Below are 137,298 nucleotides of genomic sequence, written 5' to 3'. Positions count from 1 at the left end.
GTCATCGACATATTTGAATATTTTTGGAATTTCTTTTGTAGCTGTGGATTCAACTTTATTTGGTGTTGTGACAATAAGATACCCACATAATAGGTTAAAAACAGATCCTTCGATTTAATATCCAGTGTTTCTTGCCTACAGGATTTCAAACAATACCTGTGAAAGCACTGAATGCCTGTTTTGGGGTGACACCCTCAGCTGTGTGTAATGCACAGGAGGACACAGCAGTGCTTAAGCCCGCAACAGACTTTGGCATTTTGCAATCTGGACTTGAGGGTACTAGCTACATGTTTTCTGGCATGAAGAAGCCAAGCTTCCTCAGAATCCCTGTGTTTTGAAACTTGAGTAGGAAAGAGAAGTCCCTCGGGGCATCAGCTGTCAAATTTTCTGTTATCCTCAGCTGGGGAGCCAGCACCTTAGGCTGGTCACAAAAGGGCCCTATAGAAACAAGAAGGCTCAGCCTGGCCCCTTCTGGGAGAGGGCTCCATCTCAGGCAGTCAGGTCGAGTTTCAGAGTGTCAGACACACCCAGAAGCTGCTGTTGATGGCAGTGCAGGTTGGGCACAGTGCCACATTAGGAAGTGCCATTTGCATAGACCAAGGTATAACGGTTCCCCCACGCCCACTTGTGCAGTGCACAATCTGAACCACAACACGTGGCAGTCAGGGTAGCGTGGACCACTTCCGGAGCTCTGCACATCCTTCTTTTGAGATGCACATGGTCTTCTGCAATCCAGAGTGGTCTGCTTCTGCCAATAGCAGGACAGGATCACCCTCAAGTTGCTGAGAGAGAGGACTGGAATTTATGGGAGGTGCCAGCCCCAGCACAAAGGGAGGAGTTGGTTTACTAGTTCCTAGTATATCACTAATTGTGTAACTTTGCAGGAAAACGCTTTCTGGTTTCCAATATGTTCTGTTGAAAAAAACAGTTATGGCAATATCCCCATTTCCCATATTGAAAGATTACCTTAAATGTAAGTTAAATAACAGTTACACAAGTGCTAGAATAGTAGAGTTGGTAATCAACACAATGTGCTCTAATAATCTCTGGAAATAGTGAGCACTGATGGGTAGTGTTTAGGGAATCAGATTTAAAAGACAGGACGTCTTCAAAGCGAAGCACAGTCATTTGTGTTCCGTATGTTGGTAGGCTCCAAACATGAAATATGGTTTCTTTGAAAGAATACATTATACTATTTGCTTTGATTAAATAATGTTGCATTTTTCTAAGCATCAATGACTCAGAAAGTATCCAGACCCAGAACCCACTGCTTTAAAGAAAAATCTCCAAATCACTTGCATAAAATGTGTGTTGAGAAGAAACATGAGACAGAAAGTAAATGGGTACTGGAAACCCCTTTCCCACCTCAATTCCCTGTTGTCCCCGGATCATTCCGTGCCTGCGAGAAGTCGGACTTCCACTCTGCTCTGAGGACACATTCTAAATCATTCTGCTGGCTTCCCTCATGCTTTCAATAACGCTCTCATTACAGGGTTCAGGGTTCACAAATACTGCCTGCAGACACTCTGCACAAGAATCTTTTTGTATGAATTTAACCAAAAGGTACCACTGTGATTTAATGGCAAACAAATCATTCCCGCAATCCAAGGGCTTTGCTGGGAGAGGAGCTGGCAGGCCTGTCAGTGGCAAGGCTTGGCCAGGTGGGCAAAGAAGTTTCAGGTGGGTGCACCGGTGGATCCTGGCAGCAGCCCTCAGATCCCAGATGCCTCCTTGCTGATGTATGAGGAGCGACAGGGCTAGATGCTCCTGGACAGCTTGTGTGGTGTCAGGGAGGCGTGAGCAGTGGCTGTCACAGGCTCCACCACAAGATGTCACCAGCACCCTCAGTGCCCGACACGCGTCGCAGGAGCCGGGTTGCCTGGAATGTTTTTGTACGAGTTCTGCAGCATCTTCATTGAAGGCGACGACACAGGGTGAGGGGGCCTCTTTTCCTGTCTAAGTTCACAGAAATCACAACATCCTCTGAGTTCCTTGGTACCCTGGAAAGGCGGAGAGGAGTGAGGATGAGCGGTGGGCGTGGGAGTGAGCAGAGAGGGGATTGCACCAGGGCGCAGCGCACACACTGCTCAGAGTGAGCTGGGCAGTCAGGCTTTGCTGATAAAATCCAGGCAGGTGTCTTCCCCATGAGCTTCCAATGCGGTGGCTAAGTGGTTGGAGGGTCTGGGAGAGACCTGGGCACTTTGTCTCTCTAGAGACTTGCATATTTAGAGTCATTATTGTACAGATACCAAATCCCCATTAAAAATAAACTGAACTTCTCTGTGAAGGTTCTCATGGTGCTGAGAGGGCACCATCACTCTGAGTCCCTGGTGTAGTGGGCTGCGGGCTCCCCTCAGCCCCCTGGTTGCCCTGCACCACACTCCGCATGGCATTCTGGCTCCAGGAATAATAGCCAGTTGTATTTATCTTACACAGGAGCATGACTATTTAGGCCCAGTTTTCCTGGGAGGTGCTGAGGAAGGATTTTGCAGCTGACCAGCTGCACCCTGGGTGAGGGATTTGAGGGGATCCCATGCTCTGAGGAGACCTGTGCCAGTGGAGCCTCCTGGCGCCGGGGAGCCTGGGCCGTGGTGGAGGCCTGGGAGCTGAGGATTCATCTTCTCATTCTTTCCTTCTCCCCACGATGAACCACACCTTCCTGGAGCGGCAGTGCCCTCTTTTACACTCACAACCAACCCAGCCTTTCAAGTCTGTCTTTTAAAGGGATCACCTTGACAATGCAGATAAACTTTTGGAAGAAACGGCTGCATACTTATTTGTAGATCTCCTCAGAAAAGGAGCTGGAGGGGCTAACATATTTATATGGCCAGTGAGCGAGGCATTAGATCCAGTGTTAGGGCACAAAATTATGTCTGTCCAAGTGAACAGTGTGTCAAGGAGGGGCGGGCCGAAGTGAGATGTAAAATATTGTGCATTGAAAATATCGTTACATTCCCAAAGGCTGTATACATTTTGTGGGTTACTTCTTTATGCAGCACATTCTTATTAAAATTTACCAAGCCATCAGGGGCATTAAATAAGTTCTTACGTAGTTGTGCTTTTCTTTTTCTGAAAATTTTAATGCATCCTGAAGTGACAGTTGTTCAGTGAAACAGGGTCCCTCAGTGCCCGTTATGAGTGATTCAACGCTAATTAGAAATTGATGAAGGTTCATTTTGTATGTACAGTTCCCAACTTTTAAAAACCCTAATACGTATTTTTAGGCCTAATGTTCATGGGATTTGATGGGGAAAGTGCCGCGTAGCTGCTACACAGCAGGAAGGCAATAAGGCACGGAATGAATACTCGCAGACAGGGCTCGCTTCGGCCTCCCGGAATTGTGCAATCAGACACCACGTGAATATCCAGCGCGGCTCCTGATCTCTGAGCCCTGGTGGCCCGGGGCACCATCAAGTCTACATGGTCTTGTCAGTACCACTGCGCTCAACACAGACAGCACGGCTCTCGCAGCCACTGCTGGGTCATTACAACGTACGACTTCCAAGAGCCAGAGAGTACTCCGGTGACCTTGGAACTTTCCCCAAGTACCTAAAGCACAACCAGAGCATGGGTGTGTGGGAGGACACTCGCTTTCCATGCTGCACCTTCTGTGGCCACCGTTCGCCTAAGGGCAGCAGGATAAAGATGGTAAGGAATTCAGCTCTTCGTGCTCGACAGATCTCAGTCCTGTTTGGATTTTACATAAGCAACTATTTCCCTGCATATCAGCCTCACCATCCTCTGCTAGGATTCATGGTCCTGCATGGTCTGGCCCCATGCTTCCTTTTGGTCCTTGTTTCCTGATTTTCCTTGCTGTGGGTTGAATTGTGTCCCCCGGAAGAAGGTTTGGTGAAGCCCCGCCCCCTGAAGTCTATGGATTGGAACTTGATTGGGTCACATTGGTCCAGTTAAGCAGAGTGATCAAGTTAAGATGAGGTCATGTTGGAGTGGGTGGCCCTAATCCAATGACTGATGATTTTTTTTTTTTTTTTTTGAAACAGTCTTCCTCTGTCGTCCAGGCTGGAGTGCGGTGGCACAATCTTGGCTCAATGTAGCCTCCACCTCCTGGGTTCAAGTGATTTTCATGCCTCAGCCTCCTGAGTAGCTGGGATTACAGGCATGCACCACCACGCCCAGGTAATGTTTTATATTTTCAGTAGAGACAGGGTTTTTGCCATGTTGGCCAGGCTGATCTCAGACTCCTGGCCTCAAGTGATCTGCCTGCCTTGGCCTCCCAAAGTGCTGGGATTACAGACGTGAGCCACTGCGCCTGGCCTGATGATATTTTAGGAAGAGGAAAATTTGGACAAGGACACATGGAGGAAAGATGGCCATTGGAGACGGAGGTGGAGATAGGGGTGACGTTGCAGCAAGCAAAGGTGCCCATTCCAAGGATTGCTGGGCACCACCTGAAGCCAGAAGAAGCCAGGCAGGACTCTGCCCTGGAGCCTTTGTGGGAAGTGTGGCCCTGCTGACACCTTGATTGTGAACTTCCAGCCTCCAGAATGTGAGAGAAGAAATTCCTGTTGCTTTAAGCCACTCACTGTGTGGTACTTTGTTATGGCAGCCCCAGCAAATGTATGTCTAGGAGACATACATCAGCCTCTTACCAAACCCAGTTCTCTCCTGTCTCCTGGCAAGGCTGCACCCTGTCCCTCTCTCCTGAGTACCTGTGCTCCATCTCTTCCTTCCTTCCCCATCACCACTCCTCCCTTCAAAATCCCATTCGTCTTCCTAGGGCCATCTCAAATTCACCTCCTCCGTGAAGCCTTTCCTGACTTTCTAGATGGTAGAATTTTTTTTTTTTTTTTTTTTTTGGAGATGGAGTCTCACTTACTCTGTCGCCCAGGCTGGAGTGCAGTGGAGCAATCTCAGTTTCCTGTAACTTCTGCCTCCTGGGTTCAAGGAATTCTCCTGCCTCAGCATCCTGAGTAGCTGGGACTACAGGTGTGCGCCACCACACCTTGCTAATTTTTGTATTTTTAGTAGAGACAGGGTTTCACCATGTTGGGCAGGCTGGTCTCAAACTCCTGCCTCAACTGATCTGCCTGCCTCGGCCTCCCAAAGTGCTTGGATTACATGTGTGAGCTACCGTGCCCAACCAAGGAACCTTCTCTGCATTCTCATAAGACATTGAACTTTTCTCACAACATTTATATTCTGTAGTCTATCATACCTATTTATTCCTGTATCTTATCGCTACTAGACTTAATGCTCTTTGAGGGAAGAGTGCATGAATGCATATTCTATTTTGCATTCTCTGAAGCATGTATTGAGGTGTGCATGCAGGAAATATTGTTAAATTGAAATAAACAGTTTAATTCTAGATTAGTAGACTATTTGAAAATTACCAATTCTTAAGATGCTTTCAATACTCGTTAAATTTAATCTACCTATTTTAGTTCTTCCTTATTCCTGGCTAGTACTGTGTCAACCATTAGGAATGAATTTCTAGCAGTGCTGGGGCATGGCAGATGTCTAAGGAATATTTGTTGAATGTATGAATGCATTTATACTAATGTGACTGAGTATAATGCCCACCCTCAAGGAGCTTACAGTCTAGTAGGGTGTGAGTAACCAGATTATTTCAGTGTGAAACATGCAAGGATAAAGGTGAGCATGGGTGTCTTAGCACAGAGTAAGGTGCTTGTCTTAGTTCTGTGGGATGTCAGAAGGGCCCCTTGAGAGAGCTGATAAGCTGTCATGAGAGATATGAAGGACATTGATGGGTGAAGAAAAGAGAAGTCAGGGAGGTATGGAGAGAAGGTGGACGGGACCACGGCTGCTCACTAGAAATAGAATGTGAGCTGCATACCCAAGGTATGCATCTACTATGAATCTTTGTAGTAGGACAGTAACAAGAAACAAGTGAAACTGATACTCATCATATAATTTATTTAAGTCAATATATCAAAAATCTTATCATCATTTCAACATATTAATATGAAATATGTTAATATTTTACATTGTTTTGTCACCAGGCCTTCAAAATGCAATGTCTATTTTCCACGTACAGCTACGTTTCAAGTGCTCAGTAGCCACATGTAGCCAGTGGCGACAATATTGAACAGCACAGGAGTAGACAAAGGAGGACACTCAACAGCATGAAAGCCTGAGGGGTGAAGGCAGTGCTGGTGATCATAAGCATTTCCTGATGACCGAAGGATAAAGGTCAAGGCAGAGGGTGGGGGATGAGACATTTGCACATGTGAAGAGTGGGTTCTGGAGGGTCCTCTGACATGCAGAGGGGCTTAGGATCTGTTTTGTAGTGATAGGGTCCAGACCAAGGTTTTCAGCAGAGAATGGCTTAATCTGGTGAGTGTCTGAGACAGACCTCTAGGGTGGTCATGTGTGTGTGCATGTGTGTGTGTGTGCATGTGTGAGTGTGTGTGTGAATGTGTGTGTGCCTGCATGTGTGCATGTGTGTGTGTGTGAATGTGTGCATGTCTGTGTGTGTGTGTGTGTGTGTGTGTGTGTGTGTGTGTGTGTTGGGGGTGGATTTGAAGGGGCAATTCTAAAGGCAGAGAGATCATGCATGAGGCTACTGCAACAGTCCAGATAAGGGACAACGAAGCTGTGAACCGGGTAGTGGTGATAATGGGAGAGACAGGAGTCCAACCCTCAGGAATGCTTGAGGTCTGGTTGGGTGTTGAGGGACTGGCATGATGAAAAGATGCAAAGTTCAGCTTTACAAGGGTGGCATCACACAGGTGGACTGATGTAGAAGCTCAAGGGCAAGGAATGGTAACTTTGGGGTCTTCAGCCTACAAGTGGAGTGAGTTAGAACCATTGGAATGGAGGAAAGCACCCAGTGTGTAAATAGGCTGGGATGGAGATCCACTTAAGTACTGGATATACAGGAAACTATAACCAGGACCAAGAACACGTGACCCAAGAGTTAGCGGGGAGAAACAATAGAGGTGGGTTCTTGGGATAACAAAGAAGTGGGGTTTCAAGAAGAAGGGTGTGGTCAACTGCACTGGACACAACCTGGGCATTGTCCAGTGTGTCCACCAATCTGAAAGCAGCATGCATCTGAGTTCCTGGTGCATTGATTTGAGTTGATTGATCGACTTATCAGACCCTGGGCATAGTCAGATTTCTAAAGAAGCAGAGCTAGGGGTCTGGGTTAAAGCAGCAGCTGCATGTGTAAATGTTGAATTGCAGGATATGGTGACCTTTGAAAATGGGTTGAGTTGCTGGCAATGAAGCACTATGAGCAGCACGAAGGGCAGATGATAGACCTTGATCAGTTTGCCAAATATTCACATGTATCAAATGTAGGTAGAATTTATAGGACATTGCAAGAAATGATTTCAAAATCACGTTTTTATTGACTACTGCATAGAAACCTACACAGAACACTTTTCAGATCAGTAGCGTGAACCTGAGTGAACTCTCTTGGCCACAACCAAAATAATAATAAAAATGACAGTAATGAGAATGACACTGTCACTACTGAAGACAAACATTTGTAAAGTGTTAAAATGTGCCAGGTGCTGTTCTAAGCTAAGCCCTTTACATATTTTCTTTCCTTCAATTCACACCAAGCTGCCTGCATTAGGTAGATAGTATTTTAACTTTAACCAAGTTCATTTTAATAGATATAATTTAATTAATTAAATTGAATTAACTTTTAATTGAACTCAAATTAAAAATTAAAATTAAAATTTTAATTTAATTTACACACCCAGCCTTAGGTGGATACTATTAACATACCCATTTTATAGATGAGGAGCCCGACAGAGACCACAGGACTTGCCCAAGGCCACACAGCTAATAAGCTAGCTGTGATCTTTTGTGAGGTGACTAGATGTCCTGAGGGGTGACCGTGGCTTCATGACAGGGAAGAGCACTGGCTCCTGGAGGCAGATAGACGTGCTCTGCAATTTTGGCACATTTCTGGACATTCTGGAGGTGCTATTTTGGCTAATTTGTTAAAAATGCTGAACCTCGGCCAGGCGCAGTGGCTCATGCCTGTAATCCCAGCACTTTGGGAGGCTGAGGTGGGTGGATCACCTGAGGTCAGGAGTTCATGACCAGCCAGACCAACATGGCAAAACCCCATCTCTACTAAAAATACAAAAATTAGCCAGGCGTGGTGCCTTGCATCTGTAATCCCAGCTACTCAGGAGGCTGAGGCAGGAGAATGGCTTGAACCTGGGAGGTGGAGGTTGCCGTGAGCCGAGATTGTGCCACTGCACTCCAGCCTGGGAGACAGAGTGAAACTCCGTCTCAAAAAAAAAAAAAAAATTGCTAAACCTTACTTTCATCATTTGTCATACAAGCCTAGCATTGCCACCCTCTGTCTTGCAGCAAAGATGAAACGGAGGGAAGTGTATTAGCTACATGGCATACACATTGCTTTTGAGTTGATTCTTACTAAATTGTAATAGAAAGCAACAACTTAGAACATTGAATTGTTTAAACTCTTGTGAAAGTCTAACTTAGAATCTTTTATAAAATAATGTTGTAAAAAGAATATAGAAGACAAAATTTTAGTCCTTGATTCATTACAGCTGGGAGATTTGAGGCAACGTATTTACTTCTCTGTGGCTTCTGCTGAAAATACTAACCATGCTGGGTTCTTTGGATTAACTCAGGTACATGAAAGAACCTTACTTTTAGTAGCGCTGAAACGAGATTCCAACTAAAATGATAAATCCTCGTTGCTTTCTGTTTATTTTGTACCTTTAATAGCATCCTTTGCGGTCAGGGGGAAGATGCTGGAATTCCCATTTTGCAGTCAAAGCAACAGAAACTCAGAGAAATTTATCTGCATCCCCAGTATCCCCTAATAGGTAAGGGGTGTCAAGCCACTTCACTGCCCAGGTAGCTTTCTATATTTACTTCTTCTTTTTTTTTTTTGAGCCAGGGAGCCAGGGTCTGATTCTGTTGCTTAGGCTGGAGTGCAATGGTGCGATCTCAGCTCACTGCAACCTTTGCCTCCTGGGTTCAAGTGATTCTTGTGCCTCAGCCTCCTGAGTAGCTGGGATTACAGGTGTGTGCCACCATGCCCGGTTAAGTTTTGTATTTTTAGTAGAGACGGTTTCACCATGTTGGCCAGGCTTGACCACAAGTGATCCTCCTACCTTGGCCACAAGTGATCCGCCTACCTTGGCCTTGCAAAGTGTTGGGTTTACAGGCGGGAGCCACTGTGCCCGGCTTTACATTTACTTTTTCATGGGCCCTTTGGTTTCCTTGACTTGTGGCACTCCACACCTTTTGTTGGGAGTGTGACAGACAGTGTTCACTGAGCACCCAGGGCCCTGGCCCCACATCAGATCTGTAATGTTTGATCATCCAAGTCACTTGCCCTCTGAAGACCTCTCTGATGCCTTTGCCCCTCACAGTTGCTCTCATTGACTTCACCATCCTGGCCAGTACTTCCTACTGGCATCCATTGGCTTCCGTTTTTAATTGCATGTGTCACGTTTTTGGTAATTTATTATATAGAATTATTGCTTCCACTAATGGTTCTTGAGGGCTCTTTGGCCTCTATCAAGAACATTCTTTTGTTTTGTTTATGGACAGAGACTATGCCCTAGGCTTCTACAGCTCTTGGTGGCTAACCCTCTTTGACCTATAGAAGGTGCATGGGAAACACTTCCAAAAGGGACACAGAATTCATTCGGAAACTCGGCTCCTGTCCAGGAGGTTTGAAGAGAAGTGTGGGTGCTCAGTGAGGTAGGCTGATGAGCCAGGGCCTAATGGAAGCCTTTGTGCAATGGAAGCATTTCTACAATCATTAGGCTTCTCTTACCACGCAATGCCATCAGCAACATTTGAAGAACTCAGACTCATGTGAATTCTGGATCCTCCAAAGACACATGCAGGGGCAACACTACTCCTCCAGTGAGTGCCACTTGTGCTGCCACATGAGCAAAAATTGACCGGGGACGCTCCGCTGTTCTCTGCCCTGAGCTGCGCCATCGTTGGCACCTGCCCCAGGCTTTCCCGTGAAGTCCTTTTGTCAGTTCCCTAATTCTTCCTTGCTCTTCCTTGAACATTTCCAGTTTGAACATATATAGTAAAAACTAAGATTTCTTTTCTACATACAGGTTTTGTTTGTTCCTTTACAGGTAAAAATTAAAGAATTAAGCTGGACACGAAAATCCTAATCATATGAGCGTGTTCCCTTCCCTTCCCTTCCTCCCTCCCTTCCTTAAAAAGAATTAAGCTGGATATGGAAATACCAATCATATGAGAGTGTTTCCTCCCTCCCCCTTCCCTTCCCTTCTCCTTCCTTCCTTTCCTTTCTTCCTCCCTCCCTTCCTTCTCCTTCCTCTTCCTTCCTTCCTTTCCTTCCTCCCTCCCTTCCTTCTCCTTCCTCTTCCTTCCTCCCTCCCCTTCTTCTCCTTCCTTCCTTTCCTTCCTTCCTCCCTCCCTTCCTTCTCCTTCCTTCCTTCTTTCCTTTCTTCCTTCTTTGCATCCTCCCTCCCTCTCTCCCTCCCTTCCTTCCTCCTTTTCTCTGTCCCTCCTTTTTCTTTTCTTTCTTCTTCTGCTTGTTTTTGCCAGACGTAGATGAAACAGAAAGTAACTGGAAATTTCATAAGCCTCTGATTTCCTGATCTCAGTAACAAATCATGCGGTGCTCTCCGGCTTCTCGGGGAGGAGGCTGGAGCCTGGGCTGCCCCTCCGCCCTGCCTGAGAGCTGCTGGACTGTGCTTCCTGGAGACGGCCTTAGCGAGGGGCTGACTGAAGCTGGGCCCTGGCCCATGTTTCTGTGGGTGCGGGGGGCCTGGGCGGTGGCATTGCCCAGCCAGTGGCCCAGCTTCAGCTTGCTTCCTGGGATTTCACAGGATTTCTGTTCTAAACATGACCATAGGTAGCACAATAAGCATTATTTCCCCCTTGGAAAACTCCTTGCCTCCACCCTCCCCTCTGCCTGCCCCTGCTCCCAAGCAATCATCCTGTGAGTCTCTGCTAATGGTGCTTCAGAGAAAGATCAAAGTTTCACAGATAAGTGTTCTTTTACACAATGTTCCTGACACTCCATTTGGTAAACAGGAATTTTTTTTTTTTTTTTTTTTTTTTTTTTTTTTGCTTAAAAGAACATATAAGCATGCCAAGTGAGATGGATCTCTTGCATTTTCTCATCTTTGACTGCAGTACTTGTGCAGAGTCCAATCCTAGCACTGCCCCAAAACAACCAAACTTGGCCTGTTTTGCACATGGAGAAAAAAAGTTTGTAGAAAAATGTAAGAAATAATGCCAAATGGAAGCTGGAGGCTGGTAAGCATCTCAGACGTCCATCTCTGGCATTGGATGGCAGTCTTGTTTTCTCTTTAAATAATGTTTTTGAAATAACCTCTTACAAAACTTCTTTCTGCTCAGTGCCTTCCTAACAAATAAGGGAATACTGTCCCCCATCTCTGACCTTTCTTCACAAAAGAAAATGCCCGATAAACAAAAACACAAAACAAAAGGGGACTTAAGTCCCCCATAGTTCCTGTTACAGCTTCTCCAAAAATATGGGCTCATCAGCAACACAGATATAAAACCAAAGGCTCCATTTAACACCGTGAGGATGGATCTTTAGGATCTTTCCTTTCTTTTCTTGGTAATTGCAAACAGATTGTGATGACTGTCGGGAACGGAGGCTTTTTCTTCCCAGGCGTGGTGATGGCCGAGCCTGAGAGCCTGTGAGATAGTTGTGAGCTGACGAGGGGCTCTTGAGCAGGCTGGAGTGCGCTGTCTACGCAGTCACCACCTGATGCCCTATTTTCAGGAACGTGTGTGTGTTTACTTTGTACAACAGCAGGCAGCGTCCCTGACTTTGGGTGAAATGGCCATTTCAGGTACTACAGGGCAGATATTTGTCCTCACCTTTGTTTCTCCTGGGCCTCCATGGGGATGCTGTGGACAGGGTGCTGGGATGAAAAGCATTCTGCAAGACGCGTGCTCGTCCATCTGATCTCCTGCCCTCCTGGGCGCTCTGGGAAACTCCCTTGGTTTTCTTCTTGCCTGACTGGCAGCAGTTTTGAAGACTTTGCTTTCTAAACCTTGGGACAGGACTTTGCTCCCTAGAACGGAGAGCCTTAGGAAGAGGACTTCCTGAGGGGACGGCACAGGAGATGGAGGTTCAAAGGCCCAACTGGTGCATCCACCACGTCCGCCTCTCAGGATGCCTGCCTTGCCCTCTGCCCTGCCCTCCACCCTGCCCTCCGCCCTGATGCCTGTTACTTCCCTGCCACCAGAAGTTGCCAAGATGGGCTGAAGCAGCTGGAGCAGCTGAATGGAGGACAAGCCTCTTCATTCCTTCACTGATCCATTACCGGGATGTTTAAATGCTTTCTGAATCTCCTTGGCCCAGTTCTGGTCGCTTAGGAACAGAAAAGCGTTGCTTTTAGCCCGCTGCATTTAACTTCCGTTACTCTTTGCACGAGTCTTTTGTATGTTTGCCAAAGAGGGAAGTTCTGACACGTTAGTGTGGTTTGCACAGCCTTTTGGAGGTGCAGTGTTTCATACAATGTGAATTTCTAAAATTCCGAAGTGTGACACGCCCCCTTACCTTATTCTTATGTGTGTAATTAAGGCCTAGCAGTGACACTTTAAGATAGGAGACATGCCCTGTCAGACAGATTTTTGAATGTTTCAAAGTTGTTACTGCACCCACTATATATTAATATATTCCAGGGCTTGGTTCCTGCAAGATCTGATTCATTCACTTCTATGTCCAAGACCTGATTCCTCTATTCTGCATTAAAATTTTTCATTAAAAAAAAAATCAAAGAGCAAAGTTGCTGAGTGAGCAAAGGACGGATTGGCCTCTCAGCACTGGGACTCCCTACAGACCAGCTCGCTGCCCTAAGAAAAATGAGTCGATGGGCCCAGCTCAGTCCCTAATGAACGGCAGTAGATCACATCACAAAAACTAGACACGCATAATTTGGCACCATTGACAGCAGCCTCCCCACCAAAGGCTTGGGGCTTTTATGTCTGAACGAATGTGAAGCTTGGAACTATCTTTGACCTTAAAGTGTGAGAGGGCTCTGTGCTGGGGAGGAGAGGGAGGCAGGTGAGTGGGGTGCGGGCAGGAGGGGTGGGTGTGGCCCATGGGAGGCTGCCTTGCCCCACCCAGTTCTTGGGTCTCTGGGTCTGGGGTTCTCCTGTCTGGGAAGAAGCCCAGGGTCCCATCCTCGCCTTGCTTGGCGGACAGGCAGCCCTGGAGGGGGCGTTTCCCTCCATCAGCAACCCAAAGGGCACCCAGCCCGAGGAACTGGCAGAGAGGGTCGGACACTGGGACAAACACTCGTAAATCAGGGCTGTCCCGATTAAATCAGGCATGGATGGCAAGTAAGTTATTAGCTGCCTGTGAAACTAATTGTGATACGGATACAGTCATTTTTGCAATGTCTTTCAAACACCAGTTGTGATGGGAAACAGCTGTTAGATCCAGGAAAAAAAATAAAAGGAAGGAAAGAAAAGAAGAGAGCTCCGGATTCAAAATCATAATAATGTCTGTCTTCTCTATTCCCTTTCACAAAAGCTCTTAGATTCTCCTATTCTCTCTAGACAATTACTCACAGCAGGCGGGTCAGCCAGGAGGAGCGCAGGATTGCATTTAAAGTTCATCTACTGAGGGGGAAAGACAGAAAGAGAAAAAAGGATCCCTTCTGTTAATGGGGGGGTGGGGGATGGCATGTTTAAAATAGGTTAGAGATTCAGGTTAAAAGGGGGAGAAGAAGTCACAGAATAGGAGTCGAGACATAAATGGTGCCGTTTGACTGCTGGCTTAGTCTATAAGCACGGATGCAAGGGGAAGGTGTTTAGAGTCTTCATTTAAGGCAGCAATGAAGAAGGTAATTAAACTGGAACACTGGAGACGCAACTGTGGAGGAAGAGTGGGCATTTCCCCTGAAGTCAGGCCCACTGCTCCCTGGCTGGAGCTAGTCAGGGGGTCTGACCGCTCCCCGGGCACGCTCTCTGCCCCTTTCCTCATTGTTTCCATCCTCCAGCTCTTCCTGAGAAGCAGAGCATGTTGTTCATAACATCGTGAAAGGAGAGGGAGTGGGAAGAATCGGCCCTCCCAGGGCTGCCCTGCGAGGAGCCTTCAGCCTCCAGCCTTCAGCGCCACGTTTCCAGCCTCCTGTTTGTTCTTCAGCAATGTTTGTATACAGCATCTTACAAGACATCTTTTCAATGTAGTAACCCTGTGTCATTACTTAATGCCTCATACTTGATGCTGCCTGGGGTGGAGAGACAGCAAGTCACCCACCCATAGGAGCTTGTTTCCACACTGCTTCCAGTGGGCTCTCCGGGCAAGGCCACCGCCTTCCCTGCTGGCTGTCCTGGTGTCCTGTGCCTTGAGACCCCCAGGAACCCCTTGAGAGCCTGTTCTGAGCTGGGACTTGTCTATCCTCCTCTGGGTCCTGAACACTCAATCAGTCCTGGAATGGAGCAAAATCCTTTTGTCTAGCACAGGCCAAGTTTTGAGAGTTCTTCCCCTGCTTTTTGATTTCAGCAAGGCAATAAATAAACTTAAAATATGGATGCCTATGACTCGGTCCTTTATTTCTCATCTCCAAGATAATGAACTCGAAGACTATTAAAGTTGTACAGATAATTAGAGGCCATGGATCAAATGCCTCATGGCCCCCTGTTTGTGAACATTAAGATGTGCTCTGCCCCCACGCCCACTTTCGGGAAAGGGGAGGCCTCCCAAGAGGGAGGCCTGGCTCTGGGACCTTGGAGCCCCCTGTCATGGCTGCACTGTCTGGGGGTCCAGAGTTCACAGAGCACCTCTGCGAGTATGGGGAGCATAGGATGAGAGAGAAAGTCCCCAATCTTGCCATACATGGCTGGCCCTGCCACCCTCCCTCCCAGCGCTCCCACTGGCCCCCCGAAAAACCCACATAATTCCAGAAACAGAGCTGTTCTCTTCCCTTCTGACCATGAACATGTCCTCAGCACCATGCACGGAGGGTCTCTGAGCTGAGTGTGCAGGTCTGCATCCTGCTCAGAGCCCTTTTCTCCTTCCTTGACTCAGACATCAGAGAGCAAATGTGTCTGAGAGCAAATGGCAGCTCTCCTATGGGTTTAGAGAGCCAGGCGTCCTGAGGGTGTGTGTCGCTGGTGGGCTGCCTCCCACACAGGCTCAGCAGAGGGGAATGAGGGAGGCACTTGCTTTTTTCCTTTTTAACTTGCTCCACATTCTGCGAGGACATGCCTTGAAAGCCTTTAATCAACTTACAAAAGTGTCTACAAAAGAAAATCAAGATTCTGATTCTAAATTTCAAGTTTTTTCCCTTCTTTTACATTCCTTTTCAACACAATTCCTGCCTCTCCATACCCATCATTCACAAATCTCCCTCCTCATATGAGCCCGGAGACACAGGCCCCAGTGGGAGGCGATGCCAGCCTGTGCTCTGCTCCCTGCACACAGCGGTGGAACAGGGACTCCGAGAGAGAGCAGCTCTTGTTCTTGTTCCATTCGGGTTTTCAGGGATGCTCTCCCGGGAGGCTCAGGGCCTGGCAGTGCAGGCATTGTGATGCTAAGTTTGCAGTAACTAGACATCAGCGAGCACGCAGCCTCATTTTCTGCTCCACACAAGGCTGTACTGTATGGATCGCTCATTTCTTCCTGAGAAATATCTTTTAAAGCCTCGCTTCTTTCCTGGGGAAGAGAGGAGCCGCCACAACTGCTTTTCGCCACCCAAGTTTCAGTTTCTCTGGCTACCAAATCCCCCTTTGTGCCAGAAATACAGTGACTAATAACAATGAATAAAAAAAAGTTGAATCTGGGCCGGGCGCGGTGGCTCACGCCTGTAATCCCAGCACTTTGGGAGGCCGAGGCGGGTGGATCATGAGGTCAGGAGATCGAGACCATCCTGGCTAACAAGGTGAAACCCCGTCTCTACTAAAAATACAAAAAATTAGCCGGGCGCGGTGGCGGGCGCCTGTAGTCCCAGCTACTCGGGAGGCTGAGGCAGGAGAATGGCGTGAACCCGGGAGGCGGAGTTTGCAGTGAGCCGAGATTGCGCCACTGCAGTCCGCAGTCCGGCCTGGGCGACAGAGCGAGACTCCGTCTCAAAAAAAAAAAAAAAAAAAAAAAGTTGAATCTGACCAGAATTGATGTGAAGGGATGCTGCCTTTCTGATTCTGAAGATTTGCTCTTGTGTTTGACATTACAATTAAAGGCATGTTTTGGATGAATGTCTTCACAAGCAGAAATCATGAATGAGCTAAACAGTATCCCAGAGGGGGTGTGTGCTGAGCACGATGGGCATAAACTTTTTATTATATACATTGCTGCCCCTGTAATTAGTACAGTGCTAGAAATATGATTTATTGATAGTGCAAACACATTTGTAATGTGCTGAGGGTGGGTGTGTGCTACATGGAGCACTCCGGACACTGGATCCCTTGGAAATGCAATTCTGTGAACCCCCTCCCCCCCACCCCCAGGACTTTGCTTTTCTTCTGGATTTGCAACTCTTTTATTCAGCTGTCGTGTATGGAACTGAAATCATAACTTTGCCAAATACTCAAATGTTGATTGGTGGCAGAGAATGCCAATTTCTTTGTATGCGGGATAGACCAGAATTCAAATGAAAAACAGGGAAATAAAAGGGATATTAAAGAAAATAATTATCCTAAAATTCCATTTTATTTCAAATAATAACTTTCCAGTTTCCCCCTTCTTTCAAAGTGAAAGAGCATGATTTTGTTTTTCTGATGGTAAATAGGTGGGCCCATGTTTGTCCTCGTGAGTGTGCTCTGGTTGGATGTTGCATGACGCGTCCCAGTGTCCACGCCAGTGTCGGGCTGCGCAGTCAGCTGCACCGAGGATTCCATCACGCCGGCCCCTCCATGACCTCCGCCTGCCTTGCCCAGCCAGACTTCCAAAACCAGAGGGTTTTTCTTTCAGAGCAGTGTCTGTCCAGGAATTCCCTTGGCAAGAGGCAGAATCATCAGCCTGTAAGGTCTGCACGCCTGTTGTGTGTGTGCATGTGTGTGTGCATATATATATATATATATATAATTTTAAGGCAGCAACTCAGCATACTATATTACAAAAATAGCCCAGTGAGAAAGCACTGTGTTTAGAAATATAACTTCTCATTCAAATCAGGACAAGAGGCAGAAGGGGTCAGGAGGTAAAATGAACTCTCTCTCTCTCTGTGTGTGTGTGTGTGTATGCACACACGCGCGTGTGTCTCCCATGAATAAATGAGGCCGAGGTGCAGCACAGCAGGCTGGCCTCTGTCCTGGGCCTCTGCATCCCTTCGAGGGTTAATGCAGAGGGGAGGCTGGTTCCTAGCTGATCCATTTCAGCTGGTCCCCGCCAGGCAGCTGCCCCGCATTAACCCCCTCCCGCCCAAGCTGCAGGCTGTGGACTGCCCCTATGGGTGCTAGGGAGGGGTTAAGAATCTCTTACAACACACACACTCTTCGACATTCTGCATCTCTGCAGTGGCTGCCAATCTGTATCACTGCTTTCGGGACATGGCTTTCTTCTCGCAGTAGCCATCGGAGACCTCCAGGGTAGAAAACCAGCTTTTTGAGATGAGTTCAAATGCATTCTCCCCAGAGGACAGCAGAGGACCAGCTGAGATTTGTTACGGCAGGGCTGCGTAAAGAATTTTCTCATGCTTTACTCCACAGTGTTAGGGGGACACACTGTGCTCCTTTCTCTTGAGCACAGGAGGGGTGATGCAGTGGTTAGCAGATATTTGCAAAATGAAAATAAACTATATTTTCCTAAGATAATTACGCTGGTGATTTCTTAGAAATTTGCGGTTCTTAACTCTCTATCCATTTATCTGACGTGATATGGAACTAAAAAAATACCTCATTGAGTTTGCTCTAGCTCTATCTCCCATTTGTCACATTACCATTGAACTTTAGGATTTTAAGCTATCAATTATAACAATTATAGATTGAAATAACATAGTATAAAAATATGAGCTTTTACTATTTCTTACGGGAAAGAACAAAGTTGTACAGCACTTAATCTTACCCTTCCTATTTTTTTTCTTCTATAACTTGAAGAAATATTGGTCTCTAAGCGGATATGTTCTGCTGACTGTATGTTTTTAAAACCACGGTTCCATAAGCATTTTCTTCCTAGCTCAGAAACTTACCAAATGTTTGCTCTCGGCCAGAAAGTAAGGACATATACCTAGTGACATTAAGCCTGGATCTCCTTCAGGTAATCCAGCCTGAACTTTTTGTTCATAGCTTGCTTTCTAGAACATACCCTGTCTCTGAGGATTGGGAATCCATGCTGATTTGCATGGCTTCAGCCATATCAGGAAGAGACTAACAAATGGCTTAATCATCATCACAAACACGCTGTGTATGCTGTGTGGGTGTCAGGACGGCTTTGCCAAAACCTCTCACCAGCCCAGGAAAACACTGAAAGTGCTGCACCTACAGCTTGAGACCTCAAAGTATTATTTTATTTTTACTGAAGGTACAAGTAACTAAAAAGTTTTTTTTTTTTCCTGACAAATGTTCCAATGTTCATTTTTTTGTTAAATGAAAGAAGAGGACAGACAGGTGGAAAAACACAAAATTAGCACATAGAAAATTAAATAAAAATCTTATTTGGATTCCCAAAAGCCTAAAGTAGAGAAATCTCACTGTGACCGTTGTCAGCCTCCTGGAAGCTGGTAAATTCATGCATTCTTTGAGATGTTTTTTCATGCAAAGCAAAAACTGTCTTCAATTTTCTTCCTGCTTTTTTTTTTTTTTTTTTTTTGAAACTTGAAATCAAATCACCACTCCCTTATCCACATTTCAAAATTTCAACCTCTATAAATACAGGGAAATAGAATTCTGGAGGTGGAGAAAGAAACTGCAGTGGAAATATCCAATTTTATACCATGGCTTATTGGACAAGAACAAGGGTAATTTGACTAAAGCTTCAATTTACAAGGCATCTTTAGCAATGCATTTGGTGCACGCGCATGGCAGCTAGATTGACAAGCAGATCCCGACAGCTACAGAGCTTCAATAAAACACACACCACGAAGGCTTTACACGATGTACAGTAACGGCTTCTTTGGAGCTGTTATGGTCTATTGGGTCAATAATAATCCACTTTTTAAAGAGTGCCAAAATGTGAATTTACACAGCAGACTGTAATAGTCCCTGATTTAGCAGGTAAATTATATGAATTCTTAGAATTTCTATACGTACTATGGCACATGCACACCATCGGAATGTTCTGTTGTGTAAAGCAGGAGTCCACAGAGTCAAACATGCAGCATGCTTCCAATTGCTGATAAAAATGATACACTGCAGCTGGGGAAATGAAAATACTTGTTAACATTTGGAACTTTAATACCACAATTTACATTTCACCTTACCTTTAAATGGGTATATTTTGATCGACATCCTGGATTACTTGCATCATCATAAATTCTGTTTCCCTTAAAATGAAGTTATTTTCATTTCAAACTATATTAAAAATACATTGACTATACAACTTTGCGGTAGGTTGATGCATAGCATTTAATTTACATGTGATATTTATAAGTAAACATTTATAAGTAAACATCTCTTCTATAGATTTATAATTTCTGTTTTCTTCAGTTACACAGAAATAGGCAGCTCTGAACGTGCAGGGCTGCAGCTGCACCTAACAACATGCCTGATTCCTTCCAGCAGGTGGAGGCATACTGCAAGAAGCTTCCAAAGAAACAACCAAAAATATTTTTTCCCCAAGCAAACTCTGACATTTAGGGGAAAACAAAATATCCCAAAAAAGAGGGAAATTAGATGAACAGTTTGCAACAGGGATAGTGGTGTGGTGTGACACGGTTTTACCTCATAAAGAACCTGGAGTGAAGATATTTCATAGCCCCTCCTTGCTGTAAACACCCTCTCTTGGCTTCCTTTCTGTCTGCTACAGTTGGACATTTTTCCAGAAGAAAAGCCTGGTGAATTATTTAATAAATGAAATCCAGTAAGACAACCATGTTCAAAGACATTTTCTCAAATTTCCTCCAAATAAGTGCAGCAGTAATGCACTACCAGGGATATGCACATGTAGGTACACACACGCACACACACATACACACACATACTCTGAAAACTACTCTAGACACATTACTATCCCGCTTTAGTCACTGTGTATGTGTGTATGTGTGTGTGTGTGTGTGTGTGTGTGTGTGTGTGTGTGTTCTACTCATTTGGCCAGAACCAGTGATTTCTCTGGTTCTTTTGTGAGTGTTTGGTGTATATTCCTGCCAGTGTATTTGAAAAAAAAAAAAAAAAAAAAAAGCTAAGAATTTAAAGTACAGACAAACCAGAAAAATTTCTGCCTGAAAACCTGGCTTTTCTAGAATGAGAGAGAGTTCTTTCAAAGACCACCCTTCACTTTCACTTTTAGGATAGATTAACATGTGCCGTCTGCAATGGACAATGACGTGGCCGAAGAACGCCTATGTACAGGATTAACATGGTCTACTTGGAAGGATTTGAATGCTTTTCGATCCATAGTATGATAACATAATGCAGCAAATTATAGGTCTCGCCTTCCTTAGCAAGGAGCTGGGAGCAGAATTGCAGTATAGTAATGCTGTGGTCCCCAGCTCCCCCTCCCTGCTCCCAGGGCCTGTTGACTGCAAATATCTACCATCTACAGTATTGACTGGTTTATCAGGCAGCAGGTATCTCTATCAGTCTATCTTGAATTGTCATCCAGCAGAAGATTAAACACTGCCTGCCTCCTACTTGTGATTTTTAGTCTTCACATCACAAAGTTTTCAATCACATTTCAGCAGTGTGCATTTAGCTTACAGAACTCTGAGCACTTATCTTCCCAAAACAGGGGATTTAGACCATGTTTACCTCGTAGTTCCAAGATATCTGTCTGCAAGCCTGCCCACATTTAGGGTGTGAGATGGGTTTCAAATCTCTTCTCTCTTCTATCTCCCTCTCTCTCCTCTCTCTCTCTCTTTTTCTCTCTAGTTCCCTACATAACTAGACTCTGGACCCAACAACAATCAACAAAGAATTTGCATAATGGACAAGTGTCAGTTTTTCAAGGAGTCCTCCAGGGCAGTGACCTTGTGTTGTTAGTTTTCAAGATGAAAGAACTATAACTGTGGACGGCTTTGTTCTAAGTGGCTTTCTCATTAATAATCTTCAGAAGACCGTGATGACCACGTGGCTTTCAGCGCCTGAATCAGCCAGAGAGAAGGCTGGATGTCAGCTGTGTACACTTCTTGTCTCTCCATCGGGTACCTGTGAGGAAGCTGTGGTCTGCGAGGGATCCTAAGAAAGAAACATCTTCCCAGTTTATGAGGGATTCAGCACAAACACGTTGATACCAAATCAGTGTTCAGCTGCCATTGTGCCTGGCTGATGCTTGCGATTCCCAATCAGTAGACTAATGAGATTCCGGGTACACAGAATCCGGAGAGAAGGGCACGCGCATTCTCTCCAGAACGCCTGAAAGGAAGTCAGTCTGAAGTCCGGCCGGATGGGAATTGGACAGACACACTTCCGGCTAAGTACGGGCGTAATAATGGTGATTAAAACTGTTCACCGTTCCTTTGAGTTCCTCGTAGATTCTGGATATTAGTCCTTTGTTGGAGGTATAGATTGTGAAGATTTTCTCCAATTCATCGCCGTTTTTTAGAGTTTTTCTCACTAAATATTGACTAACGGAACCTAGCCCTGTAATGTTGATAGTCGGGCGGGTCGGAAGTGGCTGAGGTGGAGTATCTGCAGGAGAAGAACTGAGGCTCCTAAGTGCAGCATCTTGTCCAAGAGGTTTCGTCCCAATGCGTGGGGAACATCCGGATTGTGATGTTTAGCTCTCAGTTTCTAACTTGGGCATTCTAGCAACTGTATTTCTCATTTAATGTTTTATGGGCACACATGCAGAGGAGTTTTCGTCACTGAAAAGCCCGACAACTTCCCCTGCCAACCCATTGGAATTAAAAAAACCTCGATAACCTCTTAAACACATGGAAATGGAACCCTGAGCAGAGGTAAAAGCCTAGCAGTGATCACTCTTTTGGCGACTTGGAAATCGGGGTGAGCTTTTATCCGTTACCTGTGCCCTGTTGTTAGGGGTCGACTGCTGCTGTTCTTCCTTGGAAACTGGCTCCACTGCATTTCGGGGCTGGGATGTTGTTAAAGCATTCACAGCCCTCAGAGCACATGACGAGGGAGTTGGGAAATGAAGCAAGCAGGACCTTCCACTTTGTAGCAGACTTATTTCTGGAGAAACTGATGGTTGGGGCCACAAAACGCTTTCAGTGTAGGCTCATCATGACTCATTTGGACATCCTATTTTCTCTCCTTATGTATGAGATTGTGGTGGGTATCTGTACAGCCTAAGGACCTTGGGTGGACCTGGCCAGCAATGGGACTGTTACTGATGATGCATCACATGGTGTCACTAGGAAAAGCATAGATCAGCTGAGGATCAATCTTCCCACCAGGTGTGTGTGAAAATGTAGGTTATGTGCTTCCTTCAGCCCCAAACCTGTTGTCCACACCAGAATCTGGAAATAATCTCATTGGAATTGGGAGAATGATTGATGATACTCAGTGGTGAGTGTTCTATTTTTAATATCCACAATTTTTTAAAAAGTCTAGCACCTAAAGAAAAACATGTTCCTTTCTTCAGTACTTGGCTATTTATGGCAAACTTTAAGAAGGTGGAACCATTTACAGTCACAAAAATATTAATTCTATTAAGTGTACATCCATTAGAATTACCAGAGGCATGAGGAGTTAACTGCTCAGCAGAGCAAATAGGCCTGAATGGGGTTATATGCAAAATGAAACAAAATTCCCCATGCTTGTTCTCCTGAGTGCCAACACCTTAAGCTCCATAAAATTCCACTAATTGAGCTTGGAGGAGAAACTAAGGTTGGAATGATCTTTGAAGAATGAATCCATCTCTCGCTCTGGTATTCTTTGCAGAATGTCTTATGTCTAAGTGTCAGGTGCATCCATATCAACTTGTTTTCAAAATAGGTAAATATCTTAAAGTATTTTGTAAAATGCAGAAAAGCTATTGCATTATGAGAAAAAGTATGGAGGTCACACTGCATCTCTAAACTAGATGTGCAAATCAGTATTTGTTGAATTGATTTGAATATATATTGATTTAATAGTTTTTCTACATGCCTAGTATAAATTGAGGGAGATATTTGGAGGTGAGGAAGATGTTTTGTTAAATTTGTTTATTTAACAAGTGCTAATTTCTGGAGGTTTGAAAATTATAACATACTATCTCTGCCCTCAAGGATTTAATAGGCTAAATTTTGGGAGTGGGGAAGGTGGAAATATAAACACAGATATCAAATGAATTGTCATGTGTTATAATACTTTAGTGTGTTTGGTTAAAATGAATTCATAAAGGTTATTTATCATTTCATTTGGGAGAGTTAATAGGAAAAAAACAACATTTAGCTAAGTTCTTGTAGAGTGAGGATCGTTTGCGGGGAATGAGGAAAACGTGTAAGTAATTAGGCATTTAGATAGAGGAACATTGGTTTCAAATTTGTTAAATGCACGTTTTTACCCTGGCAAACTAAGTATTCTTGCCATTTTACACAGATGAGAACAATTTCTGTTTGCTTTTCCTGTTTATCAGCAAATCCTAGGCATTTCCCACACAGCACACATAGGGGGCACTACAGTTTGAGACTTCACATAAAAGCCTTTTTCATGTCACCTTATGTGGTGGCAACATTATTTGACAAAAATCTGTTTAACGTGGGCCCTTCCAAGCATTCAGTTAACTGCCCAGAGCCCACACATAGCTGATTTTGGTTAGCTATTTCTTGGATCACAAAATGACACTGATAAAAAGTTAAAAAAAAGTATTTAAGATTCATTTAAGCAACAATTAGGAATAGTAGTATGCAAAGTCACTTTCTGAGAGGGTTATTGTCTCATGTGCTTTATGATATGGTAGTTTGGAAATCAAAAGATTGAAGTTCTATTCCCTCCTTTCCCCATTAGAGCTGGTGCCTTACATACCACATGCAGCATCTGTGAGCCTCAGTTTTCTGTATGGAAATGAAATCCATAATAAACGAATTGTATTGAGTTTATTATACCTCCATCTAGGAGGTATGCAGAAACATCTTAGAAACCAGAAATACTATCATTGCTATTAATCACAAGAAGAATAATTACTATTTGTAATGTCAGGAATGACAATCCAGGAATATTTCTTAATTTTAAAATGCTGAAACATTAAAAGGGGGTTCATTTCCTATGAAATCCTAGATTTGATTTACTTTAAAAGTTACCCATCTACCCAAGCATGAATACAGCTTTGCATGGCACGTGTTGCCAATAAGGGGATTGTAAAATCAAATATGCATATTTTAGAATTTTAAATTTGCAGTATGTTAGATCTTGAGTTTATCTTTCCAAAGCAGCATATGGGGATGAGATATTTAGATATGAAAAATAACCCACACTTTTCAGAATGTTTGGTGTAACAATGCTAATTCCCTACTCAGTTGATTGGGATGCAATGATTTCATGAAAATGTCAGAGCAGGTGTATGGAAAAGACATTATGGTGTCAAAATGAGATGAAACAATGTTAATTTGTGTGTGGAAAGTCCGTGTCTCTGCCAAGATGAACTAGAACCCTGTATTCAGCCATGTTGAGCCTTGGCGCACCAGGGCTTGGAGGCCTGGCATGGAAGGTCCCAGAACGCCAGAGGATGTGACATCCCACAAGGAACAAGATTTATTTCCTTCTTCCCACCTTGGGGCTAAGCATAAAGAGAGGTAACGGCGTTTGAGGAATTAAGAGCATGGCACCAAAGTTGCTCGTGCTGCAACAGTCCCAGAGTGGGCCGGGTAATCCAGTGCACGGGAGGTCCAGCAGGATGGAGGGAGTGGAGGAAGAGGAGGCGGGTGGAGAGAAACTGCTTTCTGGCCGCCAATATGGATTGGGTGTACACGTTTGAGGCTCATACTTTTTTGTAAATTGATGCATTTCTCTGGTGTAAATGTCCCTGAGTGTTAAAATGTGTTCAGCACCTCTGTGACGTCTGGGAGTCTGAATTTGCCGAACAAAGGTGAGTATTAATTCCAGTTTGGGTGTTAATTTGGCCTCGATAGAACACTCCAGTAAAACTAACATTTGACTAGGACCCAGAATAGAAGAAGGAGCCAAAGATATGGAAGGAAAATAGTAATTCTAAGTGCTTTGAAATCTATATAGCATTTTTTTAAAGATTCTTTTTTTTTCCTCCCCTTAGATTTTTCACAGTCTCTGTTCCCACTTCATTATTTAATACAGCTTGTCTGGAGTTGACCAGCAGTCTTAAAGAATGTCAAATCTTCACTTTCCATTCAAGAAATAAGACCCTCCTAGGACTTTCTAAATATTTCTGTTTTCCATCTAACAAGAATTACCATATGCTATAATGGAACAATGATCCGACTGGTTTTAGGAAGCCTTGATTTTAGTGCTGTTGTTGATAGGGACTGACTTATGTGACCTTGAGACGTTACTTCTCTGGACTTTGCTTTTTTGATCTGTAGATTTGGGGCAGGCTGGAGTGCTGGTCTAGATGACCCCCAAGGATACCTCCCACAATCTTCCTCAGTTTTACGGGACTTTTCTAAGGTGAGGCATCCACTGATAACCTGTAAATGAATGAAAGTGTAATTAGTGAGTTTGTTATAGGCAACGCAGTCTAGACTATTAATGCATAAATAAAAGTGCATATTTTTGGAGATTGCCCGTTTCCGGTTTTGGAGCCTGCTTTCTATTGTCATCATGTTTGCAAACGTGCTTCTCAATTTTGAGCATCCATCATGGGAGATATGGTTCCTGAGTCAGCTCACAGGCTGCACTCTTGGAAGGGCTGGCTTGGTGCGTCCATGTAGGGGCCCATCGCATGTATCTTTTAGTCCAGACCGTGGATGTCGAATTCCTCTGTTTACTTTTAGGGTGTAGTTTTTAGAGGGGCATTTCTCTTCTTTGTTTTGAGAGGTATTTATTCTAGCTTCCCTTCATCTCTCATCTTCTTCCTCCAATTTGAGTTTTAAATGTGATCCCAGGAGTTTTGGGACCAGTGAATTTCCTTCTTCTCAGTCTCATTCTCCATCCCTTCCTCTGCAGGTGGAGGGAGTTGATGTGGTGGAGAAATGCCTTTCAATATTTTTTACTGCAATATTAACTCATGTCGGATATAACAAGTAACCGTGCAATGAAATGAACTCAGGAACAGCAAAGCCATTAAGAAAATGTGCCATTAGGGAAAGGGCTAGAGTTTCCTATGGAAGAGGTTCACCAGGCACATACTTGTACATGTTCGAGGAAATGATTCAAATGTTTATAGCCCTTATAATTATGTTCCTTTTAAGAAGTAGAGACTTTTGGAGCCAGAAACATTTTCCTAATTCACTTCATTGGTAATGAGTTTTACTTTTAAAATTTTGATGCGATGAAATCTAAATTCAAATATTCAGATGTAAGGGTATATGTAGACATATGTGCATTTGTACAAAGAGAAAACTTTGTGATGGAACCATCAATCAGATACAATATGATGCCAGCTTTGTTCTATTCATTCTTCTTTTTCTTTGTCTTTTTTTGGAAAATATGAAAGCTAAAGCTTTTAGGTTTTGTTCAAACCTGTAAAAGCACATATCAAATATTTTCTTATTTCTTTTCATAATACCATAAGAGAGGGTGTTTTATCTTTTTTTCTGCAATTTAACATAAGTAGAAATTGTCAGTTTAAAATTGACAGGTATTTGTTACAGTCAACAATGAATTGTTCAAATTTGGGATCACCCACCATCATTGGCAGTGTCTGTCAGGTGTCACAACAGAAGGAACACTGATTAAACGACGATGAAAAATACAATAATTTGGAGCCCTGTGGGTAAGATGTGAAAGGCATCTGGTGTTTGCTGATGAAGGCAAACCCTCCACTACCTGCAGGCATGCTCAGGGTTCCGGGACGGGGGCTCCAATGCTGTCTATGATGAATGCTCCGTCCCTCCACATCTCTCTGGTGTGGTGTGTGGGCCTTTCCGTCAGGTTTGCAGGCGGGGTATATAGGTCTGTGGGAAATGGGCGAGAGTCCCCTTGCATTAGGAAAGAAACAGAGGAATATAAGGTCAGTGAGTCACTTCCCATGAGGCAGTGTTGATGTGAAGTTTTCATTTCGGTTCTTTAGGTGCATGGGAGTGCCCAACGTGAGTATCTTGTCCCTTGGCACCCTACTTTTGGTTATACCTGTGAGCAACTGTATTGGTATATGGGGTTTCTTTTTATTTTCCATCTTTTTTCATTTTCATTTTATTTTATTTTATTTTAAAATTTTACTTTAAGTTCCCAGATACATGTGCAGAATGTGCAGGTTTGTTACCTAGGTGTACCTGTGCCATGGGGGTTTGCTGCACCTATCAACCCGTCATCTAGGATTTAAGCCCTGCATGCATTAAGTATTTGTCCTAATGTCCTCCCTCCCTTTGTCCCACCCCCCAGCAGGCCCCAGTGTGTGATGTTCCCCTCCCTGTGTCCATGTGTTCTCATTGTTCAACTCCCACTTGTGAGTGAGAACATGCAGTATTTGGTTTGCTCTTCCTGTGTTAGTTTGCTGAGGTTGATGGTTTCCAACTTCATCCATATCCCTGCAAAGGACATGAACTCATCCTTTTTTATGGCTGCATAGCATTACATGGTGTATATTTGCCACATTTTCTTTATCCAGTCTATCATTGATGGGCATTTGGGTTGGTTCCAAGTCTTTGCTATTGTGAACAGTGCTGCAATAAACATATGTGTGCATGTGTCTTTATAGTACAATGATTTATAATCCTTTGGGTATATACCCAGTAATGGGATTGCTGGGTCAAATGGTATTTCTGGTTCTATATCCTTGAGGAATCGCCACACTTTTCCACAATGGTCGAACTAATTTATTCTCCCACCAACAGTGTAAAAGCACTCCTATTTCTCCACAGCCCCGCCAACATCTATTGTTTCCTGACTTTTTAATAATTGCCATTCTGACTGGCGTGAGATTATGCCTTAGTGTGTAGTTTATGGGGTTTCTTAAGAGATACTTTCCTTTCTAATTATACATCAAGCCAAACAACTCTGAAATAAAATTTTAATTCAGTGAATTAGAAATGTTTCTTTTTTAAAAGTCTCAGTGGACATTCATTTTCTGTTACTTCTTCTAGTAGTTGTTATTGGCCATTTGGTTCATGGAAATTTATGAATCTTCTGATAAAAAATAACATGATGCAACTGTAATACTAACCTATGGCTGGGGTTGTCTTTTCTTCTGAAAAATGCTGAGATAAAAAGGAATATAAAGCTATCCAGTTATTGTTAAATTCACTTACATGTACTATAAAAACAATTTACTAAGAGTTTATACTCAGAAACCATAAAATAATAGGTTGATAAAACTGATTACATGTAAATGTACAGCTTTCACATGGCAGAGGCCTCAGTAAGAAGACAAACACAATCTGCAAAAAAATTTGCCACACATATGATAGTCATAGGGTGAATTTCCTAAGATGCAAAAATGCTTAAGATAATAAAGAGCTATACAGAAAAGTGGGCAGCCCATGGATAAAAGAATTAAAAATGATGGTGAACAAGTGCATGAAAAGATACCCAACCTCATTATAATTAAATAAATGCGAATAAAAATGAAACTCTATTACCATTCATTTAAAATACACATTGAACAGAAACATGTCTTGTCCTGAGCTAGTTGCTATGTACACAGATGTCAACAAGACTGACACTGAATTTGCTGGTCCAAAGTTGAGATTCTAGATTGCCTGTGTCCAGTACTCAAGCGCCATTAGCCACATGTAACTATTTAAATTTAAAATAATGTAAAGGAACTAAAATTAAAAATGTAGTTTCCCAGTTGCACCAACCGCATTTTGAAGTGTTCAATGGCCATTTGCTGCTGTCGGCTGTGGTGCTGGGCAGCAGGTCCAGCGCTTTTCCACCAGCACACGTGGTTCTCTTGGCCACCACTTATCCAGCAGAGAGCAACTCAAGGAAGGAGCAAAGAAAAGTAAATAATTTTAAGATGCAATCATAAATTCCATGACAAGCACTTTTTTTCTTTTTTAGACGGAGTCTTGCTCTGTCGCCCAGGCTGGAGTGCAATGGCACGATCTCGACTCACCGCAACATCCACCTCCTTGGTTCAAGTGATTATCCTGCCTTAGATTCCTGAGTAGCTGGGATTACAGGTGCCCACCACCATGGTTGGCTAATTTTTGTGTTTTTAGTACAGATGGGGTTTCACCATGTTGGCCAGGCTGGTCTCGAACTTCTGACCTCAGGTGAACCACGTGCCTTGGCCTCCCAAAGTGCTGGGATTACAGGCGTAAGCCACCATGCCAGGCTGACAAGCACTCTAAGAGGCTGAGGTGGAAAGCAGCAAAGGAGGCCTACTGACTTAGGGTGGGCAAGGAGATGGTATTTAAATGGAGACCCAAAGAAAAAGCCACATGGAGAATGGGAGGTGGAGAGAAAACCTTCCAGAGGAAGGATATAGGATGTCCAAAGGCCTTATAATAGGACAGAGCTGCTGGGTGCTTTTAAGGAAGGGAGGGTGCCCCTACATGAAGCCAACGAGTGATGAGGAGAGATGTATAAAGAGAAGTTGGGATACTGGTGTAGTGGGCTCTGTCCCACAGAAAGATATGTTCCGGTCCTGACCCCCAGCAACCCACACAGAATGTGACCTTACTCAGAAATAGGGTCTCTACAGGTGCGATCAAGTGAAGATGAGGTCATGCTGGATGAGGGTGGGATCGAGTCCAGTGGGTAGTGCACTCGTAAGAGGGGAATTTGGACACAGACACAGAAGATTCATGGATGAGCGCCACAGAATGATGAGCAGAGACTGGCATGATGCAGCTGCTAAATTTAAATGCTGAGTCTGCCAGCAACACCAGTGGCTGGGAGAGCCAGATTCTTCCTAAAACCTCCAGAGGAAGTGAGGCCCTGCTGATGCCTTGATTTTGAACTTCTAGCTTCCAAAACGGTAAGAGAGAGTGGATTTCTGTGGTTTTAAGCCTCCCAGTTTGTGGTGTTTTGTTATGGCAGCCACAGGTTTCTAACACAGTGGGTAGGAGAAAGCATGTGGGAATTTGAGGAATGAAGCCTGGTGAAGAACCGTAGAAGGATTTTGAGCAAATAAATAATTTGATCTAGTTTACAGGTTTGTGTTGTAAAAAGGTAACTTTTACAGCTGAGGAGAGAATGGAAGGAAGCAGGCAGCAAGGTTTATTACAATTAAACATGTTTGGGGGTTTTGTTTAGGTGGGGCATTGGAGATGGACAGGAGAAGGCGTATGTGAGGGCTACTGTGGGGCTGCAGCTCTGTTCTCCTTGAGTGATTGGTTCGAGGCATTTTAGTGAAAAGGAATTGACTTCAAGTGATACCAGGAAGTTTAAAGGGGGAAAACCAAGACTTCTGTTTGCTTTAGACTTAAGAAATTTGAGAGATCTTTGAGGTGTCTAATTAGATATGTCAAGTAAGCAGTTATAGATACAAATCTGGGACTTGGATGAAAGCTCTGAGCTTAACATCAAATTTGGGACTTGCCTGCATTACAGTGGTATTTAAATTCTAGGGAATTGGTACCATATTCCCAAGGAGCCCATGTAGAGAGGAAAGAGGACCCAGCACTGAGCCCTCCGGATGAAAACGGTTAAAGTTTGAGCCAAAGAGAAGGAACCACCAGAGGACAGAGATCAGGAGGGGCCTTCAGGGGAGGAGAAGAGATCAGGAGGGGCCTGCCAGGCAGGAGAACCAGGAACAGGTGGCACGGTGTTGCTGAAGTCAAAGAAAGGCTGTGTCCAAAAGTACAAAGGTAGCATTTTAAACAGCATCATGTCAAACATTTCAAAAGTTTGATAAAACCCAGTGTTGGTTAGACTCTCATGAAATAGCTTTCTCATACCACTGCTAGACGCAAAGGTGTATGTAGATGATGCTCATTTGTTTATTGTAGCATTGTTTGCAATAGCAACACAGAGCAAAGCAAAATGCATAAGGAGTCTAGGAGCAACCCTAACATCTGTGGGGAGGAGAATGGTGAAATAGGTGATGAGACGCACACACAACTGATGACGTGTGGCCTTTAAAGAAAAGACTAAGCTGATTGGAAGAAAAATCTCCAAGAAAGATTTTAGGGGAATATCACACATGGGGGCCTGTTGTGGGGTGGGGGAAAGGGGGAGGGATAGCATTAGGAGATATACCTAATGTAAATGACGAGTTAATGGGTGCAGCACACCAACATGGCACATGTATACATATGTAACAAACCTGCACATTGTGCACATGTACCCTAGAACTTAAAGTATAATAATAATAATAAAGAAAACAAAAAAACCAAAAAAACAAAAGCAAGGTGTAAAACAACATGTATCATATGATCTCATTTGTGTTAAAAAAGTAAAACTTGGCCAGTCGCGGTGGCTCACGCCTGTAATCCCAGCACTTTGGGAGGCTGAGGTGGGCGGATCATGAGGTCAAGAGATCGAGACCATCCTGGCCTACATGGTGAAACCCCGTCTCTACTAAAAATACAAAAATTAGCTGGGCATGGTGCTGTGTGCCTGTAGTCCCAGCTACTTGGGAGGCTGAGGCAGGAGAATCACTTGAACCCGGGAGGTGAAGGTGGCAGTGAGCCAAGATCGTGCCACTGCACTCCAGCCTGGTGACGGAGCATATTTCACATGGAAGAATGAAGAGCCTGTTTATTATGTTTATTACTTGGGAGTGGATCTGGGCATAGACATGGTGAAAAGGGGAATTCTGATTTTGATTTTATGTTTTCACATACTGTTTGACTTTTTGACCATATGGATGCACTACTTTTGTAAGTAAAAGCTAGAATAATTTTAAAAACTCTTGTTTTGAAATAAGAACGATTCACAGGAGGTTGCAAAGACAGTACAAAGAGTCCTATGTACCTGTCACCAAGCTTTCCCCAGTGGTAACATCCCATCACATCAAAACAAGAAACCTGTATTGGCACAATGTGTGTGTATGGTTCCATTTCACTTTGTCACTTTATCATTTTATATAGATTTATGCAACTGCCACCATCAAGATACAGGATTATTCTATCACCATGAAGACTTCCTAATACCACCTCTTTATAATCATTTCTACCCCTCCCTTTCCAATCCCTAACCTTGACAACCACTAGTCTATTTTCTGTCTCTATGATTTTGCCATTTTGAGTATGTTACATAAGTGGTATCATATAGCATGCAGCTTTTTGAAATTGGCTTTTTATTTCTCACTCTGCATAATACTCTAATGCTCTTGAAATCATTCAAGTTATATGTATCCATAGTTTGTGCTTTTTCATAGCAGAGTACTTTTCCATGGTATAGCTGTACCCAGTTTGTTCACCTATTAAAGGAACATTTTGGTTGTTTCCAGTTCTTGGTTAGTGAAAATAAAGCTGCTATGAATAATTCTGTATATGTTTTTGTAGAAACATAAATATTTCTCTGGGATAAATGCAAAAAGTGCAATTGCTGGAGCATAAGGTAAGTATATATACAGTTTTTAAAGAAACTGCCAAACTATTTTCCAGAGTAACTATACTCTTTCACAATGTATGAGGAATTCAGTTTTTCTGCATCTTCACCAGAATTTGGTGTTGTCACTAATTTTTATTTTAGTTATTGTAATAGGAATATAGTCATATATCATCATGGTCTTGTTTTCCATTTTTTATTGGCTAGTGATGTTGAATAACTTTTCATGCGCTTAAGTTGCTACCCATGTATCCTATTTGGTGACATGTCTCTTAATGTCTTTTGCCTATTTTCTACTTCAATTTTTTTGTCTAGTGGTGAGTTTGAGAATTCTTTATGTATTCTAGGTATGACCCCGTAGTTCAATGTATTTGCAAACATATTCTCCCAGTCTATAGCTTGTATTTTCATCCTCTTAAAAGAGTCTTTTGCCGATAAAGAGTTTTTAATTTTATGCAAGTCCAATTTATTGAAATTTTTATTTTATAAGTGTGGGTGTTATGTCTAAGAACTCTTTGAGAAACCTTAGATCTCAAAGATTTTCTCCTGTTTTCTTCTAAAAGTTTTATAGTTTTATATTTACATTTACATCTATGTATCTATGATACATTTGAATTATTTTTTGTATTAGTTTGGTGCTAAAGTAATTGTGATTTTGCCATTACATTACTTTTAATGGCAAAACCACAATTACTTTTGCACCAACCTAATATAAGAAGTGAGAGAGAGATTTAGCTTGAGGTCTTTTTTTTTTAACCTCTGGATATCCAATTTCTCCAGCACCTTTTGTTGAGAAAATTATTCTTTATCCACTGAATTGCTTTTGCACCTTTGTAAAACACCAGTTGGCCATGCTCCTGGGAGTAATTCTGCATTCTCTATTTTGTTTTATTGATCTATGTGTCAGTTTCTCTGTCAATACCACAGTCTTGATTATCGTAGCTGTAAAATAAGTCTTGATAGCATTTTGTGTTTCCATCCAGTTTATTTTTCATGATTGTTATCACTAGTCTAGGGCTTGTGGCCTTCCTATAAATTTTAGAATAATCTTTTATGTATTTGTAAAAAATCCTGCTGAGATTTTGATAGGAATTGCATTAAATGTGAATATCAATTAGGGAAGAGTTGGTATATTTATGTTAAGTCTTGCAATCCATGAATATGGTATGTCTCTCCTTTACTTAGACATTGATTAAATGTTTTCATCAGTATTTCCTAGTTTTTAACATATAAGTTCTGTGTATGTTTTGATAGATTTACAGTTAGTATTTCATTATTATTCATTACCAATGATTTCAAAAAATCATTCTTTTTTGAACGATTACAAATGGTAGTGTAATTTTAGTTTGTTTCCACATGTTTATTGCTACTGTATAGTAGCACAAATGGTTTTGTATGCTGTTCTTGTATCCTGTGAGATTGCTGAACTCACATATTAGCTTTAAAGGGTTTTTTTTTTTTGGTCAATATCCTGGGATTTCTACACAGAAAGTCTGCAAATATGGGCAGTTTTATTTCTTTTTTTTTTTTCTGTCTGCATGCTTATTATTTCCTTTTGTTGCTTTACTGTGCTGGTTAGAACTTCTGGCACATTGTTGAATAGCAGTGGTGAAAGCAGATATCCTTGCCTTGCCCTCAATTTTAGCAGGGAAAGCATTCAGTATTTCAAAATGACGTACAATGTTAATTGCATTTTTTTTGGTAGATGTTCTTTATGAAGCTGAGGAAGACCCTCTTTATTCCTGGTTTTATGAGAGGCTTTTTAAATAAATGGTTGTCCAATTTTGTCAAATTTTTTTGCATCAGTTGATATAAACATGTGATCTTTCTTCTGTACCTTGTTAGTATGGTGGATTACTATCTTAGTACATTTGGGCTGCTATAACAAAATACCATAAATGTGTCCCTTATAAACAACAGAAATTTATTTGTCACAGTTCTGAAGGCTGGGAAGTCCAAAATCAAGGCACTGGCAGAATTAGTGACTGGTGAGGGCCCACTTTCTGGTTCATAGAAAGCATCTTCTCACTGTGTCCTCACATGGTAGAAGGGATGAGGGAGTTCTCTGGAATCTCTAGTATCATTCACAAGGGCTGTACCCTCATGACCTAATAACTTTCAAAGGCCCATCTCCAAATACCATCACTTTGAGGGCTCTGCTTTCATGACTTAATAACTTCTAAAGGCACACCTCCAAATACCATCACTTTGAGTGTTAAGATTTAGCTTATGATTTTTGAGGGAGATATAAACATTCAGTCTATAACAATTATATTGATTGATTTTCAAATATTAAACTAGAATAAACTTCTGGAACTAAACTCCTGGAACTCCTGGAATAAACTTCTCATGATCATTACACACAGACATATTTTAGATTTTTTTTTTTTACTGAATGCTATTTGATAATATTTTCTTAAAGATCTTTACATTTATATTCATGAGTGCTATTGGTCTATAGTTTTCTTTTTTTGCACTGTCTCTGATTTTAGTATCAAGGCACTACTGACTTCACAAAATGAAGTGGGAAGGGTTTCTTTCTCTTCTATCTTCTGGAAGAAATTGTGTACTATTGGTGTTAATTTTTTAAATGATTGGTAGATTTTGCTAGTAAAATAATCTGGGCCAGGAATTACCTTTTTAAGAGTTTCAAATAAGAAATCCTATTTCTTAAATTGTTATTGGGTTATGCAAATTATTTTATATTGGATGAGCTGTGGCAGTTTGCATATTTTGAAGAAGTTGGTCCATTTTATCTGTGTTGTCAGATTTATGCTGTAGAGTTGTATGTGGTATTCCCTTATTATTCCTTTAATGTCTGCAGAATCTGTATTACTACCCACTGTTCTATTCCTGATATTAATCATTTAATATGAATAATTTTTCTGGTTTTCAATTAGCAAGAACTTTGGCATTTTTCTTAATATTTTCAAATAACTATATCATAATTACACTGATTTTCTGTATTGTTTTCCAGTTTTTAATCTCATTGATCCCCACTCTCGTCTTTATTATTTCTTTCCTTCTGCTTGTTTTAGGTTATTTTGCTATTTGGTTTTCTAGTTTTTTGACATGAGTACTTAGACTACTGATTAAAGTATTTTCCTCTTTTCTAATGCAAGCATTTAGTGCAATACATTTCTCTGACTGCTCTAGCTGCATCTCACCAATTTTAATATAGTTTCATAGTTTCATTTTGTTTAGTTCAGTGTATTTTTAAATTTTTCTTGAGATTTTGTCTTTGATCCATGGATTATTTAAAATATTTTTATTTGTTAGTTTCTAAGAGTTTGGAAGCTTTCTTTTTATTATTCTATTGATTGTTTTCTAATTTGATTATAGTTTCTGATTTGAGTGTAGTCAGAGAACATGTACTATATGATTTAATTCTCTTAAATTTGGCAAGGTTTATTTTATGGTTCAAGATATAGCCCATCTTGGCAAAGGGCACTTGAGAAGAATGTGCATGCTGTTGTTGGGTGGACTGTTCTATAAATATGGATTAGATCCTATTGGTTGATAATGTTGAATTCATCTATATCCTTACTAATTTTCTGTCTTGTTTCTCTATCGATTGTTGAGAGTGAAATGATGAATTATCCAATTATAATTTTGGATTTGTATATTTCTACTTTCAAGTCTATCAGTTTTTGTTTTATATATTTTGCAGTTTTATTGTTTGATGCATATACATTTACAATTTCTATTTTTCTGTGTGGATCAATATTTTATTCTTATATACATATATAATGCACATACACATTATATATACACCTTATGTATATATGGAATATATATACATAATACATATACACATATATGTATTTGTATATACACATATATACATATATGTATATACATATACACATATATGTATATACACACATATACATATGTGTATACACACATATACATATGTGTATATACATATATACATATGTGTGTGTATACATATATACATATGTGTGTGTATACATATATACATATGTGTGTGTATACATATATACATATGTGTGTGTATACATATATACATATGTGTGTGTATACATATATACATATGTGTGTGTATACATATATACATATGTGTGTATACATATATACATATGTGTGTATACATATATACATATGTGTGTATACATATATACATATGTGTGTGTATACATATATACATATGTGTGTGTATACATATATACATATGTGTGTGTATACATATATACATATGTGTGTGTATACATATATACATATGTGTGTGTATACATATATAACATATATATATACACACATAATGCACATTACACACATATATGTGATTACCAGGAAAATTATCAGTATATTACACAGTATACATTAGTATATCATTACATATTTACTGGTGGTGTCCCTTTCTGTCCCTAGTAATTCTCTTTATTCTGAAATCTACTTTATGTGATATGAATATAGCCACTTCCTGATTCCTTTTGATTGATGTTTGGATGGCATATCTTTCCTTTTACTTTCATCCTGCTTACACTGTTTTACTAAATGTGAATTCATTGTTGACACCATATGGTTGGGCCATGTATTTTAGCCTACTCTGGAAATCTCTGTCATTTTTGTTAAAGTAACTTTATTAAGGTATGATTGACATGTAAAAAGCTTACATATTTTATGTGTACAACATGGTGAGTTTGGGGATAAATACACACCTGTGAAACTATCATCACTGTCAGGGCTATAAACATATCCATCACCCCCCAAAATGTCTTCATGCCCCTTTTATTATCATTATAATTTTTAAAGCAAATTTTAAGTATACAATACAGTATTGCTAGCTATAGGTATTATGCTATATAGTAGACTTTCAGAACTTATTTATCCTGCATAACTGAAACTTTGTGTCCTTTGACCATCACCTGCCCATTTCCTCCTCCTTCTAGCCCCTGGAAGTCATCACTGTATTCTATGTTTCTATAAGTATGACTATTTTAGATTTCACATATAAGTGAGGTCATGTAGTACTTGTCTTTCTTTATGTGGCTTATTTCAGTTAGCATAGTGTTGTCCAGGTCCATTCATAATGTCATAAAAGGTAGAAAATCTCAGTCTTACTTGGTATACTTAGACCACTTACAGTTAATATAATCACTTATGTGTTAGGGCATATGTCTGTCATTTTACTTTTTGTTTGTCTCTCTTGGTTTTGTTTCTCTGTTGTCTTCTCTCTACTTTTCCATGGGTAACTTGAAAACTCTTTAGAATTCCATTTCTATTTATTTATAGTTTTTTAGTGATTTCTTTGCATGCCTTCTTTAGTGGTTCCTCTAGGCATTACATTATATACATAACTTAAAGTCTACGGGTGATGTCATTTTACCAGTTTGAGTGAACTGTACATTGTATACTGTTTAAAGAACTTCCTGCCGGGCTTAGTGGCTCACGCCTGTAATCCCAGCACTTAGGGAGGCCGAGGCGGGCGGATCACGAGGTTAGGAGAACGAGACCACGGTGAAACCCCGTCTCTACTAAAAATTAGCCAGGCGCGGTGGCGGGTGCCTGTGGTCCCAGATACTCGGGAGTCTGAGCCAGGAGAATGGCGTGAACCCAGGAGGCGGAGCTTGCAGCGAGCCAAGATCGCGCCACTGCACTCCAGCCTGGGCGACAGAGTGAGACTCCGTCTCAAAAAAAAAAAAAAAAAAAAAAAAAAAAAAAAAAAAAGAAAAAGAACTTCCTATAGACATTTTCTTGGGAGAGATCTGTTGGCAACAAATTCTTTTAGCTATTTTTCATCTGAAAGTATTTAGTTTCTCCATCATTCCTGGATATAGAATTATGAGTTGACAGTTCTTTTCTTTCAGAACCTGAAAAATGTCATAGCAATTTCTTCTGGACTACATGGTTTCTTATCAGAAATCTGCTATCTTTTCAATTGTTTTTCCCCTTTATGTAAGATGTCATTTCACTCCTGCTGCTTTTTTTTTTGACTCTAGTTTTCAGATTTTGACTATGATATATCTTCTCATGGATTTCATTGGGTTTGTCTTGTTTGGGAATTTTCTCTGCTTCTTGAATCCATAGGTTTATGTCTGTGCAACTTTGGGATATTTTTCAGTTATTATCTTATCGAGTAAACTCTACCTTCTCTCTCCTCTCCTTCCCAGACTCTGGCGCCATGAATATTAGCTATTTAGTGATAGCAACAGGCTCTTTGTTTTTCAGGCTGCTTTTTCTCTGTTGTTCCAGTGGAATAATTTCTATTGTTTTATATTCCAGTTCACTGATTCTTTCCTCTGTCCCTTACATTTTGCTGTTGAGTCTATCCATTCAGTTTTAAAATTTTAGTTGTTTTCTTCAGTTCTACAGTTTTCGTTTAGTCCTTCTGTATATGTTCTCTTGTTTTGCTGAGACTTTCTTAATTTTTTTCAAAATGTACATGCTCATTGAAGCATTATTAGGATGACTACTTCAAAATCTTTCACAGGTAATTCTAATGTCTGTACCATCTCAGTATTGGTGTCTATTGATTGTATTTTCTTATTGAAATTGAGATATTCTTGGTTTTCCTATGATGAATAAGTATTGGTTACAACCTAAGCATTTGTGTAGTATGTTATGAGTCTCTGGATTCCACTTAAGTCTCCTATTTTAGCAGACCTTCTCTGACACTTCTATGGCACAGGAAGGAAGGGTGGGGATGCCACTCATTACAACCAGGTAGGGTGGAAGTCCAAGTTCCCCACTTGGTCTCTGTTGATAGAGGAAGAGGTAAAGGCATCTCATTAGTGCTAAATGTGGTTGGGAGCTCAAACTCCCCACTAGGTCTTGCTGATACCTAACCTGGCTGGGAGGGACAGTGTGCTTGTGTCTGCATGCTATATGGCCTTCACTGACATTATGGTGGGATGGTTTTGTTCCTATTGTTTAGTGATAAAAATCCTGACTGTCCAGGAGGTCACTTCTGATACCATGACTGTGGGGAGGGGAAGGTTTCTTTGTTACCGTGGGTGAGCTGGAAGTACAGACTCACCATTTGGCTTTCCTAGGCAACATCATGGAACAGGGTTTGGGTGCCTCATTATGGCTCTGTCATGATGGAAGTCCAAACTTTCCGTGTGCTGGCAGGGGTGGGAGTGGGCTGCGGATTTTTGTGGTATTTGGCTGGAATAAAATGAGTTTCACTTAAGAGTTTTCACTCTTATTAAGCAGTGCCTCCTCTGGTCTTTGTCTATGGGGAACAAGCTTTCCTCTCTGTTTCTTTCTGTGTGCCCATGGATATTTCTGGGTTTCTGGCTTCTCTAGTAACAAGTCTAGTATATATGAGGCAAAAACCAAATAAATAAATCACCACCACCAACAAAAACCACCACTGTGTGTTTCCTGGGGTTCTAAGGTCCTGCTGGTGGTCTGTTTTCTTCTCTTCAACTTTTAGAGTCTTTTGAAGTTTGCTTTATATGTAATGTGCAGGAATTTGATCTGCTCTTAGCAGGAGGAATAGAAAAAATACGACTATTTCATATTTCTGCAAGTGGAATATTCAAAAATAATTTTAAATGAGTAGTCTATGATGTTATATTTACTGCTGATTATGTCAGTACTTCCATATTAGCGTACCTATCTTTATAAGTGTTCGAAGAATATTTTCTCCTTCTTTCCTTCCTTTGTTCCTATAGTTCTCCTTTATTTTTCATTCTTCCTTCCCTTCATTTCTTTTTTCTCATCATCCCTCAATTTTTGTTGTTCCTTTGCTTCCTTTGTATTTTTTCTTTGAAAAGAATTCAGAACAGGTAATAACAAAAGATACTAATAAAACTACTATTTAAATTTTTGAAGTTAAAAATGTTTCAATTTTTCTAAATAACAAAAAATAATCTTACTCTGTTTTTTTCCAAGGTTCAGAATAACCTGGATGTATAGTCGTTTTCTTAGTGTGAGATTGGAGAGCTTTCAACAGAAAAAGAATAAAGGTTTGATTAAATGATCACCTTCTAAATCAAGGAATCTTTTGTTGTTGTTTTTGATGATGATTGATTTACCTTGACTCTATTTCTATGTTAACAATCTTAGTAGGTTTCATTTTTAGCATTTTAAAAATCATCACTCCCATGCACTTCACCCTTCAATAAAGCACAACCATCCCCCTCTGTGTCACACTTTCCTTCCTAAGAGTAAATGAGGGAGGGACTTCTAGATGTGGAATTTATACTTATTTTATTCTTGAGATAACATCAGCCCAGCGAAATAGGAATTACTTTAGTACTGAATTTATCACAGGTGATAAATAAGGTTAGGCAGGTGGGATTTTGATGTGGGACTCTTTGCTCTCTCTCCCACCCAGTTTTGTGGCACATCATTTAATTCCCCTACCTGCCTAGTGATTTTCTAAGAATTTTCTTGCATTTTAATTCAAGCTTAAGTCTGGATAGTCTCTCCATCCAAGGTGTTTCAGCAAGCAGGCGAGGAAATGCTTACATTCTTTTTAGACACAAACCAGTCATGTCATGTCATAGCCATGAGTTGGGACCAGAGATTGTCCTCTCTTCTGGTGTGTGAAACCCACCCTAATACAGGATTAATGTCAAATACATTACAAATACATGTGCAAAATGACAACCCCACTTAGGGACTACTGTATCTTTGGAGCCTAGCCCAGGGTATGAATGAAGCATATTAACAACTACATCTTAATTTAAGAAAAAAATATATATGCTGATAATACCACAATTACATTATAACAAAGGATAGAGAGCTCCATGCAAATACTTGTCCTCAGGGAAACTGCACTCTAATGAAAACAAAACCCAAGCACACATGTGCTATCAATTTGTGTTTTAAAATAAAACTTTCTCTTTCAGAATTGCATTGCAACTATTCATTGATTCATTCATCTATCCAGTTCAAAATATCAAGAAACAGAGAAGTGAGAGGAACAAGAGAGCTTCTGTTCTAGTAACATTTGTCAAAAGGAGGAAAAAACCTCTATTTCAGATTGCTTTCATATACAGCCATGAGATGCATGATTTTTCATAGATCAAAAGAGGAGACAAAATGCAGACTTTGTCATCTGTTGGACAGAATGTTCTGATTACTATGGATGGGGCTTCAGGAGTTAATGGCAAAAGAAATGAGTCTTCCGTGGCGTGCTTCAGTCCCCAAACCACTCTCTCATTTGACTATGAGGTTTGCTGGAATGAGACCATTCACAGAGGAAGGGGGGACATCAGGGAGATGGGAAATTGGCCACCTGCAAGAAACGAGTCCCTTGCACAAAGCCCAGTGTAGCAACAACGGACTCAACGAAGGAAGCCAGCCATCCAACGGAGAAAGACCAGCTAGCGAAGGCAGACGACGCTCATCTTCTGTAAATAGCAAGGCTTAAGAAAAATAGTCAATGAGCGCGCTCCCTTTTTGTTTGGCTTTGGTACCATTGACTAGTTGTCTGAAAGTAACCGATTGTATGGAATGGAACGAGTGGGAACCCAGCCAGTACCCCGAGCCAAGAAGTCCAGGCAAGTTATCAAGAAGAGGCTTTTCTTTTTCTCCTCCTCCCCCTCATTTCTCTTTTTCCTTCTTCTTTTTTAAATTCAAGAACATTTTATTTAAAATGAAATTCCCTTAAAGTTGTGCATTGTCTTTTATTTAAAGATGTAGTATCTCTGAGAATAAAGAAAGGAAGAGAGGAAATTAAAAAGCAATGAGAGAAGACGTCTGGCAGCTTGGCCTCTCACCAAGTGACCTTTTGATAGACCACATGGGACTCAGAACTATATGAGCCTACCAAGGAAGTGAACAATTTATGGTGCCTTGTTTGGGCTTTTGATAAGTATCTCTGTAAAGTGATGCAAGGAAAAACAACCCGGGACCTACTATAATTGCAGAATTCCTTTAAATTATTTTAAGATGAGAGAGGCCATCAGGACTAGAGAGAAATAGCCCCCAGGCTCAGGATATTTATGTGTATTTCATTTAAAAAATCGGTGCCACAATGTCCCAATGATCATTAAGCAACCTGTCTGGGTGTCCTTCAAAAGCTGGAGGATTTGTTCCCTGAGGAGGATGAGACAGTTATTCATAAGGCAGGATCTGAGCACCATGGGGCCACGTCCCATGCATGAAACATGAGAATTCCTGGAAACCACTGGAATCACCTGGGTTCATTCTGAGTTGCTTCCTTTGGAAAATCTTTTGGAAGAACATGAAGGGGTGTTTTTTACGTTCCCTTACTAAATGCTAAAGTGTGATATGGTAAAATTTGCTGGTTCACTGAGTGAAGCATCAGGCATTGGCTGAAATCTGGTGTCAAAACATAGGAGATCTTCCTGCTACTTGTATTTAGTGGGACACTTCTATACCTCCTACAGTGCACAGGACAGCCCCCTACAGTGGAGAATTATCCAGCTATCCAGCTTCAAATGTCAATCGTGCCAAGGTTGAAGACCCTGATTTAGGGGCTTCTTTGCAAATCATTGATCTTACCATCAAGGACTTAATATTCCAGATTGCTGAGAGCATTCTGTTTTTGAAATATCTCTATTGGATCATTTGAGAAGCCCTGGTTAACTCCCATATTTAAGGAGATCTCACAGGAGTTGTTTTAGAACAAGATTACTTTTGTTCTATGGCCAAAGGCTTCCTTTCCAGAAAGCTACACCCAAATTTAAACCACTTGCTCAGCCAAGGCTTCAGAAAATCTATCATCTGGTAGAAAAGCAGAGTTGTCTTTTTATCCCAGGTACAAGGATTCTTATTACAAACGACCACCTATTGTGACACTAATAGCATTGCTGAGGTGGTAACTTTCTATTTTAAAGTGTTAAGGCTGCAAGTCTACTAAGACCATTATAAAGACATGATCATCTGGAAACATCTGCAAGAAAATCTACCAAAATGAAGACACACTCACAAAATGACCTTCCTCCTACATCCCAGCTCTTGTCATCTTAAAGGCATTCACTCCATGGAGGCCCCAGGAGGCGAATGGCTTCTCTCATCTTGGGCTGCAGCTTTGCTGATGACTTCTGGCTCCTCATGGAAAACAGAAGTGCAGGGCATGCTTTTCCATTAAGCTCTTTCTGCTAAAGCAGATTCGAAGTTAAGAGAAGCAGGCACTGCTCATTCTTGTCCAACATTCATGGACAAAGAACTCTGGGCTTCAGTCTTGTCAACCCTCGTGCAGGGCTCTGCTCATTAGCAGGAATCTTCAGATGACTCATATTCCTGGGCATTTGATCTTTTGTGATAAGAAGAACCAGCCTGGCTCACTGACTGGTATGGTGTGGCATGGTTCCTGGCAATGGTGTCTTTGGAGACTGATGAAATTCTTTTAAGATTGATATCTCCATTATGACATATTGAGCATTGTGTGTTTGGGTTGTGTTAAGGAACTACTACCACCCGAACACTCTGGTCTTCCTCTCTCCTTTTTTCTTTTAGGCACATTATGTGTGGAGATGTGTTCTTATTGGCAAAGGATACAATATTCACTGATAAGGAAAAGTAAACTATGCTAATAACATGCAGAATTTAAAGGAAATCCCCAAACCTGAAGTTTTCCCAAATCTTTGGGCTTCCTTAGCCCTGTAAGTGGATCAAACAGCTGGGGAGTTTTCTTTTTTAATTTTTATTTTTATCACAGATCATCTACCATGAGCAATTTCTCTGGAAGTTGATGTGTCAATGACTATCTCATCTTTGTTGAAGTGAAGTTTTTGGTCCTGAAGCTGGCTGACTCTCAGCTTCCTGGACAGGCCCTTTTCTGGGCACACCGGGACATTGGGCATTTGTTGGAGTTTTCCAATGTCTGTAGCTCCAGGTGTTCAGCAAGAGGCATGGCACTGTGAAGTCACCATAGTGTTTACGGAGAAGCACAATAGGGGGCACCCTCCATAAATCTGGTTGAGGGAAAAGCATTACAAGTTGGATGAAATAAGAATACAAGAAACAGTATTTGTAGAGTGTATATGACTGTGTGTCAAGTGAAGGGAAGACAGAAGAAATGCTGTAAGTTACTAAGAGGGAGAAATGACTAAGGACTGCAGTTGTCATGGCAGGCTTCCTGAAGGTGGTGGATGTGGGCTGATGTCTGAAGAAAGTTACCATTTACTGAGATCTCACAGTGAGCCAGGCCCTGTTCTAAATATTAATGTGGATATTTTGTTTAAGTCTCATCATTTTTCAAGGTGAGTGCTGTTGTGATACCCATTTTACAATGAGGAAATGGAGGCAGAGAAATTGGCACAGGGCATCTGCATGTGGAGTTTGCATAAACAGAGGTGTCATGGTGGCACTTAAGACCCCTTTCGACTCCAGCAGCATAGCCTCCTCCACATAATGTCTCTGCTTATGCACATTTGAAAGAGGCCTTAGGGAACATCCAGTCTTGATGACCCCGAGGCCACAGAGGGTGAGCAGCCTCAACTTGCAAGGTTAAGTTCTAGAGAGCCGAATGGGAGGCTGTGGTCGGCCTGAACCATGATCTCTCTGTGGCCAGGGGAAAGGGAACACGTTGGCCAGTCTGGTTGCAGTAGGGTTTGTATCACTGCTGCCAGCTTGATTGACCTGTGGCAGGCAGTCAAGGGTAAGAAGAGAAAGGAAGTGATTGAGAAGAGTGACCTAGCTGAAAGCAGAGCAGACCAGGCTGGGGTGTGTCTGGAGGCGGGGCTGGAAGTTACTGCGGGAATCCAGGTGTGAGATCAACTGGATCACCTGAGTTGGCCCTGAGGCTGGAGGTAAGAAGGAATGCATAGATCAGGCAAGAAGACCCATTGAAGACTGGCAGACTAATCAGAAGGAAATGGGTCTTCACTTTTTATCCATTCAAGGCAGATAATTATTAGCATAAGAGGAAAGGAACTTGGAGGATAAAAATGAACGTAAAGAGAGAAATACAACAAATAACAAAATCAGCCCAAATGTTCTGGGTTCCTAACTTATGTGAATAATTTCTGAAGCATGTGTGGATGACTAAGTGGGTTTTCAAGACTCTCCTGAAGATTTCTGTGAATGATTCCTTATCCCCAGGGCTCCGTGGACACTGAGGGATAAGGACAACATGCATACCCTTTCCAAAAGGTTTTCCGTGTACAGATGAAGAGATCACATTTACTCAGAGCTCTCCATCCATCCCTGGGGGCCGGCGTGGCCACTGGTCACTGGGCAGCCTGTCCTAGGACAGCAGGACTCTGAGGGGAGCACGCTGTGATGCAGGTGCGACCCTTGCCCTCTGTCTGCACTTCCTGCTCTAGATACTTGAACACGATATACACACATTTCGAATAAGGCGAAAGTGTGCAGAACAGGATGCTCTGGTCTGTAAGTGCTGGCGTTGCAGCCAAAGCAGGCTTTCTTTTGTGGATTGCTCTGCAAAGAGATGAATCAGGAAAGCCCACTGGCCCCGGGGAATGCACACCCTCGTGTGAAGGCTGTAGATTGTTACTTAAAGGCGGTAAAATTCTTAATGCCTAAACTCTTGTGGAAGAAATATGCATCTTCAGTTTTTAGTAACTTGATTTAATTTCTAATTCAAGTTTTCCTTTTCCTGGGGGTAATGGAACCTTAATAAAAGTCAGTCAGCCCCTCGAATGTCCCACCACTGTTTACTCAGCATTGCAGGGATGCTCAGGGAAGCCCGGGGTTTTTGCTGACCTCTGTCTGGGCCCCTACCCTTCCAGAGCAGTGAGTTGGTCCTTGGCACCCTGGCCTTCAGGTCGCTCTCCCCTTCCTTGGCATGTGCCTGGTAGCTGCTGCTGCTGGCCTGCACTTGATGGTGCCTGGGAATCTGCCTTTCGTGCTTTTGCTGTGTTAGATTACAAAAATCTTGTGGGCTCCTCATGGGCCAGTTGACCCAGACTCACTCTACAGGTGTTCTCTCTTGGGCGTGGGAACTCCGGATCTTATGAACTTATGTCAGGTTTTGCAGCCTCCCAGGATCGTACCTGCAACTGGACTTCTCTTTCTTATCCACCTTTCTTCTCTTTCCCTGCAAGCCAGTACATTTTAATCTAGTCCAAGGGTGAGTTCGGGGTGGGCAACTGGGGAGACAAGCACGTCTCTCCTCAAAACTTTCATATATCTTGGCTTGAGCATTTATTTGTTCCTCCAAGGGACTACATTTTTGAGACCCAGAAGCCAGGAGATTCAAGATTCCTTCCTTCCTTCTCTACTGAATTATTCCCCTGAGTCAATAAACGCAGGACAGCAGAGGTGCTTGAATGGGGTAAGAATAAAGGAAGGAAAGGAATTACCAGAAAAAGTAAATAGGGCAATATTTCAAAAAGTAGTATCCTGTCATTGCAAAACATGATGTGTAGGCATCTGATGCCTGTGTGAATGGAAGATTTGTGAAGGTGCTGTGGCAACTTGGAGGCAAAGCTCTTGCACCTCCTGTCAGTAGGAGATTGAGACAGTGGGCTGGCTTGATCCTAAAAGAAACCATTTTAGAAAATATACCTACTGCAAATTTGTTCTCACCTATACCTAGAACACTTGTCTCAAAGCCATACCTGAGAAGGCCCCACACCTACTACCAACTTTAATTATGAATCTATTGAAATATTTGGTGATCCGAAATCTCGTAGGCTTAGTTGTGTGTCTGTTGAATTCTGCGTCTGTATTAATTTGCGTGTGTTCTTGTGTGGAAGGTGAGCTGAAGCCTCGATCAGGATTATTAAAAAAATAGGTTTAATTATGTAAATGTAGAAAAATATTTATAATATTTAGTATAATATGTTAAGTATATATAATATTATTACATATGTATATGTGCCTGTATTATATGTGTTTTATATTTGCTGTTTCTTTTATTTTAAGGAGAATGATCAGGGTGGGACAAAGAACCAAAGTGCAGAAGGTAGCTCTGGTCAGAGGTGAAGGCTTTGCTTTTGGATAGATCACCCTATCAGGCAAAGAGCCAAGTTTTGCAACCTTTTTTTTAAAGAAACTGTCATTTTCACAGAGAAAAAACCAAATCCTGCACTTTTCACAGACAGAAAACCAGATCCTGTGTTTGTATCACTCTAGAAATTGAGTCTAAAGGAACCAAGAGACGTTTTTGGAAATCTTATGAGTAAGCCCAGCAAAATTGACCCAGATTTGGCAAAATCTTCACACAAATTTGTGTTCCTTTCAGAATCTCTGTGAACTTTCTACAGCTTGCTATATGCACTGTTTATTTTTTATTTTGATGAAATATACACAACATAATATTTGCTGCCTTACTGTTTTTAGAGTGAACACTTCAGTGGTCTGTAGTCCCTCAGTTGCACTGGACACAGTTGAGGCCCTCAGGAGCCACGCGGGGTCAGCGGTGGTGGCATTGGGCAGAGCAGGTGGGCAGCATTTTTACTTGCACAGACAGCTCTGTGGACAGAGCTGTCTAGAGCCACATCTCGAATTGACTCCTACTAAGAATTCAGCAGAAATCTAAGCAGGTAGCTGACACTTGAGAGAGAAAGGGTAGAGGATTTGAAAACGTCCCTTCTCCCACGTTCTAGGCTCATCGAGAAGCAAAGCCACAATACAAATATCTTTAATGAACAAAAACTAAAAATTCTGTCTTAGAAATGAAAACAATTACATTTTTACTCATTTGTGCAGTATAAGAATCCTTTATAATAAGACGTACTAATTTTGGAAGTTACAAGAACAAGTGAAATTAAGGTTTTGATTTTATCTTAAAGGAGACAGCTAAATAATCCACATTTTTCTATATTCTGAATTTTGTTAAAGACTATTAATGATGTTATTCAGTGTCTTTTATGTTACATATCTGCTTAATGAATTAAGCACAGAACTTTACCTTGGGAAAAATGTTTGTTTTTCTTGAGAACTGTAATGTCCTTAGAAAGCCATAGGTTTCACTTATTGACCTGACTGCCAGGAAGTTCAAAACTCAGTTATGGTTAAGTGTATAAATCCCTAGCTGCTTTTACAACTATTGACTCACTTTCCATTTTTCAGTTACCTGACTTCTTTCTTAATTTTTTTTCAAACATTTTCATGTGTATACATATTCTTCAATTGTAGGCTCTAGAGAAGTGTTTTTGGAAGTAGACAAAATACGCATAGTGATGACACATTAGCTGCTGTCTTCATTTGTTGTTTTGTGTTTTTGTGATTTTGCCACTCATAAAAACTAATCTTTGCATAATTTTGGCATGAAATGTCATTTGGAAGCTCACCGAGTTCCAGAAGCTGCATGCCACCCATTCCGAGTCTGTGACCCTCCACAGCCTGGCCCACTGCTCCTCCCAGCATCCCGCGTGGAGCACGGCGTCCTGTGCAGGCATTCTGAGAGGGGCTTCACAGCCATGCTGCCTCGCTGGAGCTGGAGCTGCCAAGCGCTATGCTACATGCTAGGTCTTTACTGCCTCATGGGCAAATCTTCTTTTTGCCTTATGTATTTTTTTTTTTTTTTGCTTGTCTTGAAATCTTTTTTCCTAAAGGTCTTTGACAGCTTCGCTGAACTGGGCATTGGATTGCGGTGTGGAGGCTTTGAGACCACACATGTGCATGGTCCAGTACCTGGAACAAGATGAGCATGGCCGTAAATAACAGGAACAGCAATTTCATAAGGCAGAAGGCGCATAAGCCAACGGGAAGCTTGGCTTCTCATGTGTCAAAAACATCAACACTTTCTTGGGTGTCCAAGAAATTAATGTTATGTCAAAAATTAAAAGACAAAAATGATAATCAGTACAATAAGGTCCCCATCCTAAAAAATTTCATTGGAGGAAGCACATGTGTTACAATATAACAATCCTTTGTCCATATGGCACTTTTTTTATGGCACAATGACCTCACTCTAAAACTCACCTTTTACTTGTAAGGAGCTTATGGTAGCAGGGGAGGCACATAGAGGTCACATAATAGAGGCTAAGACCCATGGTCTCCCTGGAGTGGTGACTCCTGTGGTCTCCGGGGACCTTTCTCCTTCTGTGTGTGCAGCTCCACCCAGGGTATTTGAAGGTAGAACATTCTTTAGGATACAGAATAATGAAACCTTAGGGTTCATTTCAGACTTCCTAGAAGGTTGGGTAGGGGGTGTCGTTCTTGGGAAGTTCCTCCTGGCATCTCTGAAATCATTCAGAAAAAGGTTGTCCAGGTGCCTCCAGAGGGTGTTCTTGGCCATGTTTGTGCGGCGTTCCTCTGACATTGTTCTAAGGGCTCACGGAGAAGGGCATTATCCTAGTGATCATCCACTTGCTGATTGGGTTGATGGCAATTGTGCCACATTTTCCTCCGTGACCTGGCCCTGAAATTAGCCATTTTCTGGAGCTATCCCTTGTGATGGTGTTTCCATAATGTAGATCAGGAAACACTGGTCACCACCAGTCCAATGCAGGCTAAAGATACCTCACGTTGGAATGCAGCTCCTTATGTGAGACTAGGATTCTAGAAACTCTTTCTGGGTTTTCTAGGAACCTGTAAAAATGCTGCAGTGTTTTTACAACAGAAGACAGCATAGCGGGAAGCAATACATTTGGAAGACAGATTCCTATAAAGTCAATGCTTATTAAGTGCAATGTGGTCTAGTGTTCTGATGATGCCTAGCCAATGTCAAGGCCAGAGACTTTTAAGAAACAGCTAAAATTATTTTTTAATGCCTTTTCCCACTTCTTTTCTTGTACCCTCTTGGTGTAGGTGTAGTGATTTGGAGAGGGGACAGGCTCAGCATCAGTATTTCTGCTGCATCCCTCTGTAAACATCTCATGAAGTGGCTGATTTGTGAGAAGAGGATCATCTACCTCCTGCATTCAATCTCATGAGTAGTTGGGAAGAACAGATGAAGTGAGGCTGTGAAGCACTGTTGCAATCTAAGGCACTGCTTAGACATTGGTTGAGGCTCTAACCCATGGTCTCCCTGGAGTGGTGACTCCTGTGGTCTCCGGGGACCTTTCTCCTTCTGTGTGTGCAGCTCCAGCCAGGGTGTTTGAAGGTAGAACATTCTTTAGGATACAGAATAATGAAGCCTCAGGGTTCATTTCAGACTTCCTAGCAGGCTGGATAGGGGGTGTCGTTCTTGGGAAGTTCCTCCTGGCGTCTCTGAAATCATTCAGAAAAAGGTTGTCCAGGTGCCTCCAGTGGGTGTTCTTGGCTGATGTTTGTCCTGCGTTCCTCTGACTGCTAGGCTTAAGCGTCTTCAACTCAGAGTTCAATTCCTCACATGCTGGAAGGCAGGACAGCGAGCACTCTGGGAGGTCCACCAAGCACTTTGTGCTCCATTCCCTGCACTGTCTGCTCAGGAAACCTCCTCACGCAACCATCTGAGGCCTGGTCCTTAAAGTGGAACCTGTCACGCTGGAGCTGAGTGTTGCCTCGGTCCACACAGCATCTTGGAGACATTTATGGTTTCTGCTCTGAGTGTCTCTTGATGGAATTGTTAGTGGCTGCTGCAATGCAGATAATATGGAAAACTATTGTGGTAACTGTGGCTATTGGCATGGTGGCTTTCCACCTGGGATCCCTGGAGTCTTGGCGCCTGGCAGGGGCAGCACTGGGAGGAGGAGGAGACTGAGCTGGTGAGGACCTGAGCCATTGATCCCTTCTCTCCTACCCCCTATGTGCCCTTAATCCAAAGCAGTTTTTAACCTCCCTGCCTTTTGTAAATGATAAAGTTTTGGATAAGATGTTATTTAAAGAAATATTTTGATGCCAAGACATGTTGAAAGTCCCTGCAGTGGGGAAGTCAGGAAAAGTTGGTATAATGCTGGGTTATTAACCTTCTTTGGTGCAAGACCTTTTTTTGAGATGTGATGAAACTGTTTCTCCAAAAAAAGCTCATACCCCACAATATTGCATCAGGATTGCTGAGGCCATCTGTGCATGTGGCCCACACCCCTGGTTAGGGATCCCTTGTCAATTGGGAAGATTATGGGTTGTGGATACAGACAGATAGAGATTTAACCCTGCCTCAGACTTCACTCACTTTTTAACCTCAGGGTATCTTAGTAAACCTCTTTACATTCCAGTTTGTTGTCTGTAAAACAGGGACAATTATGTATTTTTGTGAAGATGAGAGAACTTCAAATGTCAAATCACATGGTAGGTGTTAAGTAAATTGTAACTACTAAAAGGCAGTAAAGTGATGATTAAACATTTATTAATACTTCACATATGGTAAACCCATACCATCTTATTAAATCCTCACAATAAATATGGAAGGTAAGTGTTTTTACCCTTTCTTTACAGAGAGGGTAAACTGACAGATGGGAAACTGAGGCCTGGAGAGATTTCGTCTCCTGCTCAACATTGTCACAACTTGTCAGAGATGGAGCCTGAGCAAAATCCCAGGTCTGCCTGATTCTGAAGCCTGGACTTTTACAGAACACTGCCTCTGACCATGGCTATGCTGGCATTCAGCAAGTAGGAACATCAGGAGCACTGAGGCTGTCACTAATGGTCCTGTCCCAGCCCCTCCACTGTGAAGCTGAGACCTTTCACAGGAACCAAAAAGGGATTGATGCTGTGGAGATGGGACACTGATACTCGCAGGTATGCACACTGCTGGGCAGGTCCACATGACCGATACGTGCCAGAAGCCAACTGGAACAAAGCTGTGAAATGGGAGCATTTCTGAGAAAGAGAATAGCAGCCCCTCCCTGGTGCCAGCCCAGCCCACACAGCTGGGCCTGGCATTCTCCCTAACACAACACATCGCTGAAGAGCAACACCAGACAAGCCACTCATGACCCAATGCAGCAAGACAGACAGACACCGGGTGACTGTGTCTGGACACAGAAAACATGCCATGGTCTAGCCACCAATCACAGACACTGGGTGACCGTGTCTGGACACATATGGGACACACCTCGGCCCAACCACCGAACGATTCCCTGTTATGCCTACTAGGAATGACAGCTGCTTCTTTACCTGCATTTTCTTTAAGCACCTGTGCCAGGTGGTTTCACTCCTGAGCCTCCAGCATGGTGTGTCAGGAATACTTCTGTCCAAGAGTCAGGGCTGCTTGTTCAAACCTTTGCTTGGCCATTAATTCCCTGAAAGCTCTTGGATAAGTCATGTCTTGGTCTGTTTTCTGTAGCTATAACAGAAGATCTGAGACTAGGTAATTTATGAAGAAAAAGGCTTAGCTCACAGTTCTGGAGGCTGTGAAGTTCAAGATCAGGTGGCTGCATCTGGCAAGGGCTTCGTGTGCATTGCAACATGGTGGATGACATTACTTGGCAAGAGCACATGTGAGAGAGGTGAGCAGGTGTATGCAAAGAGACAAAACGCAAGGGGTGGCCTTGCTCTGTGACCTCCTGCTCTCCAGATAGCTCATCCAGTCCTGCAAGAGTGAGAGTTCACTCTGGAGAAAGAGCATTAATCCCGCTATGAGGGCAGAGCCAGCCCTCTGCTGCAAATGCCTCTTCAATGTCCCACCATCGGTCAGCACTGTTGCATTGGGGGTTTCAATTGGTCTCAGTTTCAATGTTAAGGCATGGTTGAAACAAGTGAGCTCTGAGGCCCTGTGACTCAGTGAGAGAGGACGCGATGGGAAAGGGAAGGAGCCTGGAGGCCACAGGGACATGGCCTCAGGGAGGCAGGCCCTCTGGTCAATGTGAAGAGAACACAAGGCGCCCACAAACCACCTGCCGGTGGAAGGCTCCCAGACGCTGAGCAGGGTGCAAGGTGTCAGGACTTTTGGCCTGCTGGCATGTGCCTGTCAGGGAGGGTGGGTGCACCTGGCCTAGCTGTACTTGGAGAAAGAAGCAGGCTGGGTTCCACGGCTCGTGATCCAACAACCCCGGCCACTTTATAGGCCCTGAAGGAGATATGAAAGCCCAGATGCTGTTTTTATGGGTTTCTGCTGTTGTTGTTTGTGTTTCATGAAATGTTTTAATTGTTTGGTTTTTTATGCAATGTATCCTGAGGCTTTTAAAATTATTTCACAAAGAGTACGTGTAGCACTGAATGTGAAACAGACTCATTTACAAATTGTAGGCCGACCACATTAGAGAAGGTGAAAGCTGCGAGCATTGCTCTCTGCTGCCTTCGGGCTGCTGCACTAAATAGCAGGTCACCGGCCTCGCCGGTGCTGGGGAAGGAGCACATGAAAGGTAGGAATGTGCTTCTCCCCAACCGAGCCTCCTCACCAGTTGTCTCTGAATTTCTCTACTGGTTGGAAAGCAATTTTCTTATTAGAGAAAAAGAAAAGAAACAAAGTCATGGTGGCCCCACCAACCTTATCTCTTCACTCTGGAAATTAATAGCAAAGATGTGCAGCAGCCACGCTGGCAGAGAGAACCACACCCCAGACCGTCCAGCAAAGCCAGGCATGGGGAAGCGTGTCAGCATCCGATAAACCTGGTTGGAAACTTCTCAGTTTAAACCGCTTCAGAGACTAGCTTGATTTTCCCACCTGATTCTGTCATGTTTTCTGGATGCATGGTCTCCTGGGACACTCCTGCCATGAAAGAACCAGGAGGCTCTCCACTGGACAGTCACCTTAGGAATGGGATAGTCACATGTGAAATCTTGACCTGTATAGATGCCCCTTATTGATAAGAAGCTCTTTAGTTACCACATTTTGCAAGGGTGGCAGGTTTGCCCTGTTTGATGGCTTGCACAAGGGCCCTGAAACACCAAATCCACATGTGTACCACCATTCTGCATATGGACTGAATTTGGCAAAACTCATGGTGAATTGTCTAAGAGCCTGGACTGACTTGCTTGTTTCTTTATTTTTTTGAGACTGATTCTCTCTCTATCACCCAGGCTAAAGTGCAGTGGCACAATCTCGGCTCACTGCAACCTCCACCTTGGGTTCAAGCAATTCTTGTGCCTCAGCCTCCCGAGTAGCTGGGATTACAGGCACCTGCCACCACGCCCAGCTAATTTTTGTATTTTTAGTAGAGAAGGGGTTTCAGCATGTTGGCCAGGCTAGTCTCGAACTCCTGACCTCAAGTAATCCGCCCACCTCAGTCCCCCAAAGTGCTGGGATTACAGGTGTGAGCTACTGCGCCTGGCCAGATTTGCTTGTTTCTGAGCCAAGGTTACCGCGCTGGCTTTGAGTCACATTTGATTGTTATCCCCTGGGTGCCTATTAAACACACCGGTTCCTGTGTCCTACTCAAGACCAACTCAAACAGAATCTTCAGGGTACATACCTGGGGAGCTGGATGTTTAACAAGCACCCCAGAATTCTTCTCATGGGGGAAGTGTGGGAAACCTGGGACTTGCTTCAGAGACCAGCGACCTCGCTCTGTGGGCAGAGTGGAGAGCATCCTGGGACACTTGGCTCATGGCCTCAGCTTTGGAAATGGATGAGCTAGGGTTAAGACCTTCCCTTGGGAGGGCTCAGAACTCAGCGAGCTGTGCCTTAGGATATGAGGCTGCTGTTGGGCTCAACCTGGAACAAGTACAGGTGCTGGCTTAGCTTGATGGGTAAGAACAGGATTTGCAGATGGGGGGCTCCCTGTCTTGTTAGCATTTTCAGTCTTTTGGCCATGTCAGTAAGCTCAGGACAGGGCAAGGGCTTCTGGAAGACAAAGGAGGACAGTGAGATTGGGCTGTTCTATAACATTTATTCAGGTCTCTGGCAGAAGCCCCGTGGAACCTCAGCCGGACAGGAGGTGACGCTTCTCCAGATGACAGTTCTTGTGCCAGCGTCTCAGGTCTGCTCCAGGCTGACGGGTGCTCCGTGCACACAGCAGACCCTGCCGGAAGCTGCAAGTTTGGGAATCGCAGTAAGGGGTGGTGAGCTGTTCTTTGGTTGTGCGATCACGTTTACCAGTAGTCTGGCCAGGCCTCTGGCTCATGGTTAGCGTTTTCATTTATAAAATGCCCGCCTCCCTCCCAGAGAAAGTGAGAGAAGTCATTCACAAAATGATTTTAAACTGCTTTCCAAGGAGCGGCCACTGTGGAATTGCTTCATAGTAGTGAAAGTTTTCACTTGAGTGGGTATTGAAAACAACGGGTTGACCTTCCAGAAAAGGAAAACACTCCTAATTTACTACAAATAGAAACAAATACGTTGTTAGTTTGTAGTTGTCAGGTCACTTGCTTGCAGCAGGACCAAGACTGACACCATGAAATAGCCATTAATTCATCTCACCAACTGCTCAGGTTCAGCCAAGTTTGGAATAATTTCTTCCAGATGCCTTGCTACCACCACCCAACATTGAAGTGGGCATAGCTGTGCCCGCCACCCAACGTTCTGAACCATGGGCTTGACATAAACTGGGCATAGCTGTGCCTGTCCCTTACTTAGCTCTACAATAAGAAACTCTTTAGTTACCACATTTTGCAAGGGTCCTACCTGGAGCCATCATCCATGGAATGGTTACATTGGGAGAATGTATAGGAAGCCAGTGTTTTCTAAGTTAGAATTAATTACCATGCTTGTCCTTGGACAGACGGGAGGCCCGGTCATTTCTCACTTTTGTGTATCACCTTGCAAAGTACCCTCCATCGCCTGCTTGGGGCCACCTAATAACTCCATAAACTGTGCAGGTATTATTGCCTCCATCTTACAGATGACAAAACTAAGGCCAGAATGTCAAATAACTAGGTAAACAATACAGGATTCTAAATGTGGGGGCATGACTTGAGCCTCCAGAGCCTGAGTCTAAGCCAGAGTGTTTCCACCAAACTGTGCCATCTTCATACACTGATTTCTCTAGGTATTTGGCCAGGTATTTTTCTGGCCAACAAATGAAAATTAATGTAGTCTCTGAGAGAGGGACTATGGTAAGGAACTAAATGGTCTTGCCTGGCTTCTTTAGGCTTAAATCTTTTACTAGAAGGAATATGTTTTATTATTTGTTATTGTCAAAATGATAAATAAAAGTGCTCGATTGCAATGAACGTCAGTAAGTAACTGACTTGACGTTGTATAATTATTAAATGTTTAAAATATGTTAGTGGCAATAGTGACACTGATAATATTGATGTGTCGTGTTTTGAAGGCACTCACTTTAATGTTTATATATCCCCAATACATAATGAATTAAGTAAGCAAGCGTCGGGTCCTAAGCATTTTTCTAATTTATATGATTAGTAAAGAAGTACTCTGCTAAATGGGATAAAGTGCTAGTTTAGAATTATGGGATTTCAGACTTTTCTCTGTAACTACTTGCCCTATTGTGTCGAGTCTTACTCTTTTGTTCTAGATGACTTTCTTTATTCATAAAATGGTAGTCAGGCCTTTGTATACTGCCAAAAATATGTCTACCCCACACTTAGATTTATTCCAAAGAATAATTGCACATAGATTGTGCACCTATTATAATTACTGATGTTTATCCAGCACACCTAATTTTGCCTTTGTCCCGGCTTGTTGAGGACACTGTTGCCTTAACCAGTGCATCTTCAAGAGGAACCTTGTGGCTTCTGCCATGACCAGACATGGGTTTCTTGGTCTTCACATGTGAGCGCTGCAGTCTCAGGGTTGCCAGGATGCTTCCGAGGATGCCATCTTCTATTTTTTAGTGGTTACATTTTTCAAAATATAGACTGAGATGCTGTTTCCCATTTTGGGGGTGGCTGGCCTCCTTATTCCTGGGATGTGCATGGTAAAGTGAGTTTCTGAATGGGTCTATGAGCTTCTTCCCCAGCCAGAGTTAATTTAGACACCACCTCTCCCTTCTAAACAGAGCCAGGGCCCATATACAAGTCAAATCTGCTATTTTTCTTTGGGCAATGATTTATTTCCCTCTTAAATTGGCTGGACCAGTTAGTTTTTTATTTTTATTAAGTCACACTATTCTTAAATGAAACTATTGATTTAAAGTCAGCTTAGTGAGGATTTAATTTGTTTTCAGGGGATTAGAGCAGGTAGCATGGGATAATTTTACAATGAAGTGGAGCAGAAGCATTCCTTCACAGTGCCTCGCCTTTTTTTTTTCTTGCCAGGCTGCACAGACATTACAAATTTTCAAGTAAATTGTGGAAATACATTCATAAATCAGTCCTAATTCGTCTGCCTGCTTAAGGGTGATTCAAAGGGGAGTTCATTCCTGACCTTGTCTCATGTCCTTCTGATAGGCCACGTGTCTAGGGCTAAAACACGTGTACCTGTGCATGTACACGAACACACACACACACACACATACACATACACACACCAGATTCCTTTCCTCCTTTCCTCTCTAAGGTCCATGTAAAATTCTTTTTCGTCGCCTTTCCTCCCTTCATACAGTATTGCCTCTGTTCACACAATGGTTTCTTTCCCTAGCATGTGGAAGGGGTGAAGGGCGCAGGGCCTGTGGGGACTGCCTAGCTTGTGTCCCCTTCGGGTCCCCCTGGTTTCTCTGCACCCAGTGCACCCTCTCCCTGCTTTCCCCCATGCTCCAGTATCCTCTCTCCTGGTCGGGATCCCTCTGACCTTCCAGGAAGTTGGGTGGCAGGTCTGGGCGCCAATGGAGGGAGGGCAGGTGGGGAAGTGAATGTGATCAACTCTCATGATGGTTTAAAAATCAACAGAGTGAAACTGTCCAAACACAGCTAGGGAAGGTTTTCTGTTGTTTGTTTTAAAAAGTAGAGTCTTGTCATTGCCAGTCTGTTATCTCTGAGCTTGGCTGTCACTATCCATTTCAAAAGGAGCCGTTTCTTTCTATTGAAATCAAATAGAGTCAGAGCCATTTTCAGATTAATGGTCCTTGGTCTAGAGGTTTCAAAACCATTTTGGTCAATCATTCTGAGTGTCTCCATTGTCCACAACCCCCTCCCACTGGGGTAGCTGGGGCCGAGTCTTGCCAAGCATCAGGTGACTAAGTCCATCTGGAGAATCCGCCACTGCCAAAGGGGCTGGACTAGCATCCCACCTACTGGGCTCCCCACCAGCAGCAACACAGGGGTCCACTGCCTTTCGTTTCACAAATAAGTCTTGACTTCCTGAACAGTCGGCTTCATGCCTCATGCACTGGAACTGGAAGGCAGGGCAGGCTTTTCTCTGGGACCCGGGGTGTCACTGGGATTCCTCTGCTAAACAGCTGTGAGTGTGGGGGATGAAGGGAGACAGGGTGTAGGTAGCAGATACATCAGGTGTTTCTTGGGATTTGGACTTTCTTCTTCCTTCCTTCCTTCCTGCCTTCCTTCCTTCCTTCCTTCATTCCTTCCTCCCTCCCTCCCTCTCTCTCTCCCTCCCTCCCTCCCTCCCTCTCTCTCTCTCTCTTTCTTTCTTTTTTTCAAGGAGTTGCATTCTGATTGCCCAGGCTGGAGTGCAATGGTGTGATCTTGGCTCACTGCAACCTCTGCCCTCTGCCTCCCAAGTTCAAGTGATTCTCCTGCCTCAGCCTCCCGAGTAGCTGAGATTACAGGCATGTGCCACCATGCCCAACTAATTTTGTATTTTTAGTAGGGATGGAATTTCTCCATGTTGATCAGGCTGGTCTTTAACTCCCAACCTCAGGTGATCCACCCACCTCAGCTTCCTGAAGTGCTGGGATTATAGGTGTGAGCTACTGTGCCCGGTGGGATTTGGGCTTTCCATAGCACTCAGTTTGATTGCGGAGAGCAGGTGAATTGCCAAGACCTGCCTGTGGCCATGGAGTGCAGCAGCAGGTGTGTGTGGCCGGCCAGCCTGTGGGACCAGAAGGAGACTTGAGGATGGGGTCACGAATGCTCCACTGCATGGAGGATGGGTGAGCTCAGGTCTGCCTGTTCTTGGTGTGAACGACTCACAAGAAGACTTGCCTAGAGAAATTCAAGGGACCAACCATACCACAAGAGAATACAAATGGCACAGAGCAGTAGGCATCATGGCATGAGGTACCGGAACTGTGCAAGGATTACACAAGCATTAAAAATGCAGAATGGATTGCAAGAAAAATGCCATATATTTTCTGAGTAGTCAGAGGAAAGTGTGTACGTAAAGGTGTCACGAGAAGCATAGTGAAACTGAACTGAAATGTTAAGAGTAACAACACAGGAAAGATCAGCAGCAGCAGAGATGGGAGACATACAGGAGAAAGGCCGGAGAACTCTGAGCCAGCACCAGCACGGTTCCAGGGAATTCCAGTGAGGGAAGGCGAGGCCAGGGTTGGTAAGTACAAAGAGGAAACCCAGATAGTCATAACAAGAAAATTGGGCATCTACCCACCTGTGTTTCAAACAAGACATCAACACTTTAATTGAGGAGGATCTTGTAAGCTGAACCCTTCAAAAAAAAAGAGCAATAAAAATAAAAATAAATCCTTATAATATATGTCAATGAGATATATATGTACATAAGAATTGTTCATTAAATAAGTTTATGGATCACTGGTAGATCGTTTATAATCAATTTCTTTGTTTTCAAATTTCATTAAGAAACCTCAGTCAGGAACTGAAAAGGTAGAACAATATAAATCTTATGCAGTCGTGTTACTCTTAAATTTACCAAATTCTGAACATTTGAATTAATAATTAGGTGAGGATTAGTGTCATTAGCTTTATTAATCCTGAGCCCTAAGCCACCAGGTATCCAACTGAAGCTAAAACAGGGCATGATCCCAATGTGCCCTTAGTGAATTTCACATTCACTAGAAGAAGAGAAGAATGTTGTGTTAAGGAATTCTCATGATCACTTTTGTTTGTTTAAGAAGGATGCTCTAATTGGTAAGTGGGTCTTTCTAATAAATTTTAAGCACTAAACATACCCACAAGCATAAGTTAGAATATAAAAGTGGAAAAATTAGATTTTATAAAAATTAAAACTTGTGGTTTTCAGAAGACCCTGTTAAGTGAATGAAAAGACAAGTCACACTGTAAGAAAATATCTTCCAAACACATGTCTGATAAAAGATTTGTATATGGACTACACAGAAAACACTCACAACTCAATAATAAAAGAAACACTTCAATAAAATACACAGCCAAATGATTTGAAAGCACTTTCACCAGACAAGCTATATTGGTGATAAATTAGCACATAAAAGGTTGCTAGTCACTAGGAAAGCACAAATGAAGATCACAATGAGATACCAGTGCACACCTATTAAAATTGCTGACAAAACAAAACAGAACCAAAACAACAATACCATGTGCTGGTGAATATGTGGAGCCACTGGAACTCTCATACATGGCTGCAGGGAATGCAAAATGGCATAGCGACTTTGGAAAACAATTTAACAGATTCTTCTAAAATGAAACATGCACTTATTATATAACTCACAATCCCAGTCCTTGGTATTTAAGAGAAATGAAAGTATCTATTAATACAAACTCCTGTCCATGTTGAGTTTCAGGGGCAGAATACCCACCAGGAGTTGCACTTTGAGCAATGAATGTACAGGGTTTACATAAATGTGGAGATTGCTTTATTCATAATTGCTAAAATTTAAAAGCAAACCAGATATCCATCAAATCAATAACTGCAGAATATTTATACTATGGAATACTATTCAAAAAAATGAATAAACGACTGATAGTGCAATACGTGGATGACTCTCAAATGGGCTACTCTAAGTGAGAGAAGACAAAAGCTACACACTCCACAATTCCATTTATTTCAGACTTTGAAAAAGACAAAACCAGAGGGACATAAAACAGATCAGTGGCTTCTAGGGACTTTGGTGGATGGAACAGTGTGGTGGATTAGCCACAAAGGGATATAACAGGGATGATAGCATGTTCTCTATCTGGATTCTGGTGGTAGTTCCATGACAATCTGCATTTATCAAAGTTGATAATTGTAAAATGATGCCTCTGTAAACCTGACTTCAAATCTGAAACAAAAGGAAATAATGAAGCCTCTTAATTTACCTTAGGAATTTCTGTTAACTCCACTATTTTCTTGTGGTTAAGAAATGGGCTAATTTTTTGATAAGTTTATGCAGTTTCCCCCAAACTACATCTCCTCCTGTCAGGAGTGTGTTTCCTATTACCAATAAAACAATAGTCAACTCACTAAATGACTTCCATTAGAAGGTTTCCATTCCTGTAAATCTCCAGGGATATCTTCACCATTACTTTGCAAATTAAAAGAATGGAGTGGATGTAATGACTTTGAAAAGATAGAAGCCTTAAATAACTGGGAATTTTATAAAACTGAAGACTCCAGAAGGCCTAAAGCACTGCAATTTGTAGGTGTATTGCCTTTTTTCTTTTTTTTAATCATTAAGTTTCCAAGTTTTAACACAATTTAATTATGTAATCATTTCTGGAATTTACCTTTATTTATAAAACTACTTTTAAAAACTGTAAAAAACAAATGAACCTATGTATAGCATTTTGCAGGCTACAAAGTGTTTTTACATTCATTATTCATTTGATTTTCTCCAACATCTCCTATCATGGGTCTAGAGTCTTCCTCTAATTTTATAAAACAGGAAGCAGGAGTGCAACCATATTAACACTTTTCCCAATTAACAAGTAGCAGGGCAAATATTCAAACCCAGATTCTTCAATAGCAAATCCCAAGCACCTGCTCTTTTTTTTTTTTGACAGAGTCTCTCTCTGTCACCAGGCTGGAGTGCAGTGGCGCAATCTCGGCTCACTGCAACCTCCAACTCCCTGGTTCAAGTGATTCTCTTGCCTCAGCCTCCCGAGTAGCTGGGACTACAGGTGCCTGTCACCACACCCAGCTAATTGTTGTATTTTTAGTAGAGATGGGGTTTCACCATGTTGGCCAGGATGGTCTTGATCTCCTGCCCTCGTGATCTGCCCTCTCAGCCTCCCAAAGTGCTGGGATTACAGGCGTGAGCCACTGTGCCCAGACTCCAAGCACCTGCTCTTTAATTTCTCTAGCCAAGGTTTTGTCTTGAGTACAGACTATCATTGTACAAGGTCTGAGGGGAATAAAAAATGTTCCTTACCCCAAATTATTTTGCATGCCGTTTAGAGACATCTTACCCTTAGGTAGGCAAATTGAAGATCCATCCCACTTAAACATAGAGCTTAACTGAAGTTTAGATGTCCGAGTAGAGGTATAATGAAAGGTTGGTAATTAGTTGAGTGAACAAAAGCAAAACCTGTATATCTCTCTTTTTCATAGAGGTCATCGTGCCACAAAGCGTTCATTGTTGCCATCATGTGTGTCACCAAAAACTGTTACTGCCATTAGAAGAAGGAGAAAAAAATCAAATAACCCAAGGCACTTTGTCCAGCTCTTTCAACAGAAGAGCTTTATAATACAGAGTGGCTATTATGCCCTTTCAGTTTCACTGCATTGCTTTTATAAATAGGATGTGCTTCTCTGTAAAATAGGAGAAAGGCAATATCCTGTATAGGCCTTTGTGAAGTCAGCTTTATAGAAAGTAGCCAGGGAGGCAGGAAAGACCCCTTCTGTGGTCTCTCAGTCCTGCCTGCCAAGGCCGGTGGTCACTCAATGCTAGGCACCTGTGTGTGGGATACCACGGGTGGTGTCCATGACAGTCCCCAAGGAGGAGCGGAGAAACAAAAGAATCCAACCCAGAATGAACAGTGTTTTGGCTTCAGATAAGATGAGTGACCAGAAATGATTCTCCAGCTCATATGTGGGCCACTGAATTTTCTGCATCTTCCTGTCTCACTTTCTGGCTGGTCTGCAGATCAACCTCCAATCTTTCCATCTCTGTTTCTCCGTCCCTCCCTCTCCCTTTCTTTCTCCTTCTCTCCCCCAACCCTTTGTTTGTCTGAAGATTAAGCAACCAAAGATGTTTTCTGTATACTCAAGCAGCAAGTACAGTTGGCCTTCTCTCTGGCTGATGTACCATGTGTAACTATAGGATTTAATTTTGGTTTGCATTAATCAAACAACAATAAAAGCCATAAAATCCCCTCTAAGAAGCATTTTAACTTAAAATCCAATGCTAAACACCCAGGGATTTTGCCTATTGTCTTCTCCAATGCCCTGTAAAAGGAATGAGATAGCAAGAGAAAGAAAGAAAAATTGAGCCACTTTTTTTTTTTTTGTGCATAGAAAGGGAGAAAACATATAATAAATTAAAGGTAGTGGGAGTGAAATAAAGGCCAGAGGTAAACGACGTTTAATTGTGTGAGCTGCTCTCCCCCTTATGGTCCCTGCCAGCTGCTGCGGTTATTGCTACCTTCCTGTTTTAAGATGAAAGCAATGATGGTAGACACGTGCAGACACACAAAAGAGCCTATTTGGACTGGCGTGTCAGCTCATCTTTATCAAATGTTGCACAGGTATATTTTGTTGCCATGCTTCATTACCCCAGAATGGCATGCCTGAAATGTTTGTCTCTTCTATAAACCCAATAGCTTTCCCAGCCAGGCATTGTTTGACAGGCAATAGACGGGTGTTTCTTTCGCAGGCATGGGTTTGTAAAGGCCTGGCAATTAAGGAGAGGGAGAGAGGGAGAGAGGGAGAGAGGGAGGGAGGGACAGAGAAGAGAGGGAGAAAAGGAAGAGAGACAGAGGAAGAGAGAGGGAGAGGGAGAGGGAGAGTGAAAGAGAGAGGAGAGAGGGAGAGAAAGAGGGAGAAGGGGAGAGAGAGGAATAGAAAGGAAGGAGGGAGATGGGGAAATAGTTGGGGAGAGAGAGAGGGAAGGAGCCGGAGAGAGGGAGCTGGGGGGAGAGAGAGGAGAGAGGAAGGAAGAGTGACAAGATGTAGGGAGAGAGAGAGAGAGACACTTATTAAAAAAATAAAACGTGTGTAGTGTGTGCATTTTCGATTTTTTTTGTACATAAAGAAGACATAAAGAGCTGCATAATGAATCTGGATTGTGTTTTAGAAAGGATCATTCCCCCCTGCGATTGGAAAGAATCTTTTTCAGACATCCAGGTGGTTGATTTAAAATAGGAAGTTTTGAAAATAATTTCTGTGAAGCATAAAGGGATGAGGCAAGTGGCAGGGAAAAATACAGAGATGGTAAATAAGACCATAGTCGCCAGAAGTGGAATTTGGCTTTCTTTTACACGTAAGACTATTGCATCAAAATTCACCTCTTATCTTCCAGTAGCCTCCTGGAAAATCAATATTTTAATCCTGTGTGATATAGATTAAATTCTCAGGAAGTAGAATTGGGGAAGGCCTATATTTTATTTTTTCCCCTTAGAGCAACTGTGATAGTGACTTTTTGCAAATCAGAGAAGGACGCATGAAGATTTGGCCAAGCTAATATCCATGCAATTTCTTGCCTTTCCTCTGGGGATACTATTCCCATTGGATCCCACAAGCTTATCCACAAAATAAGCTTAGCAATTTCCACAGAAGTAACCGATGGTGGCATCATTAGGAGCTAGCTCATTTTCAGAGGAAGATTTTGTTCCATCTGAGTTTATATTAACACAGTGTTCCTGGCAGAACTGTTATTAACCAAGACCTTCATTTGTTATCTGGAAAAGAAGGAACAACAGTAATTGATGGGCAATTCCAACATGGGGGTACCAGAAACCACAAAATAGACACGATGATGCAAACCATGTATTTTTTTGTAGTTGTTTTGTCTTCTGTAGGAATGATGGGATGTCAGCAGATGTCTAGACAGAAATGTGCAGAATCCCTTCAGATCCGAGGTGACGGAGAGAGTGAGTTTCCAATGCCTGAGCTAAAACCATCAAGGCCATACGGGTGTTGGAATTCAGAATCTTTTTGATTTTAGAAAAATGATGTGGTGCATGTACTGCATCCTAAATCATGCTTCCAGTTGAGTCAGAGGCAGCGTTCTGGTCGCACACACGCATATAGTTGCAGTCAAATGTAGGAATGGTCACTCTAATTAGGATAAATAAAAACTACAAGTAAAGAATCTCACGTCAGTTAAAGTTAGGTCAGATTTTGCTGCAAAAAGGGCTAGGAAAAGATTTTCAGTTTTCGAATCTTTTGGGGTTTTGTAATTGCAGATAAGGGATTGCACTTCTGAATGGCTCTTTTTTCAGTAGAGAAACCCTGCTCTGCAGTTTCTGTGGGCAGTGGCCTCCCACGGAAGAACTCCTGCCCTCGGTGGAGGAGTCTCCCCTCGGGGGCTGAACCCCTTCAGCAGAGGAGCACCCTTCTTTATGTGACCTGATCCCCCAGGACACTTGAGTCACCCCTCCAGCTCCACAGGAAGGTAAGGTGTGAGGAGATGCTGGGAATTTTTTCTGCAGGCTCCGGAAGTGGGAAGCTTGTCTCTAGCACGGCTGTGTTTGGTCCTGGCCTTGCCACATCACCAGGAGAGAAACTTGAACTCATCCCCTTCTCATATGTGTTTGCCACCGACTTGTTTTGTTATTAGTCTTTACTGCCACAGACGTGTATCTTTCCTTCATTTATAAGTGGGACACCGAGGAGCCATGGACCTGCTAAAACTTCAGCTCTGTCGTCCTCTGGTTTGTACGAATGCAGAAAGGTCACCTCGCTGCTTTCAGCCCCAGTGTTATCATCTATACCCTCTTGAACTACAGTGGTCTTTAGTTGCTTTTTCAACTTGAAAAAAGGTATGTTGTTAGCTTCCTTTTTCAAGAGTTAAAAAGGGCTGATTGTGTGCGTGTGCGTGTGCATGTGCATGCACGTCCATGTTTTTAATTCCCCTACAGTAGAAGAATAAGAATTTTTCGTCTTTTATGGTCAACTCTGGATGGTGGCCCAGGTTTAAGCTCTGAGCCTATCATTAAAGCTTTGTCAAGGGTTTATTCATTGCCCATCAGAGACATGCCACTCCTGGGTGTCTACCCAGAGGAAAAGAAGTCATTATATGAAAAAGACACTTGCACACACATGTTTATAGTAGCACAATTCACAATTGCAAAAATATGGAACAGCCCAAATGCCCATCAATCAATGAGTGGATAAAGAAAATGTGATATATATCTATATCTATATCTATATCTATATATATAAAATACATATATGTGTATATATAAACACATATATAATATGTATATATAATACATGTATATATATAACACACATATATATAATACATGCATATAATACATATATAATACATGTATACAGGTATATATATGTATATCTATATACCATGGAATACTACTCAGCCATAAAAAGGAAGAAAATAATGGTATTCGCAGAAACCTGGATGGAATTGGAGACCATTATGCTAAGTGAAGTAACTCATGAAAGGAAAACCAAACATTGTATGTTCTCACTGATAAGGGGGAGCTAAGCTATGAGGATGCAAAGGCATAAGGATGATGCAAGGGACTTTGGGGACTTGGGGGAAAGGGTGAGAGTGGTGTGAGGGATAAAAGACTACACACTGGGTGCAGTGTACACTGCTTGGGTGACGGGTGCACCAAAATCTCAGAAATCACCACTGAAGAACTTACTCATGTAACCGAACACCACCTATTCCCCCTAAACCTATTCAAAAAATTTAATTAAAAAAAAGAGAAATGCACACATTCCCAGAACCAGAGACTGCCCAGGCGTGTGCTTGTGCACACGCCCGCGTGCACACACACACACACACAGACACACCTCTCCTGACAGTGCTTCTTTGGGGGAACATAATTAACTTTAGTTTTGTATGAATAACCAACCTTCTCCAGAAGAATGCTTTTTGTGGGCAGGGTTTCCTTGGGTGGTTACTGTAATGATGAATCAGACAATAGTCACCACCAGAAGTGAAATTCGGTTTTCTTTTACACGTAAGATGATCACATCACCCTTGTGAGCTAGAGACAGACATGATGAAAGAAAAAGTGCTTGTGTTTAGTACAAACAAGTAGTGGTAGATTCACAAGCTCATCAAAATCAAAATTTTGTTGTTTTCAAATTATTCATGTTTACAAGAAACAACGTGAAAAGCTAAGGGTTGATCTTAGAATCTTTCTGTCCAGGGAAATCCCTCGTGAAGGACAATGGGGAGGTGTCTTTGTTCCTGACCGAATTCTCCAGCCAGGAGCTCACACTCTCCTTCCTTGGTTTGCATGTGGATGGCTCAACATCCAGGTGATCCGATCCATCGGTTGATCTCTGACAGTAGACTGAGACGCCTTCTTTTCTTTTGTGATGTCATCCTTCCCTTTCCAGGACTGCCTTCTTCTTGTCCTCTCCCCATCCCAGCCACCCCTTCTTCCCTTCTCCAAGAGACTTAGCCTGTGAACTCCAGCGGGGAGCGGGGGAAAGAGAATGCTTGCTATTTCCTCCACCGAATGGAAAAAAGCAACACCTTAGAGTGAATGATCGATATTATTATAAGCGAGGTGTAGCTCAGGGCAGGTGAGCGGCTGTTAATGAGGCGCCCCCCTGCATTCTGACAGATGCCTGTCATTGCTGTGCGCTCACAGCATGATGGATGCGGGCCAGGCTGCCCTGCTGTTGGAGCCGCTGCCTCCTTTCTCCCGTTTGTCTCTAATCTGCTGACCTGACGATGACCCAGCAGAGGTGGAGCTGAAATTAACATGTCATTTTCTCTAGTTAAATTAAAAAAGGGGGAGGGGGCAGAAGAGAGGAGGAAGGAAACATTTGAAACAGAACGAATATAGCTTGGTAGCAAAAATACAAGCCCTGTAGGAAGTCCCCACAGTGTTTTAGGGGAAGGCATTTCTCATAAAAACGAAAGCATGTGCTGATGCTCGCTTATGTCATGTCGTGTCGGGCCGGCCCCTCTCCAGAGACACCCGGGGTTTTCTCTGGGTACTCAAGGGAGACCACTCAGGGGCTCCTCAGCAGCTGACACCCTGGTCTGTGGGCCCTGTCTTGTCCACACTGGCTACTCGTCCAACACAGGCGTGTGGGACACCTGTTTTCTGTCAGCCATTATTGTGTCTTCACCAACATCGGTTTTAAATAACATTTTCACATTGTGCACTAAATTTGAAACATAGCAAACCATAGAATATTGGCGCTGGAAGTTCGCCATAATTTTACTTCCCTTCTGAGTTTGTCACTCTCCTGCATGGGAGGACACGGGAGGTTATCTGACTTAAGCGGCTAGCTAGTAACAGGTTAGTAGGAAAGCTAGGTGGAGCCGGCTTCTTCTAAATGCTTCCTCCTGAGTTTCTTTTGGAAAATAAGCTTGAAGTACCCCCTTTCCCAGTCCCAATCAGTCATCCTTTCTGTAGCTTCTATGTTATAAGTGACTGGCTTCTATTTCTAGACATACAACATTTCCGGGCAGTGAGTTCAGCACAGTAATAATTAGCCGATTTGTGTACCTTGGAAGAAAGAAGAATGTTGTGATTTCATTATTTCTTCAGACATCTTCAAACTTTTTATATCATCTTGATACGGTCTTGACTTGGAAATCTATCTAAAATTGTTAAGGTGTATTGTAGCTTTCCATCTGGGGAGTAACAGTGAATGTGACACTTGATTTTCATAGGTAAGAAGGTGGCCTGGATATCCATCAGGAAAACCTCACAGTCTTTGTGTAGCCTGGCAGATTACAAGATAAATACTCAAAAATGGATCCATGGGCTAAAAACTATTTAATGAGAAGGGATTAAACCATGCTATGACATTATGAATGGACCTTACTTCTCTCCATATGTAAGAGAAAGATGAAATTAATGGCAAATTATAGTAGGCTTAAGATAATGATATTATACCATCGATCTCTCTCTTTGAACTGGTGTATGCGTGGAGAGTTATACATTACATGGTAAATTTGAGTGCTGTGCAATTTTCCAAATCATATCCCTTTGGAGATGAGTATGACTCAAAAATGAGCATCGTGAAGTTCAAGTTGTTTAACTCTGACTTGTGATTGGATCTTGTGATCTTGCCTTATAGATATTTTGTACATTCTGAGATAGTTCTGACTCCAAGTAATTTAAAAATTTTCCAGTAAAACGATTCACTAACAGTATAATGAAATGATGAATATTTATATCAATTAGTTCATAAATCAGAAAAGTCCATTGTTAGACTTAGTATTCCAAAATTTGGTTCGGAAATGGTCAGGATAATTCTGTAACAAATTGACAAACTGTATTATGATCCTTAGCGACGCTGTCAAGATTTCTTTTATGTCTGAAAGTCATTTGTGATTGAGACTCCCAATGAGATCAAAGGGGTTCTCATGTGCACCGATTTCAGGAAGCATTTAACAAGTATTTATTGAGTGGCTCCTGTGTCCTAGTCATGGTTTATCCATATGTACATTTTGGTACGTGAAAAATCTACCTGATAAAAGCAATCAAAGACAGATGTCAGCTAAATCGAGGTGCTTAAATTTCTTTGTGTTCCAGCTAATGGGCAGTGTGATGTGGTGGAAACTGTCCCGGTAGGAAAAACCTAGCTGTGGGCCTTGTGCACATCCCTTCCTTCATCTACAATCTCAGGGCATTGGCCTGATAATCTGGAAAATCTCTGCCCATATTCTATAATTCTACTGCAGTCCAGAATGCATAATTCTGCCACACGTCAAAAGACTACAAGAAAGAATTTGTAATTAATGGACAACTGTGGGATATTTGTTTCCCTTCTGCATTAGAAATATAATCAAAGGTATGAAAATTCAAATTTGTAGTGAACGTAGGGAATGAGAGTGATACTAACAGAGTCTATAATCTATTTGTGTTTAGGCTGGAAGCTGACTTTTTTTCATTTCTGGGACAAGCCACTTAATCACATTTGAGTTAAAAGCACTGACTATCCAAGAGAGGACACATTCGGAACAATGCAAGCGCAGGCTATCTTTCCTGACGGCATGGCCTTGCTTGTTCAGACTGATCCTTGATGCATAGGCTCAGAGGAGAAACCTCAAGATAGGAGAGAATGAATCTGTCAGATTCATTTTTCTTCTTTTTCTTGAGGGTGAATTTATTTTTCATGTTTTGAAAGGAGTGTGTGACCACGTTGCAACAAAGTCCTTTTTCCCCTGGAATCATATTTCCATTTTCATTTCTAACAAAGCACATATTTGAGTCTTGATATCTCATTGGTTCATCTCTCTCTGTCCTAACAATCCCTTTGCATTTCAAACGTTACGCCAAAGAAAGAAACGTGAATGCAGCTCATAATGATGATGGATTACAACATGCGGAATCATGGCCAGCGAGTTGGCCAAATTACCCGCACCTGCCATGGTGCTGACTTTGGTCTGAATTATGGAGAACATGAATTTTGGAATCTTTTCTGCTGCTAGGACAATGAATAAGCTTTGTTAGTAGACTAGAAACATTGTAGGAAACTGATTGTGTAGAATCAAAAATACAGCAAAATGGGGGTTTGGCTAGATGTTGGCTGACATCCAAGAGCTCAGAAGTCCTTACAAACACAGAAGGGGGGTCAGAAAGTCTGCCGCCCATCCCTGGGCTGGCTCATCCTGAGGGCTCGGGAGTCCACTCTGCTGCCTGCACGCCGGGCCCTGGAGTCTGCCTGCACGCCAGGCTTCTGGAGTCTGCTGGAGAGAACGACCCAGCCCTGCTGGGTGGCACAGCATTTTTGCTCAACTTTCAGGGATACCTGGCAACATTTAAAAAATCTCCTTGGATTACAATATCTTCATTACTCACCCTGAAACTTTAACACCTTGCCAATCTATTGAAGCATTGCCACGTTGCCCAGATCAGTCTTTCTACAAATGACTGATCACACAGAGGAAACGTTGACGCCTGGAAGCGTATGCCCCTCAACAATCCTCAAGTTCACGTCCACTCTCACCTCTTACTCTCTCTTTTCAGCGAAGTGTCTCCCTTTCATTTGTGCATGAATCCATTTTCTTCCCATCTTTTTGCAGATCTTTTTCCATTCATAATACCATCCCCTTTTACTTTTCTTTCTGTTTTCAGTTTCTCATCCTCTATTGGCTCCTTCCTCCCGGCATTTCAGTTTCCTCAATGTTTTCTCATCCCATGAAAACCCCCACAACCCTGTTAGCCCCATGATCTTTGTCCTCTTTCTCTCCTGTCCTTGACAGTGAACTGTCACTCCTCAACTCGCCTTCTACCTCCACCAACCAAACCTGCCAAGGCAATGCTTTCCTCACAAGCAAACACCCAGTCTTCTCTACCTATGGGGCGCATCTGAAGGGCCACACATGCTTGACTTCCTCCAGCTTTCCCTGAGCTCTGCACTCTGCTCCCTTCCTGCCTTGTCTTCTCATGTTTCTTCTCAGGCATTTAGACCATTCCCCTCATCCCTGTCCTTGATATGTTGCTGTTCTAGATGGTATTACCCCTTCTTTTCCTCCCTCCCTCCCTCCCTTCCGCCCTTCTCGGAAGACTTCTCCTTTTTCCTGCTCCCTCCCTGCCCCCTCTTTCTTTTGTTTCTATTTTTTGAGTGTTATTAAGTTTCCGACTCTGATGACACCTAAATATTCATCTCTGGCTCTGAGCGCTTTTCTGAAACTCAGATTTCTATAGCCCAGTTGTCCATAGGACAGTCCCACCTTCTTCCTTGCTTGACACACGGATTTAACAAAGATGTGCCGAATGTGCACTGTGTCCGCACTGGGATAGGCCCTGGAAAACAATGTTGCAAAATACACAGTCCCTGACCCCAAGGATTTCCTATTTGGCAGCTGGGTTTGGGCAAGGAAGCGAGAAATTACACAGTCTCCTATGGCCATGATGGCGATGGTGACAGGATGTTATAGGAAGAGAAGTATATACAATCCAGGTTAGATTGGAGTGGGAGGGCTAGTCAGGTGAGACTATCCAAAGAGGGTGATATCTGAGCTGAGACTGGAAGGTTAAGCCATAGTGTTTGCAAAATCCAGGAAATTCAAGAACTGCTGCAAACTGTCTGGCACAGTGGCAAGACAGACTTGAGGGAAGGTGGTGCTGGGAGTGAACATGAAATATGGCAGTGGAGCTTTACAAGGGCCAGGGCAGGGGTTATGATATTAGTTAGGGCTCTCTGGTCACCAGCACCAGCAACTGCTTCTTACTAACTTAGCTAAAATCATATTTGCTGGAAGTATATGGGGAAGCTCACAGGATTAAAGGGAAGACTAAAGAAAAGGAAAGATAAAAACCAGGAAGCTCCAGAGGGTCTTGTAGCAGGAATTGCCCAATGGCCCCCGGGGCTTCTGGGTGGAGTGAATGAGTTGATGCCCATTAGGTTTTCATTTCTTGCATTTGTTCCATAGATTCTACATTTTAGGAGAGAGAGAGTCTGGCTGGCAAAGTTTGCCTCAGCCAAGTGCCTGCCCCTTTGATGTATCCACGCAGTGAGGGTCGGAATCTGGCCACTGGAGCCTGGAGGAGACGCCTGAGCTTCCACAGCAAAAGAGCAGGTGCCTGGATTAACGTCCTACCCCAAATGCACACAATGCAGGGAGGGATTCCCTAAAAGGAGATTAGGGTGTTCAAGAAAGGGGAATAGATACAGGGGGGCTCACATATTTCAAAAATGTTTCCTATTAGTACTTTCTTTATAGGCTGACCTAAGAATTTTCCATTTTTTCCTAAAGCCAATGGAGATAACAGTTCAATTTACATTTTAGAAAGATCACTCTAGTTGTTATTGGGATAATGGATTGAAAGGGGCTGATTCTGAAGATCAGGAGAATAGCCAGGAATCTTTGAAGTACCCTACATGACGGGTGATGGTGTGAACTGAGGGAGTGCATGTGATTGAACAGACACGGGCATGGGCAGATTAAAGAAGCATTGGGGAGGAGAATTAAGGACAGGGTGATTGATCAGAAGGGGTTATGGGAGGCGAGGGAGTGGGGTGAAATACTTGTGGTGCACCACCCCTTCCACTGTGGCTATGCTGACTCATGGAGTCTGTGGGACACATCAGTGATAGAGAAATGTGGGTTCAAAACACTGTCCTACAGTTGCCAGCTGAATGCACAGTCCCCACCCAACGTGTTCAGGCTGTTCTTTCTTGGTTAGTGGCACCTGCAGACACCCATTTCTGGGGCCGTGAAACTCGGGCTCCATCCTCAATTCTCTCTCCTTTTTATTCCCCGTGTCCAAATCAATTAAGACCTAACGATATTATCTTCTTTCTATTACTTGAACCGTCTCTAATTCTCTAATCCTACTGGCAATTTCTTAATTTTCTCTTTATTTCTTCCCTTTTGCAATATCTTCTTAACAAATTAAACTATTTATTTTACAAAAGCAGTAGATGCACATGCAGCTCTGCGAAATAACATAGCGATCCTTTTTACTCATCATGCAATTTTTCCAATGGTAAAATCTTGCAAAACCATAGGACAATATCACAGCAAGGATATTGATATTCACACAATCCACAGACCTTAATCTGATTTCTCAGTTTCACTTGTACTCATTTTTGGGTGATGTGTGTGCGTGTTTAGTTCTATGCAATTTTGCCACATGTGTAGGTTCGTATATCTATCACCACAGACTGACTACAGAACAGTTCCATCAGCACAAGACTCCCTCATGTCACCCTTTTCTAAACAAACCTTCTTCACTGCAGCCCCTCTCCCCTGGCATCCCTAACTCCTGCCAATTACTAATCTTCCCTCTATTTCTATAATTTTGTCATTTCAAGAATGCTATATAAATGAAATCACGCTGTTTATAACCTCTTGGGTGGGCTTTTCACTCTCAACAAAATTTCCTGAAGATTCATCTAAGTTGTTGCATGTATCAATAATTCATTCCTTTCTCATGACTGAGTAGTATTTCATGGTATGGATGCACTGCAGTTTGCAGAACCATTCACTCACTGAAGGACATCTGAGTTAGGAATATTCCTGTAGAGGTTTGTGCGTGAATAAATTTTTATTTCTCAGGGACAAATGTCAAAGAGTATAATTGCCGGGCAACATAGTAATTGTATGTTTAGTGTTGTCGGAAACTGCCAAACTGTTTTTCAGAGGGTCTGTACATTTTACATTTCCACCAGCAATGTATAAATGATCAGGGTTTTTTTTTTGTGTCCTTGGTGTTTTCACTCTTTTATCTTTTAGCCATTCTGATAGGGTGCAGAGATTGCTCATGGTGGTTTCAATTTGCATTTCCCTAATGGCTCCTGTGGCTGAAAATCTTTTCATGTGCTTATCTGCCATCTGCATATCCTCTGGGGTGAAATGTCTGTTCATGACTTTTGCCCATTTTCAGTTTACATTGTTTTTCCTTACTTTTGAGTTTTGAGATGCTATATATACTAGACATTTAAAAGATATGTGGTTTGCAAATATTTACTCTAAGCCTGTACGTTATTTTCTTTATTCACTTAACAAGATCTTTCACAGAGCAAAAATTTTAAAATTTTGATTTGTCAATATTTCCTTTTATGAATTGTCAATATTTCCTCTTATGAATTGTACTTTTGGTGTTAAGTCAAATAACTTTTTGCCTAGCCTTAGATCCTGAAAATTTCTGCCTATTTTTTTCTAAAAGAGTTATAGTTTTATGTTTTACTTTTGAGTCTATGATCTGTTGGAGGTGGTTTAGTTATTGTATGAAGTTTACATTGAGGCTTATTCATTTTTTTGCCTATGGTGGTCCAGTTGTTTTAACACAATTTGTTAAAAAGGCCATACTTTTTTCAATGAATTACTTTTGCACCTTTGTCAAAAATCATTGGGTATGTTTGTGTGCATTTGAGTTCTTTGCTTTTTCATTGATCTGTTTATCCCTCTGCCAAATCTGTGCTGCCTTGATTACTGTAGCTGTAGAGGAAGCTTAATATTGGGAAAACTTACCAAAAAAACTGGGAAGAGCAATTACTCCTACATTATTTTTTTTTCCAAGATTATTTTAGCTATTCTACAACCTGTACTTTTTCATGTAAATTTTAGAATAGACTTGTCTATGTCTACACAAAACCTTGCTGGGATTTTGATAGAAATTGCATTAAAGCTATAGATCAAACTGAGGAGAGCTGACATCTTATTATGTTGATTCTTGTAGAACACGAGGGCTCCATTTGCTTAGGTCTTCTTCTATTTCTTTCATGTGTATTTAAAAATTTTTAGTATGTGGAGCCTACATGTGTTTTCTTAAGGTTATACTTAAATATATCATTTTCTTTGGCTTAATTGCAAATGATACTAGGTTTTTAATTCTGATTTTCATATGCTTATTGTTAATATTTCAAAATATGATTGATTTTGTTTTTGGTATTGAAATTGTACCTTGTAGACTTGATGAACTCAGCTTTCAGTTCTAGGTGTTTTCTTGTATATTCTTTGAAATTACCTATGTAGAAAATAATGTAATCTGTAAATAGGGCTAGTTTTCTTCATTCTTTTCAATTGATGTGCTTTTTATGTATTTTTTTCATGCCTTATTGCAGTTATCAGAATTGCCAATTCTGTGTTGAATTAGAGTGGTGAGAGTGGACATCCTTGCCTTGTTCTTGATCTCAGGAGAATGTTATTGAGCTTTTTATCATTAAATATGATGTTAGATGTAAGTCTGAGAGTATTAAAAAAATTATGAATGGAATTTTATATGATCAGAAAATGCCGAGGCAGGCAGATCACAAGGTCAGGAGATTGAGACCATCCTGGCTAACATGGTGAAACCCCATCTCTACTAAAAATACAAAATATTAGCCGGGCGTGGTGGTGGGCGCCTGTAGTCCCAGCTACTTGAGAGGCTGAAGCAGGAGAATAGCGTGAACCTGGGAGGTGGAGCTTGCAGTGAGCTGAGATCATGCCACTGCACTCCAGCCTGGGCAACACAGCGAGACTCTGTCTCAAAAGAAAAAAAAAAAAGCAAAGCAAAGCAAAGCAAAGAAAATGCACTCCATGATTTCAATTCGTTACGTTTTATTTTATGGTCTAGCATATTAGGATATATATATTTTCTTTCATTTTCTTGGTAACTGTTCCATGGATGCTTGAAAACAAAACAAAAGAAAACAAAACAAAGCATACAGATACCATGTATTATTCTGCTGTTGTTGGCTGGAGTCTTCTATATGTGTCCTGCTGGTTGATTGTATCACTTAGATTTATATCCACGCTGATTTTCTGTCTAGTAGTTCTATCATTTGCATAGAATGTGGTGTTGAAGTCCGCAACTAAATTGTGGATTTGTCTATTTTTCCTTTCAGTTATATCAGGTTCTGCTTCATATATTTTGAGGCTCTGTTGTTTGGTGCATACACATTTAGGATTATTATATCTTTTTGGTAGATTTATCCTTTTATCATTTTGTAAATTCCCTCTTTGTCTCTAGTAATTTTCTCTTCTCTGAAGTTTACTTTATCTGACATTAATATAATGATTCCTACTTTTCCTGGATAAATGTTTGCATGATTTATCTTTTTCTATCCTTTTAATCTATGCATTTGAATTGTAAATGAATTTCTTTTAAGTAACATATATTTGGGTCCTATGTTTTTTATCCACTGTGTCAATCTCTGCCTTTTGCTTGTTACATTTAGAACATTTACATTTAGAGTAATTATTGATATAATAAAATTTAGATCTACCATTTTGTATTTTATATTCTGTTTGTTTCCTTTTTTGTCCATCAGTCCTATTTTCTTGCCTTCCTGTGCATTACTTAAATACCTTATAGAATTCAATCTTGATTTATTTATAGTATCTTTGAGTATATCTCTTTGTATAGTTTTCTTGATATTGCTCTGAATGTTAGAATATATATGTGTGACATCACAGTCTACTGGTATTAACATTTTACTACTTTGTATGAGATGAGGAAACTTTATTTTTATTTATGTCTCTTTACCTTCTCCACATTTAAATATCATTTTTTGAGTGTCAGATTGTGTTATAATCTTTGTTTAACCCATCACATATTATTTAGAAAACTCATGAGAAAAAGGATAGTCTGTTACATGCTCCCATACTTTTGCTTTTTACATTGTTCTTTCTGTCTGATACCTCAAAATTCCTTCTTTTTAACATTTTCTTTCTGTTTGAAAGATTAACTTTATTCGTGTCTGAAGACAGTATCTGACAGTCAGAATTTCCTTCCCCCTTTTTCTTTATTATTATTATTATTATTATTATTATTATTGAGATGGGATTTCACTGTGTTCCCCAGGCTGGCTGTGAACTCCTAGGCTCAAGTGATCTTCCTGTATCTGTCTCCCAGGTAGCTATGAGAATGTTTATACTTCCCCTTGAAGGATAGCTTTACATGTTGACATTTCTCTTTTAGCCTTGAAAAGTGTTATGCCACTTCCCTTTGGCCTCCATGATTTCACTGGGAAATCTGTTGTAATTTGAACTCCTGTTCTCTTCCTTAGTCCTTCTTTTTGTTTCTTATAACAGAATTCCTGAAACTGGGTAAGTTATAAAGGAAAAAAAGTATTTCTTATAGTTGCAGAGGCTGAGAAGTCCAAGGCTGAGGGGCCAAATTTGGTGAGGGCCTTCTTGCTGCCGGGGAGTCTCTTCAGATTCCCAAGGCAGCAGGAGGCATCGCGTGGCGAGGGGGCTGAGTGTGCTCAGTTCTCCTTCTTATAAAGCCGCCTCCATCCCCACTCTCATAACAACACATTAATCCACTAAAATGCTAATTTATTAATCCATCATTGGATTAATCCATTCATGAGGGCAGAGTCTTCATTACCCAATCACCTCTTAAAAGCCCCACCTCTCAATACTGCTGCATTGGAGATGAAGTTTAAACATCAGTTTGGAAGAACTAGCATTCACAACCACAATGCTCACCTATAGGCCACGTGACATTTCTTTCTGATTAATTTTATGTGTTTTGCTTTGTCCGTAGTATTCAGCAATTTAATTATAATGTGACTGGGCATGGATTTATTTGGGGTCATCTTATGGGGGTTTTATTCAGTTTCTTGAATCTGTAGGTTTAGAGTATTCACCAAATCCAGGAAGTTTTTATCCATTATTTCCTTGGATGTTCTTTCAGATCCACAGGTTTTCTCTTCCTCTTCTGAGAGGATGTGATAAAAATGTTGGGTATTTTGTTATTGGCCCTAAGTCCCTGAATTTCTGTTCATTTTTTTTTTTTTACTCTATCTTCTCTCTGTTGGTCAGCCTGGGTAAGTTTATTAAAAATTATTGATCAATCTTGTTCACTGATTCTATCTTCTGTCTTCACTCTACTATGTAAAAAATTTTATTGTTGTGCTTTTCAGTTCTATTTTCCCTCTGGTTCTTTTTTATGACTTCTTCTTTGCTGAGGTTGTTCTTAAGAGATATTGTAATTGCTATTGAAATTTTTTTTATGATGGATGTTTCATCTTGATTCATCTTGGTGTTAGCATCAACAGATTGACTTTTCACATTCAACATATAGTTTTTTTTTCTTGGTGTGATAAGCAGGTGATTTTTTATTATATCCTGGACATTTTGACTATTATGTTAGGAGTCTCTGAGTCCCTTTAAAATATTTTATTTTTTAATGCAGTCACTTTATTTAGGCTTGGCATGTATGGCCTAGCCTACTTTTTAAGCTCTGGTTCCAGTGAGAACTTAATTTTCATAGCCTCTGTGGTGCCATTTTGGTCTGTGTGGTTTATCTTGTATTTCTGGGGCTCAGATTAGTTCCCGCTAGTGCTTCCTGAGGCGGAAGAAGGGGCGTCCTCAGGCTGGCCCACCTGGTGCCTCTAAGTAGGTAAAGAGAGTCTCTGGCTGATTGTCATGGGGAAACCCCCTTCACTTATGCTTTCTCTTGTCTCTGGGTGGGGAAAGGGAGTTTCAGATGTAACAGTAAATAAGAGTGTCCTTCCTAAAATAGTGAGAGAAGGAAATAAATAAAAGCAATTTGGTCATGATGTAGACAGTGGGTCAGAAATGAGGAAAATGAATGTGATTTGAGAGGCAAGGAAAGAGGGAACTGGGTGAACTGTCAGTGCTTTATTAACAGGGATTGTCAACACTGATGGAATAGTAGACAGTGGGTAGTCAGGTATTAAAAGATCAATTCAGTATTAACATATTAAGCTGAAGGATCTTTAGAATATTTTTTTTCCCTGAATTTCTTGTAGTTAAGAATTCTAAATGGTTACCTCACATTTAGGTGGACATAAGCCATGACAGTAATGAGGGAGTGCAGAAATAGCACCAGGAAGACAAAGGCTCTGGATTCAAGGCTGCGATTGGTGAACCAAAGCAGAAGAAGCATCAACTATACAACAACACAAATCATCAGGAACAAATAATTTGATTCATTGTGGCAGACTTACTAAATTAAGGAAGTGAATCATATTGGAATACAGAAAAATTCAAAGCATTCAGATGCACTGAAAGTTAAATGTAATTTTCATAGAATTAAATATGTGGTAGATTATTTTTAACAATGCCAGAATTATGTTTTGTCTTTTACATAAGCTTTATTAAAACAACCCCATATGCAAATCATTAACATGAAATCGATGGAGCTATTCAGGTCTCTTTTAGGTATGACTTCCTAGGACTCAGCTTGCAGCCAAAATTTCCAGAAACATTTCATTTTAGTGACTGCTACCCATTATAACACTGGTAATTAATTCTTTTGGAGTTACTTCAGATTAAGTTAAATCACATAAAATTCAGCTCTTGAAGAAGAATAATGACATTCTCAAAAATATACTAATAAATATTGCCTCTAAATAAGATGACCTAATATCTCAAAGATACTGTTAATATTAATATTGACAAAGGGGGAAAATGTACTAGTATATAATAACAGCTTTAAAAACCTTTATATATATATTGTTCCCATAATATTACTTATAAGAGTTTATCTTAAGGCAAGATTTGGAGATTGTCTTAGAAAATATTACTGGTAATTTATTTGCTAAACTGGAGATTTTGTTCATAAATGTTTGTAGAAAAGGTCTTGAATTCAATAGAGAAGTTCCATCCCTTATTTTTATATTTGAGTCTCAAGATCTTATGGAATATCAAAGGACAGAAGAGCATATCATCAAATTACACGGTAGGATAAGCAAGCACTTGCTATAGAAGGGATTGTGTAGGGAAGCTCTCCTCCCTCAATTTGGGGAGTATTTCTGTCTATCTCTCATTATCTCCTTTTTCTTTTTTTTCTTTCTATATTCCTTTACTCATTTCTTTCATCTTTTTTCCTTCTTTCTAAATGATTTCAAAACCTAGGGAGAATAAAAAATTTATAATACTTTTTGATTTTGATAAGGATGCAGATAGGAACTACTGGTCACAAATTAATTAGGTTATATTTAAGGACTGTAAACAGAACACTGTACACATTTCTACACTTCCAGGGATTTGAATTAAGGAGTATTTGATTCTTGGTAGAGCACTGTCTTAAACATGAAAACTTCCTTAAGCTCACTAGGCTGAATGTTTTGGGAAATAAATATGTGTCTACTCAGTCACAGACCTGAAAAAATGCACTAGCTATTGTAACTTTTGTGGGATTAGAAGAGTCTCATAGATTTGCCAAGTTATCTGCTTTAAGACACAATTATTGTCCAGAGGTTGAGTTCTCAAAGCTTTGACATTGGCACATGGAAATTTCCCTCTGAAAAAGATAGCAATGAGTTTACTCTGGAGTGGGTGGGTGGATAAAGAAGTTGGGTTGAATCCATTGGCTAAAGGATCTCTCTCTCTTCTTTTTTTCTCCTCTTTCTCTCCATTTCGTCTTCCTTTTCTCTCCCACTCTCATTTTCCCCCTACAAGTAGGTTTTAGAATTCATTCAGTTGTCTCAAACTATTTTTAAGTAAAAAGCTGCAGCATAGGAATTCAACTCAAAAGAGCTTGGAAATTTTGGGTGAAGGCAGGAAATCCTGCTTGAGCCTTGGCCTCTGCTTATGGCAAAGTTCCAGGAAGAAATAGGATGCTTGTAAGAGTGTTCAGCCCAGAATACTTGGATTTTGTAACCTTGACTGTGATCTTGGTGGCCATAGGAAATTTTAAGTTAAACTCTTTGAGGAAAGACAGTGGGAAATTATTGTCCTTACAATACTGAAAGTACAGGTAAAAAAAAAAAAATCTGTCTACAGTTACAGAATCTCTTGTGACTTTAATTCTGGCAATTTTAAAGAAATGTTGGAATTGACCCACCAAGAAGCACTTTGTGTTCAGATAGCACTAATAGAGATGTGGCTTACTTCTTTCTTCTTTTTTCACTTGAACCTGGGGATTCAGGAAACATCATGTTGATCTACAGTGTTTTATAAGTTTATCTTGTAGTACCTAAAGTGTTACCTCTTTTGAAACACTTCCCTAAAGTGATGCTACTGATGTCATCCCCTGATGACAACAATAATAATATAGTCATTATGGAAACTTTGAAACATACAGAAATAGGTTAGATAAATAAAAATGATAAACAAAAGTCACTCATAACTCCAGGTTGTTAAATAAAAAGTGAGATTTCAGCATATTTTCCCTCTTTGATGTTTAGTAAGGCTTATTTTTTCATGAGTTTACTATATGTTTATTTGCATATCTGTGAAATAATTGTCTGTTAACTTACATTTTTCTGTTGTATTTTGTATTCAAAGTTTTCTCATTGTTTTGTAATGACTCTTTAAATATTAGGAATATTCTTTTGTGGAGAGAGACATCAGTAAGACAGCAGAACAGAAAGTTCTCTGTTAATATCCCCCAACAGAAACAGTGATTTGGCAGCTACCCAAATGGACAAAAATGTCTTTGTGTGAGCTTTGAGATCCAGACTGGAGGTTTTGAAATCGCTATGGAGTCCACAACCAAGGAGGGCTGTTTTGAGAAGGCAGTTCTGCACCCATGTGGCAAATTCACTGTCCATGGTCCAATATGCAGACTTTGAAACATCATATTTCCCTGTGGACTCAGCTAGAGCCCCATTTGACCTTGGTCTTCCACCGGGATCATTCACCAAGGGACCCAGGAGGAGTCACACTTACCTGTGCCTCTGGTAATAAGCCCACTGATCTCATTCCCAGTTATAAACTCTGAAGTGGTTCATGAATCAGCTCTAGGCCTTTCAGCCACGGTCTTGGAGGAGTCCTGTCCACAAATAACCTGGCAGAAGACACACTTGTCTGTGCCCCTAGAGACAGGCTGTCTGACTGTGGATTCTGAAACAGCCCTTTAGTTTGGCTCCATTCCCCATTTGCCACAGTCTTGGAGCAGTCCTGCTAACAGAGGGACCAACCAGCCAAGACTTGCATGTCCATGCCCATGGAGGCAGGCCCAGCAACTTTGGACTGAGTTTAGATCCTAAAATGGCCTTGTGACACAGTTCCAGTCCCTCTTAGTCACAGCCTGGGGCCAGTGCTACTCATCCAGTGGCCCACCTAGTGACCTGGTTTGAATCATCCCACGGATAAGCAGGATCCACACTCATCCGCACACTTAGTAGCAGGCCTGCTGTCTGTGGACCCAACTGTAGGTCTGAAAATAGATCCTTGTCCCAGTGCCAGATCTACTGATCAAAGTCCTGGAAGCAGTCCAGTCCATTCAGGGACCAGAGAGAATCCAGTAACAGGCATGCCAACTACAAAATAAAATGTAGACCCAGGAACAGCCACAAGACCTAGCTCCAACCCCACTTGACTGCAATTTCAGAGGCAATTCCATCAGCCTGGGGATCTAACAGGAGAGGGTCTTTACCTGGCAAAAATAGTCTGTGAAGACAAGAACAGTGTTTGTTTCTTCAAATGCAAAGACATAGGTGCAAGAATACATGGATCATAAACAGTCAGGCCAACATGACACCATAAAGTAAACTAATAAAGCTCCAGTAATCAACCCTAAAGAAATAGAAATCTATAAATTGCCTGACAAAAAATTCAAAACAATCAACTAATGAAGTTCAATGATATGTAACAGAATACAGGCAGACAAATAAATGAAATCAGAAAAACAATGCATGAATAAACTGAGAAGTTTAATAAAGAAATATAAACAATAAGAAAGACCTAAAGAGAAATTCTGGAGCTGAAATATACAATGAAAAATCTGAAAAGTGCAATATAGAGTTTTAACTGCAGATTTGATCATGCAGAAGAAAGAATCAGTGAACTTAAAGACAGATCATCTGAAATTGGCCAGCTAGAGGGACAAAAAGAAAAAAGAATGAAAGAGAATAAATAAAACATATGAGATCTATGGAACACCATCAAATAAGCAAAAAATATCCATTATAGGAGTTGCTGAATGGGAAAGGAGAAAGAAAGGAGCAGAAAACTTATTTAAACAAATAATGGCTGAAAACTTCCCAAATATTGGGAGGTATATGAATACCCAGATTTATGAAGCTCCCAGGACCCCAAACAAGATCAATGCAGAGAAGATGGCCCTGGAACACACTATAATCAAATTGTCAAAAGTGAAAGACAAAGAGAATTTTGAAAGCAGCAAGAAAAGAGCTAGTTGTTACATACGAGGCAGTGGCCATAAGTCTGTCAGTGGATTTCTCTGCAGGCCAGGAAGGTGTAAGATAATACATTCAAAGTTACAAAATTAATAGAACAACTGGCAGCCAAGAATACTACACCCATAAAGCTGTCCTTTAGAAATGAAGAAGAGCTAAGGAGATATTTAGACAAACAAAAGCTGAAGTTCATCACTTCTAGATGTGTCTTACAAGAAATGCCAAAGAAAGTGCTTCAAGTAGAAACAAAAGGACACTAATGAAAATATGAAAACATAGGACAGTATAAAACTCACTGGTAAAGGTAAATATATAGCCAAATTTAGAATACTGTAATACTGTCATAGTAGTATGTAAATTTTAACTTTAGTATAACAGTTAAAACACAAATATTTAAGAAGCTATAGCCACAATAACTTGTTAATGAATATACAATATAAAAAGATATAAAGAGTAACATAAATAGCACAAATGTGGTGGGAGAGAGAGAAAAACTACAGTTTTTGTATGTGATTTAAATTAAGTTGTTATTAGCTTAAAATATACTGTTACAACTCTAAGATGTTTTATGTAAGCCTAATGGTAACCACAAAGCAAAATATTTAGTAGATACACAAAAGATAAAGAGAAAGGAATCAACTCATTCCGCTACAAAAAATCAACCTGTCATAAAATAAGATAGAGAGAAAGAAAGAAACACAGGAACTACAAAACAGTGAAAAAACAAGCAATAAAATGGCAATAGTAAGTCCTCACTTCTCAATAATTACTGTAAATGTAAATTGGTTAAACTATCCAATCAAAAAACACAGAGTAGCTGAATGGAAAAAGAATCCAACAACAGCTTGCCTACAGGGTGCTGACTCTGATTTTAAAAACACATAATGGCTGAAAATGAAGAGATGAAAAAATATATTTCATACAAATGGGAAACAAAAGAGAGCATAGATGATTATACTTTATCAAACAAAGTAGACTTTAAGTCAAAAATCTGTTACAAGATAAAAAGAAGGTCACTGTATAATGATAAAGGGGTCAATTTTTCGAAAGAATGTAACAATTGTAAATATATATGCACTCAACGTGGAAGCATCTAAAGAAAAAGCAAAATTAGGAAAATTGATGAGAAAATAGATAGTAATGCAATAATAATAAGGGACTTCAATACCTACCCACTTTTAGCAATGGAGAGATTATCAAGACAGAAAATCAATAAGGAAATTGAAGAATTGAATAATATTATAGTCCAAAAGGACATAACAGAATACACAGAACATTCCATCCAACAGCAGCAGAATATGCATTATTTTCAGGTACACACATAATATCCTCAGAATAGATCATGTGTTGGGTGACAAAAATGTCTTAACAAATTTAAAATATTAAAATCATGTCAAGTATCTTTTCAGACAACAATGTTATGAAACTAGAAATCAATAACAGAAGGAGACTAAAAATTCACAGCTATATGGAAATTAAGCAATATGCTGCTGAATAATCGGAAGAAATGAAAAGGTAAGTAAAAAGTATCTTGAGATAAACAAAAGTGGAAAGACAACATACCAAAACTTACAAGATACAACCAAAGCTTTTCTAAGAAGGAAGTTTAAAGTGATAAATGCCAACATTAATAACAAATGAAGATCTCATATAAACAATTTTACACCTCAAGAAACTAGAAAAAGAATAAACTAAGCCCAATGTCAGCAGAGTGACGGCAATTATAAAGATGAAAGTAGAAAGAAATGAAATAGAGACTAGAAAGACAATAGAAAGCACGAATGAAACTCAAACTTGGTTTTTTGAAAAGATAAATAAAAATTGACAAGGCTTTAGCTAGATTAACTATGAAAAAACAGAGAAAACTCAAATAAATAAAATTATAAATGAAATAAGAGGCACTGCCACTGATACCACAGAAATACAAAGGACCAAAACAGATTACTATGAACAATTATATGCCAACAGAGGGGATAACGTAGAAGAAATGAATAAATTCCCAGAAATACACAATCTATCAAGACTCAATCATGAAGAAATAGAAAACCTGAACAGGCCAATAATGAATAAGGGGATTGAATTAAAGAAATGACCTCCCAACAAAGAGAAGTACAGGACAAGATGGATTCATGGGTGAACTCTCAGGCATTAATTCCAATCCTCCTCAAACTGTTCAAAAAATTGAAGAGGAAGGAAAGCTCTCAAACTCACTTTATGAGGCCAACATTAGCCTCATACCAAAAACAGATAGAGACATTACACTACAAGAATAGAAAATGATAGGCCAATAACTCTGATAAACACAGATGAAAAAGTCCTTGATAAAATATTAGCAAATCAAATGTAACAGAACATTAAAAATATTATATGTCATGATCAAATGAGATTTATTGCTGGGTTGCAAGGATGGTTCAACATACACAAATCAATAAGAGTGTGAAGAAGAAATCACATAATCATCTTCATAGGTGCAGAAAAAGCATTCGACAGAATTCAACACCTTTTATGATAAAAACTCTCAACAAATTAGGTGTAGAGAGACTGTACACATTTAGCATCATACTGAATGATTGATTAAATGCTGAAATCTTTTCCTCTACGATCAGGAACAACAAAAGGGTGTTCACTCTCAACATTTTTGTCCCACAGAGCAATTAGGTGTGATGCACGGAAATAACAGGCATCCAAATCAGAAAGGACCAAGTTAAGTTGTCTATCTAGATGATATGATCTTGTATATAGAAAACCTTATGAATCCAACAAAATACTATTAGAGCTAATATACAAATTTAGTATAGTTGTGGAACACAAAATTAACTTATAAAAATTAGTAGCATATATATATATTTATATATGTTAATAGTGAAATTCTCAAGAAGATCAAGGAAACAATCATACTTTTAATAGCTACAAAAATAATATACCTAGGAATAAATTTAACAAAGGAAGTGAATGATTTATTCACTGAAAACCGTACAATTCTGATTCAAGAAATGGAAGAGGACATAAAAAATGGAAAGGTATTCCAAGTTTATCAACTAGAAGAATTAATATTGTTAAAATGTCCATACTATCCAAGGTAATCTACAGAGTCAGAGAAATAGAAAATAAAAATATAAAATTTATATGAATCCACAAAAGACCTAAATAGCCAAAGTGAGATGGGAGAGTTCCCTTGACCCCTTCCTGGGACTCACAAAGGGAGTGATTCCTTTACTAAGCTGCCGTGCTCAATCCCTTACAGGAGGGAGCACATGAGTGGGCAAGTGTGGGAACCAAAGTGAATGAATGCTGGAACTAGTCAGTTGCTCCTCTCTGGTAGGAGCAGGCCCTGTGTGGACCCATGGCAGCATCCAAGCACGTTACAATGCTTTTTTTAGCTCTGCTCTCTGGGAGTGGGTGCTGGAAACACCTGGAGCCCCAGAGGACGTGCTACCAGCTCAGTGGGCCTTTTGCCTTGTGGTGTGGAGTGGCTGCCCTCCACCAGCGAGGGCAAAAGGCCAGTGTGACAGCCTTTTTGGGTTCCTGCACCCAGTGCATCCCTAATTCTTGTTCAGTGCCCAAGAGGAATGAGGTCACATGGACTTGAAGGACAATTAATGTGGAGATTTTATTGAATGGTGGAAGTGGCTTTCAGCAGGATGGGGAGATGGAAAGTGGATGGGGTGGGAAGGCAGTCTTCCCCTGGAGTTCGGCTGTCCTGGGCCGATCTCCTCTCGGACCATCCCTGGGCAAGCTCCTCTTTGAGCAGTTTCTGATGTCCAGCTGCTTCTTCTCTCAACGTTCTGACACTTCTGTCTTCTGTGTGTGTGTGTCCTGAGTCTGGAGTCTGGGGTTCTTATGGGCACAGGATAGGGGGCGTGGTGGGCCAAAAGGCAACATTCAGGCAGGAAAACAGGGAGGTGAAGTTCTCATTTAGGGCCATGGGTCCAGGCCTGAGGGTGGAACCTTTGCCAGGGACCCCACCCTTTTCTACCTAGTATTTCCCTGCCTCTTCTCTGTATCAAAAGCAACCTTGAGGAAAAATACAAAACAAAAAGCAAACCCCCCCAAAAAAACTAGAGGCTTCACACTACCTGATTTCAAAACATAATACAAAGTTATGGTAACCAAAACTGCATGGTTTTGTCATAAAAACAGACACATAGACCAATGAAAATAAATAGAGAGCCCAGAAATAAATCCATGCATCTATAGCCAATTGATTTTTGACAAAGGCTACAAGAACACAGTTGGAGAAAGGAGAATGTCTTCAGTACATGGTGGTGCTGGGAAATTTAGATATCCATATGCAGAAGAATGAAACTGGATTCCTATTTCACTATATGCGAAAATCAACTAAAAATGAATTAAAGATAAATGTAAGACCTGAAACTACAAAACTACTAAAAGAAAATACAGAGAATATGAGGATATGCTTCATGACATTGGCCTGGGCAGGAATTTTTTTGTATAAGACCTCAAAAGCATAGGTAACAAAAGCAAAAATAAACAAATGGGATTACATCAAACTAAAAACTTCTGCACAGCAAAGGAAACATTCAATAAAATGAAAAGGCAATTTATAGAATGAGAGAAACTATTTGTAATCCATATATCTGATAAGAGGTTAATGTCCAAAATACATAAGTAACTATGCAACTCAATAGTAAAAGGAATAGATAAAGGACCTGAATAGACATTTTTCAAGAGACATATAAATGAACAATGGGTATATGAAAAGGGGCTCAACGTCACTAATCGTCAGTGAGATGCAAGTAAAAAAACCCACAATCATATATCACTTCACCCCTGTTAAGAAAGCTATTATCAAAAATTGAAGACATAACAAGTGTTAGAAAGGGTGTGGAGAAAAAGGAACTCTTGTGCACTGTTGATGGGAATGTAAATTGGTACAGCTCTTAGAGAATAGATAGCATGGTGGTTCCTCAAAAAAACTGAAAATAGAACTGTCAGGTGACCCAGCAATCTCACTTCTGGGCGTATACCCAATATGGCAATGACATCAGCACTTTGAAGAGATATCTGCATCCACTTGTTCAAGGCAGCATTATTCACAATATCCAATATATGAAAGCAACCTAAATTTCTATTGATAGCTGAATGGGTAATCAAAATGTGGTATAGACATATACACAATTGAATATTACTTGGCCATTAAAAGAAGGGAATTCTGCCTTTTTCAACAGCATGGATGAACCTGGAGGACATTATACTAAGTGAAATAACCCAGACACAGAAAGACAAATACCCTATGATCTCACTTATATGTGGAACCTAGAAAAGTTGAACTCACAGAAGCAGAGTGGAACAGTGGTCACCAGGAGCTGAGGTGGTGGGGGAGGGAAATGGAGAAATGCTGGTCAAAGGTACAAATGGTCAGTTACAAAATGAGTAAATTCCGGAGATCTCAGGTACAATTTTGTGGCAACTTGAGTAATAATGCTCAACTGTATACTTGAAATTTGCTTACAGACTAGCTCTTAAGGATTCTTACTGCAAAAACAAAAGGCAACTATGTGAGGTGATCATGGTAATGAACTTGATTGTACTAATTATTTCACAATGTACATGTATATCAAATCATCACATCTTATTCCATAAATATGTACAATTTTTATCAATTACACCTTGATAAAGCCAGAAAAAAAATTCTGTTGCTTCACCATGCATGTTGCATATGTGTGCACACACACAAACATAGAGACTTCTTTTTTTCCCTAAAAGGGTTATTTTATTTTAGACTTATTAAAAGAATGAAAGCATGGGTTTGAAAGAGCTAAATCTACAAACAGGAATAAATTGTGTGTGATTCATTAACCATAACAAGTATATACACACAGACACACACACCACACACACACACACACATACACACAGGCTTAGAAGTGCTGAAGAGGTGTGAGCACATTCTGGATCTTGGGCTAACTGCCTTTTTATGTCTTTCCAGGATGTCAGGGATTCTTGATGCAGGGTGACTGCTAACTCTTCCTGAAGGTTTCCCTGTTTTATCCTGAGTGTGTGTCTGACCTACACTGTCTTCTTCACCATACTCAGAAACATGTTAGTCCCAGCCACTTTCTGGAATTAGAACATGGGATTTGAGGTCAAGCAGGTGTGGGTTCAAATTGCCTCTGTCAGTTACCAATGGCAGGATATTCACCTAACATTTCAAAATCACAATAGCGTGGATAAAAAATGCCAACCTCACAGGACCAATTTGGGAGTTATGTATAAACACAAAGACACATGTGCATATACACATATTCACATGTGCACATTCAAGGCACGTACACATGTGCACATACACATATACATACACATACACACTCATGCACACACATATACACACACATACATATGACAGAAGGAGAACCTGACACACGGTATTCCTGTGAGAGGACAAACTTAGCGTTGCATCATGCAATAAGAGTAATTGAACAACACCCTGATTACATGTGGTACAAATTCTAATTTTCTAATTTGTTGTCCTTTTACTTATGATAACTGCTTTGCATACTCGAGATGAATCGTTTAAAGCTGATGTGAGTGAGCATATCCAACAACAATCCTAGCGCCTGCTGTGGATCAGGTGAGCATGTTAACGAAGCTAGTGAAGTGAGGTAGATTAGAATACTGCTCACTTTAAAACTGTGCTCTGCAGGATTGCCAGGTGTAGTGGATGAAGAGAGATTTAGAATAACTGCATGACATGAAACACAAAAGTGCCTGCAGGACTTTCTCACTAACCCTTTCATAGTCTGCATATGTGTATCATACAAACTTTGAAACCCTATCAGAACGAACAATAAATGTGATTAATAATTTTCCTTATTAACGCTTTAGGAAATTAGGGTAAGCAATATTTCCACATAATTTTTAAACCTAAAAAATAAAGAAAAAACATTTTAAATGAGAGTTTAAAGTGCTCAGCCCATGGGCTGAGTGTTTGGGGTGTCATCTACCATGTTCTTGATGTACCTGGGTCCTGACCATCTACCAGCACCATGGACTTGGCTACCTCCTCAGCTCCCTGACCCATCTCTGGGTCTGACATCTCTTCTTTGTCCTTCCAGAAGGATTTAAGAGGAGATTAGGGGCCTTGGGTTAGGGATCTAATGTCAGGTCTACACCGAAGGCAGTTTCTGCTCTTATCTTGAGCCCTTATTGTAGTATTTGGGCCACATGTTCTTAAAATGTACCATCTCTTTCAGCAGCTGTGCTCCAGTTGAATGTACCTGTGCAGATCCCTCTTGGAAACATGCCCCATGCCTTCGTTCTGCAGTAACTTGCTCTTCTCAGCTCTATTTTTGGAGGCCTCAGGGCACTGATTTTGAATCTGGGCACCTCTGAATTGTCACTTCTGACCAACAAGCAGTCTACTTTGTCAACACCTTTTCTTCTGGGACTTGTGTTGCCTGCCTGCTGGAATTTTTCTCATCTAGTCCTGCCTTCCACACTCCCCCCATTAGAGATGAACTCTTCCTGCGGGGCTGTTTGGCTCCTGGCTGGTCCGCTGGGGCTGTCCCTCAGACTCTGACCTCCCTCGGGCACCGACTTCATGAAAACACAGCCCTATCTGAGGGGCACCTGCCCATGAAGCTGCTCTTCCTAAGCTTTGCAGTACCTGCCACATTGTCTCCCCACTGCTAATCATATTCTCTCTGCTATGGTTGTTTAACATTTTCTTCACATTTATAAGCAATTTTGCGTTACAGAATCAAAAGACCTTCACATTATGTCTTATTCCCACCACGAAATTTTAGGTTCTCTAAATTGTGAGTACTCCTTATGATACTCCACATGATAAATATATGTGAAATACATTTTTAGAAATATAAATATGGAATTGTATGCACACACATAGATCTTTTGGGAACTGGCTCATTGGTCATACCAATTTTGGAAAATAATTAATAAAAATGTAAAGCCAATGAAAACGTCAATTCATTTGGAAGATTTCTAATGATCCTCAAAATATGAAGTTAAACTCTCATATCATAACTACATTAAATACCAGGAAGAAACCTATTTTGAGACACAGAAATGTTGAGAAGCTCTGAGAAAAAGCAGCCATTATTCTCATTTAAATTAGAAATTTGTTCCTTCGCTTTTTTGTTCTGCCTCCAGATCCAGTCCTTGCCTGGGGTTTGAAAGCTTTGCATGTATTGAAGCCTTGGCCAGCACAGACAAATGTTCCTCTTCCCTTTCTAAAAATGGTCTTGGTGTTGCAGAAGTTGTTACAATTAGAATGAAGTCACTTGTGTTAAAAAAAAAAAACCCTGATGAACAGAGGTGAGAAAGGCCATAAAGAGGGGTTCTCATGCATTAATGCCTGATAAAAACTATCACAAAAGACTCTGCAGAAACCACAACTTTGCACAAAGGCCATCTCAACTTTACACAAAAAATAGTTCTGTTTGGGTATCTTCCCAGCGATTTCCTCTCCAACCCTAGACTGGTGTCACTCTTGTTATTCATCCTTGTAGCTAACGATAATAATCTCAGTGTATTAGTCCATTTTCATACTGCTGATAAACATATACCCAAGACTGGGTAATTTACAAAAGGAAGAAGTTTAATTGGACTCACAGTTCCACGTAGCTGGGGAGGCCTCACAATCATAGCTGAAGGCAAGGAGGAGCAAGTCACATCTTACATGGATGGTGACAGGCAAAGAGAGCTTGTGCAGAGAAACTTCTGTTTTTAAAACCATCACATCTCATGACACCCATTCACTATCATGAGAACATTGCAAGAAAGACCTCCCCACATAATTCAATCACCTCCCACCAGGTTCCTCTCACGAGATGTGGGGATTGTGGGAGTTAAAATTCAAGATGAGACTTGGGTGGGGCCACAGCCAAACCATATCACTCAGAAGCAGTTATATAGCCTCTTTCCTGTTTCCCTTAAAAACTGTCATTTTCCTTTACTTCCCTGAATATGCACTTAGCTTACTATGGCACACATATTTCCATTGAAATGCCTCATTCCCAAATAACTGTCATTGTCTTTTAGAGACCCCCCTCTCTGTTTATTATTTACATTGATAAAAATTGTGTCCAGAAGTCAGACCTGAAGAAAGATCACTTGTGAAAGAAATTGGCAGTTCTGGGACCTGGTGTACAGTACTCACTTCGGTCCTTAGAGCTCTCTGCTTCCATGGCCTCACCTTCTCTGTCCTGGTGAGTCTTTTCTCAGGTTAGGCCTCCCTATTTTTGGTAGAGGCTGATTAGCTTCACTTTTTGTTTTGTTATAAGGCCAACTGAGTCAAGGACCTTGCATTCCTCTTGGGATGATGAAAGCCTTTTTTTTTTTTTTTTTTCTGGAAAGCCCTTACTGTATAAGGACAAGTGTCTGTTCATCTGAGTACCCTGCTTTTTACAGAATTTATGTTCTGTTTGTGAAGAATGTCTTTTCTGGTGAATTCACTTTTGTTTCTGTGTGCCTAATTTAGTATTTTGTTTGATCTGCATGCCTGGGTTAACATTTTTGTGATCACTCTTATCTTGGTTTCATTTTGGTTTGGTTCTGCGTGTCTGCAAGTGATTTGGGTCTCTTCCCATGCTGATTTCTGAAAATCTTCTTAGAGAAAAAAATAAACATTCTAAATGATGGCTGCAAGATGGTTAATTAAAATCCATTCGAGCAGTCCCCAGCATCTAAAACACTCATCCAAACTCCCGACATTCTTTCATAGGAGTGATAGAATTTTCTTTGCTTTGAAGAGATTAAAAAGAAATAAAATGGGAATTTCAAACATTTAGACATATCAGATTTTCTGAGTCTCCAGCCAGCTACATGGCTTTTCCTCATGCATGTTTTTTGATCAATGGCAATCATTGGGATCATTTGAACTTCCCAAGCTTGTTTTCTTCTTTGCACCAAATTAAGAGAATACAATGGTAGAGTCAACACATAGAGGCTTCTAAATCCTCTAGCACTCTGCTTCTTTTCCTACCTACTTTGAACCTGTTGACTTTTCTGCTGATGTCGCCATAAAACTCTCTGTTATGGCATTCCAGGTAAGATTAAAAAAAAAGTCTTAAAGACTTTAAAATTAATGCTTTTACAAATTACAACAGCCTCATGGCAACCAACCATCTAAACGTCTTTTAGAAATGCAAATTTAGGTTTGCCTGACTAACAATTGCTTAAGCTTATGGAATAGTTAATTCAAGTATTACTAGTCTTAAACTAGGTAAATGTTTATAGAAATGGGGCTCTCAGATCAAACAGGTCAAAATTTTGAGCTAAGCACAATAATAAAAGGTAGCTCTCTCATGCATAAAAATTGCTTTGTTTGCCATGTGGGGGCCAGAAAAAATGACCAATATGGTGAAACCCCATCTCTACTAAAAATACAAAAATTAGCTGGGCGTGGTGGTGTGTGCCTGTAGTCCCAGCTACTTGGGAGGCTGAGACAGGAGAATTGCTTGAACTGGAGAGGCTGAGGTTGCAGTGGGCCGAGTTCGTGCCACTGCATTCCAGCCTGGGTGACAGAGCGAGACTCCACTTCAAAAAACAAAACAAAACAAAACAACAAACAAACAAACAAAAAACCCCTGCCAACATGCCTCTCCACCTACATTGATTACTCTCAATTGGTAATCAGACCAGCAGACAAATTGTGGATTCATTACTAATTCAAGGCTGCTTAGAGATTTTGTTTTTTCTTATACAATTCAGCCGATCCTGGCTAAAATGTAAACTTAGAATTTAACGTTAAACCCATTTAAAGCTAAAAAAAGAAAACAAACAAAACGGGGCAAAAGAAGTTTTTGTAAACCAACTTACTTTCCCCAAAACATTGGTCCACAGCCTTCATTAGGATACGTATTGGGGCAAATAACCATTTGAACAAGGGAGCTATTTGAACAAGGCTTATTTTTTCCAAAATACAATTTTGATCCAGCAGTCTTTTATAAACTGGTGAGTTTGTATTACTATCTCATGACCAAAATTCTAAAATGAAATTTATAAGATTGCATTTGTGTGTGGATATATGTTTAGGTCTATTTACACATATGTACATCGAATTTTGTTATATATTGTGTCTATATTATAAAATCTGATGTAGTTAGCCAGAAATCCCTTAATTTTATTCAAATTGGCAAAGATAAATGAGCACTCATATAAAATATATAATAATAAAGAAGCTGTTTTTTAAATTAGTAAAATAAAGTTGTCAGCATACATTTTTGCCTGCGTTTACTGGTTGGACAGTTTTATATTTGTATCTTCAAGATGTTTCAAGGTCAGAAAATGATAAACCCAGCCTAAAAAGCAGAATAATCTTTGTTTGTGTAACTCTTTGATATGTAAACTTAATTTAATATTGTAGTTTAATAAAAACAGCTGTATCTGCTGAGTTATTAACAACATATTCTTATATTTAAGTCTTCTGCTTACATGAACACCTAATATTCACAGGCTATAAAAATGCTTAACAGGGAAATAATTTGAAATAATGGTTAGCTTTATCTAATAGCTCAGTTTTTATAAGTAATCTGGGTAAATTGTTAAAAATAAATTAGGTAAATATAAATGGAATAAATACAGATAAAATTTTTATGTAATTTTAAATACTAAGGTTATGCTGTGTTAAAATGATAACTTATTAAATGTCTGGGTCATTTTGAAATAAGATAAAAACTGAAATTACTGAACATAAATGTTCTTTGCTTCTAAAAATTTATAGATATATATATTTGGGTCTATTAATACATGTAAAAATTATGTTATGGAAGATGATGTTTCTCAAAATTATTAACAGATTCTCATCTATAAAACACTAGTATGTGACAGACAGTTCAAAATTTCTTGCTTCCTAGATTTTCACTAAAAATCAAGATTACTAAGAGTTAAAATTCTTGTTAATATATGTAATTATGTATACAAAGTGTGCCAAAAAAGTAAGATGTGTTTTGATGAGAAAAATTTTAAAAAGACATAAAAATGTGTTTTTTGTTTTTTGTTTTTTTTTTTTTTTGAGATGGAATGTCCCTCTGTCACCCAGGCTGCAGTGCAATGTTGCGATCTTGGCTCACTGCAACCTCTGCCTCCCAGGTTCCAGCGATTCTTCTGCCTCAGCCTCCCAAGTAGCTGGGACTACAGGTGTGCACCACCATGCCCAACTAATTTTTGTATTCTTAGTAGAGACGAGGTTTCACCATATTGGCCAGGCTGGTCTCGAACTCCTGACCTCATGATCTGCCTGCCTCAGCCTCCCAAAGTGCTGAGATTACAGGCGTGCCACCGTGCCCAGCCAAAAATGTGTTCCTTATTGAGAATTTTTTTTTTTCTAATTTGGAGGTTATTTAAAGGTTGTTTCAAAAATTAAAATTAGAAAATAGAAACAATATAAAAAGGAATGAGTGAAGGAGGGGGTTATAAGAAAGTCATGGTTATTATAAAGATATATATTTGTTAAGAAAGTTTAAAGAGAAAAGAGAAAATTTTGTCTGGAAAATAATCTTGTGTAGTAAATGTTTGTCCTAAAGTAAAATGACTGGTTATTTTTTGAGAAAGAGGAAGACAAAACAAAGCAGAAAGCCTAAGCATCATGTCAAGGCTTTGTGCAGGTCACAAAAGGTTTGTGAAGGATGAATTGATAAAAAAAGTTATGTCCTCAAGTTGCTATATTTAGAAGGGAATTATTTATAAATCTTTCTAAACATTGATCTTTGATATTGAAAATATAGTAATACAAAACTAAAAATTTGGCTCCCTCAATAAGAACAACAAGATTTTCTTAAAATATTGGTTTCAGTACAATTAAAAGTCAAAAGTTCTTTAGTCTAAAGAGGTTTTGATTTTTAATTCTCTGCAGCTGTGTTTCTGTTTTATAGTCACTAATTTCCTTAGTTTCAGATTAGAAATGCTGTCTTTTTCATTTAAACTTGTAATTTCATTTCTCAAGGTAGAGTTTTCCTCTTAAAACTTCTCAGATTCGTATTTCAGAAGTTCAATGTTTGCTGTATCTCATCACCTGTAATTTGCAGGTTATACAACTGTAGTGGTTAATAATGAGTGTCTACTTGATTGGATTGAAGGATGCAAGGTATTGTTCCTGGGTGTGTCTGTATGGTGTAGATGGCGTTGCCAAAGATTAGCATTTGAGTAAGTGGGCTGAGAGAGGTGGACCCACTCTCAATCTGGGTGGGCCCCATCTAATCAGCTGGCAGTGTGGAATGAGGAGACTTGCTGAGTGTTCTGGCCTTCATCTTTCTCCTGTGCTGGATGCTTCCTGCCCTCAAACATGAGACTCCAAGTTCTTCAGCTTTTGGACACTTGGACTTACACTGGTGATTTGCCAGGGGCTCTTAGACCTTGGGCCACAGACTGAAGGCTGCACTATTAGCTTTTCTACTTTTGAGGTTTGGGGACTCAGACTGGGTTCCTTGCTCCTCAGCTTGCAGATGGCCTATTGTGGGACTTCACCTAGTGATCATGTGAGTCAATTCTCCTAATAAACTCTCTGTCCTATGTACATACATCCTATTAGTTCTGTTCCTTCAGAGAACTCTGACTAATAGAACATCATTCATTGCCTTCTGCTCTTCCTGTATTTCCTCTTGAGAAGGACTGGAATGATAACTCTCTCCTTTAACTTTTTTCTCTTCTAACTCTGCTGTGATGGTCTGATGCTACAATGTTTACACTGAAGGCCTAGAAAAGCAATCTTTTTATCCAGTATAACTTGAGTGTGTACTTGGCTTTTCTCATTGCCTCTGAATTGTTCCATGTAACCGGGAAACGTCCCATGCTGTTACTAAAAGCCATGCATTCTCCTGCTCAGAGTACTAGTTTTCCTCTAGAATGGGGCACACTCATAACCTTGGATGCTCTCTTCCTGTGTCTGATTAAATCCAAGTAGTGTTTTCATCAGGTTCAACTTTCAGCTTATTGAAAGAGGCTTCCCATATGGAAAAGCAATCACATTATGAAGGCTTCTCTCTCCCTTTTTGGAAACTGGCCTAAGAAACAAATATTTTATGTTTTAGCAAGATAATTTTCTGTGTTGTTTTTATTAGGTATTCGATTACTTAGGAACATTGAGCTTTAAAAGGCTAAGGTTTTTACATCCATTTAACCTTCTGTATTACTTTTTGAAGTCTCTTATCACTCTGGCTAAATGAATGACTGTGATTTCACAGTGATTTGTGATCCTATTTTGATCAAGTGTTTTAACCTTTTTTCATCTTTGACAGGCTTCTCCAATATCAAAATTCTAAATTAAGTCTTTGTGACCTAAAATTAACTTTGAGGTTTTCCTACTGGATCCCTGGGTGGTCTCAAAGAATATAGCTCTCATCTTATAGAGATATGAAATGATAAGGCTTATCTGGTAAATTGTATAGAAAAATATTGTCAAATGATAAGTGATACTATGTCTTCTTTCAGTTACATTTATCATATGTTATTGATATGAATGTTTGAAATTGTATATAATTCATATAAATCTCATATATCATCAGTCATAATTCTGACTATCTTATATGCCACAAAATAACCATATTTTATTGTTAATTAGTGATGATAATGAACTTCCATCAGATTCCTAACCATGGTTACTGTAAGACTCTGTCTTCCACAGTTTTGATTTTCTCTAAAGGCATCTGCGATCGGTTTCATGGAAAAGACACCAACAAGCACTTTTAAATACAAGTCTCTAATAATTTAAAGATCAATGGGCTAAATTAAACATTTTAAATATGCTAATGAATAAACTAATAAATTCATAAAACTGCTAATGAAAATCAAGTGGAACAAAAATGTATCGTATGAGATTAAATAACTGATGAAGATTATTGTTTTTATGAATTTTATTTGATGCATTATTGGTTCTTTACTTAAATGTTTTATTTTTCAGATGTAAGAAAATGTTTTTTCTTAAGCTAATCTATAGCTAACAATAATTTGGTAAAAAATACTTTTGTTAACAAAGGTGGAAAGCATTTGCTATTTCTCCCTACATCATTTCTCAAAATTCAAAAACTATTTGTATTTTTTATAACACTATAGTTATTTGCATAAGTTCTATAAAAAGTCCTCTATTTATAGCAGGATACAATTAAAAACATTGATTATATTATCAATGCTTTGACTGGAATGACATATTTGAGAATGTGCATAGAATGCCTGGTTTCAAGTTCTCCCAGTCTTAGAGTGGTGAGTAAAATTGTCAATTCTCGGCAGCACCAGAAATCTTAAAACTGTAGATGAAATCTAAAGTCGGCCTCGATTTGGCTTCACCAGGTCTTAAAATCTGAGACTCCTATGTGATTAATGTGGAAAGAAAAAGTTACATTTCTAAAAAAATGCTCTAGTACACCCATTATCAGATTGTAGCTCTGTGCACTGTTTTTGAGTTCTGGTTATCTACTTACAGACTAACTTAGATCTCTGAGTTCTAGATTCCTCCAACTTCCTTCCATGGAATTACTAAAAAAAGGAACTTCTGTGTTCCTAAAGCACTATAAGCTGAAACTAGATGAAGTTTTTATGAGCAAGTGCCTGATGTATGAGCTGCACAGAAAGTTCACCAAACCACCCAAAGCCATTGCCATAGGCATCTGAACTGCAAGCCAGCACAAGAAGTCGATGCTTTCATACACTTTCCAAGATGTCAGAACAAGGTTCCAAATCATAATAAGGTACTCACCCCTCTTAATTTCTACTCTTTTCACTGGAAAGAATAATGGTTTTCTGATTTGTTCAATTGTTTGCCTTTAAGACTAGGTTCAATGGCTCAAAACCATTAGGCAAACTGGAATTATCATATTGCTATTAATTGTATTTTGTGTTTTCCCCTTTTAAACTTTGTATCTGTTACTTGTTACATTTTTATTTTTTGTAGAAGTACAACTCCTAACAGAATAATGCTGACCTGGTACTTTGAGATGATAGCAAAAGACTATAGAATAGACAAAAGTGAACTAATAATGGATTCCAGGTAGACTTGTCCCGAGAGCCCTTCCCTTTAAAGATCCTTTGTTGCTTGAATGCAGCTCAAACAGCTTTGACACTGACTCTTAGCCACCACTTACTCCCAACACAAGACCAGACCAGCAACCAGGACAAGGGACATTCAAAGCCTATCACTGATTGATCATCGGTGCTTCTGGAGAGAGATCATGATCGAAAGGAGGAAATGTGAAAGTTGCCAGAATTGAAAGAGATCACTTGTGTTGAAAAAATCCCTGACCAGTGGAGCTGGGGAAGGCCATGAAGGGAGGATTCTCATGCATAAATGCCTGATAACAAAACTATCACCAAAGACTCTGCAAAAACCACATCCTTGCTCAAAGGCCGTCCCCAAAATCATACAAAAAATACTTCTGTGAGGACATTGGCCCAGCAGCTTCCTGTCCAATCCCAGAAAGGTTCTGTCCTTGTTATTGATCCTCATAGCTGAGGATAATTATCTCAACACATATAATCCTCCTCATTTTTCCTTTAGAAACCTTTGTCTTCCTTTACCTCCCTGAATATACACACAGCTTACTATGGCACTTGTATTTCCATTACAATGCCCTAATTTCAAGTAAATGTGGATTTTTAGAGATCCTTTGTCTATTGTTATTTAGATTGACAGTATTACATACATGCACGCAGAGACATACACATGCATACACACACATGAATGCACACATGCACACACACAGACACACATCATGGAAACACACATGCATGGTGTTCCATGCACACATATGTGCATGTATGCATGCACAAGCACATTAATTCAGATGACAAGATCTTTTGAAAAAAGAAGCAGCCTGTGTTATAAGAAGGATTTGACTTTAATTTTCAATCCCGATCCGTACTACTTCTTATAATAGATGCAGAAAACTATGCCATGCACACACGAAATGAGTTTGAATAAAACCCACTATTCTTATGATGGTAACAGCTACTATTCACGGAGCCCTAACCCTGGGCTCTATTCTAGGAGCCTTAACGTCCTTCAGCTGCACATATTTGAGCGCAGGACGTGGGACCGTGCCAATGGATGGTTAATGAGGGAACAAGACTGACTTGGTCTCTTCTTAATGGAGCTCATGGTAACTAGGAGATGTTGCCCGGAAGGCATCACACCAGCTCCGTAATGTGCAGAGGAGGACCTGAAACGCGGGAAGAAGGGCCTTTGCTGGTGACCACACAGCTATGAGGTGCTACACCAGGGATTCAAACTGAGGTCTGTTTGCCTCAAGTCCCCAGTCTTCTCATTATGCAAAACTACTTTTCAATCTGAGCGAAGGTGGAGGTGCATTAGTTGCTAAGCCCTAATGTTCTTGTTGTACCTCCCACACCAGTTGTGATTTCCAGCACATGCTGAGCTATGTGCTTGGTCCTGGGCAGTGCATATGTGACTACTCCCCTTAGATCAGAGCCCCCTTTTTTTCCTCAGCACTATTAACACATCATCTGCAGAAAATTTATATGTTCCATCTGTTTTCACTTCAGATTCTTTCTCAAAATCTGTTTTCACTTCAGTTTCTTCCTCAGTTTTAATACCTTCATCCTTTTTAATGGAACCTCCAGATATCTTTCCCAGATGACTGGTCACAGTGAAACACCACTACCCATTCTCTTTTTCATCATTAAACACTCACAGGGAAAAGTGGCTGTTTAGATGAGGATCCTGAAACTGACTTTATCAGCTTACAAATGAGCTTAGGGGAGTCTGGGTGTGGGCGTGAATATAGACCAATGGAAGCAACTACAGAAACTTTGCCCGGAAAAGTAGTGACTCAGAGGAAAAGGGCCAGTTTGCACCCATTTGTTGGACACTGAAGAGCCTCTGACTCGTAGAACAATCTTCACTAAGTTTTGAAGGAAATGCTCTAATAATTGATTGACCGGGTCCTTCATGGCGGTATCACAGCCTCAAATAGCAACTGTAGCACAGGCTCCAGAGCCTGGCTGCCAGGGTGCAGAGTACCTGTCTGCTCTGTAGAGGCTGAATGACCTGAGATAAATTACTTCCTATTGCTTTGGTTTACTCATATCTAAAAAGGGGGTCAGAGTAGCTACCTTATAAGAGTTTGGGAGGAATAGATAAGTTCATCCCTGAAGACAGATCAGACAGTGCCTGGCATCCAGTGGGATTCAATGCACGTTCTCAGGAGCAATAATTGTTCTTCTATTGTGAGGAGGTCCAGTAGAATAGTGGAGGGTAGAGGGATGGAGGGTAGAGGGAAGGAGGGTGTGCTGGGCTGATGGCATGTAACACCCTTGCAACTCCACATCTGTGGGTCTGTGAAACGGTGTGTGAAATTCATGCCATTCTCCTCATCAGTGAGTTTATTACTGTGTGTGTAATGCGGCATGGATTAACATAGACTGAAGGAAATGCAATCCTTGGCCTTCAAAAACTTCCAATTTTATGTCAGCAGTTTCAGAAACACTTTAGCCAACCAATTTAGCTTATAATGTTGTATCTTTCTGTATACAGGACAGGATAAGAGGAAAAATGTTAAATTATTTCCCACTGCCTTTTTTTTTGCTGCCCCCATCCCCTGTAATCTGATAAGCTGATGTGTGGGATAAAATCATGCTCTCTCTGCCTGGATTTCCCATCGTCACCCCATGCGTTTGCACCAGAGTACACTACAGAGCTAATGACTTAAGCCACTGCCAACACCCCTTCATTTGTCCATTCCTTCTCCAAGGATACTACAAAAAGGCCAAACATGCATTTGCAAATGTTTCTAACACCAAACCCAGACCACAGAGGAATAGTTTTGTAAAATTATGCACTCAATTCTTTGGCTTGAATTTAAAGTCTATCTGTCAGCTCAGTCTGGATGTATGAGTGATTTATTTAAGCCTGCAAGACGCAGGGCTTAGAGAGGAGGGTGGCTGATCAAGTCCTTAGAACATTTACTAGGAAGTCACACTTAGGCCAATGTGAGCACAGAATATATTTTCTTCATGAAACGCTCGTTAGTCACAGCTACAACAATAGTTACTATGTATTGAGTGCTGCTCTATGGCAAATGCTTACATTCATTATCTCACTGCATCCTTACCACAATCTAGGGAGATCGTGTTATTTTCTCAGTTTTGTAATCGATAAAGGTGAAGTTCAAAAATGTTAAATGGCTTTCCCCAAATCAAAGATCTACTGAGTGTCAGAACTGGGATAGGTGGCATGTTCAATCGCTATTCAATAATTCAATCATTATTTCTGAAGGAAGAATAAGCAACAGAAAGGCCAGGTCTGTACGACTTTAAGCCTTAGCTGTTAATCATTCATTTTGATTTTTTATATACTGCAAGTACTCTGAAGAAGTGACGGCCAACACGTTTCCTCCAAAGAAATCTGGGTAAAGGCATGCTAAGTTCCAAACTCATCGTATTTCAAATAGTTTACGTCTACCTCTTGCAATTACAGAAAATAACCAAATTCAGGCAACGGAGACAAAAGTTACTGAGATTTTATAATGTCTCTGGATTGCACTAAGTTGTCCTATTTACCAAAGTGGTTTCATTGCATCATTCCTCTTGAAGATAATCAAATATGATATTCTGTATTAATTTATGCCATGGAGCTTAAGTGGTCATTGGCCAACTAGAGATACACTTATTTATTTATTTATTTATTTGGCTAAAATCTCTCTAGAATTCACTCCTTACCTAGAAGTAAAAAAAGAGGACACACTTTTGAACCGCTCACATGACCACACCATTCTGCGGGGACGTCCTTGTGTTGAGGGGAGGTCTGAAGTCCATGGAAGAAGACGCAGTGGCTGCTGGAGCTCGTGCAGAGGAAGGGACCCTCAGAAGGACAGGTGAACTGTCGGTGGCAGGAAAAATGGTGGGCACATTTCCAGAATGACAAATGGGAGAAGCAATCGTGACATCTCCAGGTGGGGGAAGCATAGGAGGAAGAGGTTGTTCTCTCAGGAAGTTGCCTCCTAGCCTCCAACGAGGCCTTTCCTATCACTGCTCATTCTCTTCTGTGTGTGGATTGGATACTGCGGTCACCCAGAGAAGCTGGTGCACACCAGGCACATGAAGGGGCGATCCTTGTCTCCTTCCGACTCATGCGCGTGTCTTGATGTTTAAACTCAGAAGGATGTTTAAACTCGGTTGTCTATGAGACAAAATGGCTAGTTTTTGGAGGGTCTGGGGCATTACATTCTGCAGATTAAGATTTTTGCCCGATATTGGCCAAGTCAAGGAAATAGATGCTAAGGCCAAATGCTTTGAAAAACCACAAACTCCTGTTTCTGTGGGAAATGTTTGGCCTGTTGAATCAAACTCAATAAAGAACAGTAAAATCTGTTATTTCAAAAATTTTTGCTTTTGTAGCTGGTTAGTTGCCTTTCTTTGGAAAACCCTGTACAATTCCTACATGAAATGTATTCCTATTGGAAAGAGGTTTTGCCACAATGAATTTCAAACTCTATACAACAAATTGGTTTATTCTACAGGAATTTCAATAAAAAAGGTTTTTTTGTCCCTTCGAAAGCTATAAGTGTGACTCTGTAAAACATAAATATCTCTAAATATTTAGAGTAGATTTTAAATAAAATCATTGCACACAATGAATGTACTTTTTCCCCCTAACTCTTAGGAACAATGCTTTTTACATCTTTTTCCCAGCTCTCATTTTAGTTCATAACTCAAGACCTGAGGCTTTTCCTAACTCTCGTGAACCCAGTGCTTTTCACAGCTTTTTGCCTGCCTCAAACAAAGCACTGGCCATTCCAACAAAGCTTCCGTCAGCCTGGAATGTCTTTTCCCTCAGCCGGGCACTAGGTACGGGTTCTTCATAATCGATAAAGGGCTGCAATAATTCAAATTGTGTTCCCTAATTATTAGATCAATTATATCCAATTTGCCTGATGAAAGCGTATGTTGTAAGAGAAATGACTATATTCAGGCAAAGGCAGAAGGCTGACACTTCAACATTTTTAACTTTCTTAACATTTTAAACCTCAGCCCAGACATCTTACTAATAAATTTTTACTGTTGCCTTTTGATACACCTGTAAATCTAGAAAAATCATATGACCTTACACAGAAAATGAAACACCCATTTACAACAGGAGCGTAAAAGTTTAAATCACTTTTGTCTATTCCTACTAGAATTTAAAGTAGACTATTCAGAACATGCTTACCAAGCCGTATGGGTTGATGTTTCTGGAAATCTTTATTATACACATATCCATCCCTGGGGAGAAGAAGCCATTGACAACAAGCTTTAATTCACTTTTTAGGCATTGTTTATTTCCATAAGCAGTAGAAACCTCTCTCTCTTTTCTCTTTACTCTTCCCGACTTTGCCTTAACATCTTGACTTTGGGGATTCATCCATTTTCTGCTGTGTCTGAGCACTGAGGTCAACAGATGCATGCTCAGGACTCTCATTAGACCAGAATCCCCATTAAACTGCAGGCTTTCTTTACTATTCCCAGTCTTTATTAAACCAAAAATGTTTTAACTGAAGGTTAAGCAACAGGGATGATATGTACTAATTCTTTCTGTACTGTATTATTAATAATTCTACAAAGTAACTTATAAAAATAACAAAAAATTCTGACACTTGATTAAACTATTTGAAAGGAGAATGTTTGAATCCCTTAGAAAATAAAATGATATATTATTTAAAACAATAATCTCTAGTTAGTTAAAAATTCAGTGCCAATTCAGTGCAATGAAGATTTACCAAACAGCTCTTTGGTAGCTGCAGGGAGGATGCAAAAAATAAGAAGTGTGAAATAGCGTCTGCCTGCAAGTGTGTGCTGGAGCAACATGAAATTCATAGACAACATTGCAAATAAAAGTGTCAGCTGCCATTTTAATGCTGTGTGTTAGGACTCAACAGGGATGATCTCATTTAATTTTCACAATACAGTGATGGAAGCACTAGTTTTAGTCCCATTTTACAGACAGGACATGGAAACCTATCTGTAAAGATCACAGAGCTGGTGCCTAGTGGAGCTGTCCCTTTGCTGCTGTGGGAGAGGAGGCAGAGGCGGGTCACTGGTGGGCTCTGTTAGAGGCAGGCTGTTCAACTGCCATGTGGGTAGCGTTCTCTGCAGTGAAGAATATGGAGGAGAAGGCACAGAAGTCATGATTAGGCCATAATTTCTCCACATCTATATATGTACCAAAGCTAATAAGTAGTGTTTATTCATTTCCTTATTAGGAATCAATTTTACATGATGCTTATTGGCTGAGTTAAGTTATTGAAGAAGCTAGGATTTGAAATTCATAGCTTTTGTTCTTCACTCGTACTGAAGCTGGTCTCCTCAGAGCCTGGGCATTTTGTTGGTTTTAAGAGTGAGAGGTTCACAGTGAAGGATGAAGGAAATAGACTTCGTTCACCTACAGTGAGATTTCCTGCAATCCGTTATGGTCCTTGACTATCTTTTTAGGAGGCAGGAATTTAACAGGTTAGGTTAAAGGGCACAGATGAGAGGGAGTAAATTACATACTTCTGATTACTTTGAAACACTGAGGTCATGTGGGTTTAAATAGGGCTTAATCCAACTTGCCTTAATTTTTCTTTATTTTTTATTTTTTATTTTTTTAGGATCTAGCTATGCTGCCCAGGTTGGTCTTGAACTCCTGGCCTCAAGTGATCCTCCCACCTTGACTTCCTAAAGTGCCGACGTTACAGGTGTGAGCCACCATACCTGGCCTTATCTTGTTGTTTTTATTACTGTTATGATTACCCTTTGTAAGTAAATCTTTACGATCTGGACCTTTGACTGGCAGAACTGTAGGCTAGTAGTGCTGGAACAAAAGGGCAAAACTGTGCAATAACTAAATCTTCAGTTGGCATTTTCAGTTTGTCTAAGACATTCTGACGCCTCGATTTGATTCAACTAAAATGTGCTGTCTGGTGGCTGCACTTTGGAATCAGCAGGAAGACCTTAGAAAATGCAGATGCCCAGGTTCCACCCCAGAGGCTCCACCCCTCCCTCCACCCCCAGATATTCTGCTTTAATTGGTCTCCTCAGGTGATTCTAATAAGCAGGAGAAATCCTAGTGTCAGAAACAGAGTCCTGCCTTTAAGGAGCTTGTAATTGCAGTGCCCTTTCTTTGAAAAGTATCCAGTCTCATTTTCTGAAAACAGAAATGGTTTTTTTTAATGTAAATTATTTCTGCTCATATAAATTGCCCACTGGATATCTGGAAGAGTGTTTCTGCAATTGATTTTAGGGCAGTTAGGTATTAAAAATCTTGTGGAAATAAACGAAACCAAGTTACAGAAACATTTTAAAGTCACTTTTCTATAATGCAGGTGTGCGCAAACTAGCGACGCCTACTGGACAGTGTCCAAAGGACTTCCTTTTTCATTGGCCTTACCCTGAAGGGGTGTCTTCCAGCACGTGCTCCCTCTGCTTTGAAGCAATGATCCCACAAATTCTTCAGGGTAGCCATCTCTGCCTGTAGCATGCATTTAGCCCCTGAAGGGCCTGTGAGTGCCCTGGAAACAGGCCTCCCTCCACCTGGGCACATGCAGCACAGCTCCAGAGTGCAGGCTTTGTGCCCGCAGGAGGCTGGACCTGGTCCCACCCACCTGGGGATCCCACACCCTGTGCTGTGAGCAGGTCAGCATATTGGGCCCTTGTGCTTGATGTGGTCCATTTGGACTGGGTCACCTCAGATAAGCTGGGAGGACTCTTCCTGGAATCCCCTTGGCTGCATCTTTCCAAGAAAGCAGGGCCCAAAGAGGCGTGTGTGCGGTGTTTGGAGAGTGGCAGTGGCGCGGTTGCTGTGTCTGCGGTACAGCAGACCTGCTGCTCACCATGCTCCTGTGTCGGCAGCAGGCGTCCCAGTCCCTCTTCCCTGACACGCTCCTCTGCAGCTTTTCCTGCTGCTTAGCTAGGTGCATGCTTGGGGGAAAGGAGGCCAGCGTCCCCTTCGGATCCCACTGCTCAGCTAGGTGCATGCGTGGGGGAAAGGAGGCCAACATCCCCTTCAGATCACATATCCCATGTGGTCAGGGGCCAGGAGGCATGAAAGACCACGAAGGCCCCAGTCCACTGCTGCAGGTTCTCCCGTCCCTGCGGCCCCACCTTGTCCTTGCTCTCCCACCTCTGGCTGTCTTTCCTGTGACCTCAGGCGCATGAGGAGCCACAGCTTCATACACAGCATAAGCAGTGCTCACAACTGCATAAGGTCGCAGCCCTAGAATAAATCCGTCATCATACATATGTCCCAGTGCATCTGACTCTGATGGACGGGCCCCTGCTCGCCTCCCCAGCACGACGTCCACAGGAAAGATGCGCTGCCTGTTCGTCTCTCCACTTTTCCTGTTGCTGCTCGTGCAGAAAACCAGCGTGGCACCCATCATAATGGGTTCTAATTTGCTGCGACTAAGGCCAGAAACTGTGAGTTGTTATTGCTGTTTGGCTGCTTTTGTTTGTTGGTTGGTTGTTTTTTGTTTTGTTTTGTTTTCAGGGAAGGGACCTTTTTTTAATCCCTGGTACATAGAAGGTGACAACTAATAAGTGTTTGTCAAATGAATAAGCATTTACTGTTTACCTTGTCACACTCAGATTCGCTGAGATGGGTCTAATGCTGCGATGTTACACATTCAAACCACACTCCATTCTAAGGGGTTTTACTTGCATTCCGCTGAGGGGTTTGGAGTAGGGTGTGGGGGAGGCACTAAGCTGCTTGATTTTTAAAGAGGGACCTTCCCATTTGACTTCTTGAAAGAGAATCTTTGCCACTTGCATGTCTCTTATTCTAGTTCCTGGGTCATACTTGGCCTTCAGTCAAGTTTTTCTTAGTGAGTTCATATCTTTGCTTGTCGCAAAAGTCACAGCAGAGAAGAGCAGGCAGTCCTTGCCACGGTCCCGGGCTCCACAGCACTTTGGGGCAGTCGGCCATCTTTAAACAGCTCTCAGCTGTTTATCAGCTCGTTGGTCAAACTGCCGTTCTCCCCGGCCTCAAACATGGCTTCTTTTTCCACTCCCCAAATAGATAAGGTAAAGAAACTTAAACAAATACTCTGGAAGGTTCGTCTCCTGCATCTGCTGATGGCTTCCCTTAGAAGCAGGCACACAGACCCAGGCCAACTTGCACAGCCAATTTAGACCATTTTCTTTCCTTTCCGCAGGGCTACACCTCAGCTCACTTATGTCTGTTCTGTTTTAAAAGATGTTTAGGACGTGGGCACTTGAATGGAGCTCTTTGAAGTAGAAGCACCATATAAATCTAAGAAAAGAAATGTAAAAGGCAACTCCAGTCATGTGCAACTCTCCTCCCTCGCTAGTGAAAGAAACCCAATCTGGCAGTCATTTTTCCTCTTTGGTTGTTTTCCAGCCATGGCTTCCTCCCTTTCATCTAACACTAAACTCCATTTAGATCAGTTGGTGTAAATGCACATTGAAAATATAGCAATGCTTCTTTTAATGAAACCACCGCATTCTAATGAGTCATGACTTTTTTGAAGTCGTTATTACAGAAGTAAAAATAACATAGAAAGCAGAGAGACACAGTCAAACCTATTAATTAAGGGTTGGAGCCAAGGACAGAGACTTGAAAACTCATGAGGAAACCACTAACAGAGGGCCAGCCTGCTGTCAGGTCCAGATGTGTGCACGGGAGGGCGCCTGTGGCTGGAAGCTCTAACCTGTGCTCAGGTATGGAGAGGGGTCACAGAGAGGCCGTCACTGGAACTGTCCTGCCCTGGAGCTGTGCTTAGACATGAGCACACTGTTGAAACTGGAGAAAAGCCAATGAGAAGCTCATCAATTCTGCCACCCTCAGCAAGCCCTGGACGTCGCCTTCCTGGAGCCCTGGACGTAGCCTTCTTCCTGCTCATCTGACCTGGGGTGAGGTTGTGCAGAGCTGGTTCATTTTACAACTCCCCCCAAAATCGCTTTCAAATATTCACTTCAGGACTGGTGTCCTTTTGAGTCCTCCAGAGAGGCAAATAACATTTAAGTACTTTGTAAGCATCAAACACATTATCTCATTGCATTGTCTCAACAATCACATAATTTCAGTGTGAGCCACAGTGTTCTATGTAGGGGGACAGACGCAAGAGGTTTAGGGCACACAGCTAATGAGAGCTGAGACCTGAACCCATGTCTGCTGGTCCTGAAATGCAAGACCATTAGCTTCCCTCAAAAGAAATCCAAACTTACTGCAGGAATTCATTTCCCAACAAATATTTATCTACTTATTTACAGATTCCTAGCATTTCTTTTACTGATAGCAGAAAAAGAAATTTGTTTCATTCCACAGAAATAAAAAGAAAAAATTAAAATACACATTAAGTTAAGGCAGTAAGTTAAAGTAAAATTGAATTCAGCAAAAAGTGTCAGCGCCCCTAGAGACAAATACCTACTACAGGTTGTTTGCTGATTCCTACTGAGGGTGGACATCTGTGGGGAAGGAAGGAGGCTCAGATGAAGAGGGGGAAAAAAGGCAAAGGAAACAGATGCTGAAACACAGACTTCCTCTGTGGGCTCTGGCCAAGAGAGGCTGAACTTGGAGTCACCCACTGTCCTGCTAATTGCTGCGAAGAGTTGTACCTTGCGATAACTTGCATATGAGCTATCATCTTCAGTCTGGAAGACTCTTTCCCATAAGACTTATCAGTGAAGCTGGATACTGAGTTTGCTTTCTGCATTTTCCTTTTGCTCTTATGGTGTTACCATCGACTGCTGTGAAGTAATTACCCTTTCTAGATGGTGGAATATGCTTTAAAGCTGGATCTGAGAAATCCAGCTTCAGTCCTAAGTTTCTGATTGCCTAAGGAGATAGAGTGCCAGTGTAGACCTAAGATTCAGGAAACTGACATGTTTTTATGTGAGGGAATCTGCGCAGTTTTCCACGTTGGATTTCAATATAACTACACAGCAGGATGGCTGGCTTATGGTCCATCCCAACGCTTTCCGAAGGAGGAGTCAGGTACATACATTGGATTGGTGTCATCAGACGCAAGATAGCATTTGAACACAGATGTGTGTCTGTGACTCGGGTTTATCTGCCATCTTCCATGCACTTGTTTCTGAGCTTGAAGTAGGGTAGGATCCTTCTAATAAAATTCAAGAAAGTTACTTACATTAAAATGCTTTTAAGTGCAAGAATGTGTAAGATGTAATAATTTACCTGAGGGGAAGAATTTTTTGACACCATGTATTAGTCTATTCTCACACTGCTAATAAAGACATACCCAAGACTGGGTAATTTATAAGGAAAAAAGAGGTTTAATGGACTCACAGCTGCACATGGCTGAGGAGGCCTTACAATCATGGCAGAAGGTGAAGGAGAAGCAAAGGCGTGTCTTACAGGGCGGCAGGCAAGAGAGCATGTGCAGGGGAACTGCTCTTTATAAGACCATCAGATCTCATAAGACTTATTCACTATCACGAGAACAACATGGGAAAGACCCGCCCCCCATGATTCAATTACCTCCCGCCAAGTCCCTCCCATGACATGTGGGCGTGATGGGAGCTACAATTCAAGATGAGATTTAGGTGGGGACACAGCCTAATCATATCACACCATGTTACAAATGAGGCAGAGGCATTCTCCCAGCTCCCACTTGGAACACAGCATGGCTCCAACCCATTGAGAGTCAGGGAACCAGTGTTTCTTAGCCACTTAGATCCAAGGGACAAGGGATGAGCCTTCCCCACAGCTCCTGTGGTGACAGCCCAGCCACCAGCAGTGGGGCTCCGTGACACAGAGCTGAGGAGGGCAGGGCTGAGTCCTGGGGGAAATTATGATGCCCAGAGGAAGACAGGTTCACGGTGGCTATTGAGAGCACTGCAAGACACCTCCACAGATTTCAAAGCTGCAGAATTCTTGGAAATGGATGAATCTTGAAAACAGTTATTATTTATTATTATTATTTTTAAAATTTCTGTGCATACATAGTATGTGTATATATTTATGGGGTACACGAGATTTTTTTGTTGTTTGTTTTTCTTTTTCTTGTCTTTTTTTTTTTTTAAACCAAGTGTCCCTCTGTCACCCAGGCTGGAATGCCATGTCGGCTCACTGCAACCTCCGCCTCTGGGGTTCAAGCGATTCTCCTGCCTCAGCCTCCCGAGTAGCTGAGATTACAGGCACTGGCCACCACACCTGGCTAATTTATGTATTTTTAGTAGAGTTGGGGTTTCACCATGTTGGCCAGGCTGGTCTTGAACTCCTGACCTCAAGTAATCTGCCTGCCTCAGCCTCCCGAAGTGCTGGGATTACAGGTGTGAGCCATTGTGCCTGGCCAGTACATGAGATATTTTGATACAGGCATGCAAAGTGAAATAAGCGCATCATGGATAGTGGGGTATCTATCCCCTCCAGCATTTATCCTCTGAGTTACAGACAATCCAATTACAGTCTTTATTTTAAAATGTAGAAAACATTTGTTCTTGAGCACAGCCTGGGATCCTCCCATAGATGAATTATGAGAAACCTTGAGGAATTCTTTCCTCTTAGTCCTACTAAGTGCCCATATTTGACCCTAGGATGACATGGCTTAGGAAGAAATGATCAGCTTAGAAACATCCCAGGAGGTGTGTGCCTCTGGAAGCAGGTAACCTTCTGGGAGGGCCCTTTCCAGCTTGTCTTGGGGTTTCCACTGACCCTCATAGAAGTGAATACAGGGACAATTAAGGCCAGTTTGAAATTGTGCTCATTGCCAGCTCACTTTTATTGGTGAGGATGGGTCCTTTCACTCGGAAAACAGCAGCCAGTGAGCAGTGAAGCCCCGCCTTCAGATGCTTCTGGTACCCATGTAAAGGCAGCTTCACTTAGGAGTGGGAGTAAATGCTACCTTTAACTTGGCTGTTGGGGTTATATTGAAGAGTTTGATGTTGGTCAACCTGTTTCCTGATGGATGTGTGCTCAGGGGCCTTTGTCATATCTTGAGAGAAACAACATTGAGGGCATTGACAAATACATTGAGCCACTGACTGATTGTGGGGCTCAAAGACGTGCTTCACTGTGGCCCACCCAACTGGAGAACATGAAGTTCTTGACGGTACATTTGCAGAAGCAAAGCAAATCAAATATTCATATATATTGATTTCACAAGTAAAATTATTACATTGCTGAAGCCTTTACCAGTAGCTTTGCAGAGTTGATCCAAAGCTGTTGGGGCCATCCTTTGTTCCTTCAGAGAACAAAGTGCAGAGCTGTGGCTGGAAACTGCTTTGCGTGTGAGCTACAGCTCCTTCATCCATAACCATCAGGAAACCATGCTCAAGTCTCATCAGAGTGGGCCGATTTGTCACACTTGAGATCAGAGTCCCAGACGGTCATATCATCAGAAGAGGAAATTGTCAACACATTTTTCCAAAGTATTTTACAAGGAAGTTTGAAATTGCATGGAAGGAACCATTGCACTTGAAGCTAAAAATGGACTTTTATTCAAAGGAAAAATATATGAGGAGCTTCAGATCTAATTAAACAAAGGACCCTTGATCCAATTGTACATATGCAGTGTCTACAGTTCTGGTACTGAAGACTAACACTTTGCAGGCCCATGTAAATAATTTTAAATGCTTCCACTAGCATCTCACATCAATCACGGCTCTGCCAGTATCTTGTAAAACTCTCCCCGGGGCTGTGCTCAAGCCACACTGACATTTTCTTGGTTGTGAGCACCACCCAGGTGTTCTCATTTCCGACCTTGGCTACAGGCGCTTTCTTCTCCTTGGAAAATCTTTCCTTCTCGCTGGCCTTGCTAACTCCTCTTTATGTTTTGGGTCTCTAGATAAATATCTCTTCCTCCAGAAAGCCTTCCTGGACCCTCAAGGTCTGGTGGAGTTGCCCCTAAAACACCTTTCTCATAAGAGCATTTATTGTACTGAGCTGTCACTGCCTGTCACTGCTTGACTTCCCTGTAGGCTATAGGGGCCTGGATGTAGGGGCTATAATATTCCCAGTTACACTGCAGTCAGGCGGTAGACATGTATCACAGGGATGGACCACACGCTCATCAGATAGGTTTCCCATTTAGAGAACATAGGAGGAATACATTTTCTCGGTGCATTTGTAGTTAGGTTGGGACTAGGTTATCAGCTTTAGTCAATGGAGTGTGGGTAGAAGTTACACACACTACTTCTAGCTTGGCCAGAGAAACCTCTGCTCCACTCTCCTCCTCTGTCCACCTTTCCACTGCGATCACGGAGGCCAGGTAGGTGAGGCGGCAGGACCGCAAGTGGAGAGGATGGAAGGAGATTGCAATGGGAGCTGCCTGAGTCGTGCTGGACTGTGACACAAGCAAAAAACAAACCTCCACTTTATTTAAACCCCTGAAGGTTTGTAAGGGCTTAGTTTTGACAGCAGAGTCTTGCTCATCCCAACCCATACAGGACTCAGTGAAATCTGTTCAATGAAAGAATGAGTGGCTGCTCAGCACCGTTGCTCTCAGTGGTCTGCTGGACCCTCCCTGAGTGTGATGCACTTCTGTCCGTGAGCCTGGGGTACTTCCTTCAAGCAAGGAGCAGGTGAATGCAGGGAAGTCACCAAGGGACACCTAGAAGTTACGGATGGAGAAGTATGGACAAGCCATCCTACTGTGTCATGGCTTGTGTGCTGAAGGACATTGTACACACTTCCTGTCTGCTAATTATTCATCTATGCCTCCTGACATGGTTTGGCTCTGTGTCCCCCCCACATTTCATGTTGAATTGTAATCCCCAGTGTTGAGGAGGGACCTAGTGGGAGGTGATCAGATCATGGGGATGGATTTCTTTCTTGCTGTTCTGGTTATAGCAGGTGAGTTCTCACGAGATCTGGTTGTTTAAAAGAGTGTGGCACCTCTACTTTTGCTCTCTTTCTCTCTCCTGCCACCATGTGAAGAAGGTGACTTATTCCTATTCATCCTTCTGCCACGATTGTAAGTTTCCTGAGGCCTCCCAGCCATGTTTCCTGTACAGCCTGCTGAACTGTGAGTCCATTAAACCTCTTTTCTTAATAAATTACCCAGTCTCAGGTAGTTCTTTATAGTAGTATGGGAATGAACAAATACACCTCCTTCTATTGGAGTTAAGGAGCCAATAGAAGGAAGTTCTTTGTTTCTGTAACTGAGACCATGGGGTCTGGGCTATGCAAAATCTAGAAACCACACATGTACCAGAAATAGTGCTAGTTGGAGAGTCACAATGACTGGGTTTAAAGAAGTATGCTGCCTACAGAACTGTGTGACCCTGCACAAGTGACATAACTGCATGACGCTTGTGAAGGAAGGAAAAGTTGTTGAATAAAGGCATGTATAAATCTGCACAGTGGGGGGTAGTGGTATCTTCCTTGCAGGACTGATGTGAACATTAAATCAGTAAATACTTGTAGAGGTTATTGGCATGCAGTGTGTATCGTCAATGAATACTTGATGTTTGTGGGCACAAAGTATCGATATTAATGCTTTTGTTCTGGCATCCCTTGGTGCTGATTTAGGGTGGAACTCGCAGATTTGACTCTTTGAAAGGTAATCTATGACTTAGTCATTCTCTGTCCATTTGCTGATAACCATAACCAATGGCCAATGCAGGTTAACTAAAGCATGCTTCTAAACTGTTCTGAGAAACTTTGAGCACTCTGGCTTATTGTCTGAGACTAGAATAATATTAATTCAGTATAAGTATAAAAGATCAATGCTATCAAGGTGCTCCTATAAATTGTATGGTTAAAGCCTTGCTCCCCCAATTTCTATATTATGACTACACTTTCATTGGCCAACGTATATTTAATAATGTCATCTTATTTCTTTGTCAATATCACAAACTAATTGATCAAGTCACTGCTACTCAAAAAAGTAGCCTCTGTTTCTACCATGTCCAGAGTTCTCATTAAAACATTCTCATAAAAACAAAACATATAATTAATAAATTAATAAAAAGAAATGACATGATGTAGAATCCTCATTGTTTTATATACTACTTATGCAAACTCTTATTTTTGAATCTACTTTGCTGTTAGAGAGCAATATTTTTGAGAGATAAAACATATTGTATATTGTTTTACCAAGGAGAAAGTTTTTTTCTCCCTTCCACTACTGGTTGGAAGAACCTATCCTGAAGTACCTGATTTGGAGTCAGAGAAAGGAAAACGAGGATTGCTGGCTTCCAGATCTCAGCACAGGCTCACAGGCAGTGCCTCCTGTGCTCAGGTGGTTTCTGATGAAATGTCATGCAGTGGTTGGAATGCAGGATATGGGATTAAACAGCCTGAGTCTAAGTCATTTTCCCATCACTTTCCTGCTATGTGAGCTTGGGCAAGTTATATCTGTTCTGTTCCTTTTCTCATTAACTATGAAAAGGGAATAAAAAGAACACCCACCTTATATGATTCTTAAGAGGGTTTAACGAAATAATAAATTTCAAGTGTTTTAGAACAGTGCTAGGCACAGTATAAGGGCTGAATGAACATCAATTGTTAATAACTATTTTTCCTCTTTCGTAAACACTATAATAACAAGTCACTTTTGCTCTGCTCACAATTTCCAATAAAAGATCACTTGGATAATCTAATGGAGTTCTACATTTTATTTTGAACTATTTTGGCAATATTCATAAAAATTCCATCACAATAGGTACTATAAGGCAAGACAGTCAAATGACAATTAGATTTTAACAGCTAGTGGATTATAAAGTTTACTATTATCCATCTTTTTCTTCAAATAAACATTTGAATTATTGCTCTATAATTAAACCTGAGTGAAATGCTCCATTGATAATGACAGTTCTATTCTGCTTTTATGAAGCAATAACTTCTACCCTGACTTGATAAACTTTAAACTTCGGGGACTTCTTCCTGTTTGAAGGTGAACATTGCTTACCAGAACTATGCAATCTGGACAGTGTGATTCTACTGAAGCCCTTTAGAACTGTGCTTAAGAAAAATGTCTAACATTTACACGATAATGCTAGAGCCTATGTGGTTGGGTGTGGAGAAGAGATGGGATTTGAATTAAAGAACGGGTAGATTGCCAGTGAAATCCAATTAAAAAAAAACTAAGAATCTAGGCAGGGATTCACAGACTCTAAGAATACCATTAAATATGTAATTAATACAAAGGATGTTTACAATTCTTCTTGAACTACATGTAAATATATATCCATACTTATATTATATTATGAAGAATCAGGGTAATAGAAAAAAGTCTATGAAAAAGAAAAGAAATGGGGCAGCATTAGTTTTTGAAGTAAGCATGAAAATTTAGTTAGTTGGCACTTTCAGGGTTGCTTTGCAGGAAACCATAAACTTATTATTTACAGTGAAATAACCCCCTTTCCCCAGAGGCATACAGTATGGGTTTCACAGTGTGTCCTCATGCCCCAAGTAATTAGATGTCAAAATTAGGTGTCCATTCCTCCCCTACCTCCTTAATTGCAAGAATATCCCTCAGGATTTGGAAACTCCTTTGGTTAAATTACTCTTGAGTGTTAGAAGGCCAAGAGGATGTGAAAACATCGTAGATTCTTTGCTCATCTTTAATTCCATAATGAAGCTTGGTCCACTTGCTATCAAGGCCTTTCTGCCCAAACTCACCTGGTTTGAGTAAAAATACTACTTTTTAATTTGATATACTTGATAACTCTGCTTTCACTAGGGTTCCCAGTTCACAAAAGAACTCTGCCATACCATTACCTAATGGCCTAGAGCATAATCTATCTCAGTACAGAGTGTGGAGATGGTACCCTTTGGCATAATTCTTATACCCCTCATCTGGAGATGTGACATGTCTAGCATTGTAGCCAGAAAACTACTGCTGGCTGCCAGACCATCCATGAGAAGTCTAGTTCTATGAGTAAATGAATCCAACAAACACAAATATGCTCTTTGAGGTAGACAATGAAATTGCAATTCAATAAATAAAATTCCTTGTAAGAAAGAAGTAATTATATTATATGTATTGTGTGTGTATATACAGGGATGAAATTCTAAACATTTGACAATGGTGTGGTAGAGGTGCCAATCAGAGGCATTGTTGGCTTGTAAAACACTGCTCTGGTCCCACTGGGGTTTGATAACCAAACATCCCCCATAAAGATACACGACTAAGATACTAATAGCTCATGCAAAAGTGCTTTGGAGTACAAAAGAGGAAACAAATTTAATTATGACTTGCATGAAACATTTGATGTAAACTTCATTTAATTCAATAAATAAAAATCTCTCAGAATCAAATTGCTTAAAAAATATAAACCCATGGCCTATTTCAAAAAATAATAGATACTCTTTAGATAAGCTTAACAAACAGAGAATTTTGGAAATGTGACTTTTCTGTTTTAACCCTTATGTCACGGAGTATGGCAGCAGACCACTTGAGATTGGTTAGCATTTATTGAACTGATGCAGCCATGAAAAAAGGTATTTAGAATGCAGTCTTTGATAACATAGTTTTTAAATGGGAAACAATCTGTAGAGCTGGGTTTCTTTCGAATGATTCTAGTTTCCTTCTAACATTTAAGTTGAGCCTAATATGATTCAGTGCTCTCAGCTAAAATTAATCAGGAGATGATTTATTAGGTTTTTACAATGTTTGCGGGTTGCCTTGACATTTAGTCAACGCTGCTTCATATACCTGCGTGCCTGCCAGTGGGGGAAGCTGCAGATATTGGGCCTTTGAGGAGGTTTTGTAGGAGGTCTACCCACAAAAAGCATAATTATTTATCTTGATTTTCCTTTAAGGAAAATTCATTCTCTCTCCGGTACTTTAAGACTCCAGTAGCAAATCTTAATGTTGTGCTTTGGGTGTGAAGTGTTTGCTGCAGTAAGAGGAAACCTGAGTTGTGAGACCAGCCAGAAAGTGGTGAGATGCTTTAGACCGCATCTGCTGAAGACGTTCTTTGGAGTGTCCTGTGGAACTTTCTCTCTTCCTGCAAAAAAGGCAAATAGCCAAAGAAGAATGATGGGTGATTTTCATGCAAAGAACAATACATCAAGAATATCTAAACTAATTTAACAATTACAAGGAATATTCTTGGCCATATCAATTTAAGATATGCTTGCAAGTGGGAAATGATTTTCAATTTATATGTCATTCTGGTATTTCTTCAGTGGCTAGGACGAAGAAAGAAGAGAATTTTTGGATTTCTGTTAAATTGATTCATAACAATTTTTTTAAAATTGCCTCTTGTGTTTGAATAGTTGGCAAGGGTCATATAAAGGTCAGGAATTTAACTCAAAAAGTGTGCTAGGCTTCTCTATGAAAAGTAAATAAGTAATGAATGAAAGAATAAATAAATAAAATTTAGAACTCAGTACAGTACAAAATATTATCTAATGATTAATTATGAGGAGAAATGGCCATTTATGATAAAACCATTTTATGGTAGAAATGGTGACTGAAACAAATGATCTGCTATAGAATGGAAATAGCCTCTGTGTTTGGAACTTTTACCAGGGTTTGGCATGATGGGATGTCCTTTATTAGCATGAATCTGTCTTCTTCATGACGGTATCACCAGAAAGGCAAAAGGGAACCCTTCTGATTTCTGAACAATCAATAATTGAAGGTGTGATTTTTGAAATCTCATGCTCTGCTGGGATCACCACTGTGTATCATTTGCCAGGGCTGTCATAACCAAATACCATAGACTAGGTGGCCTATACAACAGAAATTTATTCTCTCTCAGTTTAAGAGGCTGGAAGTCTGAGGTCAAGGCGTCAGTAGTGTTGGTTTCTCTTGAAGTGGGCCCATTTTAACTTATATCTTTGAAGGCCCTATCTCCGAATACAATTGTGTTCTGAGGTAGCAGGAATTAGGACATCAACATATGAATTTTGAGGGAGACACAGTTCAGCCCAAAACACATAACACATTGCAAAATAGCAAACCACCAAAAAGTAAGACCCTATGGTAGAACTCCAGTGTAGTGGTCTATTTTTCATTCCCTGCTCGTACTTATCACTGTACTAAAAACGGATTCAATGTTTGTGTCCAAAACCTCAGTTCAATATTTGAAAAATGTATGACTTCTGTTGTTCTTTTGAAATGAGAGGATGAGGGGCAGAATAGTTTATGCAAGAGAAGAAGAGGATGATATCAGTGCTGGAGATAGCATATGCATGTTAGTTTCTTTGTTTATTTGTTCACTTGTTTATCAAACTCTGACTGCCTGCTCTGAACTACACCCTTTACTAAAGGCAGAGACACAGTTTAAGACCCCTTTCTTTCCTCACAGGACTCACAGACCAAGGTGGAAGGAGAAGTGAACTTGTAAAGAATGATAAAGAAAATGTGGTATATATATACCATGGAATACTATGCAGCCATAAAGAAGAACAAGATCATGTCCTTTGCATGGACATGAATGGAGCTAGAAGCTATTATCCTTAGCAAACTAATGCAGGAACAGAAAACCAAATACTGCATGTTCTTACCTATAAGTGGGAGCTCAATGATGAAAACACATGGACACAAAGAGGGGAACAACACACACTGGGGCCTATCCTCTCTGACACGAATAAACTGCCTCCCATCCTCTTGTTACAAAATAAACAACAGAAGTCATACTTTTGAAAATATTGAAGTGAGGCTTTGGACACAAACCATCGAGTTCATTTTTAGCAGTGTGGTAGGCATAAGCAAGAAATTAAGAAATTAGGAAAGTAATGAATGGGTTCTAGGCTTAACATCTGGGTGACCAAATAATCTGTGCAACAAACCCCTAGAACACAAGTTTACCTGAACTTACAAGTGAAAAAAGAATGAAAAATGTTAACTCAGTTAACAAACCTCTGGTAACCACCCACTTGGTATCACATCTTCTGGGTGCTTGGGATGTATCCCACATGAGAAGGACATGGGGCACTTGGATTCTCGCTAAGGGAGACAGTTGGTGAATAATAAAGGCCATAAATACATATGCTGTAGAGTGCCAGAAGGTGTTGGGTCAATGGAGATAGGAAATTGAGTCAGGAAAGGGGCTGAGGAGTGTGACAGCACGTTGACAGTAGGATGGTCGTAGAGGTCTCTGTGAGGTGCTAACTGATGCAGAGAAACTTGACGGAGGAAAGGGAGGTGAGCACATGAGTATCTAGCTGGGGATAGAGAAAGGAGGGGCCTTCCAGGCAGCAGAAAGAGCCAGCCCAGACGCCCCAGCAGGAGTGTCCTTGATGTGTCCTAGGACCCAAGGATCCTGGTGTGGAGGGAGCTCGGGGAGAGAGGGCAGAGGGACGGAAGATGGCCTAGAAAGTGATGGGAGTTCATAGCAAGCAGGGTTTTTCTTTTTCTTTTCTTTTTTTTTTTGTCATTGTGAAGATTTTGGATTATTTGTTTTTTTTTTTCCTGAATGAAATGGGAAGCCATTGGAAGGTTTTGAGTGGAGTAGAGCTGTGGAGCGAAATAGGTATTAAAAGGGTCGCTTTAACCACCTATTGTGCTGAATCTAGACTGGGGATGGGGATGAACATGCAAGCAGGGAAGGCAGTGAGAAGGCAACAGCAGCAAGCCCAGAGAGAGGGCTGGAGATGCACCCAGGGTGTTGGAAGGGTAGATGGTGAGATGGGATTGGATCCTTGGATACACATTGAAACAGAGTCAACCTGATTTGTTTGTGGATTTAAGGAAGGGCAAGAGAAAGACAGGAGCCAAAGATTATGCACAGGTTATTATTTTTTTCCCTGTGCAACTTAAATAATTGAATTTCTTTCAACTTAGGAAAGTCTGTGTGAGGAGCAGGTTCAGGTTGGACACCTTCAGTTTGCAAATCAATTAGATATTCCAATGGCCATGGAGGGTAGGCAATGGGCTAAATTAACCTAGAATTCAGGAGAAATGTCTGGGCTAGAGAGAGAGATTTGGAAGTCACTGGCCTTTAGATGGCATTTAAACCCATTGAAATGGGATTAGAAGGCCAAGAGCGTAGACACCAGAGCACTAAGGACAGGGCTCTGGTGAATTTCAGCATTAGGAATTCCAGGGGACACAGGTGAGCTGGCACAGGGGCCGGGGGAAGTCAACACAGTCAGTGGACTAGAAGGTGATGACAGCAGGTGACCAGAAGTGCCTATTTTCTCTCAAGTCAGGTTGGCCATGGGCTAGGTACAGACTTGTGCCTCCATCCACAGCCAGGCTTCTCTAGGGGATAGAAAATTGCCATTAAATTACCAGGTAAAGAACTCACTGCTGAGGCTGCCAAGATCCAAATTGTCTGGGGGTTTGAATTGCTCACCACCATCTTGAATTTAGTTCCCAGGAGGCAAAGGAACTTGTGGAAAGTACACAGCTTGCAGAATAACCTGCTGCCCCAGCTGCCCACGGGGGGCCTTCACGTGCCACTGTGGCCCCAGTGCAACCTGGACGTTTGAAGACATAGACAATTAAGTGAGGTCAGGATCAGAGTGAAAGCTTCACGTTGAAGGCCCTGTTTCACGAAATGATTCACCTATGGGGCTGTCACAGATGTCAAGGAGAGGGTTCCTTCCAGGGGAGGGAATGCATTAGGAAAACACCTCACTGGAAATATTGTCAACATCCTGACAGGTGTGTGCAGGGGCCAAATACAATAGATACGGAAGGAGAGATGCCTTGTTCTCGGAGACAAAGTCCTTTTCTTGTGATTGCCTAAAGAACAGCTCTAAGGTGGGGGCAGAAACATCCAAAGGTGTTTCTTGGGTTTTATGGCCCTTAGAAGAAAGGGCCTTCATGAGATGCCCTCGCTTTGTGCTGGTCTCCCACAGAGAAGGTTCGCCAATTTTCAGATTCTCAAATTCCCCATGAAAGAAGTTATTTTTGTCAGAGAGGGAATTGTAAGTGGGTCCTTGAAGTCAAATCCACCATTGTTGTTCTCCTTTGACCTGGCCCTGGCAGCGACGCTGCAGAAAGACATGATTGAAGAAGGGGCAGGAGATCTTAGCACCAGAGCCGTTTGTCTTAGAAGAAAGCAGGTTGGTAATGATTTTCAATTAGAAAAGGTTTATTGGAGAGACTATCCTCCTTCACCTAGTTAGAAACTTCATGGAGTGTGGGTGAAACCAAAAGTCAGGGGGAATAGGAATCCTGCTTTTCCACTGAACACAAAATCGCCTGCAATTTCTATGACTTTCTTATGTGCTCTAAGTAGGGTCAATTATTTTGGTAACCACTATTTAGCCCCAGGACTTGAATAGCAATTGTATTTGCTCGTTGTTCCATTTAGAAAAAAAAAAGCATTGGCTGGAATTGTTGCTGTGTTTCAGAAGAAATAAGTGCTTCAGACCTGGGAATTGCTTGTGGCTGATTAAGAAATCGCTTAGATGCCTGAATTAATCTGTGTGGTGTCTGCTAGGTAGGCACGCTTTTATAAATCTTCATAAACCTTAGTCCTGAGTCTGCGGCCCCAGCGCACAGCCCGTATCGGCGTGGTGGCCTCCTCTGGCCTTCGCTCTCGGCCAGCTTATCCCGGGAGGAGGGACCATAAAACCAGGGGGATGGCAGGCTGTCCCTGCTCTGTGATCAGTGGTCAAAACACTGGGGCCTGACCTTCTCCTGTTGATTTATTCCTACGTGTCTTCGGGGCTGAGTTGTGGGCCTTGTGCGTCATTCCCTGGTGCCGGGTTGCCCGTGGGCTGGCCCTTCTCTCTCTTGGTGCCTCCTCTTCCTGATTCTCAGATCTCTGAACTGGCCCCCTACGTTTCCACCGCCTGCTGCCTTCTCTACCCAGCCTGGGATGATATCGCAAAGGCTCAGGTTGCCTTTCTCCCTGACCTCTGCTACCACCTGCCTCTCTCTCTGCCAGGCTCTGCCTCCTCCCTGCCTGTGTCTGCACTAGTTCATGTCACTGCCCCTGTCACCTCCATTTCCACCACGCCTTGTTCTTTAACCCACTGGGTTGCTGACCAATACCTGGTGTGATATTCCCACCAGAGTCACATTGTACGGTGCCACCTTCAGCCTTACCTGTAACGTTTGGGGTAGCGTATTCCATAGCCTACAATGGTTGGGAGAGAAACGCTGATAGGTGGCCCTGGCTGGGTATGGCAGGAGTGGTAGACACCGTGTTGGGGAGGGAAGAACACGGTTCATCTAAAGGAGGCAGAATCTGGGGCTTTAAAAATGTTTCCCAAGTAGGAATGTTGATCTACCTTGTCAGAAAAAAATATAATAAATCGTAGCTCACACATAGATGAGGCTTTTTATGTCGTAGGCCCTGTTCTACGTCCTTTATGCATATGAATTCATTGGCTGGACACGGCGACACTGTAAGGTAAGTATTTTTATGATCTTCATGCTGTCTGTAAGGCAAGCATAGACAGCCTGAGGAAGTCACCTGAAATTGCACATCTGGGGTTTGGTCGCCCTGGAATGTCACCCCAGGCCGTCTGGCTCCTGAGTGTGTTTCCAAGCCCTAACCTCTGCCGAGCTTTTGAGAGAAGTCAAGTATGAGTATTTATGAGAAATCTAGCAATGTTTGAACAATGTCTACACATTTGAACTAAAAGATGAAACAAAGCATGGCTGACCACACTCGGTCCATGGGCCCTGGGTTGCCACCTGTGTCCTAAACCATGAGGGTCAGTCCACAAGAGAATCAGTGCAACTTCCAGTCTTCAGCCTCACACGTGTGGTGCAGAGGAGGACTCTGCACTTGCCTCTACCTCCCTAACTCTTCTCCTGTTAGGCACCGGCACGGGCAGCCCCTCTGAGGCTGGTCTTCATGTGGTGTCTGTGGAGAGTCTGTAGAAGCCCTGGGCAACCCCCTCTCTGTGAACTGCTGATCCAACAGAGTTCCAAGAAAGCTCCTATTTGCTCATGATTTATCCTCTGACATCCTCCGCCAAGACCTGCAGACATCAACATCTCTTACATGTCTACTTTTGGGTGCTGAATTGTGGTGTCAAAGTGCACATTCCACCTAGCAGAACTTATTTTTCTTGTTTCTTTTTAAAGTGTCTTAGAAAGTGATTTCCCTATAATTTGCAAAAGAGCAGTGAGTCAAGAAGTAGCTGTTATCATCATAGATTTCCCCAGTCATAGGAATATTAGGATAAGCCCCAGTTCTCTTACTTCAGAAGGTTAATTATTGGAGGTTAGCAGACACTTCTTAGGCCCTTTAAAAAAACAAAGCCAAAGAGCAATGCAAGAGCGGGCCCACTTCAACCAGCCCCTCAGCCCAGCTTGACTGAGGCCCCTCCATAGGGCACTCCACTGGAGTCTGCAGGGAGACACACCACATATCAGACACAGGCTCTATGGGGAGTGAGTTGATGAACAAAGAACAAGTCAACACCCATGAAATTGCCAAAGGAAAGTTAAATGCCTTACTGACCATGACTAAAACAAGAACTTAGAGAAGTCTGAGGTCAGTGTGAGCTTGATTTAGTGTGAGGGAGGAACGGCTTCTTGGAGGAATAAGATTGGTGGGATTTTTACAAGTTGAGAGGAAAAGGCTATTTCTGTGGCTGTGGGGTGGCCAAGTTCAGAGAAGGGACCAGGGCTTCCAGAGCCCTGCTGCCCCTTGGGTAGTCCTGCACTGCTTGCATAGAACCTTGTTTCAGTGTTTTCGTCACCCTGCAGAGCTTGCCTATTTTGCAGATACAATTCTCTGCAACTTAGTTTCTCCAGTTAATTTACCCAAGGCCATATAGAAGAAGAAAGACCATACGAAGAAGAAAGAGCAGAGTCATGGTTCCCACAGTGGGGTCGAGAATGAGCCAAGACATCCACGTGTGTCTGGCCCTTGCAGGAGGCGCCTGGCCTGGCGAATGTGGGTGCTGAGCAGAAGGAGTGGGGGAAAGCTGGCTGTTGATGTGGATCCAACTCCAGGAGGGTCTTAAAGGCAGGTGGAGGGGTTTGGATGTGTACTTTTGAGAAAACAGATATGAAACATGTGTAAGAAAGATGCACCCATGGTATAAACGTGATGGGGAAAGGGAAGGTGTGAGGTTTGGAAGACAGAGAGGAGGAAATTATTGTGATATAGATGAGGAGATGCTTTGGGCCTGTGATGGTGATGGAAAAGGAGAAGCAGCCGGAAGACAGAAGCTGGCAACATGCTGGGTGTAGGGACTCACTGAGGGAGGAGTGTGAAGGGTGATTCCTTGGACAACTCAGCAGGGTTGGGGAGTCCACTTGTTGGGGAAGTGGGCACTGCAGACGCTGTGTGCCTGCTCCCCACCACCTGGCCCACCCCTGGGGTACCCACAGCCAGACCCCACCCACTGCACAGGATCTCTCCTCTAGGGGATTCTCTGGCCTAGCATGGAGAGGTTGGAGATGCAAAGGAGTAAGGCTCTAGGAGCAGCCCTCAACCCGAGGGTGGGAGTTGTTAGATACCAGCCGAAGTGTGTAGGCCTTCCCTCCATGGTCAACTCAGAGGGGCCCCGGGAGGGGTCACCTCCTTGTTCACGTGCCACTGGCTGCCTTCCTCTCCCCCACTCACTCCTCTCCTCCCTCCCTTGCTTCCTGGGATCCTAAGTCCTGTCTGAGAGTCTGAATTTGAAAGAACCCAGTCTTAGAGAGAAGAGCTCCTGGGAAGACATATGCAAATCTGTGTTCGGAGAGGAAAGAGAAGCATGTTTTAAATTTACCAGAGGCATTTCCTGCTTTAAAGAAGGTGGTAATGATTTTCTATTCACCGTGGATTTCCTTCCCTTTCCCTTCCGTCCTCTGCTGAGCCAATGCAGGAGTCTCCGAGAGAAGGTATTTCCTGAAGACATGGTGGTCTTATGCTTAGAGTTGTTATCCAAGGGAATTTAGATATTTTTTTTAAGTAAGTGACATAATGTTTTTCTTTTAAACTGCTTCCAATATCAAAAAAAATATTCATTCACCTTGGCTTTTGTATAGTGCAATGCCTTCAGAGACAAGCAATGTAGGACTTTAATGTTTGAGTTCCAGTGTGTGTCTAACCCTGGTAGGAAGGAGGAAACCAAGGAGCATGGCGTTTAGAGACCCTTCTGTAGCACCCCTATTTTATGCCTCTGGTTACATGATGTTTATAGACCAGTATGTGTGCTGTATGAAGTTGATGGTGTTGTCTGCCTCCCTTTAAAAGGTAGTGTCTTTAGAGAGGGAAAGGGATTAACCAATGTGGGAAGTGTGAGTTCATGCTGGATTATTTTCTCTTCTCCGCTTCTTTTATTGGAATGTTTTCTGCTCGTCAATGTTCTGGGAGAAGCGTGGAGTTAGTTTATTAGTACTTTTGAAGCTCCTAGTCAGAATCTGGAGATTTCATAACTTCAAAGTCAGATTCAATTAGACACAAGAGAAGTTAAATTGACTTAAAATTTGGCTGGGGATTTCTTTTAGCAATAATGATGTGTGTTTAAGATGTCTGTTATAACACAGACAGCCTTAAACTACACATGTCTTTTGCTCCATAGATATGAGTCTGTTATTTTCTCTAAACCAAAATATGAAATAATTGAATAGTGGTCAAAAAGTGCTGACAAGGCTTTTTTATCAGACTCATCCTGCGTATCGAAGGGCTTAGAGTCCCGGCTGACACGTTCTGTTTGTGCTCCTGATCACACCAAAGATCATTAGTATACATGAAAGGAAGGACCCTTTCAGCTTTTGGTTACTAAGTCAAAACAGAGTGTGTTTTGAACGTGGTGTGATGAACGTGGAAATTTTAAGTAAAATCATTGACGTTGTGGGTGCCCGTGTATACGCAGGATGTCAGTTTCTGAATGAACACTTGCTTTATGAGTGCATTGGAGACCTCCAAGTTGGGTCATTTCTAGATGGGAAATACCTTCTAGATAGAAAATATCTTCTCCCCCTGACTCCTGCATTGGCTCAGCAGAGGATGGAAGGGAAAGGGAAGGAAACCCATGATGAATAGAAAAGCATTACCACCTTCTTTTAAGCAGGAAACACCTCTGGTAAATTTAAAACCCACTTCCTCTTTCCTCCCTGAACATGGATTTGCATATGTCTTCCCAGGAACTCTTCTCTCTTAGATTGGGTTCTTGCAAATCCGTACACTCATAAGAAGCATAGAAACAACAAAGTCTCAATAAGGATTATGGAACGCTTTATCCCGGGCTATGAGGAAAGGGACATAAGAAATATGTGTAAAAGCCTCGATTTCTAATTTAACTTAATTTTTAAAAACTCAGGCCTTCAATGTTTCCTGTCAGGAGGATCCTGTCGTCTTTCAATGGTCTGCCTGTCTTTTTTCTCTCCTCTGCCCTTAAATCCATTTACAACCAATACTAAGTTAGTTGTTCTTAAAACAATATTCTAAGCAAACCACTTCTACTCCAAGCCCTCCACTAATTTCCCACTACTACTGCTTTGCACCCACACTTCAGCTCTGCCACGGGTGGCCCGCCACCACACACCAGCAGGCCACATTTTCAGTCATGCTTTCTTTCCCTGAGTTCCTGTAGTTCCTGTGCTCCAGCCCCACGGGGACTGATGGCCCCAAAACACAGTGTGCATCTTCCTCCCTGGGCATAGGCTCCACAGCCCCTCTGCTTGCCCCACTCACCTTCGTCTCTTTCTACTCCCCAGGCTTGGAGCCTGTCTGTTATGTAGACCTCAGACCGCCTCTCTGGGTGTGGTCACCCCTCCACGTTGAAGGGGCGCCACACTTTGGATCACTCGTCAGCTCAACCAGCGCGATTAGGCCCTGCGGTGTGCTGAGCCCTGGGGATGCGGAGTGGGTCCCCCATGCTTCCCGCTCTGGGACACTGGAAGTCCAGGAGTGGAGATGTCACATGAGGCGTCCCTGCAGCTTTGGGGAATTGCAGCAAGCACCGCACTGATTTTGCAGGGCCCAGGCAGATGGGGATAACCCTCCTGAGAAGGCTGGGGAAGACTCCTGGGTCGGGGGCTAGCAGATGCTCTCTTAACAGGCAAGCTCAGTTTCAACACAAAGAGCAGGTAGGGGACATAGAGAGACTGGAGGAGCGCAGGCGTGCAGCTGCAATTCGCGCATGGGCACTCACCTGGGGGAGGGCAGACTGAGTTGGGGTTATTGATGTAGATGGTGCATCTCCCCAGTGATTGTAAATTTGGAGGTCAGGGTTATGTCTGTGTGTGTGTGTTTAGCATCACTGTTAAGACGTGACAGAAAAGTCAATGAAGGAGCCTTTCATAAGGCTGACTAGAGAGTTCTCTTTGACTGCGAGGTTCGTGGAGATTAACCTGAATGTCTTTCCTTGCTGGGGCCTCTGTGGTTTCAAGTCAGCTGGACTTGGGCAGCCAGAAGTCAGCAGACCTGAGTGGCAGCTCCTACATGGCGAGCCCTGCTCTCCTGGGCCACCCTGTGGGGCTGGACTGGCTGGGATTGGAGTAGGCCTGGGTTGTAGTTGTGAAGGTGGGGGTGATGTCTAAGGAGAGCTACTCATAGATTCAAGGGAAGATCTGTTGAGATTGGGAAGGGCTACAACCTAGATGGAAAATTACTGGATGGGAAGTGGCCCCAGTACCTGGATGCCCACAGCCGTGGTCCAAGCACTGTCCTGAGCATGGGTGACTCAGGGTCCTCCCTGGGGTAAATGCACCCTGTGGTCCACCTGAGACATAAGCTGCTGAATCCTACAGGGCCCGGCCCGTGACGTGATGTCCAACTGCCTGGTACCGAAAACTGTGTGTTCTGCTGGAGCTCGTGCTTCATAAAGGCTTCCACCTCACCAGCGTCTGGGTTTCCCTGATTAGGACTCGGCTTCCAGCTTGCCTAAGGTTTTAGAGAGGACCAAATGCTTTCCACACAGGAGACTTCATTTCCCTCCTCCATACTCAACCTGGGGGCTGGAATCAAAGTTTTGAACCTGGTATCATGGGGCTTGGGCACAGGAATTGTCCCAGAGGGAGTTGGTTCCTTCCAGGGGTGACATGGGATGAATCTTCAGAAAGAAAGGAGAGCATTGGCAATGTGAGCCCTTGAGGGCTTAGGAGTAGATGACCACAGTTAGAAAACTTATCACGGTGATTTCTTATGTGCTCTTGAAAAGCTTTGTGTTATATGAAGTTCTTGCTTTCCCAAGCCTTACTGATTGCTGCCAAAATTATCTTTGGAGTGATAATGAGGAGGCTACAATTAGTCACCTCTTTCTCTCTCCCTGCCCTCCCCCTGCAGGGACAGACAGCCAGACACACCAAGTATATAGAATGTTTCAACCTTGAGAAGGGACAATACCAACTCCTACGAGGGTGGCCAAGAGGTGAACGATGACCTTCCATCCATGGGAGCTCCGTGCCCTGTGGTTTAACAATAGGCTCCCCTCCGTGCCATCATCCGGGAGTACCTGCTGGCAGGCTGCAGAGGCCGGATTGCCGCTCAGGAAGCTTGTGTGCTAAGATGCGACCCATCAGCGTGGCTGGCTCGTGATCCGAGCTCTTCAAATTGCTAAGAGGAAAGAAGCTGACGCAAACATCCCTTCCTCATCCCATTACCCTCCACCAGAGGCTCCCTTCAGCACACATGGCATGCGTGTGTGCGCGTGTGTGTGCGTGTGTGCATGCGTGTGTGTGTCTGTGTGCATTGTATCTATTTTAGAAAGCAGGCCATGCAGTTTTACATGTGCACACACATGCGCACACACATGCACACACTCTCATAGGTGAATTTAATTGAATGGACTTGGTTCTGTGAAGTTGTCATTTTGTGCTCATCAGAAGAAAGGGGATGTAAAGCTCACAGAGGTGAAGCACACATGTTTGGTCACGAAACAGGTTTGCTTAAAAAAAAAACAACCAAACCAAGGCAAATGCATTCCTACCTAAGCATTTTGAAAGCCCCTTCTTTCCTGGGCTGCTTGCAGCACCCCCCCAGTGCTGGGCCTTTGAAGGGAATCACAGCAAGATCCTTGGGTGTGGGCAAGTGTTGTCCCCTAATGACAGGCATTACATTTGCACAGAAACATAAATCACATCTAGAGGCCGTTTAAAATAGGCTGCAGATGCAGAGGACATCGACTTCCTAAGGGGCACTTTGCAAAGGAGAAAGCAGAGGGACATGCCCCCAGAACCATACCAGTGTTGCCAGCAAGCGTGGAGGGTGGCGGCAGAGCCCAGGGCACACCTGCCTGGCACTGGGGCAGTCTTCATGTGCAAAGTGGTCCTGGAGATAGGAAATGCTTCTTCATGACTCCTGTAAATGGCTTAATTAGGATTTAACCGAGCGATTTCCCCTCCCTGTGTGGGATCTAGAACAGTGTTTACAAGGTGTGTCATATCCTCCCAGCCCTCACCCACATCTCCCCGTGCTCCCCCTCCAGCCCCACACCTGTCCTGCTTTTAACATCCTGACCAAATCAGCCCAAGGATTCTTCAGAGGCGAATGTATCCCGTGAAGCCTGCAATTACTGTCCCTGATTTCACTGTGAAAACTTTACAAGGCCGCACTGAAAAATCTTCCTTTACCCTCCCACTCCTTCTAACAGAACGAAAAAATCCATCAAATTAACACATCAATGAGTTGATTGTAATCTCCAGGGCTCAGTGTGGCACTCTCTAGCCTTCCAGACAGGAGGCCAGCATGATTTATCAATGCAAACCTAATAGCATCAATATGAATCTAACTAAAAATCAATATTTCATTACCAAATTGTTAGTGAGAATGAAGAAAAATTGCCGGAGTCAGAGCATTCTCTAGGGCAGGAGCATCCGGAGTTCAATGTGACAAGATGAGTGATGCGTGACTCCGGGCCTGGGAAGGACGCGGAGGACACGGGAGGACGGGCCACCGCGGCGCCCCAGGCGCGGGGAAGCGCTTCTCGTTGCCACTGCAGCTTCTTCTTTTCTCTTTTCTTTTTAGCCCCTTCTTCAAAGGCAAGGAGCAGTGCAAGAAAGAGAAAATAAAGAAGGCATGACCTGTAGCTGGTTCTGCAACAGGACCACCCTCGTGGGAAGGTGCAGGGTGGGCCCCTTGTCACCGGGGCCTCTTGGAGGACTGCACCCTGGAATCCAGACTGGGGCTTGTCTTTCTTAAAACTCCACTGGGTGCAGCACACTCGGTTTATGTTGAGCCATTTTGCAGAATATATAGGAAAAAGAAATAACGGTCTTGTAAATAAGTCTCCCAGGTTTGTGCTGAGAACGGCAACTGGTGATTGTATGGGAAGCGGAATCTCCCCTCCCTGACGTGGGGAAAGTCAAGGCTCTAACTCGGTCGGCAGATGTTTCTGTCCAAGCTTATGAGCAATTTATTGCCACAGTGGCTCCGTTTCTGTTACCACTCAAATATTGAAGGTCGTTTGTCGAAGAGGTGGGTTATCAAATGGGAAGGAGGAAACAGCGTTAAAACACGTTGAGGTGAGTAACACGGGACTCAGCGCCAGGCCGCACCCTGCGTGCTCCAGGGTCAGAACCGGTCCTTGAAAGTGAAGTGCTCACGTCCTCCCTGACAGCTGGCCATCTGCCCCGCACACAAGCCTGCATCTCAGGCGCCGGTGATGGGTTTGGAGTTAAATAACAGTAACGTCTCTGAGCCCTACCAGCAGGGAAGCCCCTGGTGAGTCCTTCCCTCACATGGGAGGAGGAGGCCACCTCGAGAGGCGTTGGCCTGGACCATCGCTGCCAGTTCCTGCAAGATGGAGATGTGATGCCCCACGCGTCTTTCGCTGTTCTTATTTTTTCTGCAACCACAACCTGATTCTGCTTCTGTAAAGCCTGGTATCTATAGCTGGATGGGTAGAGGATAAGAAAACATAATCGGGTTTATGATTCCAAACAAGACCTGGTTTCACAGATGACTTTGCATAGACTTTGTTTTAACAAATCAATGGTTTGAGTATGAGGCAGTTTAAAACCGTGATTGGAAGCTTGGGCACTGGAGTCAGACAGAGCTCGGTGAATACCTCAGGTTTGCCACATATCAGCAGTGTGATCATGGGTACTTTTCCATAAACTTCTGTAGATCTCAGTTTTTCTGTTCGTAGGGTCATTCTGAGGATTAAATTAGGTATACATGTAAAGGATTTAGCACCCTCACCAAAATACAGTAAATGTCAGGTAAATATTAGCATGGCTACTGCCGTTCTTTTTCTCTAGTGATGGATGATGGCAATAAAACACATTGATGTATTAGTTAAGTTCTTTAAATCTCCAAGAATTCTGTTGTAGGTTTTACCTGTTCTGTTCTATGATATGGTGATATCTGTAATGTTAATGCTTTTAGCTTTATTAGAATGTTACGTGTAGGTGTGCATAGTAAAATCATATGTAGTATATATTTGCCGCTGTGATACAGTCTGACACTGTAGTACGTTAAATCAGGTCACATTCCCAGGATGGTTTAAGAGTCTTATTGGGCACTTAGCTCGTCTTTGGAAGCCCCCGACAAAATGCCTCTTCTAGGATATGTTAAGACCAGTCCTCGTCCTTGACGGTCCTGGCTTGAGGTGCACCCGGAGCTTGGTCTAACACTATCTGGGAAGCTGGCTGTCTTTCTAACATTCCCTACTGGCTTGGTGACCTTATTTTTTAACCCTTTTCTTAAAAAGGGGTTAAAAGAAATTTTGATGTTGATTAGTTTTGTAATAATTCCTCAGTCTGATAAGCACCGAAATCACCAAAATCACCACCAGAGAAGTGGACACACATTGACGGAGAGAACCATGGAGGGTCCCTGCTGGCTGATGAGGGGCATCAGAGTGCTGGATTTGTTCAGTACATGTCTCAGACAACTGTGCAAGGTGAGAAGGGTCCATTCTGATGCCTCTCGTGGTGGTGGTTGGGGTCATCACTGTCGTGCTCGCACACCCAGCTGCACTGCACTAACCTGTTTCCAAGGTGTTTTTCTATCTCTCACTCCATTTGACCGCTGCATTGAGGCTTCAAGGAAGGCAGCCACTGCCATCTTCAGCTGGTTATTCCTGTAAAGGTCTTGGGGGGGCATGAGCATGTTCAGGGCTAAGGTATTCTTCCACTGAGCTTTCAACTCCCTTCTGCCACATTGGCCCTGCAGACCACACTGGCCAGAGCACTGCCTCCTCCACTGCACAGTTTCTTGGCTGTCGCTTTGTCGGGTGTCCCTGGCCAGTGCCAACAAGGACCTCTTCCTCCATCTGCCGTCTCCCTCCACTCACCTAAGAGGTAGGTGAGGCGTTTTGCCATTCCTCTTTCCGAATATTAAAGGATCTATGAATGCAGTGTGGGGATGTTGGGATGAAAGAACTTTTAAAAAATCTTCCTGGAGCTTGAATACCATTACAGAGGACTCAGCTGCACTGTAGGTGACAGGTAAGACCGCACCCAAGGCACCGTTTTCTGGACTGGCACTGCCAGACTTCATGCTTTGCGGCTGCCTTAGGGAGCAAGGATGTTTTTCCAGGCTGCTAAACATTTTCCAGAGAGCAGGAGCTACAGCCACTAAGTCAAGGGTGCACCAGAGCAGTCATTATTTTGCATTTCTCTTTTCTTGTAACACATTTAGTTTCCTTTGGCCTTCTCCACATCTACGGATAAGAGGGTTATAAAAGAGTACTTCCAGAGAGCAGAGGCTGAAAGAATCTGGAAGAGAACTTTCAATTCTGGCATCATCCATGCAGAAATGGCAGAAGCAGTGGAGTATACTCTGAAGTGAGGTGGACCTGACTCTCTATTGGCCTGTCGGAGCAAATGAGAGTCAACCTTGCCAAAAAATAGTGAGGAGTGAGGACAGGAATCTTGGTTTCTGTTGCCAATCAAGCTTACAGGCTAGGCTGACTTACTAGAAGAAACTGTCTTGCTATTTTTCACTTCTAGTCCTTCCTTCATTCCTGCTGGATTCCACCACAAACTCCTAGCCTTTCCCAAGGTTACTATGTATAGAAAACTTCAGTTTCCAGGGAAGGTGTCCCTTGAAGGCTCCTTCCAGCCCAAGCCTCCCCTCTCATTACTATCTACTTCTTTACTAGCTCACTAGTTTCCTTCTCTCTCTCACTGTAAATATCACCCTGATGATTCTCTCTCCATTCAGTTATTTGCAGTCTTGTTTGCCGGCTGTATGCCATTAGCACCTTAATATTCTAGTCTTTCTCGTGGAAGTCTAAAGTTATTACCCTTCCTCCTGGATCCTTCCTTTTTACCCTTTGATCCCCTAATGGGGATCTGGTCCTCTGATCTCTTCTCGACCCCACAGTCCTCGAGGAACCTTTTCTGTAGGATGGCTGTTTCATGTTCTTCGAACTCTACTCGATAACACAAGAGCTTCAAGTCACCTTCGTTTGGGCCCCAGAGACCAGGGAGTAGGCTCCCCTTTGCATTCTCAGGCTAAAAATGCCTGCAGGCCTGACATGTTGTGAGGCACTTCCAGCTCTAAATGCCCTTTAAAAATGATCTTCCGCTCCTCGAATTAGTGAACTTGTGCTCCTTGCTTATTTGACCACCAGCAGTTTTGTTTCCACACTGAGCAGATGTCGCTGGGCTTGGAAGCAAAGCTGGGATGTGCAGTTATTCCTAAATGCCTTGATACCAAGGACTTCCCTGGCTTTCAGTTAATTTTTCAGATCTTCCTGCCTGGCATGTTTCAAACCCAAGGTTGTCTTCTCGTCCCCATCCTCAGAATCGCGTCACCTTTTCTTGGTCTCTGCCCCTTTTCCTCACCACGAGCCATATCCCATCTGGCCCGCTGATGGCTGTACAAGCAAGCTGTCAAAAACGCTTCTTTTTTCTTCTCTTTCTCTTTTCCCTCATTCTTCCCCTTCTCATTCTTTCTTCTTCCTCTGAATTTAAAACAGTCTCTTATAGTTTCTCTTTATCATAATTTTAATATTTCTATTATTCCTCACTCAGCTGGTTATATGTGGTATGATAAATCCTCATAAGAAGAAAACACACAAGTAATATTGGCAGTGATCATATAACTCAGATTTTCTTACAGTGTCCCTTTAATTCTAAGTTTCATTGACCCCATTATACATCCTGGGCTGCATTGCTTCATCTAGAAAATATTTTTACCATCAGTACAGTTGACCTCCAAGGGCCCTGCAAACACCATATCTTTAAAGATTAACTCACAAAGAAGTGAAAAACAATCTTATTACATTGGCTGGTGCTTACTTAAAAGGGTCCTGTCCTTATGCCTAGATCTGCTTCCTTTTAATCTCTGCTATCTTTCTTCGCTTTCTCACATTTCAGATGCAGAATGCTGTGTTATTTTTGCCCAGCAATAAAGAAGAATCGTGATAGCTTTTCCAAGGTGCCTCCCCCATCCTTCGCCTATCTCAATGGATGGGATGTTTTCCAACTGCTCACATTGCTTGGTCTTGTAGTACAGCTTTGAATTTTGTTTCTCATTTTTTAAAAAAATACAGAGCATTGTGTATCATGTACATTACTATTAGCATAAAATTGACAAGGAATTCAAGGATACCATTTTTGCCAATTGTAAAAGGCCTAGCACATGTACAATTACATGGTTGTAGGTCTCTACCTATCATTAAAACCATTGTCCTTCAAATCAGGAAGCCTGAAATTTGGTATTACCTCTGCCTCTGACTTTGATTGACTTTTTTTCTATCTCAATGTTTTTCTATTTTTGATTTGCCTTTTAAAATTATTAAATGGTGATACTATACCTCTTTATAGGTAATAAGTAGAACTCTGTCTATAGGATACATTGGATCGAGCACAGTTGCCCACTTCTCTCTGTCCCCTCCCTAGAAGGAGCCCCATCCCTCAAGATTACCCTGTCTTGCCCCTCATACTTCCAAACATTTTTTCTTTCTCCAAGTACAAAGATCTCAGTTGGTGTATTAGTCCATTTTCACACTGCTGAGTAACACATACCTGATACTGGATAATATATAAAGAAAAAGAGGTTTAATGGACCCAACAGTTCTATGTGGCTGGGGAGACCTCAGAGTCATGGTGGAAGGTGAAAGGCACGTCTTACATGGCAGCAGACAAGAAAGAATGAGAGCCAAGCAAAAGGGGAAACCTCTTAAAAAACCGTCAGATCTCGTGAGAATTATCCACTACCACCAGAACAGTATGGGGGAAACCACCCCCATGATTCAATTATCTCCCACTCGGTCCCTCCCACAACACATGGGAATTATGGGAGCTACAAATCAAGATGAGATTTGGGTAGGGACACAGCCAAACCATATCAGCTGGTTATTAGGGAGAAAATTTTGTTCTAAACTAAATCATCCTAAGAAATACATGACCACCAATGCAGGCTAATATTCCTAGAAATATTTGTACTTTCAAATAGACATTTGAAAACAATCCAACAGAAATTACTTAATTTCCAATCATGGAATTAAAAAAAAAAGGCATTTTGATCAGGGGTCCTTTCTCAGGGTGTAGCTGTTCCCAGTCCCAGCTGTGGGTGGTATGGTCAGTCCCACTGTGCTGGGGGAGGGAGCTGGCTCCAATGTGGGCAGGTCACATGCCTAGACCAGCAGTACCCAGGATGCTGCCATCCAGAACCTGAGCTTCGGTCTCCACCCTATCCATGAAACATCAGAGGTGGCATCAAAGCCCCTTCAGACAGAGTGCTGAGGACCCTCAGGAGGGAAGTCCCACCCCTCTGTTGCAACCCTGGTTCACTGCAGAAATAATAAACCATCCTGGCTTCCTGCCCTTATGTCTGAAGCTGGAGGTCTCTACATGAAAGCTCATCTCAAAAGTTATACCTGAAGACGTCAGTGCAGGACTAACAAAAGGACTGTTCCAAAGGACTTTGATTATTATTACTGTTGGAAAAATCACCACGTAATTCTAGGAGCATGACGTCTGCTCATCTGCACAGCTGCTCAATAAAACAGATCCCTTCTAAGTGTATAGCTACCCTTGGTGGTAAAAAGATTGTTCACAGGTTTACTCTTTACAGCGAACAGCTCCTGTAGAAATTTCCCATTTCCATTTTGCTGTGCGATTGTCTCACAGGAGGGCTCCTGAACAACTTTATTTGTGGAAAATGACAGCACTCTTGTATGCCATCACTTTGTGCTTTTGGGGTTTTCATTTAATATAATTCAGGTTTGTTTTTTCTTAAGGTATTTTACATTTAAAGGTTTTTGTACAAATTTGGTA

General features: G+C 41.7%; 6 long non-coding RNA genes across 10 annotated transcripts in view, besides 3 other annotated features; 3 read left to right on the top strand and 3 right to left on the bottom strand.

The window, feature by feature from the left end:
• Positions 10,204-10,703: an enhancer, noted in NCBI's record as "H3K4me1 hESC enhancer chr18:73977965-73978464 (GRCh37/hg19 assembly coordinates)". NCBI's record gives its function as "activates a minimal SCP1, AML or CMV promoter by ChIP-STARR-seq in primed H9 embryonic stem cells {active_cell/tissue: H9 hESC(primed)}" and the evidence as "EXISTENCE:reporter gene assay evidence [ECO:0000049][PMID:30033119]".
• Positions 13,310-13,963: an enhancer, noted in NCBI's record as "H3K4me1 hESC enhancer chr18:73974705-73975358 (GRCh37/hg19 assembly coordinates)". NCBI's record gives its function as "activates a minimal SCP1, AML or CMV promoter by ChIP-STARR-seq in naive H9 embryonic stem cells {active_cell/tissue: H9 hESC(naive)}" and the evidence as "EXISTENCE:reporter gene assay evidence [ECO:0000049][PMID:30033119]".
• On the bottom strand, positions 16,594-43,788 carry LOC105372209 (uncharacterized). 5 transcript variants are annotated; one of them, XR_935651.3, is made up of 9 exons: positions 43,388-43,786; positions 40,362-40,428; positions 28,869-28,989; positions 26,896-27,047; positions 25,362-25,595; positions 19,780-19,889; positions 19,150-19,254; positions 17,384-17,575; positions 16,594-16,896 (listed from the first exon to the last, which is right to left on the bottom strand). It is a non-coding gene; the product is annotated as an uncharacterized LOC105372209 (long non-coding RNA). The 5 variants fall into 5 exon arrangements; XR_002958199.1 differs by lacking the exon at positions 26,896-27,047 and having other exon boundaries at positions 43,388-43,779; XR_935653.3 differs by lacking the exons at positions 26,896-27,047; positions 28,869-28,989; positions 40,362-40,428 and having other exon boundaries at positions 20,806-25,595; positions 43,388-43,788.
• LOC105372210 (uncharacterized) lies at positions 21,453-59,691 on the top strand. The gene is made up of 4 exons (XR_935654.3): positions 21,453-22,521; positions 41,340-44,663; positions 47,710-47,810; positions 50,125-59,691. It is a non-coding gene; the product is annotated as an uncharacterized LOC105372210 (long non-coding RNA).
• A 1,197-nt stretch (positions 59,692-60,888) lies between these two features.
• On the bottom strand, positions 60,889-67,203 carry LINC01893 (long intergenic non-protein coding RNA 1893). Its single transcript, NR_146507.1, has 4 exons — positions 67,181-67,203; positions 66,835-66,969; positions 62,257-62,457; positions 60,889-61,130 (listed from the first exon to the last, which is right to left on the bottom strand). It is a non-coding gene; the product is annotated as a long intergenic non-protein coding RNA 1893 (long non-coding RNA).
• Positions 66,789-67,988: an enhancer, noted in NCBI's record as "MED14-independent group 3 enhancer chr18:73920680-73921879 (GRCh37/hg19 assembly coordinates)". NCBI's record gives its function as "activates an origin of replication core promoter dependent on BRD2, BRD4, P300/CBP and CDK7 cofactors, and independent of MED14, by STARR-seq in HCT116 cells {active_cell/tissue: HCT116}" and the evidence as "EXISTENCE:reporter gene assay evidence [ECO:0000049][PMID:35650434]".
• Positions 69,273-84,850, top strand: LOC105372206 (uncharacterized). Its single transcript, XR_935643.3, has 3 exons — positions 69,273-69,748; positions 72,336-72,482; positions 79,147-84,850. It is a non-coding gene; the product is annotated as an uncharacterized LOC105372206 (long non-coding RNA).
• A 7,299-nt stretch (positions 84,851-92,149) lies between these two features.
• LOC124904360 (uncharacterized) lies at positions 92,150-103,932 on the top strand. The gene is made up of 2 exons (XR_007066473.1): positions 92,150-99,114; positions 103,086-103,932. It is a non-coding gene; the product is annotated as an uncharacterized LOC124904360 (long non-coding RNA).
• Positions 103,933-131,457: 27,525 nt separating this feature from the next.
• LOC339298 (uncharacterized) overlaps positions 131,458-137,298 on the bottom strand; it is a 22,258-nt gene continuing 16,417 nt past the window's right edge. Inside the window, exons 5-6 of the long non-coding RNA NR_040034.1 lie at positions 132,132-132,219; positions 131,458-131,956 (exon numbers count right to left, since the gene is read on the bottom strand). This is a non-coding gene — a long non-coding RNA (uncharacterized LOC339298). The remainder of the gene's footprint in view (positions 131,957-132,131; positions 132,220-137,298) is intronic.

The sequence above is a fragment of the Homo sapiens genome, chromosome 18, assembly GCF_000001405.40.
Source record: "Homo sapiens chromosome 18, GRCh38.p14 Primary Assembly".
Taxonomy (NCBI): Eukaryota; Metazoa; Chordata; class Mammalia; order Primates; family Hominidae; genus Homo; species Homo sapiens.
This window is presented reverse-complemented; position numbering and strand designations above follow the sequence as displayed.